Source organism: Sciurus carolinensis, chromosome 18, assembly GCF_902686445.1.
Source record: "Sciurus carolinensis chromosome 18, mSciCar1.2, whole genome shotgun sequence".
NCBI classification, from domain to species: Eukaryota; Metazoa; Chordata; class Mammalia; order Rodentia; family Sciuridae; genus Sciurus; species Sciurus carolinensis.
The window spans coordinates 13,789,937-13,917,747 of record NC_062230.1 but is presented as its reverse complement, the minus strand read 5'-3'; the positions used below and the strand labels follow the sequence as shown (position 1 = coordinate 13,917,747).

The following is a 127,811-nucleotide window of genomic DNA, read 5'->3' as shown; positions in this document are numbered from 1 at the left end:
CCTCCGAGGGGCTCCCAACCCCAAAGTCCGGGGAGGTTACTCGGTGGCAGCAATTTGGGCCGGGAGGTTGGAACGTTGCCTATATATGTAGCTGCGCTTCTTCCCGTGTGTCTACCCGTTGGTTCGACCACTGCACTTTTACTACCCGCTTACTGCAGGGGTCCGGCTAGAGGGACTGGGCCAACCTCCGCGCAGCCCCGTCTGTCCAGATTTCACCACCCCGCAAGGGACCTGTCCGTAAGATGGGCATGATTGGATTCTGAGCCTGGTTTGATTACCTACAGCTGTGCGATCTTGGGCAAATTACTTAACCTCCCTGTGCATTCACGTCCTTGCCTGTGATAGGGTATAGTAGAGGTGCAATGCGTGTAAAATACTCCAAACAAGGCCTGGCACATAAGCCAAGACGGCGCGAGCTTAAGGGGTGGGCGGGTAGATTCAATTCCCACCTGACTCCTGAGACAGATAGTGCCTGATCCTGGGTCCTGGTGGTTACCCAACTGTACTTCCTTAGAACAGAGGACGATGGACACACAATAGGTGCTGACCCCGGGCACATCCTTCCCTCCTCATCCCAGGAGCAGTGGGTACATCCTCTTGGCTCTGCCTGCTCACCGCCCTGGGGCCTTATTTCAGGACCTCCTGAGTTCTGAGAAACAGGTTTCCACACCTGGTCTCTTCCATCTGCTGTGCTCTGTGGGCAGATGGGCCCCTCCTGGCAGGCTGGGCAGTGGCTTGCCAGGAGACCTGTCCTTCACTTATCTGTCTTGACTTGCCTGTTTTCCTGTGATAAGGCCCAGGGGCAGGAGGCCTTTGCAGAACTGTGGTTTTCATTCTTTTTATAGCTTGGAGACACCACTTCGGAAATAGTGACCTGAGCAGGGAGAGGGAAGCTACATCTTTCTTGGTCTCTAAAGGCCAGGGACTAGGGGGAATTCTGGCTCCAGCTCCTCTTTCTCCAGTGCAGCCAAGACTGCTGGGGCCACAGGGCAGAATGAAGGCCTTGCTGTGATCTTAAGACCAAGGCCAACTCCAGGGCCTTGGGTTGGTGCCTGGGTTGGTGCCTGGCCAGGTAAATGCTTTCCCTGGCACCAGGCAGCTGCTGGCTGGGAGCAGTGGAGTGGGCAAGATGCCCACCCCTAACCCTACATTGCCTTGGCAGGTGCCTGTCTCCTTACCTGCATAGGGAGGATACCAGTCCAATGCCACAGATCCCCCGCCGACTCTGACCTGGGGCTCTGCATTTCTGGAAATGAACAGCACAGTGCCTGTACTCATGGATGGGGACAGTTCTGGGTTCTGTTATTAACAGTAGCCCTGATGGCCACAGAGAGAGCCCTGGTATCCCTGCTTGACCCCAATCCAATGTCCCCAACATCAGTCCTGCCAAGGTCCACCCTTGGAGGCATGGGGTCCAGGAGTTTTTTTCCATGTTTCCAAATGCCTCATGAAAATGGATATTTTCTTCTAAGACCACAAAGTCCAACCATAATGTGACATAACTCAGATGTAGTGGGTGACTTTGGGTCTCCAAAAAAGATGTTCAAGTTCAATCCTTGGTACTGTGACCTCATTGGGAAATAGAGTCTTTGAAGATGTTATGAAGTTAAGATGAAGCCACCCTAGATTAGGGTGGCCCTGATTCAAAGACAGTGTCCTTATAAGAAAAAGGAATTGGTACACAGAGATGCTGAGAGAAGAGCCCCATTTGATATGGAGCTAGTGATCGGAGTGATGAGTCTCCAGGCCCCAGGATGCCAAGAAGAACTGGAGTCGCTAGAAGGTGAGAGAGAAGCCTAGGGTGGTCTCTCCCCAAAGCTTTCAGAGGGAGCCAGCCCGCCTTGATTGTAGCCTTCCACAGAACTGAGACAATAAATACATTCCTACTGTTTAAAGCCCCTGGGTTTGTTACTTTGTCACAGAAGCCCTAAGAGAAGAATACATGGGGCTACTCAGAGTTTATGTGGCAACTGTCCCTTTCCCTGATTTGAAATGAAAGGGAGTTAATTATCAACTAACGTTGCAGCGTGTTTGGTCAGTGAAACCTTTTCCCAAGGAGAAGTTCCTGAAGGAAGAAAAAGGGATCTCCAACATACAGTGTAAAATGCTGAGGGATCTGGTGCTAGAGAGGAAAGCTCACTGGAACAGAAAGCTGCAGTTCCTAGGAGGGTGAGGGCTAGAGGAGAGAATGGCCCACCTGGGGGACAGGGCAGGAAAGACACCCTCTATCGCATTGTGGCCAGAGTCGTGGTTGTTTTCTGACACAGTGTTGCTCATCCTGGCACAACTCTGGCTAGAGGCTGGGATTTAGCCCCACTTTACAGATGGAACAGTTGAGGCCCGGGTTCTGCCACTGCTTAGGAGGCCCACAGAATCACATACAATCAGAAACCAGGGTTCAGCCTTGTTCGTGGGCTCCCCTCCCTCCCTGCTGCCCTTCTTTCCTTCATTCCTTCCTTCCTTCCTTCCTTCCTTCCTTCCTTCTTTGACTGACATAGGGTTTCTTCTTTGTAGAAGAGGAGGACTGTAAGGAGAGTGTACTCAGGGCTGAGCCATTGAAAGCGTCTGGCAGAAGAATCTGGAACAGAGGGAGGGGCAAGACAGGCCAGGAGTTTCCCAGGGCTGTCTCCCAGGCCAGGAGCTGTCTGGGCTGAGGTTCCTGGATGGCTATCCTAAGACCTGTAACCACTGGGAGAAAGGCCAGGCTGAAGCTGCACATGTCCAGGCCTGGGCCCGGCCCCCAGATGCTGGAGCAGCAGCCAGAACAATGGAATTCCCTGGGTCTGGACCCCATCCAATGAGGTCTGCATTTTCTGTGAAGACAGCACTCACGAGAACTGGCAAGGAGGGGAGAAGGCTAGAGTTCTGGGTTTTCTTGGCGCCTGCTGAGGTGTGACTTGGGTGATGCTGGGGCCACACAGCCAGCTCAGTGCCCAGCTTCCCCGAGACAACCTGGCTGATGAGCCTTGGTCGCAGGAAGGTTGCTGGAGTATTGTTTTGGTCTGGCCAGGAGGGATCCAGCCCATGCTCTGGAGTCTGGGAGAGATGCCAGCTAGCACAGTCCCTAGAGGGCTGCAGAACCAGAGATGATGTAAGTGCCTCTTGTGTCCCTAGAGTCACCTCCCCAGCTGCCTCATCTATCTAGAAAAACCAGTGAGAACCTGGAAATCAGCGGGGATGGCCTCTAAGCTGCCGAGAACTTGGTCCAAATCCCAGCACTCCAGCCAAGCCTTTCACTCAGAGTGCCTCCCAAGTCCAGCGCAATCCAAGAGAACAGCCTGGGGGAGGTGGCTGCAGCATCAGTAGGAAAAGCAACGGCCTCCTCCATAGGAAGAAATCACAATGATGCCCGCCAGGGCAAGACAATCTCCTGTAGGCTGCCCAGCTGCCACTTGGTTTTGTGAGGATGAGAGTTTTGCTGAGAGGCAGGAGACTTGGGATTCACATCAGTCTTTGTCACCCATTGTGACCCCTTTGCCACCTGCAGGGGACTTGGGTCCTCTGAAGCCAGTTTTCCCATTTTATATGGGAAGCTAATGTTCCAAAGAGGGAAGAGGTTCACCCTAAACATAACTCTGATTCACCCAGAAAGCAGGAAAACACATCCCTGGCTCTTCTTATTAAGGGAGAGTGTGGGGCTGGGTGTAGCTCAGTGGTGGAATGCTCGTCTGGCACATAGAGCCCTGAGCTCCATCCCCAGAGTCACACTGAATGCATGCTGGACTCTGCCAGACCATGGGTCTCTGCAGCTCCAGGAAGAAAATGCTACTGACCTCTTTTATGGCTAGGAAAACTGAAGGTAAAACAACTAACTCTCCAGGATCCAAAGTCAGGGAACTGGGAAGAGTGTCACCCCATGTATCAGGCCCCACGTGTAGTAAAGAGGTTAGCCTGATCCACACTGAGGTCTGGCAGGTGCTCTTGGCTGTCTGATTGGGGGTCTCTCTTTTGAAAAGGGTCTGACCGTGCCAGAAAGACCAACCATGCAATGTGGGATGGGGACTTCGGATCACAAGGCAACTGTCCAGCAGTCACCCCTGTGGGCAATCATCAATCGATCCATCTTCCTACAGAATGAAGGCCCTATAAAGACTCAGGACACTGGTTGGCAGCATTCTGTTGTCACGTATTGATGCTGGCAGGATAAGACTTCCTGAGGACAACAGAGGCTTTGCATTTGGAACCCTGCCATGCTCTACCCATGTGCCTCTTCTCTGACTGACTTTAATCTGCATCCTTCCCTGTGATAAACCATGGCCGTGGGTGTGGCCGCTTGCAGGAGTTCTGTGCATCCCTCTAGTGAATGATCAACCCTGAGGGTGTCACAAATCAGGCAGCTTTGGAGACTGTGACCCTGGACTTTGGCTAAGTCTGGGTAGCCATGAAGGTCAGTCCCTGGTGTACTGTTATGCCCAGTCAGAGCCCCACCTAATCCCCACTCAAGGCAGAGGGTTGACATAACCCCATTTTCCAGAAGAGGAAAAAACAGCTCAGAAAAGTAGGTACAGAGGTGATGTGGAAACCTTTATTTGTGTATTTAGTTTTTAAATTTCTGGCCTAATTCTCTCTACAATGCGAGAGGTGTATTAATTAACTAATTAATTCATTTATTTAATTTTTTTTGCAGTGCTGGGGTTTGAACCCAGGGCCTTGTGCTTGGCAGGCAAGCACTCTACCAACTGAGCTATATCCCCAGCCCAGTGATTTATTTTTAAAAGGTGCACGTACATGTTATTTATTGCTGTATAATGAAAATACAAAATCAGTGGTTTTAAACAAAGACTGTTGTTTGTTTGGGCTCAGCTGTGTGGTTCTTCTGCTATGTCCCTGGAATCTGGTGCACCTAGGTAGCTGGATGTAGTGCAGAAACCTTACTCACCGCTGGTGATTGGTGCTGATTATCTGCTTCGGCAGGCTTGCTCGGGCTGCTTCTCATGACATCTCAGGGCCCAAGAGCACAAATCCTGAAGTATGCTTAATCATGCTTGTTGGCCAAAGCCACCACATAGCCAATCCAGAGACAGCAAAGGGGACCTCAGGAGGCAACAACAGGACTGAGCAATTTTCTGGGGTCCACAGCCATGGCAATCGTGACTCAATGGACTTCCAAAATGGCAAATGGTTTCCTAATGTTCTGGTGCTTTTGAGGGAGCTCTGTCAGCCATAAGTTCCCTCCTCCCTAGTGGGCAAAGGCAGGGGCTGGGCAAAGCCTGGGGAGAACGTTCACCAAGACCCAGTGGTGTTGTCCCTTTCTGCAACCTCCAGAACCCCAACCCCTGCACAATTGGTCGGGACATCCAGTCACCCAGTGTCCCAGAACTGGTTTTGTTGACAAAGGTCGGCCCAATACCTGTTGGAAGCAGGAAGACAGACCGTTTGGCAATAGGATGGAGGCCGGTCAGGACTACTCCTGCTTCCTTAGCCCAAGCCAAGCCCCTCGCAATGAGAGCTCAAACTTCTGTGCTGACATTGTTCCTCTTCCAAGAGTGGGGACTCTGACCAGGTGACACCCCAGGCCAACCTCAGTTTTCCTCAGTAAAAGGAGGTCAGTCATGCTGCTTTTCCTGGGTGAGTACTGGGGTTATTCTGGAAAGGGAAGTCTAAAACTGAGCTGCACCATAAACTAATTCCTTCATGACCTACCTCAAGTCCCCTCAGGGGTCCCTGTCCCTCACTAGGCGATGGCTGTCTTGGTTTTACCTAGGTGGAGATAAGGGGGGTTGATCCTGAATCCTATGGATTCAAAGCAGATCAGACAAACCTTGTTCCCCCATACGAAAAGGGGAAGGCCTGATTCTACTTTCCTGGCCAGGGTGGGGTTCAGGAAGCCAGGATACCCCAGGCCTCCCTCTTCAGGCCAGACTGCCAGTCTAGGAGCCCCTGGAGTCCCTGATCCACAAAGTGGCTACTCAAGCTGGGCTCCATTCTCCAGAATGTTTGGAGACGGGGCTTGACCGGGGAGACGGGACTCTGTACCTGGGGTCTATCTTCTCCCCATCCAGCTCACTGCCTAATAAGGAGGGAGGGTTCTTGAAGCTTCCCTGGGGGTGGCATTCTTACTTAGAAGGATCTCATCTACTCAGTAGGGAGAGTACTAGGGGCAGGAGAGTTCTTTGTCCATAGTGTGAAAACCTTTGGGCCCTATAGGGGAAACCTCTTAGGCACACCTGGTGAGGGAAGGGTTCCAGCTCTACCCTAAGCTGAAACCAGGCTCATTTGGCTTAAGACTGTCCTCTGGGAGTATCTTCCCAGCCCAGGTTCAGAAAAGGAAGTGCCTCACTCAAGGTTCCCGCAGAGCCCTGGGCCAAGGTCCCTGGGGAGCAAGGGCAGTGAGCCTCTCTGAACCCCTCCTTCCTGTCTCTAGGCAAAGGAATCTGGCCAATGCCGTTTCCTTGCTACCCCTTCCTGAATTCCCAGGGCCTCAGGACCAAGTCCGAAGTCCCTAGGACAACTAAAGCCTTCACATCTACCCTGGGATATTCCTGGGCCTCACTCCCTGGGGTGCAGGGCAAGCAGCTCAGATGAAGTAGGCTGTGATGACCATGTTGTTAGGTTGGGTGTTTCTGGAACAAATGTGGTTTCATTCTACAGAGCTCTCCTGGTCAGCACAGGCCCTCCCCAGCCCCTGGCTCACAGATGCCCAGAGACATCCTTGTTTACATATAGGGAAACTGAGGCTTGCTCATCACCCACCGGGATGGGCTGACTGGGACCCCTGCCCGTCTTCTTCTGCCTGCAGGGCCAGGGTCCCTTTTCTGCCCCAACTCCCTAGCTGGCTCCATAGCGGGGGTGCAGAAGTCCTCTCCAGGCCAAGCTTCATTCTTTGTTGGTTCACAGCTCTGTGGGCTCACTCCAGCTCTGCACACCCTGCCACATCCTTTCTGTTCCACCAGGGTCCCTGTAAGAGGCTCGTGGCATGAGAAGCCTGGGAGTCAGCAGCTCCCGCAGGATCACAGAGGAGGGATGGGTGGAAATGTGCTCCCGAGGCAGCTTCGGGGAGGCTAGGCCTCCCCCCCCTTTAGCCTCTCTTGGCCAGAAGCCAGGCTGTCCCCTCCCTGGGGGGCTCTGGGAGGCCTGAGCTCTCCTCTGTGGGGGCTCATCGGCACTGGTGGCAGGCGATCAGCATTCACATGTCCCTCTTCAACCCAGAAACCATTGTCCCCTTCGTGCTCCTGCTTCCACCTTCTAAAATGCAAATCAGAACTGCTGTTCCCCTGCCAGCAGCCCGTTCCCACGGCTTTCAGGACCTGGTCCAAATGCCTCAGCAAAGCCTGCATGTCCTCCCCCGACCACCACCAGCCTCTGTGTCCCTCCTGAGCCCTGTGGTCCCCACCACACCTGGCCCACTGAGTGCATCTGGCTCAGGGTCCTTTTGACACCCCTTCTTCACTCCCACCGCTTAGAGTTCAGGAGCAGTCCCAGAAGCAGCCAGCAGTCCTGGATCAGGGTTCAGAGAAAGCATGGAGTAGAACTCAGCCCATGCCAGAGTAGATCAGAGAAAGAGCAGTGCCTGTGAAGCATAGGCAACATCAAAACATGGCGCACGAGACAGAGGATGTAAGGCACGCTCTTGGGAATGATAGACAAACAACTCAGGGTGTCAGAAAACATCATCAAAAGGACAGAAGAAATCTTGGCACAAGTTTAGCTTTGTGCTAAAGAACTCGGTGAGAACATGAAGGCAACACAGAGCTCAGAGATTTAAAACCAGGGTGAGCTCAACCGTTCAACAATTCCGTCAAGTGTAATATTTAAAAAGTCAAAATAGTGCCTCTCTCTCTCTAGTCCTATTCACACTCCATTGTTTTTGTGTGGTATTTGCCTTCCTTCCCACCCTTCCTTCCCTCTTTTCATCCATCCACTCATCCATCCATCCATCCTTCTATCCATCCATCCCTGTGACCACTGATTCATCCATCCATCCATCCACCCCACTCGTCTGTCCATCTATTCCTCCATGGAAGGCATGCATGCATACATTCACTTATCCATCTGCTCACACAACTGTCCTTCCACCCATCATGTATCCACCCATCCACATGACCATCCATCCATCCATCCATCCATCCACTCATCTATCCATTCATCCTTCTTCCATTCATTCATGTATAAATGAGAGCCTTGATATTTATCAAATACCTATAGTAGTTATTGCCAAGTAGGTGACTAGACAAGTGTGGCTACTCTTTCCTTCTTCTTCTTCTTTTTTTTTTTTTTAATAAAATGTTAGATTTCCTTAAAAAAATAAACACAGTATCATTTCTACAAAATAAATGGCCAGAGGGAAGGAGCCAGCTGAATATGGGAAAGGAACAATCCGAGTGGCCCTGTGCGGGCAGGGAAGGGAAGAAGTCACTGGCCTTGGGAGGAGGAAGGACTTGGCAGGGAGCAGAGTCAGGAGCTGCCATGCTTGGTGCTGGAATTGGAGTGGGGTCCTGCAGGCCAAGGTTGGGGGGCTGTGAGGGGTCATGAGTAGTGGGGTGAGAAAGGCCCTGGTTTCAAATATAAGGGGAGAATTTTCCCTAAAAAACAGATTGTTTGGAGAAGAAGGAGATGAATTCTTAAGTGCTTAGAAAGTATCTCCCAGCGCCAGGCTCTCAATTAGCTGCTTCTTACAGCTACATCATGTCTGGGGAGACAGAGGAGCTGGAGCCGGAAGCAATGCTGACAGGGCTCGCCTGACAGAACTAGTTACAAACATAGGAGAGGAATTTAGCTCAGGCTTAGTCATGATTCCAGGGGTAGATCCTCTAATTTGCAAGTATTGGGCGTCACTGTGAATCAGCCTTAAAAGTCCACTTTAAACACACAGCCAGTGGTTACTCTGCGGTAAGGTGAAGCCACTGCCACCTCCACAGACAACCCTTGGGTTGTACACACTGGCACGCAGGCCTGGGAAGGAGGTCCTGATGCCAGCCTGCCCTGTTTGGAGTTTTAAATCACTGTGGGAGGGTCACACAACTCAGATGGAGGTCGAGATGCGTGGGGACTGCGGGAGGGGTGTCAAGACGTGGCACTGAAGGTGTGACAGAGCAGACACCCAGGGGCTGCTCCAGTGGGTGTTTCTAGGATAATGCCCATTATTTATATTTATTTATTTATGGCACTGGGGAGGGAACCCTGGGCCTAGAGCACACTAGGCGAGTGCTCCGTCACTGAGCTACACCCCCGGTGCCTTAATGTTTTATTTTAGATGCAATTTCAAATCTGTATGTTTGATGTCTGGCCAAATTACTTACCTGTCAGTTATCCTCTACAATTTCATCCACATGGATAAAAAGTCCAAAAGTTGGCTAGACATGTTTTCTTGTTCGTGGTCTCATCTTTGAAAAAATGAAGGAGCATCGGGTAGCTTAACCTGGCCTGAGTTTTAAGTGTGTGTCATTGTATTTGTGTGTGGGTGCGTGTCTGTATGTTTGCATCTGTGTGTAAATGTGTTCATGTGCGTGTAAATGTATTCCTGTGTTTTGTGTATGCATGTGTATTTGTGCATGCATGTTTGCATTGTGTGCATGTCTGTGTGTCTGCAAGCATCTGCAGGTGGAAGTGCATGTTTGTGCATGTGTGTTGCACGTGCTGCATGTGTGTGCATGGCACTACGGTCTGTTCAGGAATGGACTTTGTCCTGGAGCCCCTGGGGCTGGCTGGTTGGGTCTCCTGCCTTGCTGTAGAGAGGGCTGAGGAAGTGGAGGGAAATGGGGGCAACCCCCAGGTGACCCTCATGTGGATTGTGATGTTGATCACTTGACAAGGAGCAGGCTGGGGTGAAGGGACATTGGAGCTGGAAGGAAATGAACTGGAGGCATCCGCTGTGTGTGTACCAATGCCCAGTAGATATTTAGAGGGTGGGCAGGTGGGGGCACTAGGGATGCCTCCATTAACAGATAGGGGAGGGGACTGAGTGCCAGGAGTAGAAGAAAATTCAAAAAGGAGGGAGGCACGTGATCAGACGGAATGTGCAGCAGAATGGCGGCCAGCGAGCGGGGTGCAGCGTGCAGTGCAGGAGGCACGTCTGCGAAGGGGTGGGCAGGGAGGCGGCCATTCGCAGGGAGCCGCCCTTTTCATGTATTTTGTGAGCTGTGCCCCTACCCTACACACGCGGCCTCTCCGCTTTCATTCCTTGGAAGCCGGTCCTGGGAAGGGAGAGGCCAGGAGGAAGAAAGCCCCCAGGCTGGGCCCCATGAATGGCAGCTCAGGAGCCTTGGCACACACTGGGCCTTTCCTTTGAATCCCAGGCTGTTCTGGGCTTAATTAACGAGTAGCGCAGAGGCACCCCCTCTTCTCATTTAGAAAGGGACACAGCACCATGGAAACCTCGTCCAGATTCCTTGGCGGGTTCTGTCTAATGGGGCCACCCCTCAGGGCTGTAACCGGGCCCAGCCCTCAGGAGCCACTGGGAAGGTGCTGGCCCAAGGCCATTAGCTGGTGCTCATGTAGCCAGGCCGACCTGTCCTTCAGCCTCATTATTCATATTCTGAACCCAACATCAGTGCCAAAGGAACTAGGGATTCGGACTCTTCTTTTTTTCAATGTCCCCTGAGGACTTGGGAAAATATCATATTTAAAACTGTCTTGGAGCTGGGCCTGGTGGCACATACCTGTAATCCCAGCTATTTGGGAGACTGAGGCAGGAGCATGGCATGTTTGAGGCCTGCCTTGCAACTTAGCAAGACCCTGTCTCAAAATAAAAATGACTGGGGATATAGCACAGTGGCAAAGGACCCCTAGCTTAAACCCCCAGTACCAAATAAAGTAAAAATAAAACTGCCTTGGCTAGGACACAGGGTTACTCTCTCCAGGTCTTTAAGAAGACCAGCATGATCCTTCCAGGCCAAGCTGGATGAATACCCAAGAGCATGAAAACCGTGGTAGGAATGGGCAGGGGATGGTGTTTGTGCCCGTGTGTGAGGGTGGGTACACTGGTACCTATGTGTTCATTTAGACCCTCAGCCCTGAGGCTCCACGGAGGCCTTACTGTCTTCCTCCTCTCAGCCCCAGCTGGGCTGAGGCTGCCTTGCTCTGCTGCGAGACCAACTCACAGGGAGGCCAGTCAGTGGCTGGGGGTTTGGGCTGGGGCAACTGTCCTTGCACCGTGCATTCTATTCTCGCAGGCTTCTCCAGGCCCTGCCAGCTCCTCTGTAAAGCAGAAGTTCCCACATTTGTCAACCGGACACTCATGTGACCCGGGTACAGACATGAGCTCAGGCGAACGCCAGAGCTAGCACACAAGTCTCTGGGTTTCAGACAAGCCAGACCCGAGACTGGAAGACCTGGGAAGACAGGTGGGAAGGAACTCACAGATGCACCTGGGCTGTGCAGCAAAGTACCCAGGTACCAAGTTGTTGTTGTTTTTTGGCATTGCCATCTGTGTTTGGTTCCTAATTATACTTTTCCTGTTCCTGAAACAATTTGGCAGAATTTAGAGAAACTTCCACACATGCACACATTTTTTATTTCTTAAGGTTCAAGTCCTCATTTGTGTCCAAGGAAAAGAAATTTAGAGGGGGGGTGTCCATGACGACTCAGAATACTCATGTGACAGGGAGCATCTCTCAATCCCCAGCCCCCACTAAGACCCAAGTGAAATGTCCGAGGCCCAGGAAGCTGGGGCTCCTGTGGCAGATCACACATGCACAGAGAAGCAGGGAGAACACACCCAGAGGCCATGGAAAGCGAGGGATGGACAGGGCAATTTAGACAAATGCCTACAAAACAGCAGCCCTTACAAAGGCCAGGAACAAAGAGCACAAGAAATGACAGACTTACTCTTTCCAAAAGATTCATGTGGAAATTATGTGTAAGATTTGAATAATTCTAAATAAAAAACTCCAAAGATCAGCAGATCAACTCCCAACTCCCCTGAGCCATCTTGAAAGTTCCATTTTGGAGTCCATTGTTGCTCTTGGGTGCTTTCCGGGCCCTGGGGTGACCTGCTTGGGGTAGTCAGCAGTGTCAGCGCTTCCAGCAGGCCCCTGGGGATGTGGGGAGGTGGGAGCCTTGAGAAGCTGCCTGTCCCCATGGCAGCGCTTTCCTGTTAAGTCTCCGGTCCTCAGATGTTCTCTGTGCCACATGAGCATGAACACTGCTTCCAACACCCAAGGAGGAATTTCAAATGAGTTTAGACAGGTTATAATGGAATTTTTATTTAGAACTGGAGGGTTACAGTGCTTTCCACAGAAGTTATTTATATCTTTAAAAGTGAAGCAAAACTGCCGGGCTTGGTGGATCCAAGCTAGGATGGTCTTTTTCTAAAGCAACTGGTCTTTTGGTCAGGAAGGTTTCTGGTCCACCCGAGGGACAGAGAGCACAGTCCTCCCTTCCCTCATCAGAAGACAAGAAAAGACATCTGTCAGCCAGAACACAACCAGCACATGCGGTCAGGGTCATCTGTCCTGAGGCCTGTCCCTAAGGCACAGACACATGAACCAACAGTCCCTAATCCATCGCCCTGCTTTGTCCAAACACCAGGCTCTGGGCCTGGGGATTGAGCACTGGTTGGCTCCGCCCACCAATCTTACAGTCAGGTCACCCATGGTAGCGGGGCTGGGGGCTTCTCTGGTCCCTCTTCTACACCTTCTTGGATTACTCAGGCCTGCTCTCAATGCTGCATGTCTCTCTCTGGGGTCATACTCCCCATGGAAGCTCGCTGCAGGTCTCCCCCCAAATCCACCAGCCGCAGGTTTGTGCCTCAGGTGTGCCCACCTCACCTGTCTCCTTTTTGCTCATTTCAGGGCAGCTTAGTTGGTCCCAGCCCCTTCCCTGTCTTCCTTAGCTGCATCTGGTGGTGGAGTCAAGGTACTGCCTCTGAATTCAGCTTCGTAAGTCACCTGGCATCTTCAGAAGGGCACTCCCCACACCGTCCTAAGCCAGGGACAGCATCCTGGAAAGGCCCTGCGAGAACTGCGTCCCACGCCGGCCAGCCTCCTGTCCATCTCTGGGAACGCCTAAGGCCTCCAGACAGCGCGGCCATGGGGGGCAGCAGCAGGGACGGGGTCTGCGTGGAGTGTCCTGGCTCAAGGTCAACAAATGTGGCTGCTGCCCACGCAGTGGAGCCAGATCTAGGTTTTCACAGCTCCTGTTAGTGCTTGTTACAGGGCATGGGAAGGCGTCTTTCTTTTAAAGCTGGACTACCTACACAGCCTGCGGTGGCAGGTAGATTTGTTCAAGGTGATGTGGTGGTGTTGCGGTGAAGATCAGGGTCGGGCCCCTTCCTCTTGCACTCTTGCAATAGAGGATTGCGTCCCTGGCTGTCTTGTTACCCAGGAGGGTGCAATGCAGCACCATCACAGGAAGGTGGAGTTCAAGGCTGACCTGGCTACTGGCCCCTTCCCCTCTTGCCTGCGCCAGCGGCAGCTCCCTGGCCCACCATTCTAGAGCCCAGGCCTTGCACCACAGGTGCCAGGGACTTCCTTTGTGGCGCAGCAGCCAGGCAAGCAGTCCCAGCAGAGGACTGGGTGACTAGCCGATGCTGGCGGCCGAAGGCAGATTTGAGGTATTGTCACTTACTGAGGTAGCTTTAAGACAGAACATTTGCTTTTAATAGATCAACAATGTCAACCAAAATACAGACAGGACAATGTACATATTTACAATTCTCAAGGCATTTTCTTGGAAAATTCAAGTCCAGGGGCTGCTTTTGACCTGCTCGGCCCTGCTCCTTGGCCAGGCCCCTTACGGTTCCTGTAAGTGGGATGCCTCAAATGGGCAGATCCTGGCCACGGGCTGGGGCACCCTTTCTACTCCCAGCAGCCTCTCCTGAAGTATAAGCTTGTTCACGAAATTTGATACAGGGACGTCCCTGTCAGCAAAAAAATCTCCTTCAACCCCATAACCTAGAACTCTGGCCACTGGTCCCCAGGGGTCAATGTGTGAGGTAGGGATGCCCTCCTTTAATGGGCTCCCTGGGCCCAGCAGATGAGCAGGCACCCTGGGACCACCTGTGCTGCCTCCTGCACTCAGTGGGTGGGCCTAAAGCTCTGAAGGAGGCTGCAGGCTGCCAGGGAACAGACCTAAGGGACAAAATGAAGGGGGTCTACAGAGGGCTCATGTCAGACATGAAGTCAGTCACGATTCCAGAGAGTTCAGTGGGAAAACGGATTCAGTGGCCCATAGTCCAAATACAGAAAAAATTAAACCAGCCAGCCCCTGGCTCCATTGTTTTTCTACCCACTGTGTAAACAGCTCAGGTGGAGAAGGCACTGGACATTGACCTGTGTGGTGACACAGGTCCTCCAGCCTCACTCAGCCGCATTCCAGAGCAACAGGGAGGCCCTCATGCTCTGGGCAGGGGGTCAGCACAGAGCTCCAGTCCCTGCCAGACCCTGCTGGAGCCAAATGCAGCCCAATTCCCCAGAGAGCACACTGGAAGGCGCCCTGTTGAAGACGACTGGGTGTTCAGTTGAGGGGCACCCAACCGATTAAACTGTCCCTGAAGGTGAAACCCTTAGGTGCCCCATCAGTGTGGTTCAAGAAGGAGCTTTCTAATATCATATCTCTCTGAGGACAGTGGCCAGCCCTGGATGGGAAGTTCCTGAGTCCTGAGTGGCTGGCACTGAGGCTGCCTGGTTTGTGGGGATTCTATAGAGTGGACCTGGGCTACTCAGGGTCTGGACGTTCTCAGAACCTTTTCCAAACTGAGGCTCTTCATTTTTATCCATCAGCAAGGGTTAATTTCACAGATGAGACCCAAACTGTGGGCTCATGGGAATTCTACAGCACACACCTCAAGCTGCCAGCTTGAGGGGTCAGCAGGTCAGCACGCTGGCCTGCAGCCACCTCCATACCGAGGGTACCCTGAGACCCCAAATGACCCTTTTCCCCACCTGAGACTTGGCCTTCTCCAGGATGACAGGCCTGGTTCCTAGCCCTGCTCACCCGGGGATGACTCTGGAGGCTACTGCACCTGCCATGGAGCCAGGAAGCAGCCCCAGGTTGCTTCTGTAAAACCAGGTGTGGTGCTGCTTCTGTGAGTGTCCTCTTGCACTTTCCAGTGTCTGTTCACTGACAAGACTCCATCCAGACTCCTTTCTAGGAAAGCAGCTCTAGGCAGCACCCAGGGGAAGGGAGAGGAAGAAGGGACCTGTGGGAGGGAGCTCACTGTGGGATCCTGGCATCTGCAACTCCTCACTGGCTTGGAAATGGCTGCATTCTGCCGTGGAGCTGGGGAAGCCTGGCTCACCCCCAAAGGTGCCAGGGTGCTTCTGCTGGACCCTCTAGACCAAGGTCGGTGATGGCATCCAGGATGAGGAGGGGTGGCATGCACTGACTCCTGATGAGGCGGCTCCTCACAGGTCAAGGTCAAAGGCAGGTGTCAGATGCTAGGAGAGCACCATCTTTGCAGAGCTCCCTGGCTGCCCCCAGTTCAGGGTGGATGTGCCTGGGGGCACTGAAAACCACTTTGTGCACTGCAGCAGGAGGTGGCAGAGCAATGTAGCCCCTGGGCTTCCCCAGAGAGTAGGACAGTGGCAGCCAGGATTCCTCAAACAGACCAAAGAGCAAAACACAAGAAAACTGATGGAGATGCTGAGGTGCTTAGGGGGTATCATTCTTTCCCTAGGAAGATAAATCATCTTTCCAATTTAGTTATGAATCCTCTAGAATGTGCTTTGTCTTTTAACTCTACCTAACCTGTCCCTGTCAACTGTCACCATTTGGAGACAATGGCCAGGGACCTAGAACAGGGAGGGGCTTTTCTTTGTGGGCAGAGATGGCACAAAGACGACATCATCAGAGTCATCGGAGTTGATGTCATCCAGGGCTGGGGACTTCACGGGCTGCAGCCCCAAGGGAGAGGACCCTGCTGAAAAAAAACAGAGAGGTCGGCCAGCCACACCAAGTCACAAGTGGGTCTCTTCTTAGGCCTGCCAGCACGGACACTCCACACTACCAGCAACTCCTGGTGGGCAAGACTAAGGTCCTGCCCAGAAGGAGTGAGCCAAAGGCCAGACCTTCAGAGCCAATGGACACACTGCCAGAATGTCCTCTCATTATTTCCTAGCTCTGAATAGTTTGGTCAATAGTTTCACTGAAATCGAAACATTTGCAAAAGGAGTCTGGACCCTGGGTGGGCGGCCAGCCCTTGTGTAGAGAAGGCTAGCAGCCACCTGTGTGAGAAAGCCAGGTTCCTGGCTTACAGTGTGGCTTCGGGATGAGGCAATGGGTACTGGCGACTGCTGTGAGCTGCCCATGGAAATTCTTCTATGCTGCAAAGAGGCGCCACCTGCAGGCTGAGTTGGGGACAGGCAGTGCCGAGGGCTGCCACTGAGGAAGGGGCATTTCCCACCACAGCAGAGTCCCAGGGCTCTCAGAAAGAACCTTAATCTTACTGCTGGTAAAAAGTAACCAGTCACTATCTTGAAATTTAGGAACAGGGAAGGAAACTACCACGCAACCATGCAGCAGATGATGGAACTGCGTTGGACTTATTTTTCCTGCAACTTCCAAGAAATTAATATGATGTGGAAACTTATGAAGTTAAAAACATCCATTGTCATCTCTCTTTCTCTATTTTTCTTTTAAAATAACACCATCAGGTCAAACAAGGGCTTGACTTACACTCACACAGACCTGTGACCTTAGGCCAGCGGCAGCAGAGAACCTGGATGGGGTCTGAGGTCACACTCTTGGGCAGGTGAATCTGCCTCTTCAACTTTACTTACATTTAGCAAGAGGAGGAAAAGGCAACACCAATAAACACTTCAGCCCTGATCAAATAATCTAAAGGTCACCAAATTCTGGGTCTGGACAAGTGTAAACTGGGTTTTGAGGGAATAATTTAAAGCCTTTTGGTGCCTGCATGTCCTGAAAATCCCAGGGCCGCTGATCTTTGCTCACTCAGCTTTGCAGATGCAAGTTTGAGAGAGAATACTAAAGTCCAAAGTTTTCTAGCTCTAACAAAGCCATGGAAAAAATGACTCAAGTGGATGAAACGCAACTGCAGATGTGATTTCCAGGCTAAACGTGGAGTGATTCTCAGCCTGGGTAGGAGCTTCTCTAAGACATGCCTCCTAACTGGGGAGGGATGCATGTCCCCCCAGAAAGGGTGACCGGCTGAGGGTAACAGGCCACTAAGGGCTGGGAAGGCTCAGGGTTATGGCTTATCCTTAAGTGTGACTACTCTGTCATCAGAGAACAAGGGGGACTGTGTGGAAGGTACGAGCTCCACCCGCTGTCAGCCCCCCACTTACCGGAGTGGGGCCGAGCACCTGCTGGCTCCCCTGGCTCGTCCTCTGCATCCTCCCCACCGCTCGCTTTGCTGTTCTCACCTGAAGAGACATGCAGATTGGACCCCCTTCTGCCTAAGGCATGGCAGTCCTGTCACCGACCTGTTGCCACCTGTCTGTTTCTCCCTCACAGCAAGTGCTCTGCTCTGTTCCCACTCATCCTTCCGGGTTCCACCGGAGACCTAGAGCTACATGCCAGGACTGCCCTGTGTGAGGGTGTCCGGTGACCCAGGACCTGGCAGGCTGTGCTCACAGGTTAAGCTTCCGACTCCACCTCCCTGTCTGTGATGGCCCCAAACCTCCCACTGCCTTCTCACTCCTGCCAGCTCTCCAGTGGCGAGGCAGCCACCTCGAGCAGTCGCAGGGGGTCTGCACTCAAGCATGAAGCAGGACGCATCTGAAGCACACTCATAGATGCTTTGGTTTGGGGTCTGAAAGGGACTTCCAAGCTGTCTCTGCACCATTCTCCACTCTGCACATGAGAGTGACCCAAAGGCTGCGGCCTGTGGGCATCACCCTCAGTGTGGGTGGAGCAGGGAAACAAACCAAGGAACAGACAGACACTGGCCCAGGGAGGAAGCCACCTAGCTCAGGCTGTAGCTGAGGAGAACAAAAGACACAAAGCTGGGGACTCAGAGAGGACATGTGGACAGCAGAACTGTCAGAAAGGCGCTCCTGGCTGCAGTGCCTGGCAGAGTGTCTTCCTGGCTTCAGGGGTGGTGGCCACTGTGTGACAAGCATGCCCAAGCTGCCTGCAAGGTGGCTACTCTTTTGGCCAGTGGCCTCTTGTGTCAGAATCAAACACATGACGTTACCAGGAGAAGCTGTCGGGGAGGGTGGGGAGGCCTCTGGGTGCGCGGCTGGAGCAGCTCTCCGAGGGGAGGAGGTGGCTGTTCTGTCACTGCTGCCACTGGAACAGAGAAGGAGCCCACCGAGGCTGCATCAGAGGACACAGACCTTGGGGCCTGGACAGCGCTCACCAACTTGCCTGGGCGGCTGTCCACCAGATGGACACTGTGCTTTGGACATGCCTAGGGCCTCAAGAGCCTCAAATGTGTCCTCCGGGCACACACTGAGGTCAGGTTGCGCAGGTTTACAAGCCAACTGCAGCCGTCTTCCTGCCCCTCCGTCTCTGGTTCCCAGTGAACATGACCACAACTACCCAGCCACCCACCTCCTGGTCTGGCTGGCTGCACCAGGGTGGTGGCCAACCTAAGCCAAGCCCTTGGTGTGTCCTACACCATGTGGTTGGGAACCGTGAGATTCAGACCTGGCCTGGCTCTCCTGCGGAGAGAAGCCGCACACTCAAAAGCCATGGGTGGCTGTCCTTTTCTGCCACGCGGACTGGGAGCAGAGTGTCCAAGGAGGAGAGTGTGACGGTGGATTGGGGAGGCGCGGGCCTGGCTTCCAAGCAGCACGTCCCTGGGGGCCCCGAATCATCCCTTCACTTCTGCAAACCCTACCCTTGCGAGCTGACCAAAAAGGGAACTCTAGCAGGGACCCGGGGACACGGCCAGCATATGCGTGGCTGCGGGAGGATGCTGGCAACACCCGTGTCTTGGCGAACTCTGGGATCACGCCACATTTTTCTTTAAAAAGGGATGGTGTGTTGGCCCAGGCTGACAGCAGTTCACCAAATGACAGGTGCCTCACCAAGGTGGCCTCTGACCCCTTCCTCTTGTTCCCTCCCAGCTTCGAGGCTCCACTCTAGAAGCCCTGCTCTGGAGGGCCAGATCCTGCAGTCCACACCATGTCCACATGAAGCAGGAATTTCCCAAAAGGTCCAACTCTTGCCCCGGCTACAGGCAGCAGGCGCTGCACCAGCTCACCACCATGCCCCTGCGCCTGGCACCACCGGCTGCCCCTGCACCCGGCTTCCCCATGACATAGCCTGGCAGCGTGCCTCGGCCCCCACTCACCTGCCATGCTTGGTCCGTGCCAGGTGTCCCCGGAGGACGGACTGGATGATGGTGATGGCCTCCTCCTGCCCTGGGCTGTCCTCAGCCTGGGCGCTGGGGCTTGGGACATGGGGAGTGGAAGAGCTCTGCAGCATAAGGACAGCAGGGGGAGAACTGTTTGGCCAGCCCTGCTGACGTGGCTCTGTGTGCAGCACACGAAGCATCGAGGGCTGGACAAGCTGCCTTTCCAGGTGCACCCCCACCATTGCTGTCGTGATCGGGTTCCTGACTGTGGGTGTTCATTTTTAAACTCTGGGGATTCTTAGAATAAATACCTCGTCTTTGCTGAGGAGGGGCTGACGTGGGGGCATGCCCTTGGGCACCTGGCTTCGCTGTGAGGCAGTCTCCAGGCCTCAGACAATCTGGCTTTTAAGGCAGAGTCCTGCACCAGAGGTGCCACCGCTGGGCTCACAGGCCACGGGCTGGAGTGTGAGGCACACCCACCTGGCACCGTAAGACAGCAAGACAGAGCCCTGAGCTTTCTTTGGTTGATGACGCGTACGCGTGAGAGAAGAGGCGATGGAAAGAATTGGACCTGTGTCCTGCCACCTGGATGTTACCTGGTCTGGAAAGTCCGGCAGACCTGGAGATTCTGAACCACAGGTTTTGCTTGATAATAGCTTTGCTCGTGCTAGATGTCCCCTGAAAACTGCCTGAAGCAACGTGGCTGCCTGGCAGGGGAAAAAGGAGGGAGAGGAAAACTTCATTTCCCTGGAAGATGGTGGGGAGCGGTTAAGGACGATTCTAGAAGCAAAAGCTTTACTGGCGAGGGAACGCCTTCCTGTACTATTGTGCAACCAAGAGAGTAGCTCAGAGAGCCTTCTCTCTCACTCTCCCTCAACAGCCCGCACCCGGGGAGAAAAGGCTCAGGCGACTCCATGCTGCAGCGGGTGGAACCACGGGAACACACACAAGTCAGACGCTAGGCGGAGGCACGTGTGGCTGCTCTCATCAGACCATGCTTCACACAGATGTGTTTTCACATTGGATAGTTTTTCTGTTTCACCTACATTACAGATATCTTCTAAAAATCACAAAGGGCACAGCAAGATTTCTAGAACAATCATAAGGAACTGCTTATCCTTTGGCCTTAACCCTAGTGGGTTTCTTACAAGTGTGCACAATGCTCCCAAGGCCTGAAGTCCACGCTCTGCAGTTCAAGGGATGCCCTAGGTTTTGAATGATCCTGCCTCTTGCCTGGATCAAACTCAGTGTGCTAGAGGACTGGCTGCTCTCAGAACACTTAGGAGAATGACAAGCAAGTGTGTGGAGCCCTGATAGGATGAGTTTAGAGGTCTAGATGCTTCTATAATGACTGTCAGGAAAAGACAAGACCTTTTGCTTTTTCTAGAAGGCAAGGTGAAGGAAATGTCATAAACACAGACTAAGGATCAAGTATGTCAAAGGAAGGTGAGATGCCATCAGCTATAAAGGATAAATAACTCACTGAAAGTACAGCGATCACCTAGACTACCCCAGGAGCCTTACAGGAAGTACTGTCGGTTAGTTAGTCAGGTGACTGCCCTGGCAGGAAATCAAGCCAACCAATGACTGAGGGAAGGTGCATGAGAACCCTCTGTGCCTGAAGATTGCATGTGGTGACACAGTCCTTGTGGCGAGGCTATAAAATGGGCCTGATCATCATCTTACTTCACAGACACAGACTCAAAGGGCAGAGGTTTTGGGAGAGAAGAGGCAGAACTTGAGACAGCACGTGCTCAGCCTCCCGTGGAGTCCCTGGACCATTCACTGGCTCATTCATTAAAAAAGCTCATACTGAATCCTTCCACACTATTTTCAGGGGACATCTAGCATGAGCAAAGCTGTTATCGAGCAAAACCTGTGGTTCAGAACCTCAGCACTGTTCTAGGAACCAGGGGTAGAGTGGTGAAAAGAAAGGAGGGCCAGGGCTGGGCTGTGGCTCAGTGGCAGAGCACCCACCTGGCACACGTGAGGCCCTGGGTTTGATCCTCAGCACCACGTAAAAATGAAATAAAGGTATTGTGTCACCCACAACTGAAAAAATAAATATATAAAACATAAAAAGTAAAAAGAGAGGTGGGTCGTACCTGCAGGAACTTCCATTCTGAGGGAGAGATGAGCAAGCGTCACTGTTACATGCCGGGAGAAGTTAACCCAGGGCATGGGCAGGAGTGAAGGGCCTGGGGACACTGGGGGGCTCTCCGAGGACCTACCATTCTAGCCCAGTCCTGAATAAAGTGAGGGGCAAGACATGTCAGTGCCCGGGGAGCCCCCATGCCAGTGACATGCTGGACTCAAGGTGCGCTGGAGGAACCAGGCTGGAGGGGTGGTGCGTGGTCAGCAGCAGGTTGGTAGGAACAACTCTGGGTTTTTTCTAAGCGTGGTACTAGCTGACATTGACAGCATCTGCCCAGCTGCTGTGACGGGCTGAGCTGGGGGGCGGGAGGGGAAATGAGCAGACTACTGTGACGGGGACGATGGGGTCTGGGCCACAGAGGGAGCTGCAGACCTGGAGAAGAGGCTGATTTTGTTCAAAGGTGGCTCCAGCTTTGGCTGGATTGCCTTTGTCCTAGGCAAGCGGGTATGTGGTGGCATCACATCTGAAGGTGAGCAATGCCAGGGGAAGAGCAGGTGGGGTGAAAAGTAAGGTTTCCACAATAGCATGAGGTGGGGGGCTCTGGAGAGGGACAGGAGCAGGCCAGCTGGTCCTGGGGTGGTGCGGTCTGCTGGCCAGGAGCAGCACTGGGACTCCGCAGGGGTGCTGCACCAGTGCTGGGGAGACCAGTGAGCCCTGGGCTGCCTGCAGAGCAGTGAGGGGTGTGCCCCACCTGCTGCCCTTGGGTGCAGACCTGAGATGAGAAACACCACTGAGAAGAAACCCAAGCACCAAAGGGTTTCCAGGTGGTCAAGTCTCACGTTGCCCTGCAAGACTTCCAGGGAGGTGAGGAGTTGGGGTGAACTGACAAGGGGGCCCTGGGCAGTGCTCGAGGCTACCCGCCTGGGTCACATGTCACGTGCTTTCCTCCAGTCCTAACTGGGGCAGGGGCAAGGACAAAGAAGGCAGGACGAAGACTCAGCAGGGATGGGGTCTGCAGGGAAGCATGACGACCCTGAACCATGGAACAAGGCAGTCCATGCACACAGCAGGGTGTGGCCAGCCAGGAAGGTGGGCGGCCAGCGTGTCAAAGACCACAGGGTAAAGGTGGAGGCAGGGCCTCAGAACTATGGCTACAGTGGGAGTAATAGGAGACAGGAGGCAAGGCCAGACAGTGACATTTGAAATGGACATTGCAGCTGGTTAAGGACAAGGGAATGGTCACGGGTTGGCTGGTCAGGAAGCGAGGCTGGGACCATATGAATAAGCAGGATGAGGATGCAGAGGCCAGGGATTGAGTACTGAGGTGGCACCTGGTGTCCATGGCTGAGGACAAGCACAGTGGTGAGTAGGGGACCTTCCTGAATGTGGAGTGGCAGACCACTCTGGCAGCCCAGCACCGGCTAGCAGGAGGAGCTCATTGCCATAAGGACCTGGACATGAGCTATCCATGTTTCCTCACTGAAGCCTCGGGCTGCCAAAGCCTGCAGCATGCTGGGTCCCCTTGCCCAGGGTGTCTTTACTGCAGATACAACTCCAGAAAGACTGAGAGGCATCCCATGTCATTAGCCACCCGCCACTGAGGCCTGCACTTTGCAGGGTGTAGTCCCGAGTACAGCATTAGCTCTGGTAGAGGTGCATTTCCAGAATGTGGGTCGTGTGCAGTTTTTCTGCACCCCACCCAGGATACCTGCTGGGCTGTATGACAGATCAGCTGAGCTAACAGCGTTTCAGGACAGCAACTTCCTAGGAAGAACAGCTCCAGCCACCAGGCAGAGCTTTGGCTGCTTGCTGGTAGCTAGGCAGCAACAGGGCTCAAAGTCCTTGCCTGGATCACCTCATCTAATGCTCTGGCCCACAGAACAGCAGGAAGAAGCCAGTGGGAAGTCCTGCAGCCAGCTGCCCATCCTCAGTGCTAGAGACTGCAGCCTTCCCCGCAGCCCAGATGGAAAAACACTGCAGCCCCAGAAGGGCAAGAGAGAAGGGTGGAAGGCTGGAGAGGCTTCCAAGACTTGAACAAGGTCAAGGTTTATTTTCCCTAGCACACTACTAGAAATTTAGGGTGGTGGCTCAGACCCTCGCTGCTCTTGCAGGTTCCTAACCCACCTGTCCTGTTGCTGGCCTCCCTCCAGCTTCCTCTCCTGCTGTTAGCTACATGGACATCCAGCTCCTTGTTCCCGCCAGTTCTCCTGCCCAGAATGCCCCTTCTCTCCCTTCCCCTGGGCCCTCCTCACAGGGACCCTCCTGGCCTACAGGACAGCAGCCCTGATCCCTGTACTGTCCCAAGTCCTACGTGCTCATTTGCACGTCTCAGCCGGTCACACTGCTTGACACAGACAGATGATGAGTGAAAGCATCTGAAAGAATAAATTAATGAATGAATTTTAAAAGTGTAAACTTATTCCAATATTTATCCAATGCTTCTATTTCTTAGACATCCTAAGTCTAATGTTGGTTTGGTTTGCTTTCCTGAAAACCAGGATTTAATGATGTGTTTTAAGTATCCCCTTGGTTACCTTGCTCCAAAGCAAAACAGGTTTTTTAAATTGGTGAAATTAACTTTGCTTACCTCATTCAGGACAGCCTTTTTCTTCTGAAATAAAGAAAATTTAAAAAATGAATTAACATGAGAAGGATTAATTCTTTGTAGTAGTTTCCATCCCTGATTTTGCCTCTGCTATGAGTCAATAAGAGCTGGAAAATAGTTGCTTCTGACCCCAATGGCTGACAAGGTGGGTCCCAGCCCTGCAGAGGAAGGTGCGGGAGCCAGATCAAAGGGGCTCCCAGGGCCAATTTCAGGGCAATTTGAATGATGAAAAGGATAATGTCTGTAATTAATTTTAAAAGACTGAGACACAGAGCCAGGAAGAGAGAGAGAGCCACTTGCTCTGTTGGAGTGACTATCAAAACAATGTCTTACTCGGAAACTAGCATTTTCTTAATACTTGAAGGGAAATAACTAGGCATTGCCCTGTCTGCATAGGAGGACCTGGAACAGGTAGAACTCAGAGCAGTGCAGGGGTCCAGCTGCCATCCTGTAGGCCTGGAGGTCCCTGGAAATGGACCAGGGGAAGGGAGATAAGGGGCATCCGGGCAGGAAAGCTGGCAAGAGCCAGGAGCCAGAGGCACTGGGGGCCTGCTCTCATCAAAAAGAAAATGTCTTTTAAAAGAAAGAGAAGGTGGGGGAGGGGACTGCTGGAAACCACACTGAGACCAAACCACCTAACCATGGCTCTGCCCAGTGAGGACCCCAATCCAATCATGCCTGGATCTCAGCTTGGAACTGACAGCTAGGAATGGCATCCTGGGACATTTGGGGAATCTGAACAAAAGTAGAGAGATAGAGAGGGAGAGAGAGAGAGAGAGAGAGAGAGAGAGAGAGGTAGAGAGAGATAGGGGGGTAGTGGTAGAGATAGATAGGTAGATACAGAGGGGTAGCCAAGAGATGATAGAAAATCACTGTTATATTCTTAGGTGCAATAATGGTACTGTGGTTAAGTAGAAAAATGTCCTTCTTAGAAGATATGTGCTGATATTTCATGTCTGAAGCTTTCTTTCAAGTATATTTGGGGAAAATACGATATATATAGAAAAGAAATACAGCGAAGTGTTAACTATCCTTAAATGCAGGTGCTGGAAAGCTGAGTAGATTATACTGTTGAATATGTAAGTTTTTTCCACTTTTCCGTAAATTTTGAAAACTATTAATAATAAAAGTTGCAAAGAAAAAGATTTGAAAGCCTTCAATGGCCTACTAGAGCCAAGGCCTTCTGAGGTGCAGGCAAGGAGAGAAGGCGATTTTTTTGTTCAATTGGGGGGAAAAAGGTGATAACTTATTTTTAACACGAGGTAGATCTTTTAGAGCACTAAGCACCTGAGGACACCACTGCCTTTTGAGAACTAGAGTCTCAGTGGTACATACCCCTGAAGAGCCAGCCAGGCGCTCAGGAGGGAGCCCCTTTCCTCTCTCACCCCACCTCACCTGAGAGGCAGAGGAGTGTTCCGTCCTGTTACCTATGGGCCGCCTGCAGAGCTGCCCATTGATGCGGAGCCTCCATATCCCCTATGAGATGAACCACTCCTCCAGACGCTTCCTCCAGGGAGTCCTGGAAGAGGGCTGGCTGTGGGGGATTTCGATTCTCCACACCTATTTGTGTCAATGAACTGAAGCACTCCTGAGCTCTCTGATGCATGCTCAGGGCTGGCAGGGGTGCATTTCCAGAATGTGGACTGCGTGCCGTCAGTTTTTCTGCAACCCACGCAGGCCATCTGCTGGGTTGTATGATAGATCAGATGAGTTACAGGGTTTTCAGGACCCACTGTTGCCTTGTTTCTGTGTGGCAAACCACAGAACCCTGTTTGCCCTCCAAGGAATAGCCAAGGTGACCTTCCTGGAGACTCCCCTCCCCTTTCGCCCTTCCTTTGCCTCTGTGGCAGGCAGAAGGGCTACTGTCCCCTCCACCAGGACCGGCCACACTGCATGACCCCCCGCTGTTCACAATGGCCTCCCTGCACCTTCCTACCCATCAGTGGCACCGGCCTGGTGCATGGCAGAGGCCAGTGCCCGTTGACTAAACACATGAACAACTGAATGCCTTCTGCAGTTGGACAAATGGCTGGAAGCATGAGCACAAGGCCCTCAGGAAAGCTCACCTTGTGTTTATGGGCCTTCCAGCTGGCCTGCAGCGTCCTGGCGGCGGCCTCTCTCCTTCCGTCAGAGCAGGGGCAGGGGGAGAGGGGCTGGCAGCAGCCCTCCTGCCCAGAATCCAGTTCAGAGTCTTGCTGAGAGTGCCTGTTGCTGGGAGGGGGTGTGCAGAGCTCTCCGGAGGCCTGCAGGAAATGGAAGGTGGACGGGCTGGTGCAGGGAAGATCGTGTCAGGCACCCGGCAGGACATCACCTGGCAGACGGCAGGCCGCACTTATGGATGAGTCTTATTCGTTCTGAGGAGCACCTGTGCCCGCACTGCCCACCACACCCCCGAGACGCCTGGTGAGACGCCTGGTGAGACGCGTGGGCCCTGGGCTCGTCTGGAGGCATCTCGTGGGAGGAGTCTGTCCTGCCACTGCAGCATCTGCAGGGAGCTCACCCACGGCTGCCATGCACTTTCAAATAGTAATCTGTGACTTGAGAATCATCGCTTTTAGGGCTGGGGATGTGACTCGGTGGCGAAATGCTTGTCTAGCACAGGCAAGGCCCTGGGCTTAATATCCAGTACTGGGGGAAAAAATCACCTGTTTTTCTGCAGTCTTTTTTTTTTTGATCTTTTAAAAGTTTAATACTATATTATGAAAAAGGTATTTCTGGGATTAAAGGCAAGATATTTCTAGCAAGGCTTTTGATACAAAGAAACAGGAATCGCTATTGTGACCATTAAAATACCACTGATTTCTACCATGTATGGGTCCAAATTTATTATCCACAAGGATGATTCTCAATAAAAATAAAAATACTGAACTATTTTCCCGACATCAAAAGCTCAGTGGAGGAGCCCATCAGTGCAGGAGGCCCTCACAGAGAGATGCGGAACTGCTGGCCGTGCGTACACAGCTGAGATGCCTGGTGCCCCACCCAGAGCCAGCAGGTCGCTAGAAGCCAGACTTTTACTTTGTGTTATATGATGCCATGACAGTTGGGCCTGCTGACTCTGGAGAGAGGCCACTTGCGAGGGACTTCCCTGTGAGAAACCTTTCATATGCAACTCACCAAGCCCAGCCCACACCCCATCCAGCTCCCTTGTGTGACCCTCACACACCAAGCTAGTGCCCTCTGCCCTCTAGCACCCACCAGAATCGTTCAACCCAGCTAATCCTCACCTGTCCTTGCCTCACCTGGCCCTGCCCACAGCAAAGGCCCTGGGCCACACTCTCCCAGTGTTACTGCTGCCTCCTGCCTGTCCCCTGCATCCCTATGAGTCCTCATGTGGCATGCCTACTCCTGTTTCTAGGAGTGTATGAGGGTGGACTTCTTGTGACAGTCTTCCATGTCTGTGGGTCTCACTGTGCCTGACCAGACAAAATCCCAGTACCGGGCTCTCTGGGTGTGTCCCAGGTTGCCTTGATCCACATGCTGCCACTTAGCTGTAGTGTTCTGAGTTGTCCCCTGCGAAGGGCCTCACAGCTTCCCTTGACCCTTACTCATTTTCAGACCCTCATTCCACTAAAGTGAGGTGCGAGTCAGTCACGTTTCATGCCCATGTGACCAAAAGGTAAATTCTATTGCCTAGAAGATGGAGGAACAATGACTCCAACGACTCTTGGCAGAAGCTAAATCAAAATGAGTTTGATATGTATATAAATTCGGTGAGGCACTGCTTCATTCTAACCTACAATTAACCATCCTCACAGGATGGTTGAGAGTGGACGGCCTTGCTTAGAACAATACTAGTCCTTCCAGTTAATGCCACTTCCCCTCTTCTTTAAAATGGAGTTTTTTCCCCTGACACTGGGGATTGAACCCAGGACATCACACATGCTAGATAAGAACTCTACCACCGAGCTATACCCTCAGCCCCTGTAAAATTTTATTTTGAGGGTGGCCTCAAACTTGGGATCCTCTGGTGTCAGCCTCTCGAGTAGCTGGGATTACAGGCATGCACTGCCACACTTGGCCAAAATGGAAATGTTTTTAGAAGCAGGAAAGAAGCAAAGCTAATTATACTTATTAAGAAAATTTCAGCTAGGTGTGGTAGTGCATGCCTATAATTCCAGTGACTCAGGAGGCTAAGGTAGGAGGATCATGAGTTCAAAGTCAGCCTCAGCAACTTAGTGAGGCCCTGTGTCAAAATAAATTTAAAAAGGGCTGGGATGTGGTCAGTGGTTAAGTGCCCCCCTGGGTTCAATCCCAGGTACAAAAAAAAAAAAAAAAAAAAAAAAAGGAAAGAAAGAAAGAAAGAAAGGAAAATTCAGACAAAAGAAAGGGAAAAGTGCTTATAACCCCACCACAGGGTAAAAGTTAATTTTGGCTTTTTTTTTTTTTTAAAGTAGAAAGGAATCTATATACCTATATATGTATGTATACTTTTTGGGGTGGGGGTTGTTTCCATCAAACAGGCCATAGGCATCTCTCATGTCATAACTGAAGACCCACTTTATTCTTTGTACTGACTGCTCAATCCTGCACCGATGGGGACAAGGACAGCTCATGAGTGAGCCGGACACCGTGCTCTTGAGTTTGCTGCGGCTCCTCACTACTGCAGAATGGACTGCAGCCAGCACCCGTCACCTCCTCTCTGCAGACTACAGTGATGCCTTCTGTGGCCCCAGTCTTGGCGAGGACAATGGGAAGCCTGGGATCCTCAATGTGCTCCTGTCATGTGCAGGGACACAAATCTCAAGGTCATATAAGAAGATGCCAGAGCAAAAACATTGAACGAAATTTTGACACCAAGCAAAATCTCCTAAAGCCTGAGTTGGGAGGAGTACAGTCATAGATTAAGGATGTAATTCCTGGAGAAAAAGAACTTCTCAGCCATCTTACTGATGTGGCCCCTCTGTGCTGAACAGAGTTAAGGGAAAATTTAAATCCTACTTACTGGGAAGCAACAAACAGAGCTCAAAGAAAGGCGGTAGCCCTGGAGCATGAAGCTGGACCCTTCTGTAGTGTCAACACATCAATCAGGAGGGACAAGCCATCTACGCCAGGGTCACCTTTCCTGATTTACCTGTGTCTAGTTACTGTACAGAGAGGAAAATGGTGCCATGATGATCTTCTGTGTTCACTCAAGACACTGATAACACAAGAGCACACACCTGGTTTTCTTCATTTCGAGGATCTACAGAAACCCTGAGCGGGGTGGACAGAGAGGTGTCTTTACACACAAAGCTTTCTTTCCAATCCTGCTGTCTGTGGGAAAGGGGTTCCTCCCTAAGGGCTGTATGATTTTGAATGGAAAGTTAACAGTGGGCAGAAACCGTGGTGTTTCTTTATTGTTGACCACCTCTCTGGGGTCAGGGCTACAGAAGTAGCTAAGTGACAAATCAGTCCTGTAGCCTCCCTGGTCCCTGAGGGCACTTCACTCACAGAAGAGGTGGGTGACACAGATCAGAAGAGGCACTCAAGCCTAGCTTCAAACACTTAATGCCAGAGGTGTGTCGGCCAGTAAGAACAAGGGTCCAGGAAGACACTCGCCAGAGAGAGGCCTGTGTCCCTCGGGGCGGGCAGGGTGGCAGTCAGGTGAGTGGATGAGCCATGAGGGTGCACAGAGTGGCACATTCCCTGGAAATGGGACAGTGACTCTGTGTTACTTAGAACATTATCCAGAGCACTGGGAAACTGCCACAAAAGCACGCCCTTGGGGACAGCACAAAGCCACACGCTCTGTCTGAGCAGCAGCCATGTTTTCACAAAGGACTGAGATGGCCTCTCACTATTCAAGTAGCGCGCACACTGTCAGCAGGGTGTGCCACGGTCACAGTTGCTGCACAGCCTGCCTGGGCCCGGCTGGCACACACACACAAAACCACGGGCTTCCCCGCAGCTGGCAGTAATGTGGTGTGTCTGGATTGTAACTAAAATGTACTGAGCAGCTTCTCCAAACTCCCTTTCAGTTTGCCTTCTGCTCTGGAGCTGGCATTGAATGAAAAGACCCTAAAATTAGAATCCAGCTAAGTAAACCAGCCTTGGAAGAGGAAAGTTGGTCCAGATCAAAACAAAACAAAAGCCCCTTTATGTTCCACAACCAGCAGGCGACAGTCCTACCGGCCCATCCTCCCCGGAGGCCAAGGGAACCACCACCTGTCAGCCTGTTGCAGCCGACACTGGTCCTTCTGCAGTGGGCTCTGCTGCATTTCAGGCCCTGCTCAGGTCTATGGCAGGCAGAAGGGTCACAGGAAGGGACTGCAGAAGAGGCTGCCAGGGGCTTGCCTCGATCTCCAACCTGGGCTTGTTCTGGACCTTTCTAAACCACAACAGTTTTATCCACCACACATTCATGTGATGGGCCCTACAGGGCAAACGGTGGCCTCAGGAAGGCCACAGGATTTTAACACCTAAATTGTTCTCTTTGTACTGAGTCAGACCACACCTGCCATTTCAAGAATCTATTCACTGGGAAAAGATTCACAAGGAAGTGTTCTCTAGCTGCCAGAGGTAGAAGTGCAGGCAGCATGAGGCCAACAGGGAGAGTCGCCTTGCTGACCCCCGGGGCAGGGAAGGGTAAGTGACCCTCACATGCCTGCTTCAGCCACAGCTGCCTCCTGCACATCCATCTAAATAAACAAGGAGAGGCAGTGGCCAGGTCCTCACCACCCTGTCACTCAGTACCACATGGGCCAGAGTTCAGGGACAGGCAGGGAAGAGGCCTGGCCTCCCCCAGAGAGTGTGGCATGATTTGGACTTGCCTCTTTGGGTATCCAGCCCTTTTAGGGCCTCTGCAGCCTCCTCGATACAGTAGGAGAGCCCGTGTTGCAGAGCTGAACTTGCCTCATGCTTGAGGTCTGGGAAGACCTCTCACCAGCCTAAATGTCCAAGACCCAACCCCAGTCTGAGAGGTCAACCCACTGACCAGGGTCAATCCATAGCCCCTAATTTCCATACACACCACCCACACCACAGACACTGACTGTGCTAACAGGAATGGGACTGTCAACACTACATTCAGAAAAAGCTCTGGGTGTGAGGGTAAGCATGCGTGTCGCATGTCAGCAGAGTCCCATGTGCCTAACAGGAGATGAAACCATACCTCATGAATCACCTCCATGGGAGCGCTGGGCTTCTCTTTCCTAGTTTCTTCCAGCTCTTGACACTTGTTGGTGAGTGTTTGAATTTCTTCTCTAAAGTGGAAAGGGAGAAGAGGACATCTCATCAGTCACTATGTGAGGAAGGGCCACTGCACAATGCAGCAGGAAGTTCTATGCAGAGATGGATGCTAGGGAGGCTGCAGAGAGCCGGCAGCCACCTCCCTGATGGCACCAGAAGCCCCACTGCAGGACACGGCTTTCCAATGTGTCTCCCCAAGCCGGGAGCCTTGTAAGGCTGGGGCTGGGATCTCCAGGGTCAGCGCGAATCATCGTCAGAACTCAAAGTAGTCTGTGCACACAGCATGTGCAAGGCTCCTGGGTTCGATCCCCGGCACCACAGGGAAAATAAAGCAAATAGAAGTCACAGCGAGGATGATGAACAGGAAGGTATAGTGTGGAATTTTGAATAAACCATGTGAATACGTCCTTACTACAGATGCTAAAGTAAGAACAACTTGCTTCTGTGCACCTGCCTTTTCCAATTTAACTTTGGCTTCTGCCAAACTGAGGTACATTTTTTTGTGAAAAGAAAATGTTTTATTTATTTATTGCTTCAGTAATTTGTACCTTACTAGTTATCTTCAGTGTTGAACCTTTCTGTTCAGACTTCTAATCTAATTTTCTTATATTTTAAAAATTGAGCTCTTTGCTTCTTGGTTGCCATTTCCTGAGCTGCTTTCCTCCATGATTGATGTTCTGCCTCACCTCGGGCAAATGGAGTTGCTCATCTGTGGACTGGGCCCTCTGAAACCTGTCTGCCAAGGAAGGTTCTGATAATCAGCACTGGAGAATACTGACACCCCTCACCATCATGAGGACATCAGATCAGTCCAGACGGAGACGCGCAGAGTACAGTCTGTATCTGGGAAGTTGGTTTCAGAATCCCAGGAGACCAAAATCCACAGATGCTCAAGTCCCTTAAATAAAATGGCAATGTTTGCACATAATCTATGCACATCCTCCTGTATGCTTTCAATCATCTCTAGATCAGTTGCAATAATAAGTAAATATTCTGTAAAAAATTGAGATAAAATTTGCAATATAAAATTCATCATTTTAAAGTGTACAATTAGGTGGTTTTTAGGATGCTCACAATGACAGAAAACCATCACACTAATTCTAGAATACTCCCAGCACCTGCAGAAGGACCCCATGCTCTCAGTGGTCACTCCCTATTCCCTTCTGCCCAGCTCATGCAATCCCCTCTGTTCTGTCTCTGGGAGCTGCTGGTCTGACATTTCATGTAGATGGATGGCACTGCTGTGGCCTGTGTCTGGCCTGTGTCAAGGTCCCTCTGTGCTGCAGTGTGCAGTGCTTCCTTCCTGGCTACTCCTATGTGTGGTTTGCTCTTGGGCTGCCCATCTAGCAAGAGCTGGTGCTGGTGTGCGTGGCTGCTTCCTGGTTCTGGTGACAGTGCTATTATGAAGCAGACTGGGAGGCAACTCCCTGCATCAGCAGCCACATGTGGGTCAGAGTGTGAAGTGGTGGCCCGTTCAGAAGGGACAGAAGTGGCAGAGCCATGATGCTACAGAGGTAGCACTGATGGAGAGCCTCCTCCCAGAGTTTGGGTTTCTATTCCAAAAGCAAAAGAACACCTAGAAATATCTCAGGGAGAAGTGTGGCCTTTGTAAAACCTTCCTGAGGCTGTGCTGAGCACCCATTGGGAAAGGCTGGCATGCAGAAGTATGTGGGTCCTCTTTGAAATGTGACACCTACCGCAAAGCCTGCTCATGCTCTTGCCTCTCCTGCTTGCCTTCCCTCGCACTCTCCAGCTCCTTCTCCAAGTCGGCCTTTACCTGCAGCAGCTGCTTCACTTCAACACTGAACAACAGAACCAGAGACATTTCCACCCTCATTAAAACTATCAAGGCCATCAGGGCAGGGGGATGGCCTCCTTCCTCAGGACAGTGGACCAGGGTGGTAGGGTCAGGAAAGGCCCTTGGTTCTAATGACATGGTGCCAAGAGCAGCTCTGAGGGGCCTGATTGGGCACACAGATACCACCATGCATGAGGGACTGTCAGGGGCTGGGGAGACATGGGAGTAAAAGCAGATAAAGTCCTGAGAGAGACACCACAGGACAGTCATGGAACACAGTCACACATGCAGTATCCCCTCGCTCACACCACAGGGACAGGTCTGAGCTGGGGAGGGACCTGCCTTGGCCTAGACCAGGTCCTGCCCACACTGAGCCTGAGGACAGAAATGCCCAGGTAACTCCACTGAGTTTCCTTGTGACCTGTGTGGCATGGCAGCCACAAACTAGATTCTAGAATAAGACTTCTGCCTGAACCTCAGATCCACTGCTTACTGTCTGTGTGACTTAACCTCTCAGGGTTTCCAGGTTGAGATGCTCAAAAATTGCAAGAGAGTGCCAGTCACCTGCTAAGTGTGCAGTAGAGTGTCTGTCACATGATCAGGGCTCAGTAAGTGGTAGCTATGATGTTACTCAATAGCATAATAGATAACACCAGAGATTATTTACCTTCTAAAATGACCAGTTTAATGTAAAGAACTTTTCATGAAATACTAATTTTTTTTTTTTTTGTACTAGGGATTGAACCCAGGGGTGCTCTACTGCTGAGTTACATTCCCGGTTCTTTTTATTTTTTAATTTAACTCTTGCTAAGTTTCTTAGGGTCTCACTAAATTTCTGAGGCTGGCTTTGAACTTGCAATTCTCCTGCCTCAGCCTCCCCAGTCTCTGAGGTTATAGGCACACGCCACTGTGCTTGGCTATGAAATAGTAATTCTTACAATGAACCTATCAATCACATGAATGCACCATGAGGCCACTGCTCAGGTGGAAGGAGTGGACTACAAGGGATTCCTTCCACCATAACAGAAGGTGACTGAGCACTCAGTGATCCCGGAGGCCACTGGGAGATTCTTCCCTGACTCCACTGTGCACCTGGATCTCTAGATGCATGCAATCAGAGGGTCTGGCAGCACCTGAGGCCTCGATCTCCAGTGAGCTCCCAGGGGATGCAGATGCTCCTGGCTCCACAGACCCCTGTAAGTTGCAAGGTCACTGCAGTCTCGCAAACCTGAGATAAACATCTCAGAAGATGGGTGGGTGAACTCACTCATGACAACTGAGACCAGAGAAGCCACAAGTGAGCAACAGGGAGACGGACGCCTAATGCACACTGGGTGGACACAGACCACGAAACTATGGTGAGACTTTGTCTCCCAACTGCTTTCCTAGGGTTGCACTGACATTTTGTAGGACTTACGTCTCGTCTGATAGACAGATCATGTGCCATAAACATGTTACTGAATTTTAAAACCATTCTGCCTAAGATGTAATTGATTCCTGTCCAGGGAACAATTTGGGAATTCCTCTGGAATTCAGCTTAAAGAGACTCCTGCAACACTCTTCCCCAGCCTCCCTCTTTTAATGTAGCATCAAAATGTCTTCTTTTCACTACCCAATAGGTTTTTATTTTCTAATCCAAATATAAGAAGTCTAGAGTCCTACACAGTATTTACACAACAACTCTGAGCTGAGCATTTCTCCAAATTCATGACAGCATCTCGGCTGAGGAACAATGGCCCCGTGGGAACCTACTCTTTTTCCAGCAGCTGTGCCTGCAGTGCACTCCGCTCTGCCTTCAAGCTCTTCACTGTCCCTCGGAGGCGCTCCTGCTCCTCCGGCCGGTCCCGAGGGTGCTTGTGTGCTGCACTGTTGGAGGCAGAGTGGGCCAGGGGAGTCGGCCTGTGGGATTCTGAGCTGTGCGGTTTTGTGCTCTCCATTGAGCTTATTTTCTGGAGGCAAAACAGGCATTTATTAGATGTTATTGCTTTTGCTTTCCAGTTAAGAAGCCCAGGAGACAGACGGCAAGCCACGGGGCCTAGTCTCCAGCATGTGGGAGAAGCTTTGCTGCGTGACCCGAGTCAGCCAGTCTACTGGACCCCACAATTCCTGGCAGTATGAAATCGGAAGTGGGTGAAACTGACCAACGGGGGCCCTGGACTAAGAGCCACTAGTACGACAGGAAGAGGGCACGAGGCACATGGTAGGTCCCTGTGCTCGCTTCCCTAGACTTCCTGAATTTCCAACCCTTATGCTTCCAACCTTGAACTGCTGCGGTTCTGCCAGGAAAATGACCCTAAGCATGGTGTGTACACTTCCGCGCTGCCTGACACCCAGCTGGTAGGGCCCTCCATGCCTTCCGCACCTGCTCGCGCTGCCTGCATTTCCCAACAGCTTTACTGGTAAATACCCACAACATATAGAAGCTTCTTACATTTCCTATTTTGTGAATATGTGAACTTGTTTGTAAACACTCCCCTCAGGGTTTGCTCTGCTTTGCCAAACAACAGCGAGAGCTCGAGCTCAGTGTTCTGGAAGGACCAGTTCCACAGGATCCGAGGTGCCCACGTGAGGTGTGAGGAAATGTTAACTGCCTAAATTTTCTGGTCAGCAGAGAGTGGATGAACAGTTTTCTGCAAATTCAAAAACTACACACATGGAAAGAAGTCTGATGAGTGGCTAGTAGTGGAAACCCTTGAAATGCACGTGCTAGGCTGGGCGGTGGGGGCCTCCAGGGTCAAGTGCTCAGTTCTGCAGCCACGCAGAGTCTGATGACATCGCTTGGCCATCTAAATGTGAATGACACAACTCGGGCCTTGCCCTGAGTCCACACTGTGCTGACTGCTGGACGGTCACCACTCCCTTGCTCAGTGTTAGCCTGTGTCCCCCAGAGTTGCCCCGCTGCTCCTCAGGCACAGACAAGTCCTGAGAAAGGGGGTGCCAGGACGCCCACTCACCTTTTCCAGCTCCGCAATGCGTCTCAGCAGCCGAGGCTTGCTCCAGTCCACGTACCCTACAGGAAGCAATGGGTTTGTGCCAAGACCTTCCCGGTACCCTTTGGCCCAACCACCCACCAGCAAAGCCTGGGTGGTCCTTGCCACCCAAGGGGTTCCTTCAGCTCTGGATGACTTCTGTTGCCTTTGGCTGCTAAGAGTCAGTGACACCACATCTCCAGTATCTCAGTGAGATGTCCTTTCCTGATCTACCGGAGTCAGTTCTGACCTCACTGGTCCACTGAGATGGTCTAATGGACCCCAGGTTATTCTTAGTCCTCCTCCCACTTGTTTCACGCCGCCTCTGGGCCTGGCTTCGCTACCTGGCCAGTTGTTGCCTACTCGGCTTTGCTGGCTTGCCCTCCCCTCCCAACCTGCTGAACATCACTAGGTTTAGGGACCAACCCTGCTCCTCCCCTTTGTTCATACCCACTTGGTTCCATCTGTTGGCTGACAGTTAGCATGTCCAGTTCTCCAGCCTTGGTCTCTGCCCGGCTTACTTCGGCCCACACCTTAGACCTCACCTGTCTCTTCTCCCCAGACCTGTTCCTGTCCTCCTGTTTAGCTACTCAGACAGAAAACGCTGGACCCTGCTGCCTTCCCTCTCATAGGCTACACTCAGCCTCCCCATGTCCTGTGCGCTTCACCTTAAAGACGAATACGGAGCATGGCTGCTTCTTGCCACTTCTGCTGCCACAATGGCTCAGGCTACCTGTACTCTCGCCAGGACAAGTGCAGAAGTCTCTGCTGCCAGTACCCTCCTTTTCTGCACAGGCCAACCTGCATAGGAGCCAGGGTCCGTGCTGAACCCCCATGGTACTCAACACTGATCTTTGTGGCAACAATTACCATGGTTTACTGGTGGGGCCACACTGGCCTCACTCGATCTCTGCACTCACTGCTGGCCCACCTGGCACCCCCAGATGTCTGCACAGTTGACCTCTCCTCTTCCAGGCCCTGCCCAGCCACTGGTGTGTCGGCGAGGCCTCCCCGAAGGCCCTGCTCTGGCTGCACATGCTGCTGCCTGCTCCTCATCTTTACTGCAGCGTTTCACTGTCTGATATGCACTGGACTTGAACTTCTCCTTCTGTTCCACACAGTCACCTCCAGGAAGCACACCTGCATTTTTGTTCCCTGCTCTGTCTCCAGGGCCTAGATGGCTGCTCGGCTACATTTCACAATCACTGCTAGGGTAACACTGCCTAACGGGAGGCACGTGGACTAGGGTCTTCCCAGTTGGAGGAAGCAAGGGCTACTGACGGCATGTGCTGCCCCCGGGTGCCTTTGCTCATAGAATGAGACATGACCTCTCTCCCCGTGTCTTCCTCAGGAATGGCTTTGGGGAAGGTACCCTTGATTTTGGAGACAGTGGGGGAGTTGCTCAGCACACGATCCAGGTCTTCCTTCAGGCTCTGGTTCTCTTCGGTCAACTCCTGGACACTCCGGGACAAGTTCAGAAGAGTGCTGCTCATCTTCTTCTGTCTCTTTATGCCCACCTTCTTTTCCAATGGAGTCCTGGCAATGACCACATCAAGGGGCTCAGATCTGGATTTCTCAACGGGATTAATAATACTTTAAGTAGGGGACATGCAAATCACAGCCCATCTCTATCTAGTTGGAAGCCCAGAGTTTTTGCAGAGGAATATTTGCAACTGAATAGGGAACACGAACTTCCAACCCCAAGGAAAAATGTTAACCTTCATAATAGAATTTCATTCTTAACTGCTAACAGACCTGTAGAGCAAAATACGGTATTCAATTATTGGTATCATATCTTCTATGCCATTACTAAAAATCTTGTAGGAACTTATTCTTCCTTTTTACAAAGTCCCTGTATAGCTTTCAATTTGCCTTTATCCCATGAAAGACTAAAACACTGTTGGTCCTCATTGCTAGCAAAATTCCTTATTTGCAAGTTTGCATACTTGTTACGGTTTATCTGCAAACTCATAATCAATCCTTGTGGGCCTATTTTTTTTTTTTTTTTTTTGTACCAGGGATTGAACCCAAGGGCACTTAACCACCGAGTGACATCCCCAGCCCTTTTTCTTTTTCTTTTTAAATTTAGAGACAGGGTCTTGCTAAGTTGCTTAGGGCCTTGTTAAGTTGCTGAGGCCATTTTTGAGCTCACAATCCTCCTGCCTCAGCCTCCTGAGTGCTGGGATTACAGGCGTATGCCCCCGCACCTGGTCCTTGTGGGGCTTTCCAGGGAACCCATGTTCACAGAGTGCTGAAGACTCTGATGCTGATACACGTGTTCCCAGCTGAGGTCCAACAGGCCCTGTGTGTTCTTGCTCCAGTTCACGATGTATGTGTCCTGTTTGCAGTCTATTTAGTGCAGAGATGATATTGCACACTTTTGTGCTTTGTACTGCTGATTTCACTGTTCAAAATGAGTCACTCATTGTCCAGTGTCCCTTAGCACAATGATGAGCTTTATGGAGAAATTATGAGTTAGACAAGATTGGCTCAGCCATGAGTCACAGCGCCATGCGTCTTAATGTTGACAAATTGTGACCAGAGGTTTGCAGGAACCCAAGCCACATTTCTCTAGGCTCAGTGGCAGTATCTGCTAATCCAGTGTCTATGGAGACTGTACAGAGTAACTAATCATTTACTGTGAATATCAAGATACTAAAAATCCTAGTAAAGTTGATTTGCTTTAAAAACAGCATTTTCCTGCTGGGTATAGGGGCACATGCCTGTAATCCCACCCTCTGAGAAGGCTGAGACAGGATAATCACAAATTTGAGGCCAAGTTGGGTAACTTAGTGAAACTGTCTCAAAATAAAAAAATAAAATGGGTTGGAGGGTATAGTTCAGTGCTACAGCACCTCTGGGTTCGATCCCTAATGCCTTAAAAAGAAATCCAAAAGAGAAAGAGCATTTTTAATTCTAAGCCGGAAGCTGCTGTGTAGTCCACATAACTTATGTGTGCAGTGCTGAATGGGTGCAGCTGTCAACACGAAGGAATTATGGGGCACATCTGCAAACTCCTGAGTGGACCATCAGCAGCGTGGGCCACAAGGGCACTGCTGCTAAATTAGGGTAGGAACTGCTGTTTCCAGGCACGACTACCCTGCTGTCAGACAACACACGAAACATGACTCCACACGTGATCGTACTTCTTTCCTGCAACTTCAGAACTCGCCAAGAGAGTCTGGAGTCGATGGATCTGAAAGTGCCAAATCAGAATGTGTTAAAGACACACAGGAGCACCAAGACAGCTTTCCCCTGAAACTGTCACCAGATTCCTGATCCTGCTTCAGGGCAGGAAGCAAGAACCAAGCTGCTGTGACTCATTTTCATGTCAAGATAAGCAGGAGACCAACACCCTTCTCAGTTTATACTTGGTCAGCAGACTCCCCCTCACACCCACAGCCACCCTCCCCTCCCACGTGCCAAGGAGAGAGCACGCACCTCCTCATAGTAAGTGTCCATGGCGATCCTCATCTCCTCCAAGTTGGTGGTCTTCATGTCAGTCTGAAGTTTGCTGGAAACCCAAGTTCAGAGTTAACATGAAAACACCAAACCTCCCAGAACACTTAGGGAGGGCATGGCTTTAGAAGGAAACCTGGAGGGAGCCAGGCATGGTGGTGCATGGCTGTAATCCCAGCAGCTCAGGAGGCTGAGGCAGGAGGATTGCCAGTTCAAAGCCAGCCTCAGCAACTTAGCAAGGCCCTAAGCAATTCAGCGAGACCCTGTCTCTAAATAAAAAAAATATAAAAAAAAAGTCTGGGGATGTGACTCAGTGGTTAACCACCCATGGGTTCAATTCTTGGTATCAAAAATAAAATTTAAAAAATTAAATAAATAATATAGAGAACCTGTGCTAGAGAAGAAGCCTGAGTGGACCCTCGGTCAGCTTTGGCCTTGAACAAATGGGGTGTGCTGTGACTGACAGGAAGATTCCTCACACCAGAAAGTGTCCTTTGGCTTAGACTACCACTTCCCAAGAGTTCAGAACTCCCAAAAGACATTCTTCTCCAAAGGAGAAAGAGGTGCTGCCTTGAAAGCCTTGGACTAGGTGGCAAAAGTCCTCAGAGGTTGGAGGGCACAGACCATCTCTGGGGGCAGGTGGGGAGAATGACAAGTTTTATTAAGAAGAGAACAGTTTTCTCCCCTCGTCCTGTGAGTGAGTCATTCTGTTCTCACAGACCGCAGGCTTTAGGCAAAAGGCACTGCGGAGGCGAAAGCCGAGCCAGCACTCTGAAACACGGCAGAATCAGCAGGTAACCAATTCACCTGAAGGTGCCAAACTTTAGCAAGAAATAAACAAAGGAAACGACTGTGCAGACATGAGACTTGAGATACAACACACGCCTTAGCTTCCTCAACGAACCCAAGCAGAGCCAGGACCATCCCTTCGCACCAGCAAGCCTGGTAGAGAAGACAAGGAGAGAAGCATGGGGAGCCAACCGAGACCCACACAAAGGCAGTGCCTGGCACAGGGGCGTCGGGAGGGGTTTGTGTGCCCCGGCGACATCAAGGTCTAGGAGATTCATTCCAAGGAACCCTAGGGGGAAAAGCACTTCTTAAATATAACCAGAAAACGTTGAAGAGAAATACCGTTCCCTGAAGAAATTTGGAGAGAATGAAAATTAAAGAGAGAGAGAGAGAGAGAGAGAGAGAGAGAGAGCGCGCGCTAGTACCTCTCTTCATATTGCATGGGAACTGGGACATGGGTGGAGGTGGCGGGCCAGTGGCAATGAGAAGGCAGGACCAACCAACATGGAAGTAAAAGGCAGAGGAGTGGCCAGTTCGAGTGGCCCAGGCCCTGGGGACCCTCCCGCTGAGGCCCAGGGCTGGCCGCGTACTTGATGGTGCTGTCCTTCTCCTTGCACTGCTGCTCCAGCTTGAAGATCCTCTGCTTGAGCCCATTGATGACCTGCTGACAGAAGGCCACCACCTCAGCCACCATCTCCCAACCACTTGCCTCCCACTCTCCAGTTAGAGGCTCAGCTGTCCATTCCCCAGGCCGGTCGGGTGTCCCCTCCAGGTGACCACGCAGCACTCTGCACTTCTTCCCTATCAGGGCACTTCCACGCCCACCTGTCCTTCCTTCCTTGGCTGCTGTCTTCTTGGCTACACATGGCAATGACCATGGCCCCGCTGTCTTCTCACTCACTGCCTAGGGCTGAGCGAGTTGACAGGGAGGGTGTGATGCCCGCCCTGCCCAACTGCGCACTTAGGAGGATGGGCAGGACGTGCTATTCGTCGTTTTAAGTGAAGGAAGCCATCACATGCCCCTATGTTAAAGCCACAGGCTCACCAATGCAGTGACAACTCAGTCTTCGCAGTGTGGTGAGAGGGCCAAGGAGCAGGTGCCTGGAAGGTCCCCAGGGGCTCTCATCTCCACCTGGGCAGGAAGCCTGCGCTGCTGGGTCATTTCCTCCTGCTCTGTTAAGGTCTTCTTGGGAGATTGCACCCTCTTATTCCCTAAAGAACATCTTTTTCTTTTGAATAGACAACTTTTAAATCAGATTTTAACTTAATAATATGTGAATACATTTTCTTAAATGGCTTTCCTCAAATTTCCCACTAAACTGGGCAGCTATAAATGTCATTGTGCAAATGGCTTTTGACACTGAATCACTTTCTCAAGATAGTCCTAAGGAGCAGGGTTAGATAAATGGCAGGCACGATTTGACCGAGCACTGCTTTAACATGGCAAGCACATCGAGGACACCTATTTCTTGTCAGCCCTGTCACAATTGGTTTTGATCATTTGTTGCTTTATGGTGTGGTTTTACTCAGAGCAATTTAAAATAATTTCTTCACTCAAGTACATACTGCTGGTGGGATGATGGGATGGGGAGAGATACAGCCTGCCCACCCGCCCTCCCAGCGCAGAGTGTGGGCAAACCTTTTAAACTCAGATTCCTAATTTTAAAAATTGGTTTGATGTCCCTGTTACAAAAGGTCAAATGAGATCACGTACATGTGCAGACTGAACAATTACACAACTATGGAGTATGCTGTTATTTAAAAAGTATTTTCTTGTAGAAACACACTGATTCATTTACAACCACCATTAAGTACTGATTTAGTGCCATCCTAGGCACAGAGCTAGGCTTTATTCATTTATGTTAAATGGATATTTCTATGAGACATATATTTCAGAACAGACTACCTTTTCCTTTAGAGATTTATTCAGATTTTGCGCATATTATGGACAGAAAACAATGTTTTTTTTTTTTTTTCTTTTTTGGTACTGGGAGATTGAACTTGGGGTGCTTTACCACTGAGCCACATCCCCAGCCCTTTTGATTTATTTTTTAAATTTAGTGATAAGGTCTCACTAAATTGCTGAAGGTCTCACTAAATTGCTGATGCTCGCTTTGAACTCCTGATCTTCCTGCCTCAGTCTCCTGAGCCACTGGGATTATAGGCGTGTATCACCATACCTGGCCAGCAAACATTGTTGTATTGATCAAGAATATCCTTTCTATGGGCATGTTGGTGCATGGTTATAATCCAGACTGAGGCAAGTTCAAAGCCAGTCTCAACAATTTAGCAAGACCCTGAACAATCTAGCAAGATTCTGTCTCAAAATAAGTAGTCACAAAAAAATAAAAATGGGCTAGGGATGTGACTCAGTGGTTTGGTCCCTGGTATCAAAAAAAAAGGAAAAAAAGAAAAAAAAGAAAGGAAAAGATATCCTTCCCACCAGGCACAGTAGTATGCATCTGTAATCCCAGTGGCTCAGGAGGCTGAGGCAAGATTGCAAGTTCAAGGTCAGCCTCTGCAATTTAGTGAGGTTATAAGGAGCTTAGTGAGTCTTGTCTCAAAACAAAAAATAAAAAGGCTGGGGATGTGGCTCAGAGATAACCCCTGGGTTAAAACATGCAGTACCAAAAAAAAAAAAAAAAAAAAAAAAAAAAAAAAAAAAAAAATCCTCCCACTCTCATATTGTTTCAGCCTTTTGGGTTTTTATATAAATTTTAATTTTATGTTATTTATGTCCACTATTATTGTATTCAACTATCTCAAAAGCTTATCTCTTCCAGTTTTAGCTTTCACATTTGAAAAAAGTTTACTTCCTGACTGATACATTTTTCTCCAAATGCTATCTTGTTTGTTGCCACAGCATTAATCAATGGTTCCACTATCCCTTGCTTTGGTTCATTCCACTTGCTGTGCAGCATTATACAATAGAAGAGGTGTTTGCATCTGCTTTAAGGACTTCATTTTATTGCTGCTGTGTTTCTCTATTTTAAATCAGAACACTTGTTAAGCACAAGTTATGTTTGGGCATGATAGGGGAAGTTGTCCCTTGTGACTGTTTTTCTCTGTAATGTTTTTTGGGCCTGTTTATTCCCCTTGATAAATCCTGAAGGATCTTGTAATCCCTTTGGTTCCATAGAGAATGGTTCCAGAGAGCTCTGTGCCCAACCCTGCTATCCGTGTGCAAGGCTTCAGGGAAGCAGCATCTCTCCGTGTGCATCTGTCTCTAACTACAGTCTCAGTGGAAGGCTCTCTGTGGAACCAGACTACTCACCCAACCAGCATCGGGCCTTTTCTCTGCCAGAGTCCGAACGAAATCTGGGCCCTGTGGTAAACAGATTGAGACTTGAGGACCCCATGCAGCTCAGCCTCCAGTTCCCTGTGATGGCCAGTGACTGCAGGCAGGAGTCCACCATGAGGTCAGGAACTTACTCGACCTGGATCCAAAAGCTGTTCTATCTGTCGATCCTTTCTGTTATTTTCCTCCTCCAAGCGCCGAAGCTTTGTTCTCATCAGATCTACATCACTTTTCTTTGTGTGTAATGACTAAAGAAAAAAAAAAAAAAGCCACATAGCATACATACACTGTGGATCTCTACCTGGGATAGGACGCAAAACCACAACACACACCACAGACCTCTCCCTGGGACAGGGAGCAGTGCCACATGCACAGGTTGGGAATCTAAACCTGGGATATGACGGATAGACACACGCACTCTGAATCTACGCCTGGGATGGGACATTCACGTTGCACCAATGACAATTTTCTGGTTTGGATATTGTGTTGCAGTTGTGAAACCTAACTACGGGAGGCAAGTAAAGGGGACAGCGACCTCTAGACTATCCATACAACTTCCTGGGATCTAGAATTATTTCAAAGAAGTTTTTAAAAAGTGGCCACGACTTACTGATCTCTTACTGTCTTTCATTGCACCCTCACAACAAACCTATGAAATCAGTATGATTATACCCTCTCCATGTTTTACTGGTGGTGCTGGAGATGGAACCCAGGGCCTGGCACAGGCTAGGCAGCACTCTACCACTAAGCTGCAGCCTAGTACCATCCCCATTTTTTAACAGAAAACTGAGACATTGCTTATGTAGAAAAACTACAGTGATGCTCAAAATCCGGAGTGTGGAGAATTAAAAACAATTCTCTTCTTTCTGAATCTGGAATCCAGGTGGACTCTACCCAGAGACCACAATGGTGAGTCTGAATAAGGGCAGTGGCATTTCCCCAGAAACACATTTCTAGCCAAAAAGACCCCTCCCAGAGCACTAAAGAGCACCACAGCACCAGTGTTCAGTGCCAGGGCTTTCACGTCCATTTAGAACAGTCTTCCAACAAGATGGGCATTCTCCTGATGGCACCCTTAAGAGCAACCTGCACTCTGCTTGAGACATCTGTGTACGGGTGCGTGTGCTCTACAGGCAGCCTCCGTGGTCACAGGACTAAAACCTAAGTGCTCTCTCTGGACCAAAGGCTGCCTAGGCTCTCTTGCCATGCTATGCTGCTCGGGTGAGATGCTCCTGACTCCTCGTCATGCTGGCTGCCAACGTCCTGCTTTACCCTCTCATGCCAACCTGAACGCAGTCCTTAAGGCACATTCTGACTGGGTGATTTTGAACCCACTGTTATGGAAGGCTGTCCCTGCAGTGACACTGATTTTGAACTCATTGTTATTGAAGGCTGGCCTTGCTAAATCAGTAAGCCACGGACAGACTATTACCTTCTTCAACTCTATAATCTCATCATACATATCTTCTTTCTCTCTGTAGACGGTAGTCCCAGGGACGTGACCTAGATGAAGATACACAAGCCTCTTAGGAAATCATCATAAAGGAGAAAGAATTCTTGGCTATGCCTTAAGGAAAACCTAAAAGTTAATAAAATTATCCTTTTATGAGGAAAACAAAAAAGAAGAGCAAAAAACTTTCACTTTTTGGTACTTTCAAATATAGCAAGCAAACACACACACAAAAATAGTAATGATATAGAAAAGAAAAATAAACACAGAGCTTAATCATGGCAAAAGAAGTAAGGAAAGGAGTCACAAAAGGAGAACTAATAGGCTTAGATTTTAAATAACAAACAGATTATAAACAGCACCCTTTCTGAGGCAAAACTAGTACAATTTTACTTTCTCCCCACCCAGGCCTGAGGATTGAGTCCAGGGTTGCTCTACCATTGAGCTACAAGTCTAGCCCTTATTTATTTATTTATTTTTATTTTGAGACAGGGTCTTGCTAACTTGCCCAGGCTGGCCTCAGACTTGTGACCCTCCTGCCTCAGCCTCCCAAGTAGCTGGGATTGCAGGTGTGCACCACCGACTTGGTTTACTTTGGTTTTAATATGACCCCTAATGTGTTAGGAATCTGGAACTATTTAAGCCTCAACTCTAACTCCTAACTAGCAAAGCAACAGGGGCACAGTAAGATGGCTGTCACCAGGGCTTGTGAGCTGCTCTCCTTTGCAGAAAGGAGCAGGATTCATGGAGGACTAGGGAGGAATACAGAGGCGTAAAACAAGCCAATTATTTTTGGTGAGATTCAAACTTTTTATTATTTGCTATTTGTATTTGTTTCTAATACTGTTTATACAATAAATTTAAATAAGACTCTAAGTTAAGGGAGGTTGGCACAATGGAAGCCTGGCTGAGAAAGGCTTCCCTTTCTGCTTTTCCTCAGTTGTGCCCTAGATCACTGACAAGCTCACCATTGCTGGCAGAATGCCGGAGGTCTGACTCTGGGCTCTCACAGCTTCGGTCAGGCAGTTGGAGTGCTGCTGGGGGGTGGGTTCACGTGTGCTCCAAGGTGAGGATGGAGTTCAGGGGTTGGGCTAGATTTCCTGGTTTGAGTGTGCATGGGTCTAATATGACAGGTACACACAACAGGGGGTTTGCCTCTCATCCACCTTCCTGAGCTGAAGAAGGCTTACATCACCCTGTGCTACCAGCTGTCAGTGGTGTGCTGATAAATGTGTAACGATTAGTTCTCAAAAGTAAATCCCTGGCTGGGTGTGGTGGCGCAGGCCTGTAATCTCAGCAGCTGAGGCAAGCGGACTATGAATTCAAAGCCAGCCTTGGCAAAAGCGAGGCACTAAGCAACTCATGAGACTCTGTCTCTAAATAAAATACAAACAAGGCTGGGATGTGGCTCAGCAGTCCAGTGCCTCTGAGTTCAATCCCTGGTACAAAAAAAAAAAAAAAAAAAAAAAAAAAAAAAAAAAAAAAAAAAAAAAATCCCTGAAGCCCCGTTTTTCAGCATGTGCCCATTTCCATGGTATAAATATTTTCACCGTGCCCAATTTCGAACTGCTAGTGTGACACTCACTGGCCTACAAAACTTTAAAAAATGTAACAGCTGAACTTGGGAACTGGCAGGACCTGGTTCCCACACACCACTGCCACTGAGTGGCACAGAGACAACCAGAGACCAAGAGGCTACGGCATCACTTGAACAGAACCGAGGTCTACGTATGACATGCAACTCTGACCACATGCTAAGTGTCTGCAAGACTAAGACCACAGGACTCAAACAAGGATGTCAAAAGCTCCTTCTCAAACTCACCTGCAGTTTCTAAAACCCTACACTTGAGCAGCCAGGCCACAGTGGGAGCAACCACATACCTTGCTTTGGGGCTCCCAGCCAGAGCTTCTGTGGGGTTAGGGACATTCTGCCACTCAGAGGCATGCTCCCCACTGTCCGGAGAGACCGCCAGGATGCTGCTTTTCTTGGCTTAGAGTAATAGGGTGACTCTAAAAAGACAATATTATGGTTTCAGAGTTGGAAAATATCAGTGCCCCCAACACATGCGCTTTAGAAAGACAAAACAGTTTAAAATGATTTTTTATCTGGGATTTCACCTCCTTAATTATGTAAAATATGACAAATGTGTGGAAATATAAATGTAATCATGGAACACATATTTTATTTCATTTATTTGTTTCTTTTTTGGTACCAGGGATTGAACCAGGGGCACTTAACCATTAAGCCACATCCCCAGGCCTTTTTTGTTTTATTTTGAGACAGGATCTCACTAAGTTGCTTAGGGCTCGCTTTGAATTTGTGATCTTCCTGCCTCAGCCTCCTGAGTCACTAGGATTACATGTCATTGTGCCCAGCCACATATGTTTTAAATAGCAATGAAATTTATGTCTGTAGAGGTCCTGAAATTTTAAGTCTACTCTGATTACATGAGGTTTTTCCCAAGACTTCACAACTCAATGCTCTGGATGCGTTTTTGTGTACCCAGGGCCACAAGACCCCTCTTAGGGATATTCTGATGGCCTTTCTTACTTTAAATGTTCATTTAAACTGTCGTTTACAAAAGTAAATTAGTGATCAGAAAAAGGCCCCACAGGGCTGGGGAGATAGCTCAGTTGGTAGAGTGCTTTGCCTTGTAAGTGCAAGGCCCTGGGTTCAATTCTCAGCACCGCAAAAAAAAAAAAAGAAAAAAAAAAGGACCCACAAATTACATTACCCTTCTAAAGGTGTGAGGATTTATCAATGAACAGTGTAGGGATTCCCCACTAAGAATTTTTAAAAGCTGGGATAGAAGGAAAAAGGAAGACAGAGCAGAGGGAACGTGCTGGTGTTGGATATGCCTGGAAATCAAACCCGAGGAAGGGGAGCCTCAGGGCGGCCCCACCCTCCTCACAGAGCAGTGCCTGGAACTCTCTGGAAACAGCACGCCTACACACACTGATGAGACACTCGTGAAGAGCAGCTGTGACGTGAACAGGACAGACAGGGTCCCTGCTGTCATGGCATTTCACATCCAGACAGAGCAACAGGTTGTGAGAAAGGTTAGGAGGACACGACTCTGTCCCTGAGTGGGGCAGTGATGAACCACAGGCGGAAGAGGCCACGTGAGCTTTGCTCCAGGGGCACCAGAGGACTGTGGGAGCGGAAAGTCCCCGATGAGCTGAGGGCAGGACCGGAGGGGCAGCTGGAAGCACACGGGTCCTGAGGGAGCAGAGCGGAGGCAGCAGGTAGAGACGGGGTGAGGACCTGCTGCCAGGTCCAGCACAGCCCTGGCTCCGGCCAGCTTAAGAGCTCTGGCCTCTGGGAATCCGGTGGAAAAAATCCTGACCTTTACCGAACTTAGATGAATACAATTTGATTATGATGACTTCCAACACCTGAAATGCTTGACATTCCCTAAGAATAGTGAATGATGTTTACTTTAGTTACCTGCAAGCTGAAGGACTGAAACAAAATGGTTCTAAATTTAAAAAGTTTAAAACCCAAACATCTGTATCTTTATGTCAATTCTCAAGGTTTTCCAAGGAAGGGCATAGTTACCATTGGGAGGTGAGGTGTCCCCCAAAGCTCCTATTAATGCAGAAACACTCAGAGGTAAAATGATTGAAGAGTTGTGACCTAATCAGTCCACCCTGGTCATGGCACATGGCTGGAGGAGGTGGGTCACGGAGAACGTGCCCTGGAAGAGTGCACCTTCCCTTCCCCCACCCCCTCTGCCTCCTGGCTGCCTTGAGTGGAGCAGCGCTCACCCGCCGCACCCTTCTGCCAGGTGTTCTGTCTCACATTGGGCCCAGAGCAACGCCGGAGTTGACTGAATCTGGAACGGTGCGCCAAAATAAACTTCCTCCTCTAAGCTGTTCTTGCTGGGTATTTTGGTCATAGTGACAGAAAGCTGACAAACACAGACCTCGAAAATCCAAACTGCCAAATGATTTCTTTCTAATATGTATATTTATTCATGACATATAACATGTTGTTTACAAGAATGTACCTTTGTAATGTTTTCTCTGTCCACTATAGAAGTTCACTTGTATTCTCTGAATATATCACGTGTACCACTGAATGTGTTTGAAACACATTATAAATGTATATAAAAAAACATACACATGGGCTGGGGAGATAGCTCACTTGGTAGTGCTTGCCTCGCAAACACAAGACCCTGGGTTCAATCCCCAGCACCACAAAAACAAAAATGAACAAAAAACAACAACAACAACAACAAAAACACACACATATTCAGGTGATAAGGAAGGCCATGGGTTGCTGGTGCGTAAGATAGCACACAGGTCACTGTGCCTGAGAGCAGTGTTAGAAACAACAGAGACAAATCTGGAGGCCTTGCAGCATCTGGACCAGCCCCATCATGGCCAAGGAGTCCCAACAGGAGCTGCCGTGGAGGGGGAACAAAGCTACCCTCATCCTGCTAAGGACAAAGGAACCCTGGCAGCAAAATGAGCCCGGGAAGCCCCAAGAGGAACCAAGAGGTGAACTTCCCTTCCGCCTCGGAATGTTCACACCTTCTCAGTACTGGGCCCAGGTGAACAGCTTTGATGCTCAAGAAATGAATCCTAACCTAAAAACATCCTTTAACTTGGGCAGCATTCTGTTTTTGAGAAACCAAGAAAAAGAAAGAAGAAAAGAAAAGGCCACAATGTGCTGTGTCTCATGGGAGGCCCAGAGGGATGGTGGCTGGGCCCCACTCAGGAGCTGCAGCCTGAGGCCAGCTTGGTGCCTGGGACAGGTGGGGACCCCAGAAGCACATGCACCTGAGGTCCCAAAGCAAATGGAGCTGGTCCCAATGCCACCATGTCTCACCTACCCCACAGCACAGGGAAAGAAATGTCCTCTGCTTCTCTGGGACACCAGGGAAAGTCAGCTTTTGGAAACACTCCAGAGTCAGGGGGGACACAGAGGGGCAGGAGGCCTGCTCATACTCACTTGGTGATGTGGGAGGCTTGTGGAAACCTTTCCTTCTTGCTTTCTGTAAGAAAGAAGAGGTGATGTAAAGCCTGCTGAGCTTCCTGCGCTTCCCAAGTGGTTCCTGTTACGGAACCCTGCTGTGTGCTGACAGGGCCCAGGTGGTGTGAGGGGACCACAGCAAGTGAGCTCAGCGGAGCCCTGTGGCAGGACTGAGGCTGAGGGGCGCCACGTGCTCTCAGACAAGTCCCCAACAGGAAACTCAGGGCGGGGGCTCCTAGAGCTCAGAAGGGAGCCCAGGTAAGGCACCTTCTCCCTGCAACCTGTCCCCGAGGTCAGTGCTGGAGCACTGGTGCACACCTGTGTCCACACAGCGGGGTTGGCAGGATGAAACCTCAAGTACTGCAAATCCCATCAAGGAAGACAAGTCCAGAAGGAATGGCCCACGTGTGGGACTGTCTGCCGTGACAACCAGGATGTCAAATGCAGAAGTGGGTGCAGATTGGTTCTAATCCTCGCCAGCTCTATCTCAGGGGATAACGGCATCGCCCTTCAACCTCATCTTCCTCATCCACTTCACACTGGACGGGGAACTTCCCTCGCTCCCCTCTGGCCGACACAGCGAACCCTAAGTCTGAGGTCGGCTGAATTCTATCTAGGGGCTCTCCTGGGTCGCTGCTCCTCCAGGGGATAACATGGGTCCACATCCCCAGAGCTGTGGGACACTTCTCAGCTTTTCCAACAGAGCTCCTCCATGGGGACAATGCCCTAGAGTGGAGTCAAGCTTGCTGGTTCACTCAGTGCTGACACACCACTGCTTTGCTAGAACCATCTACAGTGACAAGCTTCTTTTGCTTGTCTCTAAGCAAGCAGTTGGTAGGCTTCCTCTGTCACCTGGCACAATGGCAAACAAGCTAAGAAAGGCCAACTAGGGTGCCATTGCTGGCCTCTGGGCCTGACCACCTATTCCATGTCCCCTCCCAGCTGGTTCCCAGCACCCCAGGGGCCTGGCTGCTGGCCAGGCTATGCTGGCTCTGGAAGTGGGCTCTGCCTGCCTCACTGAGCTCTACCTTCCCTCATGTTAGGACTGGGGCAGTGAAGCAGGCCAAAACCAGATGTAGGATAGAACCTGGTCACTGGCCTCAGGTGAATCTTGCTCACTTCCAGAAGTGATCTGGAAAAGTGTTTTAAAATTATAATCTACATTATTTAAATCCAACTATGGGACTGAAACTTTTCAAACACCAAGGAGCAGTCAGGACTGTATTCTGGCTTAGGTACACCTGTCTACCATCTGAGGAGTGTGTAGGGCAGAGTAAGCAGCAGCTACAGGTCAAGACGAATACTCACCGTCTCAAAGTCTGAGTCAAAGGTAATTGCAGATAGACTGTCATCTCCCTGGAAGAGGACAAGCAAACATGGTAACTGTGAGGCTCCTGCTCGGTTCCTGATAGTCCAGTTCACAAAGGTGAACGCAGCCCATCTGTGGCTGCTGAAGTGGAATCCAGTAAATCCAGAGAACAGGGACCCTGCGACTCCTCAAGCCAGGCAGCCAGCCTGCTCAGGCTCATCAGAAGAGAGGGAGGGGAAGGCAGAAAAAGAAAAAAAAGTCTGCCAGCAGAACTGCTATGTCCCCAAAGCTAGTAGCACTATGTCCTAAGAACTGCTGTGTGCTCTCCACAGAGAGAGTTCTTGACCCAAGTATTTAATTCCTCACACTGTATAAATATTCTGACTTTTGCTCAGCTTTGCATCAAAGCACAATGCATCTGTGATGTCTGCTGCTGATGTCAGTCATGGTTTAGAAAACAAACTTCCAGGGCTGAGGGTGCTGCTCAGTGGATGAGCACATGCTCAGCCTGTGGTAGGCCCTGGTTCCATCCCCAGCGCCAAACCAAACCAAAACCCAAACACTCCTTGAGATGTGTGTATGTGAGAGAAGACATTTGGGTCTACGAAGGCTCCTGCCTCGCTTGAGTGCCTCTGCCCTGCTGGGGGAGGGTGATGAGGTGCAGCCAGCGTCGGCAGGAGCTGCCAAGAAGGAAGGGAGCTGGCCAAAGAGAGGAGGCTTCCCGCATTGATGCGGGACCAAGTCCTGAACAGAGAGAAAGCAGAGTGTACGCGTGTCCATTCAGAAAAGCGTGTGGTTAATCTGTAGCACTGGAACTGGACACTAGGACGGGGCCCTATTCTGAACCAATAAGGCTGTGGCTGGGTGGTACCAGTGGCTCTGTCTCAGGATCTGCCCAGCATGGAAGAATCACCAGCATCACAATGGGTCTCACTGCACCCCAGAAAGCAGACGTGCTGTCCACAGATGGGCAACGACTCAAACAGCACGGGGAGTTTCACTAGACACACATGGTCATGTTATCACACATACAAGGGACAGCTGAGCTGATGTGGTAGCTTACCCTGCATTCCTCTTAAACATGCAGAGCCCAGATCAAGAACACAATATGACCTGAGCTGGGGCACAGGGAACAGGGCCTTCTAAATAACCAGAATCTTAAGGAATCATTCACTAATTTCAATTTCTGCTGTCATTTAGAGGTATAAGAAGCATATGACAACTATGAAGTTTTCATTTGAACAAAGTGGACTAAAATGATGCACACAATTTAGGAAGGCAGGCAGGAAATTGGACATATCAAGTAAGTCAGAGAAACCAGTTAGATAGCCAATGCGTGAGTCCCCAGCATCCCCAAGGAGGGGTCTGCTGAGAACACATTCAGACCTGCTGAACTCTGCAGAGAAAAGTAGCCACAAGGATACAGGAGAAAAACTTTGCCTAACCAGTGACTTTTTTTTTTGGGGGGGGGGGTGACCAGGGATTGAACTCAGGGGCACTCCATCACTGAGCCACATCCCCAGTCCTTTTTGTATTTTATTTAGAGACAGGGTCTCAGTGAGTGCTTAGTGCCTCAATGTCACTGAGACTGGCTTTGAACTCTTGATCCTCCTGCCTCAGCCTCCTGAGCCACTGGGATTACAGGCATGCACCACTGTGCCAGGATCAACCAGTGACTTTTGCTGACCTAAGGGCAACCACTAGGTAGCTAAGCTAGGAATTAAAATTGGGGGGGAAACCTGAGCAGGAAACAAAAGGCTGCACAAGGCAAGGCCAGACTCCAGAAAGTAAGCTCAGCTACCTCACTGACAGTCAAATGAGCAACAGCATCCACCCCCTGGAGGGGGGCCCACATTCAGAGTCACTGCAGTACCTGATCGAAATGTCCAGGTTTCAACAGAAGTTCGAGGCATACAAAGGAACAGGAAACTGTGACCAACATACAGGGAAAAAGCAGACAACGGGAAGTACTTTCGAGGGGGCACAGCGATTGAACTTGGCAGGTCAGATGTCAGAGCAGCCATTAAAAGATGTCCTAAGAACCGAAGGTGGCCATGCCTAACTAAGGATGCATGACAACACGGTGTTTTAAATAGAGAGCATGGGAGGTGGGAATTATAAGAGAACCAGGTAGAAATTCTGGAGTTAAAAAGTATAATAAGTAAAAATGAAAAGTCACTAGAGGTCAGCTGTAGAGCAGACTTGAGATGATAAAAATAAAAACAAAACAAAAACCAGTTAGTATGCAGACAGCAATGGAGATGGTGCAACTGGAAGAGCAGAAAGAAAAGTCATTAAACACACAAACATACACCTGCCAGAGAGGCACCAAGAAAGGGGCAAGTGCTAGTTCCCCAGGCTGCTGACCACCACGGACTAAAGACTGGGGGCATCAGACGGAAAGTGTCCGGAGTTCTACAGGCTGCAAGTCTGTAAGACACAGAGCTGGCAGGGCCAGGCTCCTAAAGGGATAACCAGGCAGAAGATCCACAAGGAACTTAAAGACTTGACCAGCACCATAAGCTAAGGGACGTTCATAGAACATTCTATCCCATCCCAGAGCACACCTTCTCAAACACAGTGAACACCAAGACAGAGAAGTTCAGAGACAGAAATCTTGCAGCGTGTGTTCTCTGACCACAATGGAAATGAGAAGGTCAAGAAGCGAAAACAATTCAAGTTGACAAATGTGTGGAAATAAAACACATTCCTAAACAAGCAATGGGTCGAAGAGGAAATCACAGAGGAAATTAGAAAACACCGTAGGTGAATGATTTTTTAAAATTAAAATTTATGGGGGCTGGGCTGCAGCTCAGTGGCAGAGCGCTTGCCCAGCACTGGTGAGGCACTGGGTTCGATCCTCAGCAGCACCACATAAAAATAAATAAATAAAGTAAAAGTATTCTGTCCATCCACAAAAAATTAAAAAATTATTTATATTAAAATTTTGAGCAGGGCTCAACCGGAAACACAGCTGTTTAGTGTCTATATTTAAAAGGTCATGTGAATATTCTATTCTTCCACTGTAAGGAATAAAAGCAGAGTCTCGGGGACAATTTACACCTGCAACATCCATATGGAAATGAAGACCTCAGGTGAATACTAACCTTGTACTTTTAGAAACAGAAGACAAAGTTAACCCCAAAACAGGTAGAAAGAGAAAGTAATAAGGAGTAGAGATGAAATAAATGAAATTGAGAATAGAAAATAAAAAGAATAAAAAAAAAAAATGAGGGCTAACATTGATTCTTTGAAAAGATTAACAAAATTCACAAACCTTTAGCCAGACTGATTAAAAAAATTGGTGAAGATGCTAAATTACCAAAATATGGATGAAAGGGGACGTTGCTACTGACCTTAAAGAAACAAAGAAAAGTTCAGGGCGACATGATCTCACTAACAAACATCAAAAGACAAATAGGATAAATTGATTTCAATCCTTCATAAACTCTTCCCAAAACTAGGAAAGTAGGGAGCACTTTTCAATTAATTATATTATGCCAGTATTACCCTGATACCACACCAGATAAAGAGATGTCAAAAAAAAGCAAACTATAGATCAATACTCCTTATGAATACAGATGTAAAACACCTAAACAAATTACTAGCAAACAGTATCTGGTAACATATCAAAGATTATCTGTAAAAAAGAGGGTTATATATACCATGAACAAGCATGATGTATCACAAGAATAAAAGATTGGTTTGACATAGAAAAATTAGCATGGTACCATATTAGTGAAATAAAGGATAAAAAACAGGATTGTCCCAGAAGCTGTAGAAAATGTATTTGAGGGGTGGGAGAGGGTGGGGGAAGGAAAGATAGTAGAATGAGACAGATAGTATTACCCTATGTATATGTATGATTACATGAATGGTGTGAATCTACATTTTTTTTTCTTTTTTTTTTCTTTTTTATTGTAAACAAGTGGGATACATGTTGTTTCTCTGTCTGTACATGGCGTAAAGGTATACCATTTGTGTAATCATCAATTTACAGTGAATCTACATTTTGTACAACCGTAGAAATGAAAGGTTGTACCCCATTTGTGTTTAATGAATCAAAATGCAGTCTGTAAAAATAAAAATTTAAATTAAAAAAAAGAAAATGTATTTGACAAAATCCAACACCCATTCGCAATAATATTGAACAAACTATGAAGAGAATTTCCTCAGTCTAATAAGTGGCATTGACAAAAAGCCAGAGCAACATTATATTTAAGGGAGAAAGACTGAATATTTCTCTATTAGAAATAGGGCAAGGATGTCCTTTCTCATCACTTCAACTCAAACTGTACTGGGGTTCCAGTTACAACAGTAACAGCAAGAAAATTAATTCTAAAAAATCCATACTGGAAAAGAAGAAGTAAAGCTACCTCTGTTCATAGGCAACATGATCTTATATTCAGAAAATTCTAAGGAGTCTACTAAAAACTATTAAACAAGTTTAACAAGTTTGCAGGAAACAAGATTCATTTAAATTTCAATCATAGTTGTATACGCTGGCAGTGAAAAATCTAACATGCAATTAAGAAAATTTCATTTATGGGATAAAGAAAATGTGATATAAACACACAATGGAATATTACCCAGTCATGAAAAGAATGAAACCCTGTCTGTCATGTGTGACAACATGGATAGAACTAGAAATCATCATGTTAATTGAGACGTCAGGCACAGAAATACAAGTACTGAATGACCTTATGTGTAGGCTATAAACAAGATGATCTCAGAAGTTGGGAGTAGGATGGTAGTTACTAGAGGAGGGGAGGAGAATACAGAGAAGGGTATAAAAAGTTAGAAGGATTTAGTGCTATTGTATCACAGTAGAGTAATTACAGTTAGCAATTACTTATTGTATATTTCAAAATAGCAATAAGAGGAAGTTAAATATTCCCAACACAAAGAAATGAGCATACATATGCTATTCACCTTGTTCTGATCATTATACATGGTACAAATGCATCAGTGTCATTGCATCCCATAAATATGCACAATTATTATATAAGTTAAAAATTAGCCAGATGCAGTGGTGCATGTCCATAATCCCAGATACTTGGGAGACAGAGGCAGGAAGATTCCAAGTTTGAGGCCAGCTTCAGCAACTTAGTGAGACCCCCATCTCAAAATAAACAATAACAAGGGCTGGGGCTACAGCTCAGTGGTAGAGTACCTCCAAGTTCAGTCCCTGAAATAAATAAATAAGGCCAGCAAGAAAGTAAAAATCAGCTGCAAATAATGTATCTCATAATAGACTGGCAAGCAGAATATATAAAGAACTCTTAAAATTTGCAGCTCAAGAGTTAAAAGACACTTGCCCCCTTTTCTTTTTTTCACAGCTGGGACAGAAACCAGGGCCTGTGGATGCTAGGCAAGTGCTCTACCACGGAGTCACAACCCCAGCCCCAAACTCAATTTTTTTTTAAAGACCAAAGATCTGCATATATATATATATATATATATATTTTCCCAAGAAGATATCCAAATGATTAGTTAGCACATGAAACGATGTTCTATGACTATTCTAAAGCTACTGAAATTGTACTCTTTCTTTAAATGAGTGAATTTTATGGCATGCAAATTATATTTCAGTAAAGATGTTTTAGGAAAAAGGAATGAATTAATCTACATGAAGTTAGGAAAACTGGCTATCTATTTGGGGGGGAAAAAAACATTGAATTTACTTTTCACCTGATGCCAAAATAATTTCAAGTGGATTAAATATCAATATGTTAAAAAAAGCTCATGAAAAGTTAAACGAAGTACAGGGGCCTACCTACCTAGACTGGGCCCAAACCGACAACCTAGCACGGTCTTCTGCTCACAGTCCTCGTGGCCAGTCCTAACCAAAGATGTGGATGAAATAGGAGACTGATAAAATGTGAGTGAATTTGAAAACCTCTATTTCATTCAGATGGAAGAGGGCAGATGTCTCAGGTGGTCTCTAATCTGCAGAGGAAGGAATTCCTGAGAGCAGTTTAGAACTCTGCAGGCCGTTGGCACACTTGCTGTTTCAACCCTCGAGTTCTGAGAATTCTATCTGCTGGAGCCTATGGAAGAAAACATACAGCCATTTGATAAGGTGCATGGCTATCTGATGCTGTTCATGGCCAGGCAGGCTCACCACATGGTGTCGCATCTCCGCAGTCTCCCTGATGAGCCTGGCATTCTAGAGCAGGCTGGAGAGAGCGCTCTGGAGCAGGAGCCTGAGTCCAGAGCACACAACACAGACCCTGCCAGTCGGGATGCCCACCACTTCTCTGCTCCTTGTGGGAAACTGTGAACCCTTCCCAAATGCTGGCTCGGAAGCCACTGGCCATCAGGTTCAGCTGCCTCTTCACCCTGACAGTATGACTGTGGTCAGCAAGCCTGCTGACAGCCAGGTGGGTGAGCAACCAGGCACTGAGTAGGTGTCGTAAAGGCTCATAAGCATGCCCAGAGGGGCTCTATTCCCAGGGCTGGGGAAATAGGGGACCTGACCGCCTCTGCTCTCAAGAGGGTCTTTTTTTTTTTTTTTTTTTGGTGGGGGGGTGCTAGGGATTTGAACCCAGGGCCTCATGCATGCCAGGCAAGCACTTTACCACTGAGCCACATCCCCAGCCCTCAAGAGGGTCTTGACTGGTTTACTACTTAGACTCAAGCTCAGTGGAAAAACCATAAGCCTAGAAAGTCTAGGCTGGAAACTGAATATTTTCCAGACTTAATTCCTCAAGACTAAGGCACCTGGTCTTAACCTCTTTGTGTGTACTCTGAGCCTAGGGCAGGGCCAGACAAGTGAAAGGTGCTTAATAAATGTTTATTATATATAAGATTTGTAGCAGCATTGCTTCTAATAGCAAACACTAAAACCAGGGGGCTGGGGTTGTGGCTCAGAGGTAGGGTCCTTGCCTGGCACACGTGAGGTGCTGGGTTCAATCCTCAGCACCACATAAAACAAATAAATAATAAAAAGGTATTGTGTTCATCTTCAACTACAATAAAACAAAACAAAACAAAACAAAAAACCCTGAAGCCCAAATGAGTACAAGTAAGGAAATGGATGACAGCAACAGGGTTAGAATTTTTAAAATCATGTTCTTAAAAACATATGGATCTGGGAAATGTTAACAAACAGCAAAGGTCACAAAATCACATATCTATCCCTATCTACTTATCTATCTATAAAACATATAAGTTTTTAAAATGTTTGGAAAAAAGATGCATCAGGAAAACATTAGAATACACCACACGTTAACTGGCTTTCTGCAGGTGGCCAGATTATGCATAACCTTCCAAATTTCCTATAGAGAGCATGAAAAATTTCTATAATCCAATTTAAGCGGTTCCTAAAGTTGAAGGAGGGAGGGCTGGTGATAAAGTTCAGTGGTAGAGCCTTTGCCCAGTGTGCATACGGCTGTCTGTGTTCCATCCCCAGCACCAAATTAAGAAAAAAAAAAAAAAAAAAAAAAAAGATTGCAGAAGCAGTGACTTGAGGGCCCTGCAGACAGGCAGGCCACCCAGATGGGGCTTGACCTGGGGTGCCTGCGGGACGGGCAGAAAGCCCAGCAACGCCAGTCCCCATCTCTGGTGAGCACTGTGCAGCCCTCGGCGTCCTGCAGGAGGTGGAACCTTCCATGGGCTTGCCAGTGCCTGGCTGGAACCCCAGTTTCTGCACACAGCTCAAGCCCCCTTCCGAAACCTCCTCTCCCCGACCCCGTCGAGGACTCTGCACCGGCTGAAGTCGCGTCTTCTGTCTTTGCGAGCCCAGAGAGCAGGGTCAGGATCCACACCCGGGAGGCCCTCAGTATTGCAGGAAACTGAGGCGCTTTGCACCTTTCGGTAGGGTTTTGGTAGTAAGCTATCGCCTCATCACCGGACCCCTCCGCCCACGCGGTAATGCAACTCAGCCCCTCTTAGTTTCCAGCACGTGGGGTGCGTCCGCTCCGCCGGGGCAAAGGGTGGCCCACCTCCTCCTCCTCCGGAAAGCCCTCCGACCGTGGGGCCAGTGGTTGCCCGGAGCTTCCTCCCTCGCCCGCGGTCGTCCAAGGCACTGGCGCGGGGCACTCCTCACCGGGGACCGCGGCCGCAGACTTGCAGCGCGCGGGAGGCGCACTCCCGGAGGGCTCCCTGGAAGCGGCGGATCGGCGGACAGGCGGGCGGGCGGGGCCGGGCAGAGGACCCGCGACGTCCCGGCTCCTGTGCGGTAACAATAGCCCTCCGCCCACTGCCTCCGGAGGCCGCGCGCGCTTACCGTCTCAGAGGCCGCCTCCGCCGGGCCCAAGCTCATGGCTGCAGCGCTGCGGGATCGCCGCAGCACTCCGCACAGCGATCCAGGTCCAGGGCCCGCAAGGCCGCCCGCTGCCATGGCAACCGCGCAACGCTGCGGGTCCCGGATGTGGCCGCGCCCCGCGAGCCGGGCGACCGTAAGCAAGCTCGCGCAAGCGGTGGGCCGACCGGGAACGCTCCCGGAGTTGCCGGCTCAGCTGGGAGGAGCGCAGGCCGGTGATGTGCAGAGTCGCGCTCAGCGCTCAGCTTCAACATGCATCAGCGCTGCAGTTCCACAGAGGCTTCGCGCCGCCCCTGCATTCCTCCATAGGAAGAGAAGAGGACGATTAATCAGGAATGCGTATTTATCAAGTTAATGTGAAAGACAGGGATGGCTGGTCCCGGCAGTCCGTGTATATCCTGCTTAGGATGTTTGGGCCCCAGCGTTCGAGTTATTACTGTGTGGTTTGTTACACAGGCCTCCAAGGCCATCTGCCCCGGTCCACATCGCCTCCCTTTCCTCTCCCTGCTTTATTTTTCTAGCTATCTGACACTTATCTACAAGAACATGCGGTGTCTGGACTGGAAGCTGCTGGCAGTGGCTCTGTGTTCACTCTCTGGATCAGGGTCTGGCAGGACGCAGTTATTCATTAAATAGACTTAAGGAAAAAACAGACACTTGATGCCAGCGAATCCGATGACCTTGGCTTCTGCCTCAAATGAAGTATGAGAAAAGGGCTGTGAGGCTCAAATGGGTCAGCATCTGTTCAGTGTTGAGAACAGTAACGTGCTCCATAGTGAGGGCAGTGTGGCTCTGTTGTGATTTTGTGATGGATGGACGGACAGACCAGACTGGGGATGCTTCACTGGTTGCTTGTTCTCTTCTGGCCACCACCCCAAACTGAGTCTGTGATCCTTTTCTCCCTCAGTTTCTCCATCTATAGGTGGGCTGCTTTGTGTTTTCATTGCTGCCTCCCCTCAAGCAGAGGAGTTCGAGTTGATTAGTGGTAGAAAGGTCAGGGTTGGGAGTCTCACTGTTGTCTTCTTGTCTGCAAAACGGCAATGACTTAATGGATTTTTTTTTTTTTTTTTAATTAAAAGAGGACACAAAATTCAGCACAGTGACTGGCACAAGGTAAGTTCTCCTAAAATAGAAGCTACAAGGTAGCAGTCTGTGTAAAAACTTACATTTGTACCAGGCATGGTGGCACACACCCATAATCCCAGCCTGCCAGGGTAATTTAGCAAGACCTTATCTCAGAATTTTAAAAAAGGGCTGAGGATGTAGCTCAGTGCCCTGGGTTCAACCCCCAGTATGGGTGGGAGCTTTCATTGCTTCCAGGTTAAGTGTTCACATGATACACCAGGGTTTTGTTGCCCTCACCCCTGGGGTTTCCCAAACTTCCTGCCCTTCTTATTTAATGATAAAGACAGTGCATGTCTATGACCTTTTTCTCTGTGGTTCTGAGCGCCCAAAACGTTTGAAAACCTTCATAATTGATTTGATGGCAACACCTGTCCTAATCTCACGTTGGAGGGAAAATTGAGCCAAGTCTATTTACAGTGTTAAAGGGATGTGAATAGTACCCATCCTCCCAGGGCTACTGTAGGATTACAATATGTCTCCAGCACGAGAGGCAGGCACTATGGCTTTCACAGGATTACAATGTATTAAGTGCAGCACTTAGCACAATGCTAGTCCACGTTTTACTTTCTTCAGAGCTACCCAATCAGATGAATATCCGTACTTTAGTAGCATCTCATTTTACCATGAACCTAATTCAGGGAAGATAATTGCATTTCAATCCGTTTTACCCTAGGAGTCTGTGTGGGAGGAGGGTCCCGCAAGGGTCAAGGTCCAAAGTGCTTCCCCCATCTAGTCAAGGTTTTTTAAAGTCTCACTTTTATTTTAACATCTATAGGAATTCTGCTTTATATTCACTAATATAAAACTAGTATTCGCTTTAAAATCTTGCTGCAAAGCTGACACTAGGGGAACATGAATCTTGTTTATCCAGAGAGCCTCTGGTACACAGATGAGGACCCAGTAGCGAGACCTGAAGGCCAAATGACCAATGACTGGCTCCTAAACCAAACGCCTCTTCCTGGCACGTGCTTGGCTCCCCCTGCCGGGCGCAAACGAGCCACCAGACTAGCCAGGACCCGCCCCCAGAGCGGGAGCCTGCCCCCTTCTCCGGGAGCCCCCTTCGGGGACACTGCGTCCACGGGATGCTTAGGCATAAACCACTGAGCGTCCTGGTGGGGGTGACAGATCCGAGCAACAGGTTTGGTGCCCGCCTTCCCCCAGTTCCCTCAGCTTGAACTTGCTTCTCCAAGTCTGAGCCCGCTGGGCGACCGGAGTGGCCTCTTGGGAAGAGGTCCCGGTTCCCCACACCTACGGTCTCACCCTCTTTTTCCTCCGGGCCCAGCAAGTGGCACAGTCTGAAGGCGGGGCCCCGGCGGCGCGGGGCGGAGCCTGCGCGGACGTGGGGCGGGGCCCCGGCGGCGTGAGGGAGGGGCTTGCGTCGGCGCACCGAGCTTGAGCGGGTGAGGTGCTAGCGGGGAAGGGGGTCGCGGCTGCCGGCGGGAGGGGTTGGAGCTGGCAAGGAGCGGCTCCGGCGCGGCGTGCGCGGGCCTGTACTTGGTCCCCGCGCGACCGTGGCCTCCAGATTTACCCCTTTGCGACTGGCGCCCGCAGCGGAACCACTTCAGGCACGCAGAGGCGGGCCTCCAGCTCAAAACCGACTCGGTCGCGGGAGGGCGCCTCTTCCCGGACACAGCCTGCCCGGGGGACTGACAGACGAATGAATGCCCCAGCTCAGACAGGGCCCACAGACACCCGGGTCACCTCCCGGCGGGGACGCGCCAATTCACACCTGTGTCTTAGGGGACAGACACACCTTCCCCTGTGCACACCGCTGCTGGATTGTCACATGTAACCGCTGACCCAGAGGGGACAGAACCTGGGACCCAGCGCCAGGATAGATATCCCCCTGTGCACATGGTTGATCTAGAACTCCCAACCTCTCTTGACTCTGGTCCACTTGCAGTTAGATCAGCATGCATTTGTGTCCGCTCTCCCACCACAGTCAAAGTTAAGTCCTTGAGTATCAAAGACCTTGGGGTTTAGGCCAGTCATTTCGCGGCACCTTTCCAGGACTCAGTGTTCTGCTGGCTTCTGAAGGCCTGGGCCTTCCCAAACTGAGCTTGATATCTATCTGGACAGCTTAGAGCTCCAATCGGAGGTGAACTTCTGGGGCCTCTTCCCACTCCTAGCAGACTTCATGTGCTACCTATGACTGGGAATCTAGAGCCAGGCATGAGATTCCTCATGTTTCCTTTGCAGGAACCCCTGAGGATCATGGACCCTGAATGCTCCCGCCTCCTCCCAGCTCTCTGTGCTGTTCTGGCAGATCCCAGGCAACCGGTGGCAGATGACACCTGTTTGGAGAAGCTCCTGGATTGGTTTAAAACGGTGACAGAGGCAGGTAAGATAATGGGCTGCTGTTGGCTGTTGGCCAAAGGCCAGAGGATGGTGTAGAGCATGGGAAAGGATGCCTGGGGTTCTCCTGGCCATCTGAAATCTTTCTTTCACTTCCTAGAAACTCTGGGAAGCTGACTGGAGATAAGGCTGAGGTCCAAGGCAACAACCTGAGAATCTGAGCTCGAAATTCTTAGCATAGTCACAGGCCAACTGTGATTTAGACATCCCCTGTTCAGATAACACTAGTTGTTTGCAGAGAGCACAGGCAAACTATTTTGTTGTTTTCATGGCATTTTGTTTTTTAAAAATTTTTAAATATTTATTTTTGTTAACCAGGGATTGAACCGAGGGCGTCTTTCAACTGGGTTACTCCCCCCTCTTTGTTTTTTTGGGACAGAGTCTCATTAAGTTGCTGAGGGTCTTGAATTGCAGATGCTGACTTTGAATTTGCAATCCTCCTGCCTCAGTCTCCTGAGTTGCTGGAATTGCAGGCATGTCCAGCTTTTGTTTGTTTTAAGAAGTCAGATTTGTTTTCTTTTTGATTATGAAAGTAGTGCATAATTTTTAAGACTTGAAAAACACAAAGGAATGATTAAAAATTCAACCACTGTTGAAAATTATATTTCTTTCATTCTTTGCTAGTTTTAAGGTGTTTAATTTAGCTGGGTGTGGTGGTGCATGCTGGTAATCCCAGCTACTCAGAAGGCTGAGGCAGGAGGACTGCAAGTTCAACGCCAGCCTCAGCAACGTAGTGAGACCCTAAACAACTTAGTGAGACCACATCTCAAAATAAAAAATAAAAAGGCTGGAAATGTAGGTGAGTGGTAAAGCATCCCTGGTTTAAATCCCCAGTGCCAGTAAATAATAGAGGCCTAGGAATGTAGCTCAGTGGTAGAGTGCTTGCCTAGAATGCTCAAGGCCGTAGGCTTAATACATAGCACTGCAAAAAGAAAAAAGTATAATCTGAGCAGCTCTTTAACATGTAAATTTAACCTGTTTGCTGCAGTTGCTGTTAGATTTGAACTTACTTTCATTACATTCTTTTCTGTTTTGTTCATTTCCAGGGCCTTGTCTGCTCCTTTTTTTTGCCTCCATCAGATTGATAAGACCTTCAAAAGGTTTTATGTTCTTTAGTGGTTATCTTTACATTGTTATTTAACATGCAACCTGATGTTTTGGATTTTTCAAAATAAACCTGAATGTAGTGGTGCATACCTGTAATCCCAGTGACTTTGGAGGCAAGAGGATTACAAGTTTGAAGCCAGCCTGCAACTTAGTGACAAACTGACTCAAAAATAAAAAAAATTTGGAGGATATAGCTCAGTGATAGAGCACCCCTGGGTTCAATCCCCAGTACTATTTGCCAAATAAACAAACAAACAAAAAACCCCAAACCAAAAAACCCACCAAATTGTTTGATTGGAATCTGTACAGTTTAAGGATCTCACTTTGGCTTTGGATCCCCTTTCCTCTGTTATCATCTAGCACTTTTTAGCTCCTTATTTCAGAACCCTTCAATAATGATTTATTTTTAGCTTTTTAAAAATAGATCATGCAGCTTAATTTTTAATAAACTTTACTTTTGGAGTATTTTTAGTTTGTGCTCAGCGCTTCTTTTGGCTAACCTATGTGCTTATTGGTTGTTTCTGGCTCCCCTTCACCCCGCTGTCTTTCCTCTGATCAAACTGAGGGGAGTTCTTTGGTAGTCTTTCCCAAAGTCCTTCCCTCACCCTCCACCCTGGGATACTCCTAGCCCTTGCTATAAAATGTCTTTTCCCCACTATCAGTACTTTTGGATCATGTAGTATGACTGAGTTTGGGGACAGGTTCCATTGACTTGCTTGCACGGAGCACTGTCCATTTTGGAGGCAAGTAGTATTTTAGGAGGTAAAATTGGTCTTGCTTCAATTTACCTTTTTCTCTTTTTCCTCCCTGTGGTACTGTGGATTGAACCCAAGGGTGCTCTACCCCCAAATAAAGTTCTCTTTTTATTTTTTATTTTGAGACAGGGTTTCACTAAGTTGCCCAGGTTGACCTCAAACGTGTGATCCTCCTGCCTCAGCCTCCTGAGCAGCTGGGATTACAGGTGTGAAACACCATGCTCTGCTCATGTTTCTTCCTCATATTTGTGGGGATAGAACATGTTTTCAGGGTTCTTGCCACTGTGCTTATTGTTTCTCTGCCTCACCTGTTGAGGTGTAGGCTCTCTCTTTCCCCTTTAATGAATTAAAGTTAGGACTCAGTGTTAGAAGTATTCCTTTCCAATTGGACTGCTCAATCCAGCACCCTGAGGAAAGAGGTTTAGAGTCATCTCTAGGGTGGTACCATGAGTTCCTGATGACCACAGGATTATGCTTGTCTCCACAGAGTCCAGTCTTCTACTGCTGCAAGAGAACCCCTGCCTGGTAGAGCTACTGTCCCACATACTGAGACCGCAGGATGTGAGCCCCAGAGTCCTCTCCTTTTCCCTGCGCCTTGCTGGACCTTTGCGGCCCAGGAAGACTGCTTCCAGTACCTTCAGGTGAGCCTGAGCCTGCCTGCCTGTGTGTCTCATGGAGATCCTAGAGGCTGTGTCAATCCCGGCTTCTCAGAGGCTGGCCCTGCTCCAGGTGTCTTTACCCCAGGTGTCGTCCCCCTTGGAAAAATTCACCAGGAATATTGGGGCTCAGGAGGGAATGTTTTGGAATCGGGCAGAACTGGGATTGACTCTCAGCCCTGAACTGTGGCATGTCTTGCCAAGTTCCTGAGCCCCAGTTCCCTCCCACATCAGATAAGACTTAGGCCTGTTGCAGAGGGTGCTGTGGGGGTTTCATGAGGTGACAGATGCTGCACCTGCAGACCGTGGCTAGTGAATGAGTAGTGAGAGTGTCTGCATGCAAGAGATGTGAGAGCAGAACACCCCAGAGCTGCGTGCCCTTTGGCAGACACCTAACGTCAGACTCCCATGAGGGCAAGTAAAGGCAAAGCCACGTTTTCCTGTCCCCTGTGCCGAGAGTCCTAGGTTCCTTGTGCCTTTTGGGAGTCACTTGGAGAGAGAGAGGCATATAACCTGGTACCTTTAGATTGCCATTCATGGATGCCCCAATTCAGCTGCAGACTCTAGGAGCCCAGCCAAGCACCATCTTGCTATGGGCCAGACTTTCCAGAATGTTCTAGTGCACCTCTGCTGCCACGAAATATGTGTTAGGTCAGGACTGTTTTGTCATTTGTAGAGTCTCTTCCTCAGGAGTCCTGACTCATCTGTGGGTCCAGAGTCTTCTGCTTTATTTTCTGGATAAGGGAATGCCTTGGGTCACTCTCAGGCCCCAACAGAGTTGGGGAGCTCACACTGGGCCCTAAAGAGTCTAGATATCCCAGGGATGTGTTCCACTGCTGGGCCAAAAGTTAATTTTCAGGCACGAGTATCCCCCACCCCCGCAGTGATGAGACTGAACACAGGGCCTTGCACAGCCCCAGTCCTTCACTCAAGCAGTAACTCATCCTCCCTGTCATTTCCTGAGTGTTTCCCCACCTCTTTCTCTTTCTTGTTCCAATACCAGAGGTGACCTTGAGAATTGGAAAACTGCTGACTGCCCTCCCATCTCTGGTAGTTGGTTCCCTATGTGCAGGGTCAAGGCACAGGCCTCATTTGGAGGTGCACCTTGGGCTCCTCCCCTGCCTGTTCCTAACATGGCCATGGTTGCACCAGGTGAGGGCCACTGTGCTGGAGTTGAATTTAGTGAAGGACCAAGAGAGAATGTTGGCAGGGCTCCCACCTGCTACACATCAGAAACAGTGTCGTGAGGCCCCTGCGCACCTCCCTGGGCACCCGTGATGAGTGAAGGATTTCTTGCCCCAGCAGGGCAGGCGGCAGCTGGTTGGGAAGCCCCAGGCTTGGGTGAGCATGGCTGACAGCCATTCCATGGTTGGGCTCAGGGCTCAGGGAATGGCCTGGCTGGTTAGGGTATCCCTTCAGTGAGTCAGCATCAGGTCTTCCCTGCAGTCTGCTGAGATCCAGTGCTGGTGGGACTCTTATCATGTGGGCAGGAGATGCAGGACAGTGCGCTAGGGTGCAGAGGAAGGCCACAGCAGATGGTGGTCCAGCAGGGATCTAGTCAACTTATGGGGAACAAAACGGATCCTGGGCTGGCAGGGTTTGAACAGGTGCAGAGCAGCCTGATTTACCAGGTGTGCTGGGGCATTTAGGAGATCTAAAAATGTCAGGGTGCGGGACCCCAGAGGAGGAGGTAGGTGGAGGTTCAGGAGCTTGACGGGCTACAGGAAGCGTCAGGGGTTCTGGAGCCCATGTCATAATGAGGGACAGACCTTTGAAGATGATCTCCCGGTGCTGTTTTGGGGTGTGAGGTCTCAGAAGGACAGTAACAGGAGTGATAGGTCCCAGTTGAAATCCTTTTCTTCCTTTCTCTGTAGCTCTCACCCCAGAGGTGGAGCTGGCTGTGCTGGGGCCCCACTTGCTGGTACAGGAGCAGTCCACCTGTCCTGGAAGCACAGCTGTGCTGGAGCTGGTGTAAAAGTGCCCCTGATACTGCCTCATCCAGACCTGAAAAACAGAAAACCCATCTCCCACCTGCCCTGAATCCCTGGAAACCTGCCAGGCACCCACCTCCTCCTTTACTTCCCAGCAGGGGGATTTGCTGTTGGGGCTCTTCGGGGAGGCAGGAACCCTGGGCTGGGCAGCCTGGAATGTCCCTACAGTGCGCAGCGGCTGGATCCAGGGCCTGAGCTCCCTGGCACAGCACCCCAGTGCCCTGCACTTCCTGGCTGACAGTGGTAAGTGTGGCCCACCCTGCCTGTCCCACCTGCAGGGCCTTGGCATACCCCAGCGGTGGGACCCCAGGGAGCCCCTGCACCTTGCTGAGCCTGGCCTTTTCACCGGTGGGGAATGGCGGTGGCCCAGGTTGCTGCAGTGAGCACTCGCAATAACCACAGGGGTATTCATGCCCTTGGCTCCTAGGCCAGCCCCCAGATCCAGGCTTCGAAACTAACTAGAAATAATCAGGAGCCTCTGTGGTTCAAACGTGGGTAGGTGACATGCTCATCCCTTAGGCCTGCAGTCCCAGTCCTTCTTGCTTTTGAGTGGGGCAGTGGTTGGAAGTGGCCTCCTAGGGTTTGTGTGACTTGGCTGTCTTCCCTGGGACTCTGAAGTATGTGATGAAAGTTGTTCCCTGCCCTCCACGTTTGGATTGACCTGTCTTCTCCCCTCCACTCCCCAGGTGCAGTTGACACTGTCTTCTCCCTGCAGGGAGACCCAAGCCTGTTTGTGGCTTCGGCTGCCAGTCAGCTCCTGGTGCACATACTGGCTTTGTCCATGCATGGCGAAGCTGTGGAGCACCATAGCCCACAGGGCAGTGCCTGGCCTACATGTGCCCAGAAGATCGTGGGTCATGTGGAAGAGTCCTTGCGCTCCACAGCTGCCCCACAGGTCACTCAGGCCCTGAACGTCCTGACTACCACCTTTGGACGCTGCCACAGTCCCTGGACAGAGGTTCTCTGGGAGCAGCTGAGTCCCCTTGTGGCCTGCCTGCTTGAGAGAGACCCCATTCCAGCTGGACACTCACTCGTTGACCTCCTCCTCAGTGTGGCCCGGTCAGGTCCCTGGGGCGTGGCTGGTGGGGGATCTGGGGATGTGAGGTGCCCTAGGAAGTCTTGGAATAGCTGCTACACCTGAGAGTATGTTGTCATTGGCAGTCAGATGGGGAGTTGCCCCCCCCCACAGAATGCTGTCTTGAAGGGAGCACCCTTTGGGGGCGGGACTGACACCTTCACCCCTGAGAGCGGTAGGGCCTGGGTGCCTCCAACTGGGGGCTGTGGCAGTCCTGAATGGGTGTCATGGGGCGCTCGGGAGGATGGAGAAGTGATTTTCTCTCTCTGGGGTCCTCCGCAGTTCTCCTGTGTTCAGTTCTGCAGACTGTGGCCTGTGGGAGACAGTGGCTCAGACTCTGAGCCGTCTGAGCCCCACTCAAGCGGGACCTCTGGCCTTAGGGACACTGAAACTCCAGCACTGGTACGATTAGCATTGCTTTGTGCTACGCAGGGGCTCTGGGAGCTGGGCAGAAAGGACGAGAGTGTGGTGCTCGCGATCAGGGAATCTTGGGAGCCAGGAAGAGCAGCAGGCCTGGCAGGGGATCATGGGGGCAGGTGCAGGCATTGGCACAGCCCGTGGCAGCTGTGCTTTCTTTGGCACCAGAAGAATTACTTCAAGCAAAAGCTTTCGAAGGTCCTTAGACAAAACTGATTCTGAGAGCTCCTGTATTCAGAGCAGTGAGCTCAAAGAGCCCTCCCTGTCGGGGTGCACCACAGAGTGGGCCAGGGGTTAGAGAGGAAAGGAATATGGAAGGCCTTCCAGTGTCCCCAGCAGGCTTACACTGGGGGTGCTGGTGGGTATAGCACCCTCCCAGAAGGGCTCGGAGTGTGAAGACTTGGGTATGATATCTGGATGGTCAGGAGAGAAAACAGACAAATGGAGGAGCCAGCACTTGCACTCAGCAAAGCTGTATGCAGAGTTTCTCCTCGAAGTAGGGCAGACCCTACGAAAGGACATCACTGTCACTGCATGTAAGATGGAGCACACCCAGGCACTGCCTCCCAGAGGCAGGGATTCCCTGTTACCCTGATCAGACAGCCCTCCTGGGCCAGGGCCCCTGAAACCTAGTGGCTGCTCCTAAGGATGCCAGGGCCATGCCTTGTGGGTCTTGGTCAGGATTGACCCTGACCCTGAGCTTCTTCCATGGAGTTCACTGGCTAGTGACCTGAAGAAAGGCTGTTTCTTAGGCCTCCACCTGGTGCTGATGTACCATGGGGCCAGGGCAGCAGCCTTCACTGGGTCCTCTGTCTCCAGTCCACAGGCACTGAGGACCCAGGCCTTTGGAGTCCTCCTCCAGCCCCTGGCCTGTATCCTGAAAGCCACCATTCAGGCCCCCGGGTCTCCAGGTATACTTTGTAGTGTGGGGAAGGTGGAACTGTGTCCCTGGGTGGGTCCAGGGTTCAGGGAAGGATGATGAGCAGTGGGTACCCAGCTCCCATGAGCCCAGCTTTGCTCCCATGCTGGCCTCCCACCACGTGAAGGTGCCCAGGGAGTGGGCCAGCATCCCTGGATGAGCTGCTGCCCTGAACCTAGGCCCTGGCCTCTGCTTTGGGCAGTGACCACTTCAAGGGAACCATTGCTGGTTTGGCCTGCAGGCTTGCTGGATGGGACTGTGGGCAGCTCCATGACAGTGGATGCACTCCTGTCCTCCAAGTCGGCCTGTGCAGGGCTCCTGTGCCAGACTCTGGCTCAGCTGGAGGAGCTGCACCCACTGGTATGTGTGACCCTGGCCTGTGTCCCTATAGGCAGCAGGACCCATGGCCTCCGCTGACCTTCTCTTTGTCCCTGCAGCCCCACCGCCCCTCACCCTGGCCCCAGGCATCCCTTTTGGAAGCTGTAGTGACCATACTGCAACTTTGCGATGGCTCAGCTGCCCCTGGCTCCAGTGTGGGGGGCCGCCTCTGTGGGACCCTGGCAGGCTGTGTCCGGGTGCAGCGAGCAGCCCTTGATTTCCTGGGGACACTGTCTCAGGGGACAAGTGAGTGACATTGTTTCCTCTGCATGTCTTTCTCTCTGCTCAGTCTTGTGGAAGCTGCCGTTTCTGATGTTTCTCTCCCAGGGCTGCCACGGCCCTGTCCAGCCTTGTGCTCAGCTGTCCTTCCCTGCTTCCCTGAGGCTAGATTCCCACATTCCCTGCTGGAGTGGGCAGGAGATGGTGGCTCCCAGGGTGGGAATTGGGGTGATTCACCCATTTATGTCTTAGGCCCCCCGGAGTTGGTGCCACAGGTGTTTGCCGTCCTCTTGGAGTACCTCGAGAGCCCTGACTCCAGCCCCACGGTACGGGGACCGGGTTCTGGGAGGCGGGCAGGGCTAGTGCCCCGTCCCCATGCAGGCCTCTGGGAATGGGGCCTTGGCATGGGCCTGCAGAGCTGCTCTCAAAGTGAACTTTGCGGGCAGGTGGCTGCATGGGGTTTGGTGAGACTTACATGTGAGCGGGCTCTTTGGGCCATGGTGAGCCAGTCTTCCTATAGAGAATTCTTTCTGAGAAAGGGGAATTGAGCCAGGGCGGCCTCTATGCTTGGGGTCCAGTTCTTGTGAGTGAACCCATTTCTTTAGGTACGCTGGGCACAGTGGGCAGATTTGGGGGAAGTGCTGGGGTTCTTGGGGCTTTAAGGGAAAGGGACCCTGGGTAGTTTGTCTTGGCTTGCTAGAGCAATCCCATTCCTCCAGGCAGAGCTCCCGTGAGGGCTGCCCGCCTCCTGCCCCTCACTGTCCAGGAAGCTTGTCCTGGCTTACTGGCTGTGCTTCCGCCTCCAGGCAGGGGCAGCATGGTGCAGGCTGCTAGGCGGTGGCTCGCTCGCCCCTGCTGCCCTGCAGCCTGCCCTGCCCTACCTGCTCTAGGTTCTGAAGAAGGCCTTCCAGGCCACGCTCGGGTGGCTCCTGAGCTCACCCAAGACCCCCGGCTGCTCTGATTTTGGCCCCCACATCCCGCTGTTCCTCGGAGGTAACCCCAGCCCCTTGCAGGGGTACAATGAGCCAAGAGGTGCAGGGTGGAGGCATCTGGGGGCTGGGCAGGAAGGTCCCTCTGGGCCCAGGGGCAGGGCGAGTGGGACTGGAGGCCACTCTGACCACCCTTCCTGCCCCAGAGCTGTTCCCCGTGCTGCAGAAGCGCCTGTGCAGCCCCTGCTGGGAGGTGAGGGACTCGGCCCTGGAGTTCTTCACGAATCTGAGCAGACACTGGGGAGGTGAGCACCTGGTGGAACGGAGGCACCGTGTCCTCTGGCTCTGGGGCCCTGACTGCCGAGGCTGCCTTTGGGAAGTGAGGGGTGGGAACTTGGGGCTCAGCCCATGATCACAGCTGCTGTGGACCTTTATCCCTCAGGGCAGGCAGATTTCAGACAGGCGCTCTTCTCTTCAGAGGCACCTACGCTCACCCAGCAGCTTCTCCGAGACCCTGAGAGTTACGTCCGAGCGAGCGCAGTGACTGCCATGGCGCAGCTGTCTAGCCAGGGCCTGCATGCCACCCTCGCCAGCCCTGAGCACCCAGAGGCCGAGCAGGTAGGAGGCAGTGGGCTCCTCCATTGGGCGCCCATGCTGGGCAGCCATGCTGTTGGCTGCATGTCCAGTGGTGTGTGGCCAGCTGGTCAGGCCTGGGGCAGCTGCTTCTGGGGGCAGTGCTGGCAGGAGTAGCCATGAGGAGCCGGGAACAGCTGGGCATGGCACCCACTTCTTCCCAGCACCTCTGCCTCTTAGACCCCTTCTGACAGATGAGCTGGTAGCAGATGAGCTGAAGGGCACGTCACACAAGGGAACCACAGCAGCACGTGCCCCAAGCCCGGGTGGCCAGACTGGAGCCTGGCTTCCTGCTGTGTCCCCTGGGCACTGCCCTCCCCGAGCCCCATCTTCCCTCCCCCTCTGTCCTGCAGGGCCTGCTCAGGGAGTTCCTGCACATTCTGTCTGCAGACTCGGAGGGCTTCCCACGGAGGGCGGTCGTGCAGGTCTTCACCCAGTGGCTGAGGGACGGCCATGCTGAGGTAGCCCGGGACACAGAGCAGTTTGTGGCTACTGTGCTCCAGGTGGTGAGCCAGGACCTGGACTGGGAGGTTCGGGTACAGGGCCTGGAGCTGGCGCAGGTGTTCCTGACCCAGAAACTGGGGCAGCCTGGCCATTGTCCCTACACAGTGTCCCTCCCTGAGGCCCCCCTGCCCAGATTGCGCCCTGAGGTGCTGCGGACTCTCTGCCAGCCTCGGCTCCTAGAGTTTGCCTTTCGTGCCTTGTTTGACTGTGACCGACCTGTGGCCCAAAAGGCCTGCAACCTCCTCCTCTTCCTGAGAGACAAGACTGCTCCCTATGCAGGCATGCAGGAAACTGGGGACAGTCCCCGCTTGGACTCCATGGAGGCTGCACTGCAGAGGTGGCAAGCAGGCGAGCAGGGCCAGCCCCTGGGGGACCCAGAGCCTGAGGCCATGCTGGCTGTCCTGAGGTCCCTAGATCTGGAGGGCCTTCAGGGCAGGCTGGCTGAGAGCAGCGACCATGTGGAGAAGAGCCCACAGTCCCTCCTGCAGGACATGCTGGCCACAGTGGACATACTGGAGGAGAATGAGGCTGACTGCTACTGAAGCCATCAGCTCCCTCCACGGGCCCTGCCATCCCAGGGGCTCCAGCTCAGGCTGGCTGTGCAAGGGACTCTCCAGGAAACTGACCAAAAATCCCCACATTCTGATGTGTTATTAAAAAAGTGGCTTATTTTCTACTCAAGTCCAGTAGCACTGAAGTCTATAATCCACTTCAGGGTGGTTTTGTACTTGGTATAAGACAGGGTTGGGTTCCCTCCTTACCCCAACTGACAGTTTCCCACCCAGTCTGTGAAGAGAGCTCCCTCCCAGCGGGCCTCCCTGCCCAGCAGGCCTCCCTCCCAACGGGCCTCCCTCCCAGCGGGCCTCCCTGCCCAGCAGGCCTCCCTCTCAACGGGCCTCCCTCCCAACGGGCCTCCCTCCCAGCGGGCCTCCCTCCCAGCGGGCCCGATTACTCTAGCTCCACAGTTGCCCGTGAAGTTGGGCAACATGAGCCTGACAGCTTTTGTTTTTCTTTCTCAAAGTTGCTTTGCTGTTGGAAGTCTTTTGTGGCTTCACATGAGTGTTAGAATTGTCCTTTCTGTTTTGTGAAGAGGGCCCCTGGGCTTTTGGTAGCAACTACCTTGAGTCCTTAGGTCACTTTGAGGAGTGTGGCTATTTTAACACCACTAAAGATTTCACCCCTGAAAAAGGGGACCTTCCACCCATATTTGTGTCTTCTTTGTCTCCCTCCTCTGTCTTCCTGTTTTAAGCATTCAGTTTTCAGTCTTTAGTTAAATTTATTCCTAAATAATGTTGGGTTTTTTGGTGCTATACAAATGAGATCATCGTCTTAATTTCTTTTTCAGGGAGTTCACCTTTAGCGTGTAGGAACAACTGATGTTTGTATGTTGTCTTTTGTATCTTGGAACTTTCCTGAATTTGTTTACCTAGCCATGTTTTGGTAGGTCTTTAGAGTTTTTTGCATACAAGATCATGTCATCGGCAAACAGATGGTTTTCTTTCTCCCTTCTATTTGATAACCTTTGTTTCTTTTTCTTGCCTAATCTCTCTGACTAGGATTTCCAGCACTGTTGTGGAAATGGTGAGTGGGTGCTCCTGTCTTGTTCCTGATCTTAGAGGAAAAGCCTTTGGCTTTTCACTGTTGAGTCTGATGTTGACTGTGGGCTTGTCACTCATGGTCTTTGTGATGTTGAGGTGCATACCTTCTATGCCTAGTTTGTTGAGTGTTTTCGTCATGAGAGGGGGTTGAGTGCTTTTTCTGCATCTGTCAAAATGGTCATGTGATTTTTATTCCTCTGTTAATGTGAACCATCCATCCTTGTATCCCAGGAATAAATTCCATCTGATCATGGTGAATGAGCCTTTCAATGTGTTACTGAATTCTGTCTGCTGATACTTGCTTGAGAATTTTGTTTTAATTTTTGAGAATTATGTTCAGCAGGAATATTGGCCTGTAATTTTCTTTCTTCTGGCATCCTTAGCTGACTCTGTTACAAGAGTAGAGCAATCCTTGTAAAATGAGTTGGGAACCCTAAAACTTTCAGGAGAAAACATAGGGATGTAGTTCCTTGACTCTGGTCTAATTTTTTTAGATATGACACACACACAAAAGTAAACAAAACCCAAGCCAGGTGCTGTGGCACATGCCTGTAATCATTGTGACTTGGGAGGCTGAGGCAGGAGGATCACAAGTTGGAGGCCAGTCTCAGTTACTCAGTGAGGCCTTAAGGAACTTAGCGAGACTTTGTCTGAAAATAAAATGGGGCTGGGGATGTAGCTTAATGGTAAAGTGCCCTGAGTTTAATCCTTAGTACCAAAAAATTAAAAGAATAACCAAAATCTACCAGTGGGACTGCATCAGACTGAATAGCATCTGCACAACTAAGGAAAACAAAACAAAAATGTAGCCTGTGGAACCCGAGAATGCATTTACAAACCATAGATCTGATAAGAGATTAATATCTAAATATAAGGAACTCACACAACCCTAGCAAAAAAATTAAATGACCTGATTAAAAGTGGGCAAAGACTTTTTCCCTAAATAGACACCCCCGCCCCCCACAAAGAAGAAATAGAAATGAAAAGTCCTCAACATCACTAATCATATAAACACACCGAGGCTGGGGAAGTGGCTCAGTGGTAGTGTTGCTTTACGTGCCCCAAGGCCTGGTTTGATCCCCAACACCACAAAAACAACCAAAAAACACCAAAACCAAAATGAGATTCCACCCCACATCTGTTAGGACAGTTGTTATTAAATAAATACCAAGTGCTGGTAAGTGTGTGGAAAAAGAAGGAACCTTGCACACTCTGTGGGTGTCCCTTGTCGCATTCACTATGTAAAAGTGGGGCACTGCCACATGACCCAGCAGTCCACTTAGGTGTGTATCCAAGGAAATGAAATGAGCATTTGAAGAAGAGAGGTCTGCAGCCCCCCGTTATTGCAACATTAGTCACAGTCGCCGAGATACAGGAATCACCTGAGTCCATCAATTGATAAATGAATAAAGAAACTACGTAGATACAACTGAAAATTGTAAAAAAAAAAAAAAAAATGGAGGAAATCTTAGCACTGGCGCCCACACGGATGAACCTGGAAGGCGGTACACTATAAATGAGGTAAGCTAGAAACGGAAAGACAAAGGCCACGTGATCTCACAGGTGAAATTGAGAAACGTGGAATTCACAGAAGCAGAGTGAATGGTGTTGCCAGGGACTGGGCTGCAGGGACCGGGGAGGGATGCTGCTCAAGGGTTTAACTTTAAAAGATGGACAACGTCTGGGGCCTGTGGCACAGTGTGGGTGATGATGGATGTGACCGTTAATTCGGTTACTGCTTTGGTCAGCTTTTTTTGCTGCTGTAACCAAAGGACCTGGTGAGGACAATTTTAGAGGAGGAAAGGTTTATCTGGGGCTCACAGTGTCAAAGATCTCAGTCCATAGGTGGCCGGCTCCATTGCTTTGGGCCTAAGGTGAGGCTGAACATCATGGTGGAAGAGTGGAGAAAAATGACTCAGGACATGATGATCAGGAAGCAGACCCTGCTCTTCAGGGACAAAATATAAACCCCAAAGGCACACCCCCAGAGACTTACCTCCTTTCACCACACCCTACCTACCTACAGCTACCACCCAGATAATCCTTTCAAGTGGATTAATGCACTGAGTAGGTAAGGCTCTCCTAACCCAGTCATTTCACCTTTAAACTTTTTTTGCACTGTCTCACACATGAACTTTTGGGGGACACCTCATCTAAACCATAACAGTTATGTTAATCATAGCATACAAATATGTACAAAAATCATATACTGTACATCTTGAATATGTCCAATTGTTATTTGTCAATTAAATATTTTTATTTTTTAAAATGGCATCTGACAGTGCCTCTGAGTTCACACTTGGTTCTGGGCCTGGCAGGGCAGACCCCAAGCCTTGGGAGAGTGTTGGAGAAGCATCTGGGGAGAGGTCCCTCTGTAGCATGGTTCATGTGCTTCATGGGCGTTTAGGGGAGATCCATGGGGAATCCCAGGTGCCCTGTGACTCCCAGGGTCAGAGGGCAGATGGCACGGGCTGGAGACTGTCACTGACCTGGTCCTCAGAGCAGCAACCCAGGTGGCAGCCAAACCAAGTTCAGGCTTCCAATCTTTGACCTCCAGGATCACCTTGAACTTGCAGTGGTTCAAAGTCTACTGTTGGTTACCAGGCTGGTGGCACTGATCAGAGTTAAGATCAGGAGGGGTTAAGACCCAGGCAGGCCCCATGCAGGTTCAAGGCCTGCCCTGTCGTTTCCAGGCTGTGTGACCTTGATGAGCCACCAGATCTCAGAACCTGCCTCCTCATCTGTGAATGGGGTTTGCCATTGTCTATAGGCAGGTGTGGAGCGTCCTGATGCTCCAGGCCCGGTGCCATCTGCCAGGGAACTGGTGATGGGTGAGCCCTCCCTTCTGGCTTTGTCCATGCACATGTGGGCATCCACAGACGTACCCACCTGCAGACTTAGCAGCTTAAGCTGGGCTCATGGCCATGGTGAAAAACCAGAGGGCGGCCCAGCCCAACCTGACCCTGGGAGGCCCGAGGGCCTGTGCATCTGCTGCCGAGTGGCCACCAGCTTCCTCAGCCTTGCTTGAGACCCCAAATGTGTCATCATGGTGCAGTCCAGCCTGTGCAGGCTTAGGCTTGGCCCTGTGGGGAAGCAGCAGGACCTCCAAGCAGCCACCGTGTGTCATCGTGGGTGTGACCGAGGGCAGACATCAGAAGGGAGGAGCCCTGCAGGAAGAGGCCCTGGACTGGGAGAAGTTCTACAGGTGCAGGGGGTCTCTTGGCCTGGTGGTGCAAGTGCAAACAGACCCTCCCTTGGTACCTACAGTCCCTGAACAAGTCACCCACTTTTTTCAGTCACTCAACAAATGGTGCTTGAGAGGTCCTATGTGGCAGGGTTTGGGAATGTAGCTACTATGATCCCCACTGCCGTTCTGGGGTTGAACCCAGAGCACTCTCCCACTGAGCTACACTCTCAGCCCTTTTTACTTTTTTTTTTTTTTTAATTATAGAAGGTCTTGCTAAGTTGCCAAGGCTGGCCTTGAACTTGCAATCCTCCTGCCTCAGTCTCCTGAGCAGTGAGTTGCTGAGATTATAGGCAGGTTCCACCATGCCCAGCAACCAGTTGAACATGGTTTGTCCCTTCCAAAACTCGTGAAATTTGCCATTGATGGTGGTGTCAGGAGGTGGGGCAGTTAGGTTAAGGGTCTGGATTAGTTACTACAAGAGTGGGTTGTTGTAAATCGAGGCCTCCTTTCCACTGTGAGATGAAGTAGCACGGGGCTCTCACTCCTGGACTTCTCAGCTTCCAGAACCATTTGCCAGAATAAACCTCTGTTCTTTATAAATGGCCCAGGCTCAGGTATTCTCTTGTAGCAACAGGAAGCAAACTAGGACAACACTGTGACCCCAGGGCCCATGCTTATCATCCTGGAACTCCTGGGGCAGGGCAGGGACAGGTGTTGAACAGCAAGCCCAATATGCTAGGACATGTTCTTGAAAGTGGTGGCAGAAATGAAAATACAAAGAGAAAACAACAGGGAACCTCTTTTCAACCCCAGGCCTGCAAACGCCCCATGGATACTGTTTACCAGTCCCACAGAAAGAACTTGTAGGACTCAGTGGAGAGGGTCTGGACACTTTATCACTCATTCCGCAGTGGTGGCAGGCTGGGGTGCCATGAAGGGACACACCGTGCCTGCAAGCAGGGAGACTCGTGGGGTAGGTCACGTGACCGGGTGGAGATGGAGTTCTCCAGCTGTTCTGTGAGTATACACTTTCACTTTATAACCAAGGTCACTCTGATCCTCACCTAACCATGGGGACCAGGGAAATGGCCAGCTTCCCTCTCCGTTTTCCTCATTATCACACTCTTTGGAGGCCTTCTTATCTCACTGCCTGGAACAACAAGCTTTCCTAGGCACTGACTGGGGGCGGGCTGCTGGTGGTGGAAGACTGGGGACTCCTAAGCCAAGTCCCAAGGATCAGAAGTCACCAGCTGCAAGGAGCACTGTCCAGGTGCAGAGGCCTTGCCAAGGGAGGGCCTTGTGTGAGGCCCATGCTGGGAGCTGGGCGTGGCCCCTTCCCCAGGGGAGGGGGAGGAGGGTGAGGGCTTCAGGCCCTGGGGTGGAGACCATTCATCCCACCCATGTTTTCCAATTTCCTCTCAGGTATGAGGGACACATCAGGTAGGAAACTGGAGCAACCAATGGTGAGGGAGCCTGTGTTTAAGGACACAGAAAACACACAGGAAGGAGATGCTATGAGAAGCACAAGAGATGATAAGTTACCCTGGGAGTCTTGGTGGCGAGTGCATTACTGGCGGCGGGGAGCAGAACTGGACCCAAACCTATCATTATCGCCATTTTCAGGGGAGGCTCGGGAGGCAAAGCCCCACAGACTCTGGACATCGGTGCCTCCCTTGCATCAGAGGAGCCTCCTGGAGTGGGGGAAATGGGTGTGGTCAGCAGGAAGGGACAGGTGGGCTGTGAGCCCAGGAAACTGAGGGGCCAACCTGGGGTATCATGACCTCGTCACTAAGTCTCAAGGTGGTCTGTGGCCAGAGAGCAGTCGGGACTTCTGCAGAGCATGGGTTGGCAGAGCAGCTGAGTCACTGACTGGCTAGGGGCTGCCTCCTCCTTCCTGGGGAGATGCGAGGCTGGAAGGATCAGAAACTTGTTCTCAGGCCAGTGGAAGAGCAGGGATGCTGAAGCCAACATACAACCTGTGCCAAGGCTGGTCTCCCAATGACCTCCATCCTCCCATTCCTCTGCCAAAGCAAATCAACACATCAGATGAACCCACCCCACTGCTGACAGGCAATCCTAAGCTTGCGCAGTTTGCTCTGCCCTGGCCATCCTTGTCTGTGCTGAGGACCGATTGAAATGGGGCAGATAGACTTCCAGGCTTTTTGTCCTAAAAGAGGTTCTAGCTTCTCTTACCCCTTCTGCTCCTGGACTGTTTGTGGTCCCGGATGTTGTGTTGCTCAACCTGGTTCTTCTTTCACTCTGCCACTTCCCCTGGCTTCAAACACCACCCTCACACCGACACACTCAGGACTCTGGGTCTCTGTCTTGCCCAGCACCCTGAGCCCTGCACATTTGCTGCCAAAGCCCTGAAACAGTCCAAGGACACTACCCAAGTTCTTGTGTGTTGCTATCACAGAATACCAGACACTGGGTAATTTGTAAAGAGGTTTACTTGATTCATGATTTTGGAGGCTAGAGTTTGAATGGCATGGAGCTGGCATCTGGTGAGGTCCCCAGCTGCTCAGAACATAGAGGATAGTGGGAAGGGTGTGTTGGCATGCGGAAGGGGCATGTGTGCAAGCTAGGAACTGGGACAGGGTGAGGGGCCAGGTCCATTGTCTTACAACCACCTTCTAAGGCCACCATGAATCCACTCATGAAGTGGCCCCCCACTGCCTGACTGCCTTCTACTAGCCTCCACATCCTAAATGTTCCCATCTCAACGCCCCTGAACAGGGGATCAACCTTCCAGCACATGAGCCTCTGGGGACACTCACACCATATCCAAACTGTAGCATCATGTGACATCATTGCCAGTCCCAATGACCCCAGACTCAGAGCATTTGCTTCCTCCCTCCCCTGGGTTCCTGCAGCCATCTCTCAGTAGGCTTTCTTCTGTCAGTCTTCCCCTCTGCAGTACATTCCCCTCCTTGGCTGCTGAAGTGATCTGTCTGAATCTGGTCACTCACTTCCTTGCCTGGAACAAACCATGGGCCCCCATTGCTCCCAGGCTGGTGCCCAAGGCCTCCAGTTCAGGCCTACCGATCCTTCCAGCAAGAGCTCTTGCAGAGCCATGTGAGGGGTGGTGGTGCAGGCCGACAATCCTAGCTGCAGACTGAGGCAGGAGGAAAGCAAGTTCAAGTTCAGCCTAGACAACTTAGACCCTGTCTCAAAAAATAAAAAGGACTGGGAGTGTAGTTCAGTAGTACAGTCACCTGTGTTCAATTTCTAGTAACACACACACACACACACACACACTCACACTTCTTGCACAGCTTTCCTTAATCCTTGCTAGACACATTACCAGCACAAGATTGTTGGAGCCACCCAGCTGTGCTTGCATTTCTGGGCCCCATATGTGGCTTCAATGGCAGGAGGTCTGCAGGGTGTGTGGAACTATTTTGACAAGCTTTGCAGGAGAGTCTGGCAACATCCATACTTGTTTTGTTTGTTTGAATTTTTTAAAATATCACTGTCATTCTTGGGATGGGTTTTTGCTGAGTATGCACTTTGCACCTCTTATTTTCTTTCAGCTCATTGATGTGCTGAAAGTGCATCAGCACCTCCACAGTCTTTTGACTCCCATTGCCACATTTGGGAGGTCAGCTGTCAGTCTAACTTCCATTCCATGAAAGTAGCTCTTTCTCTGACTGTTTTTAAGAATTTTTCTCATTGTCTTTGGTTTTCTGCCATCTTACCATCATGTGTACATTAACAGTTTCTTTTGATTTATTCTCAGAATTCACTGGGATTCTTGAATCTGTGAATTCCTCGTTTTTATCAGTTCTATTTTTCAGCCAGAATCCTCTCAATCTCAGTCTCTCCCTTTTCTCTTCCTTTCCTTCTCCTATCCTTTCTACCCTCCCACATTCATTTTCTCTCTTCCTCCTTCTAGAACTCCAGTGGGTATGTGAGAACTCTTGTTTTCCTCCACATTTTCCTTCTCTTTCCTTTGTTTTCTCTTTTGATCTCTATGCTACATCCTGTTTGTGCTTTTAAAAAACATGTCCTCTTACTTTATCTAACTTCTTGCCTTGTGCTGATATTTCCAAGCTTGTCTGTTACTTCTTTAGTTGTGGCAATCTTAGTTGTCCTAGTCTTTATTAATTTTGGTCACAAGAGCTGCTTATAAAACAAACCTTAAATTCATATTTTATTGCCCACAGAGTAGCACACTGTGGGTGTTTCTTTGTTGGGCTGCTTCCCTCCAAGTGGATAATGGAGACCCAGCTGCTTCGCCCTTGTGCCTTCTCATCATCAACCCTTGACTTCTCAGATTTCCCTAGGACTTGGGTCACATCAACTAACAATGAGAGAAGAAAATAGGGGCTCAGGTATAAGTTGCTGTTGTGGCTAGGGCCAGGGACTGCATGTGTCATCAGCTCCCACATTCTGCTGTGTAGATGCCAGTTGTACAGCCCTGCCCAGCTACAGGATTCTGGGGATGTAGGCTGACCTGTGGGTCTCACTGCCTGGCATCTGCACAGTATGCGTCGGCTCTGGAGAACTGAGGAGTTCTTTGAGGCCTAGGACACAGGCAGACCTGACTAGGGTGAAGTCAGGTTGGGAATCACTGATTGGAGACCCCTCAAACCAAACTTGCTGCATGGAATTCTCTATAGCCCTGGGTCTCAAGCCTGTGAGAGCAGATCTGTGGCTCTGACCTCTTAGAACTTTTATTTTTTAAATACCAGGGATTAAACCCAGGGGTGCTTAACCACTGAGCTGCATCCCCAGCCCTTTTTATTTAGACACAGGGTCTCACTGAGTTGCTTAGGGCCTCACTAAGTTGCTGAGGCTGGCTTCAAACTTGTGATCCTCCTGCCTCAGTCTCCTAAGCTTCTGGGATTATAGGTGTGCACTATTGTGTCCAATTCCATAATTCATTTTTATCCTAAAAGAATGTATTGCTTAAGGTCAGAGAGTCTTCTATAGTGTGTACCACAGGACTGGACTTGGTTTCTGTCTCCCTTACCCTCAAGGCCACTAGACCAAAGCCCAAATTTGCTGCTATTGCAAACACTCGTTGAACCAAAGGCACTAACCAATCAGAATGGACGTTGGCCGGTACACCCCGTCAAGGTACTGTAGCTGATGTTAGCACGGTCGCTAGGCAGATTTCACTTCCCAGTGAAAGTAGGCTGACTTTTCTGGGCCAACCACCTCCCTACAAATAATAACAAGTGTTGGGGGCTGGGGTGCAGCTCAGTGGGGTGCCTGCCTGGCATGCATAGTCCCTGGCTCAATCTCCAGCACCACAAGAAAAAAAAAATAAAAAGAAGAAGAAAGAAAGAAAGAAAAAAAAATCCTGGATAAAATATTTAAAAACCATCTCTTTAGGAACACTGAATTGCTGAGAAGACAGGAGGTGGCCATCAGACCAAGTTCTGGTGGAAGTTGGGTCGCTCAGATGCAACCCTCTTCTTGCAAGGCTCCAGAGAGCCCACCTCAGCTCTGGGCCCCAGGAGCTCAGAGAGGGTAGACTCTGTTGACAAGATGCTCTGAATCATGTCCTCAGAGCAGACACTGAAGACTCACGCCAATTACTGCCGAAGGAACACAGTTATCTCAGGAAGTAAAGCACTTCCAAACAGGGTCCACGGGGAAAAACATTGACAGTGTGAAAAGCTGGGACCCAGCCGGGTACTGGTGGTCACCACCTACTCCTGTGGATCCCGGGCTCCCATGCCCGTTGCCTGCCTGTAAGCTGGGGTAGTCACCTGCCTTTTCAGTGTCAGGGCTCCTGAAGGCAGCAATGGTCCTTATGCACGTGTCTCTCAGTTTCGAATCCAGCACCAGCTGGCACAGAGCAGACACTGTCTTCCCACTTGGCCACAGGAGGCAGGACAGGAATATGAACCCATTTCATAGGTGAAGAAGCTGAGGCAAAGGAAGAAGTGGAGACTTATACTTTTGCTCTGGTAGTCTTATCATGGACTTGAAATGGGAAGTCCACTCCCACAAATTCTGTGCCTAACCCAGGGCCATGGTGCTGGAGGCCAGCAGGACCCAGGCTGACTCCCACCTTTACTTTAGCCTGGTTCTCAGCATCCCTGAAGAGCTTTTAGGGCATCAGTTTGTGCTGACTGTATAGGGTTGGGTAGCTGCTTGCCAGGGTCTTAGAAAGAGTGCGTATCAGTTAGTCAGTGCTGTGTAACAGCTAACCCCAAACAGGTGACTTTTTGTGTTATTATTTTCAAAGGGTCAGTGGGTCATTCAGGCAGTGTTGCCGCGCTGGACTGGGTGTGGTTAATCTTGGCAGGGCTTAAATGTGCATCTGGGGGAAACTGGTGGGTTGGCTGGGGATTAGCTGGATAGCCTTGGCTAGGATAACTGAGTCCTCATGTGTTCCTACACCTTCTAACAGAGGGCTTGCTATAGCAGGAGTCCTATTCAGCAAGCAGAGGCATGTGTGTCCCTTGAGGTCTAAGGGACATGGGACACTTCCCATGTGAGCCAGGATAGAGGACCCAGAGACCTCCCATCTAGCCCCTCTGGTGGGCATGACTTCTATCACTTTCTGCTGGTCAAAGCTAGTCCTGAGACAGGCATCTCTGATAGAAACTGGGGTAAAGTCCCATGGCAGAGGGCACGGTGACGGGGAGGGGTGGAGAATGGGGCTCACTCAGCCATTGGTCGACCATAAGGGGAGCCTAGCATCCTCACTCTGTTGGATCTGGCCTCTGAGGAGGTGGGCACTGGGGCCTTGGTGCTTAGGGACTGCTGACTGATATCCCTAAAATGGGGCCTCCAGTAGAGATGGGGATAGTGGTTCAGCCTCAGAACTTGAGCCCATGTCCTAGGCAGCACTGCAGCCCCAGATGCCAGCCCAGGGGAGCCGTCCCACGAGGTTTGTTGAATGACTGAATGACCTACATCAGGCAGCCCAGAGAGACAGTACCCAAGCCTCCTTCTTGGGTGCAGGCCTAGCTCGGGGTGGAGGTTGTCTCCACTGGTGGGATACTTCCCATGTGAGCCAGGCGTGGAAGACGCTGAGACCTCCCATTTCACCCTCTCCATGGAGACCCTCTTCCCCACACTCATCAGTTCCTGTCAGCCCAGGATGTGTCGCCATGGAAACTGCTTGGCAAACGCTGGCAGGCAGAGGCGGCCAACAGCAGCTTGAGCTACTGAGCTCCAGGCGCCCGTTGGAGTGACGTCTCGGGGCAGGATGAGCAAGCACGCCTGGCCGCGTGTGGCACGTGTGTGGTGAGCGAGGACCGGGTGGGCAAGGGTGGGCATTTGGGCACTGGTGGCGGTGTGTGCTGGAGCCAGTCCGAGCGTGTCTGCCGTGTGCGTTGGCATGTGTGCGTCTGTGTGTGTGAACGGGAAGAGCTGCGTCTGTGCACGTGCTCTGACGGCTGCCTGGGTGCTGGGCGTGTGCAGAGATGGGGCTAACTAGGAGCCATGTCGCAGTGTGTGGCCGCGCGGCTCCCTTGGGCAAGCGCTCAGTGTGCGCTGGGCACTGATCCAGGTACTGACAGAACCAGACGGAGGTGGCCGCTGCCCCTGCCCCTCTGGCAGTTCCAGGCTGAAGACAGCTGCTGACCAGGTGATTACAGGTGTTGATGGACACAAATGACAGGAGGGCTTCTGGGAGGAGGTGGCTGTTGGACCTGAAGTCTGACTGTGGAGTGGGAAATGTCCAGGCGCAGGAGGACGGTGCTCTGGGCGTGAGGCAGAGCCCAGTCAGGGGCCCAGAGGCTGGAGAGGACTAAGGAGAGGCTGGGGCTGAGGATGGTAGTGAGGGGCAGTGGTCAGAGCATGAGTGGCCCTGACCAGGTGGGCCTCTTCCTGTCTTAGAGGCCCCGCTGAGATGGGGCGCGGGGAGAGGCGCTCCTCCCAGGCAGGGACACCAGAGGTGGGACCCAGCGGGAGGGGACATGTGGCTGGGAAGCAGAGCTGGGGCAGGTGGGATGTGGCAGAGGAGGTGGCCAGGGCCTCAGGGCCTCCAGGGAGAAGTTTGGGCCTTCTCCGGAGAGCAGGGGAGCCCTTGACAGGGTTACCCTTGGGTTACGGGGCTTGGTGGGGAGTGGGGAGGCCACAGTAGGTTGGGATTGGGGTGGTTGTGAGAGATTCTGGAGGTTGACTGGGTGCTCCTTGGTGACAGTGGACACATGGGCGGGGGTGGGGGCCAGGACAGTGCAGTTTCCTGGCATGAGAAGCACTGAGGGGGACGGTGTGGGTGTCCTGGCCTAGGGCTACCTCTCCAGTCCTGGTGAAAGCCGCTCTGCTTCCTGGGCACTGCCGGAGCCCCACCCCTTTCAGCCAGGCAGGGTGATGGCCCCGGAGCAGCAGGGTGCCAGGCCCCGGGGCCTCCAGAGCAAACCTGCAGTGTTGGTGGCACCTAGCTGGCTCTTGCCCCCGTGGTCTTGGCCTGGGCAGGAGTGTGCCCTGTAGAGAGGGCTTCCTTGTGTCCACCCTCCCTGCGCTGGGCTGTGGACTGCCAAGGCACTGACTTGGGGTGTTCTGGTCTCTTTGCCTGAGCACCCCTCATCCAGCAGCCACCCCAGAGCAGGGCCACCTGGTGCTGCCATTGGGTGCTGCTGTGCAGACAAAGCTGCTGGGCCAAGGATTCAGAGACCTTGTGCTGCTACAAAGCTGGGACCCCCTCAGGCAGGGCTGGGCATGCAAGGCTAGGGCCCTGTGCCCACGGCACTGGGGGCCCACACCCCACTGCTCACGCCCCCGGACTCTGTGCATCCCTGGGTCTCTTCTGCCCACCAATAGGGTGAAGAAAGGCCTGTGGGTCTCCCCAGAGGGAGGGACATCCAGGTCTCCAGAGTGTGACCTCAGATGGGCACCCTGGCCGAATCACCACACATGGGGCCTTTAAGCCCCCATGACCACCAGAGATGAGCAGACAGGCATGCCCGGCAGGACTCTCCAGCTGTCCTGGCTGCACGGGATGCAGCTCAGTGCCGGGGAACCCCCAAGACGGCCAGCACTGCCCTCCTGACAATGTTATTGTTTTAGGGTCCCCATGTAGCAACTGCAGGACCATCTCCACGCAGCCCAGAGACAAGGTGAACCCCCACAAGGACAGATGTCACAGGGCCTGGAGAGGGATCGTGCACCCTGCTCAGGGAAGGGTCTGTTCCAGCAAATCTCGCCTGGGCCAGTCTTCTGTTTCTGCTCGAGAAGCAACAGGTGGGCACTTCCCTGCCCTGACCATACAAAACCAAGAGTGAGCTCCAGGGAGAGGGAGGGGCGTGGTGATGGTGTGGGGGACGGGCAAGATGCACCCAGGAGAGACAGACACAGGCCAACGGGGAAAGTGAGGCTCCTGGATGCCTGGACCCCTCCCCATCCCCTGACCTTGGCCAAGCCCTGGGGATCTGGGTGATAGGGAAGGGACCACAGGTACTGCCAGGAGGGGCCTGGCAGCTCCCCGTCCATGTGCTGGGCAGCTAAGGGCTTCAGTGTGCATGTTGAGGGGCATCTCGGCACTGAGGTCCCTGCGGCCCCAGCCATCCCAGCCACCCTGGCTGTTCTCTGGGGAAACAAGGACTTTCAGAGCTGGGGGACCGGGAGCGAATGCTAATCCATTAGCTCAAAGGGTAGCTTCAGGCCGGGAGCAGGCGGCTGGGCCCCAGGCCAGGGCCAGCTGGGCCTGTCCCCGTCACTGCAGCACGATGCTCCTGCGCCCAGGGGCTTGTTTCCCCTCAGACCTGAGAAGGGTCTTCCTCTACCCTGGGATGGGGTGGGGGCCAGAGCTCCAACAGGTCGGGGTCCCTGGCACCCAGCTGGAGCCGACACTGGATGGTCCCTCAGTACGGAGTCCCTGGCTGCTTTGGAAGCATGGAGCAGATGGAATGGTCCTTAGCTTCCCTTTGTGTTCTAGGGGCAGCTGCTTGAGCTGGCGAGACAGGGAGGCCTGGGGAAACTGGGGCATAGTCAGGGAGCCCCTTGTTTGGAGGAGGCCTGGACTCTGCGCCCTGGTCCCATCCGAGCAGACCCTAAGTCCTGCAGAATAGCACAGTGTACCTGCCCCGCCCCCACTGATTCCCATCTAAGCATCACCTGCCATCCCCTGCATGTCCCCTCCGTCCCTTGCTGCTCCCAGATGATCTGAGTATAAGGCTGTGCCTGCCCAGCCCCGGGGTTCCAATCCCTGCTCCCTGCTGTCAGTGGCTCCCACCGGTGACGGTGCCTCATTCTGTACCCACATCACCCAGCTGCTCCCACCTGCCCACGGGCCAGCGCACTCTGGGAACCCTCTCCCTCACCTGAGCCCCTCTCTGCCCCTTGACCCTGGCTCATCTGGCCCATCTACATGGCATATGGGCAGAAGCTGTCCTCAATCTCCATCATCCCCTTCTGCCCCCACACTTACCGGCTGGCACCACAGCTGGGGCTGTAGGGAAGCCGGGGCCCAAGGTGCACAGAGATGTCAAACATCCTGTCCCGAAGCCCAGTGCAAAGTATTTGCCGAATGAATGGTTGTCCTGCTTTAAAGACCCACCATGTGCCAAGAACATGAAGCGTTTCTTTTTCTCATCCTTCCAACCATCTGTACCAAGCATTTTCCTATTTTTCAAATCGGGTGTTTCCTGTGGCTACTCTAACACGTTACCACGAACTGGTTGACTTACAACACAAATTTGTTGTCACTTCTGGAGGCCAGAAGTCTGAGATCAAGATGTGGGTAAGGCCACGCTCTTTCTGAAGGCTCCAGGGGAAGGTCCTTCCTGCCTCTTCTAGTGTCTGGAGGCTCCAGGCACTCCTTGTCCTGTGACCCCATCACTCCATCTCTGCTTCCACGTCACGTGACCTCCTTCATGTCACTGTGGTTTCTATCCCTCTCCTCTTCTTTTTCTTTGGTACTGGGGATTGAACCCAGGGGTATTTTACCACTGAGCTACATCCCTAGTCCTTTTATTTTTTATTTTGTGATAGGATCTGTCTAAGTTGCCCAAGCTGACCTCAAACTTTGGAATCCTCCTACCTCAGCCTCCTAAGTACCTGGTATTGCGGGCATGCGCCACCATGCCCAGCTTATTTTCTATCTCTTATGAGGACACTCTCAGTGAATTGAGGGCCTGATCCAGGGTTATCGCATCTTGAGGTGCTTACTTTATATGTGCAGAGACACTTGTTCCAAAGAGGATCCCATTCTGAGGATACAGGTGGGCACATCTTTTGGGGCCACCGTTCAACCCACTCTGGGGAAACTGGTATAGGGAGGTGAAGCAGCTTCTCTAGGCCACTCAGCTCTGGTAGCCAGGTCTGCTCAGGCCACAGGATGTTGGGGAGGGTGAAGGTGGGGCGGTAGCCTTGGCCCCTCTGGCTGAAAGGTCAGGGGTCTCCATATCCAGGAAATACTCTGGTTCCCACCAGAGAGGCCTGGCGTCCACCCGAGGGAGGCCAGTATGTGCTGTGTGGACAGTGGGTGGCCTGAGAGGGAGTTGACCTGGGTACCAGCCACTGTGGGGACTTTACCAGGGTGCTCCGTGAGGGCCTTGCTGACCTAGATGTTCAAGTTGATGTTCTAGCCGGGCCGCCGAAGGCCTGACACCCAGAGGGCCCTCCGGTGGCTCTGGCCCTTCCCAAGTGTGGCAGGTTGGGCAGGGATTCCACAGCTTCTTCCTAATAACCAGTGTTTGGGTCCAACGTGGCCCTTTTCTCAGGTTCTGAGTTTTTTGTCCCCATGAGAAACACATGAGAAATCGCACGTCAGAGGGTAGCCTTTCGAGTCTCAATCTACTTGTCGGAATTTATGCCAAGGGGAAGACAGGACAGTCCTGTGTAAAGACCTGTAGAAACGGGATTGCTTACCAGTTATCATAACAAACTGGGATTGTGATACACTGGGATAAACCAAAAGGTCCCAAAGCAGATGACTTACCCCTGAAGCAAAGCGTGGCAGATCTCAGGATGTGGCTGCTGCTGACTGGTGGCTATTGACAGGGAGGCTAGGTGACAGGACCTTGTCAGAGTGGATGATGTGGTGGGAATCCCTTTAAAAATGTATTCCAATGTGGAGGAAAAAAACTCGTCAGGAGGTGACCTGATAAGTTAGGAGAGGTGGCTGGACCGTGGGATGGTCTTTTTGCTTTTATTTTTATTCTTCAGGAATTCCCAAACTGTCCGCAGTGGATATTTACTGTTGGATCACCATTTCTCGAGGCTTAAGGAAAATTCCTCTGCAGCGTGGGGGATGGTGGTGACACATCCTTCAGTCATGCATGGGGGTGTTTTTGCAGAATGAGGCAGAGGGTGGGCAGGCTGCTTGCAAAGGCCCCAGGAGGCTGGTGATCCAGAGAGGAAAGGGGCGGCTTGGGGAAAAGGCTTCTGGACTCTAGCTGTAGTCATAATGCCACTGGGTCCAGCCTTTACCCTGTAAATAGAGTCCCTTCCACCTCTGGGGAGCTTGGCCATGCTCACAGCTGGCTCTGCGGGGTGTAGGAAGGCCTCTTCTTCTTCTTCTTCTTCTTCTTTTTTTTTTTTTTTTTTTGGTACCAGGAACTGAACTCAGAGGCACTTGACCACTGAGACACATCCCTGGCCCTATTTTGTATTTTATTTAGAGATAGGGTCTCACTGAGTTGCTCAGCACCTCACTTTTGCTGATGCTGGCTTTGAACTTGTGATCCTCCTGCCTCAACCTCACAAGTTGCAGTGATTATAGGTGTACACCACCATGCCCAGCAGGAATGCCAATTCTGATGATTGCTGGCTGTGGGCACTAACAAGAGGCCACTGACCAGCTGTGATATATGGACACCGAAATCTGAGGCCCAGGGAAGGTGGCCTTCACTTGTGGACCTTGAGAACCAAGCCCACTGCTCTGGCCAGTAACCCCAACCTCCCTGACTCTAGATGATATTGGGGACAAAGACCTTCTGTGAGTTGGCAATGGCCAGCATATTTGGCCATAAGAGAAAGGACCTCCACCACCCCAAATCATAAGGTACACATTGGGGAATCTCCCAGAGGGGACCAAGTGGGTGGGCTGGATGGCCTGAAGTTCTTTCTGATCATCCAGGTGACCTTGGGAGAGTGTGGAGTGCCCACCGGCAATCCTTACCTACTCTTAACTTGGGACTTGGCACAGAGATTGGGCGAGTTGCTTCCTGAAGCAACAGATGTTCTACCAGATGTGAGGGAATCAAGAGCAGAACAGCGCTGGGGTTGTGGCTCAGCGGTAGAGCGCTCGCCTAGCATAAGTGAGGCACTGGGTTCGATTCTCAGCACCACATATCAATCAATCAATCAATAAAATAAAGGTCCATCAACAACTAAAAAAACTAAAAAAAAAAAAAAAAAGAGCAGAACAGCATAGGCTTATTGCCATAGTGGTGTTCCCTAGGGGCTCTGTCCCCTCCCAATGCTGGCATATTAACTTCCCTTCCTAGGGAGTGCTTCTTGGGGCCTGGCCCACCTGCTTGTCGTCCAGGGTGTCTGCGACGGGCACCGAGATGGCTCAGATCCTCTGCCCTATGAATGATCAATCTTGCACCTGGCAAGGATAAGGACCATGGCCCTGGGGAGCAGAGGGCAGAGCCACTGTTCCTGCCTCTAGGACTCTCTTCTGCCTACCGAGTTGGGCTCAGCTCTGGCATCTGCAACCAAACACAGAGGAAATGTCTGAGACACTGGGCCTGGGTGAGGGCGGGGAGGCCAGACCCTCTGAAAGCTCACAGGTCCGTGTGAGCTTGACTCAGCAGGACACCCCCTCCCCAAAAGCACAAGACACACATTGGGAAGCTCTGGTGCCTCTGGCCTCATTCTGGGAGAATGTGTGGCAGGGGTGAAGAGTCTGCAGGGCCAACACTGAGTCCCACCCGCCCACCTCCAGCAGTTCTCTGAGTGCCAAGGGCAGAGCTACTGTCTTCCAGTGGCCCTGGTCCTGCTGGGTGGGGATGCTCTGTACACTCCGCTATGTGATCTAGGCCAGGAGATGGATGGGCCTGTGCCCCTGCCCAGCCCCACAGCACGGTCAGCATCTGTCCTCCCTACACACTCCCTCTCTTTGCCTGAGTTTGTCACTGTTCCTGGGCCTCCACTTCCCCAGCCCTCACCCTTCCCCATGTGACTTGGTCATGTCTGTGGAATGGCTTAGTTCTAGGGGACCCAGAGCCTTCGATTGGCCAAGTCCAAAGGCTCTTCCACACCATCCTGGGGGTTGCCTGGAGTCACCCTAGAAGGGTGGCCTTTTAGAGGAAGGCCAGGGAGGGACACAGGGACCGCCTGAGGAGGTAGGTGTAGTACATGTCCAAACACAGCAGCCTCATGCCTTCCCTTCTGGTGGGAATGGAACTGCAGTGGGTCTCAGGCTCTGCACTGGTGGCCTCTGATGTGTTTTCGCCCTTCAGCTGTCTGCCTCTGAGAGCAACCTCTGCCCAGGGAAGCAGCACATTAGTTAAATACCAACAACCTCCCCTCCCCATTTATCAATCTGAGCTCATAGCACAGCCCTGGAATCCAGCAAGGCGGCTCCCAGGACTCCAGACTCCACAACCACACTGAGGTTTGGTGTGCCGTTTCTGCTGGCGGGCCCTGGGAGGGGACTGGTGAATTGCTGCCAGAATACTGCCCAGGGCCCTGTCGGGGGGCTCCCTGGGCCATCCTGGGCAGGACTTGGGACCAAAGTGGCCCCAAAACACAGCTGTCCCACACCCCTCCTCCCCAGGGTGGCAGGCTAAATGAACGCTGCTGGCTCCCCAGTCTTGGGGTCCCTGAGGCATCCAGAGGCCCCACTGAGCCTCATGCCTCTTCTAGGCCTGGCAGTACTTGGAAATCTTAAGGGAATAAATGCCCGATTGGAGGTCAATGAAAGCACTATAGCAGGTTCACATCTTCTCCACTCACTGCGTCAGTGAGCACCACCTTCTCCCAGGCACTGGGTGCCATGCACTGATCAAGTCCCTGTGTGTGCTTCAGATGCAGTGGGAGGGGTGGCGGTGATGAGTGCACACCCCAGGAGCTGCATTCAGCCCAGTGGTGACAGGAACTACGGGAGGCCGGGGTGGCCTCCTGGAGCCACAGAGTTCTGCTTTGGGGAAGAAGTTTTCAGAACATGAAGAAGAGCCTAGGAGGCTGATGAGTGGCTCCAGCTCTGCACCTTTCCTGTCTACCTTTTTCGTCCATCAAAAGGGCACATAAAAGGGTGGCTATCTCACAGGCTGGTCAGGAGACGCCCCACATGAGATAAGGCGCCTCAGCACTGAAGAGTGCCGGGTGTGTCATGGAGAACGTGCTCCAGCAAGGCATGACTACATGTGATGCCCGGGTCAGATAACTGAGGGGAAGTCCGGGGGGAGTGAGGATGGGCTAGGCTGGAGGTCCTGTGTCAGGTGACACCTCCACCTCACGACCTTACCTGTCCCACCTGGGTGGTGCAGGCGTGGCGCTCTTGCCTGCGGGTGAATCCACGAAGCTACCTTACCTCGCTCAGCTGCTTGGCTTTTTAAGAGCTCAGGTCCCGCTCCAGGTATTTCTGGGAGAACTCCGTCGGCCTCTGCGCGGTCCCAGCGAACCGAACGGCGAGGGAACGCAGGGAGGGGTGTGGCTCCGCCTCTAACTGGCCCTGCTCTCCTGCTCTCGGGTTTGGCGGCCCCAGCACACTTTGGACCCGGTCCCGCCTCGGTCCCTGCCCCTCGTGCTGACGTCACGCCGGGACTTCTTCGGTCTTGTTGGCCCATTCCAAGTACCCACGCTGCCCTCCAGCAGCTCCAGAGAGCGCGGGGCTGCGAGGTAGGGGGCGCGCGGATAGGACCCCGGGCCGGGGCCGAGAGGGCACCATGAGGGGGTGGGCAGCGTGGCGCCGGGCGCCCCAAGGCTGCACCGCAGCGTCGGTCTCCACCCGCGGTGTGTCCGGGTGGTGTGGGCGCGAGGGGCGCACTTGGGAAGGGCTGGGGAGCCCGGAGACCTGGCGCACCCAGGGAGGGTTTGGTGCAGTGTCATACTTGGCGCCTGGTCGGGACAGCTCGGGGCTGGGTCTCAAAGAGAAAGCCCAGCGAGGGAAGGGGCACAGCGCTCACTCCCAGCTAACGTCCCAGGGTGGAGTGACAGCGCTGTTGACTTTCCGATGGGAGCACTCAGGCGGTGGGAGAGTCCAGAGCAAGGCTCCCAAAGAAGGCGTTTCCCGGCCGCATGGAGCTGGGTGGTGTGGGATGGCCCCCGGAGGCGCGCAGAGAATCTCGCATGCGTGGGGTTGGGTGCCCGCTTCCTCTCCTGTGTATCGCAGAGTGGGCATCAGAGACCCCCAGGTAGTTGATGGAGAAGGGATTGGATGTTACACCTGTGGAAAGAGAGGGCAGCATCTCCATCAGAAAAGCAGGGGGGAGGGCTCACAGAGTCAACTTGATAGACATGCCAGGAGGGAGGGGAGGGGTGGGGTGTGAAACCTAGCCAAGTGGGTCCTTGCTTGCCCCAGAAAGAAACTGCCTGTGTGGAATTTGAATTTGGAGCTCACAGGTGAGGTGAGAACCACAGGAAGTGGGATTCTGCACAGAGACCTTTGCTCTTGTCGTCTAAACCCTGGATTTCCCTGGCAGCACATGGAGACCTGGGCCGTGCAAAGCCCCCACCCTGTGCATCTCATTCTGCATGGGGCTGTGCAAAGCGTCTTGAAGGTTTTGGCTAATGAATAGCACCATGCAGCTGCTGGGTGTTCTGCAAAGTGTATTCAGAATAACAAGAATCAGAGTATGATTTCTTGCCCCAAGGCTGGGCATCTGTCTAGTCAGATGGGGCAGAACAAGAGCCCAGGGCTGCACAGTTTGAGCCACCTGACCTTGATTACCTGGCCAATCAGGCTACCCTGGCTCAGAATGGCAGACTCTCCCTGGGGAGGAAAAGCCTGGACAAAGGACATGCCCTTCCCCAGTTTTTGGGCAAAACAGGCAGGGGAGAGAGGGAGGTGCCTCAGAGGAAGAGGAAGCTGGCTATTTGGTTGTGGTACCAATAGCAGTTGTGCAGAAAAGTCATCACTTTGCAGAGGGGTCATGTCCCACCCTCTTCTTGCCCTTAGAGAGGCTCTGTCTAGAACCCCCTAACCATGCTACAAGTTGCATGTGAGGCATGACTTTGAAACCGGGGGTGTGATGGCAGCTAAGTCACTTCATGTCTCTGAGCATCAGTTTCCCCATCTGAAACACAGTGGCACCTGCAGCTCTGGGAGGACCCGAGGCTTGAGGGATGCAGGCAGAGCATCAGGTAGTGGCAGACCATGGTCCACAGTGGCTGCCGTGCTGGTGAAAATCAGCAGGGGAGGCCCAGACCACAGCCAGGGCCCAGTTTTGGAGGTTTTTCTTTTGGAGCTGTCACTGTTGGCAGGTGGTGGAGAGAGCTGGAGAGCTCCCTCCCGACGGGCACCCTGACTGCCAGGGACACATCTTCACCTCCAGCTTTAGGCACTGTGTGAGGACTTGTCTTGTGCAGAAATGACTTGGCAGGGCAGAGGGACTTTGGTGGCAGCTGAGGGTGGGGAAGGGGCTTCCCCCAGTGACCCAGGAAGATGAATGAGGCCACACAGGCTTCCTGATATCTGTTTGAGCAGACATTTGTGTGCTGGATAGCAGAGAGTGATATATGGAGGGACAGGGGTTCACACTTTCATGCCCAACCTGGAGCCACTAAGGGAATAATTCAGAGGTAGCTGAGTGGCCATGCTTCTGGCTCCAGTGTGGGTGTGAGAGGAAGGAATGTCTAGGGCAAGCGAGGCGCTTGTAGGTAGGTCCTGTGACCTGCGTCCAGAAACCGAAATAGGCTGGTGAGATGTCTAAGGAGTCAGGTGCTTGGCACATCTTGCTGCTCACAGAGCTGGGAACTTCTTCCCTTCTGTGGGACCCAACCAGGTGCTGGGCAGGGAAGGCAGGAGATACCATGTCTGGGAGGAAACTGAGGCACAGTGGGGTTACAGGTCAGAGGACCAAGTTCATGCCAGAACCCCAGCTGGGGTTGAGGGCATTTGGATTTCAGGGATTTCTGCTCAGTCCCCTGGGGTCCCTGACTCGTACCCTACTGATCACCTACTGAGGCTTGCTGGGGTGCTCTCTCCACACCTCTGACACCTGGCTCAGCCTGGGACGAGGCAGACTTCCTAGAGCCCCTTCTCAAAGCCCACAGCCTTTGTCTGGAGTGGACAAAGTTCCTGCACAATGTGACCATCCCCTCCCTGACTTCGTCCCCTGCTCTTTCTTACCTTTGTGCACTGCAGCCAGATAGCCAGCCTGCTCCTGTCCCCAGAACACACCTGCCTTTTGGTAGGGGTGGACTTCCCAGCTGTGCTCTCTGCGGGGAAGAGAGCATGTGTGCATGTGTGCTCTCATGCACCTCCTGGGAGGTAGCCGACTCACTCCCCACTTCTCCCCTTCTGATGAAGCCACTCTCAAGCCCTCTTGGAAATGGTCATGGAGTCCAGCGCTCCTGACCTCCCCCAATTCTGCCTTTTCTCCTTCATGTATCATTTGCCACCTTCTAACTGACTTGCCTGACACTTACCTTCAATGCCTTTGCTATCTGTCTTGCCTCTCCAAGTCCCTTGAGGCCAGGAACCTCTTTTGTTCTTGCATAGGGACTGGTGCACTTGGAAACTGGGGCAGTTAATTTCTTTCTTTCTTTTTTTTAAAATTTTAAAAAATATTGTTTTTAGATGTTGATAGAACTATATTTGGTTCATTTATTTTTATGTGCTGCTGAGAATCGAACCCAGTGCCTCACACATGCTAGGCAAGCGCTCCCCCACTGAGCCGCAACCCCAGCCCTGGGGCAGTTAATTTCATATGTCCACTTGACTGGGCTGTAGGTGCCCAGATGAGACACCGTGGATGTGTCTGTGGAGTGTTTCCAGTAACATCAGCAGTAGGGTTGTGGGCCCTGTAAAGCAGACTGCCTTCTCCAATGTAGTGGGCACCTTCCAGGCCCTTGAGGGTAGGAATAGAGCAGAGAGCAGGGGAAGGAGTGATTTGCCCTCTTTTCTGCCTCACTCTCTGAGCTGGGACTTCTCAACTTCCCCTGCCCCTGGACTGAATTTTACCACTTCTTTCCCAACTTGCTAGAGATGGCTCATGGGCCTTCTTGGCCTCCTTAATCACAGAGTCAACTCCTCATAATATATTTGTAGCTGGGCCTGGTGGGAACTGTGATCATGATGACTTTGAAGGCTGAGGCTGGAGGTTCGGAAGTTTGAGGCTAGCTTCAGCAACTTGTTGAGGCCCTAAGCAACTTAACAAGACCCCTGTGTCAAATAAAAAAGGGTGGTGGGTGTAGAGAAGTGGTAGAGCAGCCCTGGGTTCAATCTCCAGTGCCACAACAATAAATAAATAAATCACATACATTATCAATACACCGATAAAATGTTTCCCTCCTATTGCTTCTGTTTCCCTGGAGACCCCTTACTAATACGACGACTGCATGACTGAATGAATGAACAGGCACATCCATGTGTACTCCTGCCCTGGGACTAGCCTGGCCTCCTTTGGAAACTCATGAGTCTCTCGGCTGCTTCTGGCTGACTTGGGTCTCCCAAAGGGAGGGCTGGCAGTGGAAATTCAATTCCCTGCTGTTGGTCCTTGCACACCCCTGATCCCTGGGAAACTTGCCCACCGGGCCTTTCCCATTGCCATGGGTTTGATCCTCTCCCTCCCCCATGCAGCTGGTGGATTTTTTATTTTCCCACACCCAGGAGTGAATTGTTCATTCTCTTGCGAAACACCAGTATTGCCTCCATGTCCCAGATGGGCAGAGGAGCTCGAACTGCCCTGGAGTCTGGCAGTGGGCATGGGATGCGGGTGTTCAGCCACAGGATCAGTCCAATTCTCATAAGGGCTGCAGCTCTTCTCTGCTCCACCTTTTTACCCTCCTGAACACTTACCCACATCCTGGGCACTAATGCAACAAAGCCCTGCCAGGAACCCAGAGGGGTTTGTGCCCTGGGCAGTTATTTTTATTTGTTGCTCTCTACTCAGAACTTTGAAGGCTGGCAGGAATGTAAACTGGCATGTCCTTTCTGGGAAGCGACTTGGAAATACAAAGCAAGATGCTTTAAACCCTGGCACATGGAAACCCCTCTAGGAATCCGTCTGGAGGAGATGGAAACAGGCTCGTGAGCAAAGATGAGCACCCTGCTGTATGGGGGACAGCCAAGGAAAATGGCATTTTTATAGAATATTTAAAGCTTTGGGAAAATGCCATAACATACTGAGCAAAAGATAGAAGATTATACATACAGTTGGATCTTAAATTTGTTAAATATATATGGAGAGAAAATATATAAAACTCTGTGTGGGAAGGATCTTGATGGAAATTTAATCCTGGCCCTTTCTTCTTTTAAGACAGCACTTTCCAATGGAAAAAAATTGTATTTATGGACTTATGTGTGCATATATTATATACGTATGTGTGTATTTCCTTCCAAGGAAGCCTTGTAAGTTACGTACCTCGGACTTCCTGCTCAAACGTGTTTGAGTAGATATAAATGTATTTTTTAGATTAAGGTTTTAAGTTGGGGTTAACTAAAGAGAGTCTGGGCTCCTCATTCTCACACAAAAGGGAGCCCACTTCTGGTTTCCAAGTAGGGCTGGAGGCCCCACAGCTTGGTGCTCTGCAGAGAAGTGGCTTTTGGGTCTGGTTGAACTTCCTGAGTTGAGGATGGCCCAGGGCAGTCCACCCTTGGTCCTTGTTCCCCTGGCTCTCTCTGCTGTGACCGGTGCATCTTCTCATCTCTGGTTTCTGGTCCCCCACCCCCATCCCTGTCCTTCCCTTTATTGTTCCATGAAGGTGTCCCACCCAGCCTGTCCCTCACCTGACTTTGCCTATGTCACACCTGCACTGAGACATCAAGGAAGGCCCAAAGCAGCCGGTCCAGTGCTTCCTGACAGCTTTTCAGGTGTGTTTCTGACACATGCGTGGCCGCACCAGTCCTTGTTCCTGGCTCAGGACAACGCTGGTTTGCAGAGCAGGTGTAACAGTCTGCCTGCTTGTCCCTTCTCCCTGCTGGGCTGTCCCAGTGGTTCAAACCCTTGCTTCTCTGCAACTCCCCATTTATAGCTTGCAGGGGTTGGCATGCTACCCATGACCACTTTATTTGTGTTTCAGAGCCCTTGTGAGGGCCCTGGACATTTCTGGGTCTGGGAGCCATTGGAGCTACCTTCCTCCTCCATGTTCTTCCTGGGGACATGCACAGCTCTGGCCAGGAAGCTTGTGGCTGGTTAAGAAGAGATGCAGTTATGGCCCCAAGTGATGGGGTACCCTTTGTGATCACAGAGAGTAACTTCCAGTTTCTTGTCTGGAGGGGCCCCTCTGGCTTTGCAGGGGCCCAACAGATGTCCCGTCAGATGCCCCCTTCCTTTTTTTTTTGTACTGGGAATTGTACCCAGGGACGCTTAACCACTGAACCACATCCCCAGCCCTTTTTATTTTTTATTTAGGGACAGGGTCTCCCTAAGTTGTTTAGGGCCTTGCTAAGTGACTGAGGCTGGCTTTGAACCCGCCATCCTCCTGCATCAGCCTCCTGAGCTGCTGGGACTACAGGTGTGCACCCCTTTCCCTCTAAGGGCTCAGGGCAGAGTTTGGGTGTATGACAAGGAGTGGGCCCCCGCCCTTCCTGGGGATTCCAGCAGAGCATGGTCCTGGAAAGGCATCCCTGCCTAGGGGAGAGGAGTCTCCCAGCTCACTTCTGGATTGGGGGCCCAGGCTGCCAGAAGGACAAAGAGAATAGTGGCCTCTGTCCCTGTCTGGGGGGAAGTGCTGTATCCTGGGGATGTGCAGGGCTCCACTGTGCCGACACAGCCGGCCTGTGTGTGCCAGTGGTGACAGTGGCATGCTCTATGTCCCCTACAGGGTGTCGGCAGGCCTGGAGGCGCCCATGCCTCCCCTCGTTTTGCTAAGGAGGTCCAGCACCAGGCAGGGCTGGGCCACACAGGCTCTTGGCCCAAGATCCTTCTGCTGGGAGTCTCTGGCAGCCCCTCCTGTCAGTTCAAGGGAAGGTGCTAGAAGAGACCGTGATTGTCCCCTGGGCAGTTCATGGCCAGCAACTGGAGTTCCTGGGCATGGCTAACATGCTGCAGTGTAGACAGGCCCAGGAGTTCAGCTTCGGCCCCCGGGCCCTGAAGGACGCGCTGGTCTCCAGCGACGTGGCCCTGCAGCAGCTCTACGCCTCAGCCTTCACCCCAGCGGAGAGGCTGTTCCTGTCTGAGGCCTACAACCCCCAGAGAACCCTCTTCTGCACACTGCTCATCCACTCGGCCTTTGACTGGCTGCTGAGCCACCCGGAGGCCCCCGAGGACTTCCAGACATTCCACAGCTCCCTGCAGCACCGGAAGCAGAGCCTGGCTCGGAAGCACATTTACCTGCAGCCAATAGGTACGGGGAGGGGGCTGGAGCCAGGGGAACCAGCGTGGGCACAGCCCCAGGCAGGACTGGAATTAGGGCTGATGGCAGTGGATGTGTTTGGAATTGGGGTGAGGCAGGGAGGCCCCAGCTTTGCCCACCCATCGTTGATACTGCTCAGAAAGCCTGGGCCGTGGGACTATTGGAAGATACTGGACTGAGCATGGGGAGCAGGACTCAGGGACCCCTAGCATGGCTTGGAGGGCTGGGGGACACAGGGAGATCCAAGGGCCGAGAGAATAACCCAGCCAGGTAATGGGGAGGGTCAGGGGTGGGCTGGCCAGTGTGCTCCCAGCATTCCAAGGGCAGGTGGCCCCAGCCTGGCATAAGTGGCACTAGCTTTGGAGAGGAATGCCAAGTGTCCGCCTGAGACATTGATGTCCACACCCTTCCCAAGGCTGGCACCTGTTCTGCCAGACAGAGGAAGGCTGGGCTTCAGGTGACCTTGCCCTAGCAGCCCCCGGGTCCACGCCACCCCGTCGGCTGCTCAGGATCAGAGTGCTGAGGGCATCGTGGGTCTTGCTCTACATAAACCCACATCTGAGGTTCTGCTCCTGACCTTGTGGACCAGCCCCCTTTTCATGTGTCCTGTTTGCAGCTCCAGGAGACGCCTCCCCTACCTGTGGACACATGGCGCCTTGCTGAGAGGTGCCATGGTGGGAGGTTTGGGGTGGTTCTGGGTCCTGCATGTCTAGCAGTTCTGGGCTGAGGCCAGGCTATGGGTCTGTAGACCTTGCAGCCATTCCCACGGCCTCCACTCTTGGTCGTGTCCATCTGTCCTCCTAGGATGCCGTCTGGTTGTGTCCCTCCCTCCAATGGCCCCTCCCTGCCCTACCAAGGCCTTGCTTTCCAGCGTAAGCCTTTATCCCCGTTTCAAGCAGGCTCTTTGCAGCTGAGAACCATGGCTGCTCCTGCCACCCCCGCATGGGTCTCCCCGATCAACTGACAGGCTTTTGGTTTCACTGCAGAAATCCCTGCCTCCCTGAGTCTCACATGTGACAGTGATTCCTGTCCTTTGCTTTCTATTTTGGTAGTGGGGATTGAATACAGGGGTGATTTACCACTGGGCTACATCCCCAGCCCTTTTTATTCTTTATTTGGAGACAGTCCGATCTTGAACCTGGGATCCTCTCTCTCAGTCTCCCAGCACCTGGGATTACATTTGTGTCACCATGCCGGGTTTCCTGCCTTCTTGTCTGGGCACTGGCCTTGTTTGCCGGGATGGTCAGTGTTGGTGGCAGCTCCTTGACACAGTGGTCGCAGACCTTTGGGGGCACCGTGCTGACCAGCTGCTCTGCCCCCAGATCTGAGCGAGGAGCTGGCAGGATGCCCCCTGCTGGACCACCTGCGGAGCTGTGTGGAGGCCTTCTTCCTGGGCTTGCGGGTCAAGTGCCTGCCCTCCGTGGCAGCTGTGTCCATCCGCTGCTCCTCGCGCCCCAGTCAGGACTCTGGTGAGCTGCAGCTCCACACAGGTGAGTCAGGCTGGGGGTGGAGAGCAGCCCGGGGCCAGGGGGGCCAGATCCCACCGTGCAGCAAAAGGCCCATTCTGGAAGGAAAAGAGGAGGAAGGAGCTCCAGAGAGGGAAGAACTGTTTGCTCTCTGTGGGCATCAGTTCCCCAGCCTTTTGGACAGAATGGGGATAAGGAGCTCCTTTCCCTATCCAGCAGTGTCTGTGGACATGGCCACAGCTCCGGGCCCACGGGAACTCTCTGGAGGTGCAGAGCAGGTAAAGGGCACCCTTTGAAGGCTGCTGAGCTTTGCTGCAGACATTCACCCTTGCAAAGGCCTTCGTGTGTGCCCAGAGGACCTGGCCCTTGAAGCTTCAACCGTGTCTGCAGGTTGCTGCCTTTGGAGAGTGAGGCCAGCTGAGGAATGGGACCCGAGTGGATAGGAGACCCAGATGCAAGCCCTGGGGTTCCCAAGCAGGCGCTCTCTAGCAAGAGTGGATCGGTGTTGTTCATGTTCTGGGAACTGCTCACACGGCCTTTCTTCACTGGCCTCTGGTCCACACTGCCACATGCTCTGGGGTGTGTGAGCCGGTCCCCTCTTGCTCTGAGATTTCTGTTTGGCCTTCATACTTCTGTTGCCTCACCCTCTAGCACTCTCTGCGACTGTGTCTGACGTGCTCCTCACCACACCAGTAAGTCCTCATTCCCGTGTCCTGATTTGCAGCTGTGTCGTTTCCTGTGCATTTTTTTCTTCTGTGACTGGCCTTAGGGCTCCAATCCCCTGACAGCAGCTCACAGCATCTGCCTGGGGCCTACCTGGCTGTTTGTTGGTTCTGTCAATTCTGTCTGTTATCTTACTCATGGTGCACTTTGCTATTTTCACTATTAGTTGGACATCTTGTTTGAAACATTAGTTTACTCTTCTTTTTTATTTATTTTTTTGTGGTAAGGAAGATTGAACCCAGAGGTGCTTAGCCACTGCATTACATCCCCAGTCCTTTTCTTTAAATTTTTTATTTTGAGACATGGTCTCATCAAGTTGTGCAGACTGTTTGCACTTGTGATCCTCTTGCCTCAGCTTCCAGAGTAGCTGGGATTACTGGAGGCTGAGGCATTCAGGGAGCTTGATGGGAAGTTCAAGGCCAGCCTCTGCAACTTAGTGAGACCCTAAGCAATTTAGGGTCTCAACATAAAAAATAAAAAGGGCTGGGGATGTGGCTTAGTGGTAGAGAGTCCCTTGGTTCAATCCTCAGCAGCACCAAAACAAACAGATAAACAAACAAAAACATAATTTAAAATTTTTGAGTATGTGTGTAGCTGGGTTTGGTGGTGCATACCTGTAATCCCAGTGGCTTGGGAGCCTGAGGCTGGAGTATTACAGGTTCAAAGTCAGCCTCAGCAACTTAGCAAGGCCCTAAACAACTTAATGAGACCCTGTCTCTAAATAAATTATAGAAAGGCTGGGGATATGTCTTAGTGGTTGAGTGCCCCAGGTTCAATCCCCAGTTTAAAAAAAAATTTTTTTTTGAGCATGTGTTAGGAAAATATTTTGGATATACTAAGTAAATCAAATATATTATTAAAATCAATCAATTTGTCCTGTTTCTTTTCTACTTGAGGGAAATTTAAAGTTATATTTTTTAAAATTATAGTTACAGCTCAGGCTGTATTTCCCTGACAGTGATGTGCAGCATCATCTCCATCAGCCAGAGCGTGTCCCCCATCGCCTCCTCAAGCATCTCCTGTCTCTCTAGTCCCCTCCTCGCCACCTGACCTCCCTTTGTATCTTTTCTTAAATGTTTTTTAGTTGCTGATGGACCTTTATTGATTGACGGGCTGATTGATTTGTTTTGTGGTGCTGAGGATCGGACCCCGTACTCACACATGCTCGGCAAGCCTCCACCGCTGAGCCACGACCCCAGCCCTGCCTCTGTCTCTTGATGCCCTTCCTAGGCTCAGACTTGACCATTCCCTCTCCTCTCCCTGCCGGTCCACACCTGCTTAAACCTCCACCCACGGCGGATGCTGGCGTGGGCTCCCTGAGATGCAGGGAAAGGCCCTCGGCGGTGCCCTGGCAGTGCCCGCTGCTCTTCCCTCTCCCTTCTTGAGACATGATCAGAGGCGACTCTGCCCCTCCTTCCACTCGGCTCCCCACCTGCAGCAATGCTCCCCGCTGGCCTCCCCTGTTGGCCAAGGCCACGCCAGGACTGCACTCTGTAGCCCTCACTAGCGGAAGTCATCTCCCTCCTGAGTCCTGCCACTTCAGCCTCTGTGGAGATGCCCCTCCCACCACCCAGCCTCTCTGTGCCTTGGAAAGCGCTTTCCTCTATGGTGGCCTCTCTTCCTCTCTTCAGTCACTGGAGACTCCCTTCTAGTTTCCTGGGACCTGGCTGGCCACTCCCTCTCCCTCCTTTGGGCTCCTCATTAGCTGTGTCCTGGCTCACTCAGCCCGTCCATGCCCACACTCCTGGGGAGTGTTAGTCCCTATCACTGCTGTAACTGGTGACCACACAGCTGGTCCTGCAGCTCTGTGGTCAGGAGTCTCCCTGGGCTGAGGTCAAGGTGTGGGCAGGCTGCGTTCCTCCTCAGGCTCTGGGAGACCCTGTCTGCCTTTTCCGGTTTCCAGGGGTGTCTGCATTCATTGGCTGGTAACCCTTCCTCGGTCCTTCCTCGGTCCTCAGAAACAGCAGTGCAGCTGCTCAGGTCTCTCTCTGACCTTGACCCTCTGGTGAAAACAGAATAATGTCCCCACTTCCACATCTATTAGCCTGCCTCGGGCAGGGCTGGAGATGGGTCCCTAGCCACCTCCTGACCCCCAGTGCTCTCCCACAGATGGCATCCTGTCCTTCTTGAAGAACAACAAGCCAGATGACGCCCTGTGCGTGCTGGGCCTCACGCTGTCTGACCTGTACCCGCGCGAGACCTGGAGCTTCACCTTCAGCAAGTTCCTGCCGGGGCACGGTGAGTGGGGCCCGCGCTTTCCACCTGAGGGAGCCTGGCAGCTCGGAGCGTCGTGCTCTCGCTCTCGCTCCTGGGCAGGCTGAGGCACGGTGGGAGAGCTGCGTGACCGCGAGCCCCCACGTTTCCGCTCCTCCTGGGCAGGAGGTGGCTTGGCTGCTGCCCCAGGGCCGGCCTTCACAGGGGCAAGCCGGCAGGGCAGGGTCCCCCGGGACTGGCTCATCCTCAGGCCGTGCCTGGGCCGCAAGAGAGGATGGGTGCTTTCACTCTGGGCTCCCTGAATCCGAGGCCACCCACTGAGTCCCCTTGTCCTTCCCTCTCCCCAGATGTGGGCGTCTGCAGCTTCGCCCGGTTCTCAGGGGAATTCTCGCAGGTGGGGCCCAGTGCCCTTGATCCAGCTCTGCTTGAGGTGGCAGCAAATGGCCCTGAGACCCCGCTCCGGGACGGAGGCAGGAGCCAGTGCTTCAGCGCCCTGGGGGTGGTACAGTGCTGCAAGGTGGGCATGGGGGACAGGGAGAGGTGGGCGACTGGGCAGCTGTGGATGTGGATCTGGCCGAGCCTTCTGCCTGGCCAGTTATATTGTCTAGTTCTCCCCAGGAAGAGACGATCCCTCACTTTGCAGAGTGAGGAAGTTGAGGCTCAGACGCCAAGTGTTTTGCCAAAGGCCAGGCAGCAGTGAAGTGGCAGGGTTGGGATCTGACCCAGTGTTGGCCTGGTTCCCAAGTCCCCGTGCTGTGCGGCTCCCCCACAGCCCTCAAAGGGGAAGGTGCCCTTGGACCATCTGCCAGCCGTCTGTCCTCACCCAGGGGTCGGGAGTCTGTGGGTAGAGGGCAAGGTTGTGAGGCAAGGCTGGTGGCCTTCCCCCTCAGGTCACATGCCATGAGCTCTGTCACCTCCTGGGCCTGGGGAACTGCCGCTGGCTCCGCTGCCTCATGCAAGGTGCGCTCAGCCTGGATGAGGCCCTGAGGCGGCCCCCGGACCTCTGCCCCATCTGCCTGCGGAAGCTGCAGCACATCCTGGGTTTCCGGCTCGCTGACAGGTACAAGGTGAGCTCTGCCCTGGCTCCCGACTTGGCCCCATGGAAGCCGCACACAGGCAAAGGACCTTGCTGTGTCCTGATCCTCCAGGACCTCACAGCTCTCCTTGGTAGCAGATCGAGTCCTTAGCTGGTACCTAACAAGTGGCAGCACCCTGTGATTGGCCATGGGCCAGGTCATTGATCCTGGAAGGAAGAGGGAACCAGACCAACCCAGTCCAGGACAGGAGCGCCCGCCTCTGGCAGCGCTGGGAAGGGGATGCTGCCCTCTGCTGGCAGCACATGGCATGGCCACGGAGCAGGGTCCCTTTTCTTACTCCCATGGGAAGATTTGTTTGCTTACTCTCTTAATTTCTTTTTAAATCCATCTTTGACTTGAAACAAACTTTCAATGGAGGCACAGATCTATCAATTTGAAACCCAAAACTTGTCAGACTCGTGGGTTCTGGGGAGCCCCTTCCTCACGTAGGTTTCTGGCAGGGAAGTGGCTCTCAGCCTGCCCTGGTGTCACAATTCCCTGGCGGGGTGGGGGTCTCACCTGGACGCATTGAACGGGCTCCTGTGATGCTGGGGGCCTGAGGTAGAGACCAGGCCCTGGGAGCAGAGGGACAGCCCTCTGGGTGTCTGTCCTTCCCTAGTGGGGAGGGCAGGAGCCTGTGTCGCTGCAGAACAGGGCAGCTGGCATGACTGTCAGCTTGTGGAGGCACCCTGCGTGGGCCAGCTGCCCTGTCACGGGGGCACAGGCAAAGGCTTGGTTGGCAGCGGCTCTCGTCCTGGGGAGGCTGTGAACGGGAATTCAGGGCAGCTCAGACTGGAGGACTGTGATTTCTCGGTTTCCGTCCTTCATTTGGGGTCTCACTCAACTTTACCCAATTGAGGGGGGTGTTCAGCAGACCCTGGGTCAGCTCCGGGGGCTGAGGTGGTGGGTGCAGCCTCTCTTCCTATGGTGCTCCCTGAAATGGTTGGGCCCTTTGGGGCAGCCAATCCCCCCTGAGGACAGGGCTCAGGACCTGGTGGGCCAATGACGGTAGTAGGCGGGAGCTACGCGGAAGGTTTGCCACATGTCCTGGGGTGGCCCAAGGACTTGGTAAGAGCCGTGGAGCTGACCCAGGGCCAGTGTCTCTGCTCAGAGAAAAAGCCACGCTTTGTGGTGATGGCCAGTGTCCACTGATTGCTGATCAGTGCTGGAAAGTGCTGCCTGTTGTCCCATCCTGTGGACACGGTGCACAGAGGGGACCTCAGGAGCACAGGTAACGGTGAGCCACGGTGAAACATGTAGGGAGTGGAGCGTTTTGAGAATTCCTTTTGCCTTAAAATTTTCTAGCTTTAATTACGAGCTTTGGAGTTGACCTCTGAGGAAAGGCTGGCTTAGCAAGAGGTGCCCAGTTCCTGAAAAGTGAACAGCAGGTTCCTGTGACCTGGAACGTCTGGCTCTGGCACAGCCTGGACTCCAGCCCTCAGGAGTGCTGGGCAGTAGGGCCCTGGTGGCACCAGATTGCCACCGGCCTCAGGGTGACTGAAGACAGCTGGGTCCTCAGGCAGCTCGCTGGCCAGACAAGCACCCGAACAGAGAGCACTCAGCCTGTTTCTCCCTCCCAGAGACTCCACGCCTGGACGCAGGCAGCAGCGGGCTCGTGGCCCTGCCCGGAAGCTGGAGAGCCGTCTGTCTCGGAGGACACCCCGCCCTTCAGTGCAGACTCTGGCATGTGCTGTGAGAGCGACTCCGAGCCCGTCACCAGCCCGTCAGAGCCCCTCACGCCTGATGCATGGAGTCATGCCTTCCCTGAGGGGCCTGAGGATGGGCAGAGCTCCCTGGTGGCCTCAGAGGCTCTGCCGAAGCTGGGGGGCCCTGTGGAGGCCATCGAGGAGCACAGACGGTGGCTGGCCACGTGCATCCAGGCCCTGGAACGGGACGTGGCCGAGGAGGAGCTGGCACAGGTGGACAGGGCGGTGGATGCCCTGGACCGGTGGGAGATGTTCACAGGGCAGCTCCCGGCGACCAGGCAAGACCTGCCCTGTGGCAGGGACAATGCAGGGCTGCGCAAGGCCCTGGGGGACAAGCTCTCCTCCCTGAGGCGGCGGCTGAGCACACGCAGAGTCTCCAGGGCCGAGTCTTCCCCCTGCCGCTGGGACGGGGAGAGTTAGTGCGGCAAGATGGCCCGTCCAGTGCAGGAAGGTCAGCGCCTGGCATCTTTCCCGGATGCCAACTGACCACGGCCGCCAGTCAGGGGCACGGCGGGTCCTCGGAAGTTGAGGAGGCTGCTTCTGGCTGGCTCCTTGGGTCCCTGTGCCCGCCTGCTCACCCCAAAGGACAGCCTGGTCGCAGGGCACTGGTGGCGGAGCAGCCCGCAGTCTGGGGAGCGCCTCTGCCCCCTCTCGGGGCTCCACCCCGACGGAGGGCCAGGGGGGCTGAGCTTGCCTTCTGCCTGCAGGCCGGGCTTTGGGCCTGCTGCTTATTTCCAGCCGGAGCTTGAAGAGTTATCCAGGCAGGTGGTGACCCTGGGACTTGGGCTGTGCTGCTAACTGGGTCCCGGGGTCCCCTCGAAGCGGAGGCCCTGGGGTTTTGTTTCGTGTTGGTCCTGAGCTTCAGAACGTGCCCACTGGGTGCCTTTTGGGCCCCACGCTGCGGGAAGGCAGGTGTCTAAGCTGCAGGTTTCGGGGTGGAGGGTGGAGCCGCCTCATTCCTGAGGTCGCCTGCTGTCACTCGTGGTGAAAACAAACTCCAGCGCCATTCTCGGCACCGTTTTCTGACCAAGGTGGCTGTGCTGTCGGTGGCACCAGGCCACTGTGGTGCCCGCGCTGCTGCCAGCAGGGTGCAGCTCACGTCTTCAGGGGCGTCTTCGTGCCGGGTTCTATCCATTCCTGAGGGATAGGACGCCGTCCACCCGTGGCGCCTTCTGTCTCCCTCTCCTCTTTTTTCCATCCCAGGGATTGAACCCAAGGATGCTCAACCACTGAGCCACTTCCCCAGCTCCATTTAATTTGCGTCATGGCCTCACCAAGTTGCTTAGGGCCTCACTAAGCTGCTGAGGCTGGCCTGGAATCTGTGATCCTACTGCCTCAGCCTCCCGAGCTCTGGGATTACAGGGGTGCACCACCGCACCCGGCTTCCCTTTACTTTGCATCTCGTATTTCAAAGCTCTTTATGTGCACGCTCATTTGATTATTTCCTCCCCAAAGTGGCCTTTTTACCACTATCAAATGTCCCAGCCTGAGAGACAACAGGATCCTGCAGAGTGAAGCAGGGTCCCAGCTTTTCTCTGGAAAGAGGCAAGAACAGGGCAGCTTAGACAGTTTTGGGGCTCTGAGAAAACAATCCAAAATACGAATATAGACCTAGAGGGAGTCCATGTGGGTGAGGAGCTCTGAAGCTGCCTTGTGGCTGTGACCCACAGGCACCAGAGGGCAGGTCCCAGGGTCCCCAGAATGGACAGGGTTGAGTTGAGGCCATCTGAACCGGGAAGCAAAGACACACCTCTGAAGCAGTACTGGCACCCTCCCCAGCCCCCAGGCCGTCTGGCTGCCCCACGCAGGTGTCCCACGGTCCAGGACGTCCTCGCGATGAGATGAAGGGACTCGTGCTACTGGCTCCCGCTGCTGCGCATGTCTGTGGCAGGGCGTGTCCCCCCGGCGCTGGGAGCCCTCATGAGGCCCAGGCTCCCTCGGCAGGTGCCTCCCCAGGTGGGCAGTCACTGAGGCCATGCAGGTTCCTGGGAGGGACACAGACGCCACCTCTGGATGGAGCGTGGCAAGGTTCAGGAAGAGCGTGTCAGATGGCAGATGGCACTGTGGCTGTTGCGAGACGCTGGCCCCAGTCCGTGTTGGTGGCCCGGGTTTCACCATCATGCCTGCCACGCAGGCTTACCTGTCTGAGGTGACTCTGCAAGAGGCGGAAGATTCAGTGGAGGTGACCACACAGCAGGTGTGGACTGCGGGTGGGAGGCCATCAGGGTGTGCACACCAGGGTGGGGTTCGCCCCACATCCTCAGCCCCGGCCACCTGTCCCTGGCCTTTGGCTCTCAACTCATGAGTCCCAAGAGGGCACGTGGAGGCGCGAGGGAGCAAACCACTAAAAACAGAACCTTACCAGAGGCTTTTTAAAGATGGATGTCAGGAGAACGTTTCAAAAAGGCGGCTGCTTTTGCCGTGTTTCCTTCCCCACATGCTGGCCCAGGTGCTGCCCTTGACAGGTGAAGGTAATCGGGAGAGTCACCATGGGAGGAGGGTCAAGGAGAGGAGGAGCCGAGCGGCGGCTCACAGGCCTTCCTCACCTGGAGCTGGAGATGGACTCGGCTGTGCACTGCCATGTTTAGATGAGGGTCTGCAGCTCCAGGGGCTGCGGTGCCCAGAACGTAAAACAAATGTGCAAAGTTGACCTCGCTGCTTCCGCACCTGGTCCGTCCGGAGCCCCTGGGATGCGTGAGGACAGGTTGACAGAGCCCTTCCAAGAGCCTGGCACGTCTCGGTCAAGCTGGAGGAGCTTGAGGGGAACCAAAGGAGTTCAGGGTCATGACACGTCGCCTGTGTCACTAGGACACGGAGCCCTGGCTCCACATGTACCTCTCCAGGCTCAGGGTCACGACCTGTCACTTCCATGGCTAGAACATCTAGGCCCAGGCTCCACACGCAGGTCCCCAGGCTTTGACCAGGGGCAAGCTGGCGGGGACCTAGACGGAGGCGGCAGATCCCTCTTTCTACCCAAAGCCCAGACTCGCCATCCAAGGAGGGAGAAGCATTTCGCTCCTGCCCACCGTAGGAACCCTCAGGGGGCAGGAGAGCTAGTGCAGCTTTGCACCCCATTTCCAGGCAGGGTCTGAAGGGGGATGCTGCCCTGTGAGTCAGCCCATGGACATCTGGTACAGACCTGTGATGACAGAAATCTCCAAAGGGCTTGAAACACAAACCGTGTGGCTTAGTCAAGAAACTAGTGGCAAGGCTGTGTTCAAATTGAGATTCCTCCAAGGTCAAAGGGGATGCTAGAACATTCCAGGGATGTGCCCACACACAGAAGGTCCACACACAATGCTCTCCAGACCCAAGGGACAGGGACAGCCAGGCCTCAGAGGGATCGGTCGCTGGACCCAAGTCCACTCAGGAAACCCCCCATCTCTGATGTCCCCTCTGAGGACTAGGGGGTGTTGCAGGCCCATCACCCCCAATTCTCTAAACAACGGTGGGAGGTGTCATTGTTGACATCTGCTCTGGGACTGTGGAGGTGAGACGCAGCTTGGCGACGCGCCCAAGCCTCAGGGGTGGTGGAGCCGAGTTCAGGCTCCTTTGCCCCAGTGGGGCCTCTGCCATCTCCCATGTTCCACAGGCTCCTGAGGGAAGGGAGTGAACTGGATGTGTCTGAGCAGGAAGCAGAGCAGGCTTGGCACAGGCATCGGGAGGCTCGCCCCAGCCCTGAGCTGGTTCCTGAGATCACCAGGCTGCTCCCAGGGAACACGGGTGGGTGGCCGCTGCTCTTAGGGGCCCATGCCGTCCACAATGGGGCTGGGGCTGTGCTCTGTGCACTTGCTCCTAGAAAGAGGGCGAGTCCCCAGCAGGGATGCTGCCACCCAGTGGACGGAGCGGCGAGGTTTCCTGAGGAGGTGCCCAGATCTGCAGGACGGAGGCTGCCTTCCTGGCGCAGCTCCAGCCAGGCTGGGGGACACAGGTGCTGTCCTGGGGAGAGGCCAGAACAGAGTGGCTCCCAGAACTGGGGTCTCCTGTGAGCCCATGAGCCTGATCCTGAAGGGGCAGGAAACACAGAGGGACCTTAGAACACAGGCTGTCGAAAACACACTGCCGAGGAACAGAGAGGAGAGCCCCCTGCCTCACTGCAAAGGAGCCCAGCTTTTGAAGCCTTCTAGAATGAATGCAAATGGCCGGTGGGAATGGCTGACTGTCCTTTCCTCTCCCAGTCTCACCTCGATCCACAAGAACCCAAAACAACAGGTTTATTTTTGAGCTTAGCTTCTTGGTGAGAGGAAAACAAAAACAAGCTTCAGTCGGGGGTTGACTTAAAAAAGCAAATTCTCAGAAATATCTAGGCGTTCCTGGGCTTCCAGTCAATCCCCACCGGGCACTCCAGTGACGGTCAGAGGCAACCTGAACACGCACCGACGCGCTGGCGAGCTGCCTACAAGCACTCGCTCCACCAGGGCCCGAAGGCAAGCCGTCCACCCTCAGACTCTCCCAGATGACCCCAGCTCCACATGAACCAGGGGTGAGAGCGGCCAGGGCCCATGAGCAAGGCCACCCCAGATGCCACCACCTGGGCCTGTGTGTGAGCACTGCACACGTCTGACAGGGGCCAGCCTCTGCACCTGGGCTCTGCTCGCTCCTCCGCCGGCCGCGATGTCCCAGCCCTCACGCCTGCGCTGTCTCGCGTGTGTCCCTCCCAGGCCGCTTCCTGGTGGAGGGTCTTTCCTCCACATGCGCCTGGTTTTCTGGTTGGAGCAGATGCCACTTGTGGCAGAGGTGACGTGTCTGCCCCCTTGGCCCCCAGGCCCTAAGTGCACCTTCTGTTTCTTTACGGACTTTACCTCCATCTGTGAGTCTGTTTCTGGGCCCGTCAGCAGCTTGTGGTCAGCAGCTCACAAGGACCAGGACTCCTGGGCATGTGCACACGCACCCACTGCCACGCACAGCAGCTCGGCTCCACTTGGAAGCTGGCTCCTCAGGTGGCCTTTAGGGAGCAGGAAAGTGGCTTCCTGTCTCTTCCAGCACCCGCCTAGAGGAAGGCCATGATGCTGACCACTCCCGGCTGCACTGGCCGCTTCCACCTGAGGAACGGTTTCTTGTGGTCAGTGGGCCGCTGGGCCCTCAGTGCCGAGGCCAGTCAGGTGGGGTTGTGGAGCTTCCTGCTGTCAGCCCATCAGTGCTGACGCTCATGGAGGAGCGTGGCCTCCTGGGTCAGGCCTCTGGCCCGGCTTTGTTAAACAGGGAGTCCCAGGGTCCAGGGAAACACAGACCTTGTCAAAGGGGCCCCTGGGAAGAGGGGACAGTGTGTGAGGGACCCCGTGTAGAGAAAACACACTTTCCCTGGGGACATGATGGGCAGGGGTGTGGAAGGGTCCTCCAAGTGGACAGGAGGAGAGGAGTCAGCGGGAACAAACATGGAAAGATTTGCTTTTCCGAATGAGAGCAGGCCTGGGGGTGACCTGAGGCATTTCCCTTCGTGTCCACTGGGGGCTCCACGGGTCCCTCTAGCGGATGGCCAGCGCAGGGTGGTGGCATCCAGTCAGGCACCGTCCAGCTCTGAAGGGACAGAATGAAGCCCGCTGGGCTGGTGTGGCCAGTGGTCTAACTGCCCAGAGTTCCCTCCTCATTCCTGCTGCTGTGTCTGCCTTCCCGTCACATCTCCCTGAAGCAGTCACTTCCCACGGGGCTCTCGAGAGTCATGGGTCCCCAGCAGGAGTGGTGCTTGCACAAGGCAGAGGAGGGTCCCAGGAGGAGCCCCCAGCCCTGGCTGCAGTACCCGCCTGTGACAGGCTCCGTGTGGTGACGGCTCTGCCTGCCCACAGGGCGCTGTTCTCACCTCCAGTCCAAGTGGAAGCCCACCCACATTCAGGAGCCTCTGCACTGAGATCACAGGCGACTGACACACAGAATGTGTTCTGCATTATTCAGATTTTCTAGAATGCTTCCATATTACATCTTGTCCTCAATAAATGCTGTAAGGTCAAATTAGAAGTGTAACTGAAAATGGAAGAAGCCATCATTTCAACTCAGTCAGTACCTCCTTCCTGTTTGGAACACGAGGCTCCCATTGGAGTCTCTGCGAGGTGGCCATTCTTCCTTGTGGGGCACTTTTTCGTGCAAGGCACTGCTTGTGGAAGCAAGCTGGCCCCTGTTCAAGGCCTCCTCTGAGACGCTGCTGCTGTGCTGGTGTGGACCGGCTGGAGCCCTGGCCACGTGTCCCCATACTCACCCACACATCGAGCACCTTCAGTCACTCCGCTGCAGGTTTTAGAAAGATCTGTTGACCTGGTCACTTCATCAATGCTCACGTTTCCGTATTTTTGAGAGCCAGGGTTGAGGCTTTTGATGTGATTTAACAAAAAGGGGAGGCTAGTGTGGCCGGGGACCTCATGAGCTTATGCTCTTGTCACCTGTAGCATTTTCCGCCTTGGCCCTGCTGGTCCAACACTGTCCTGCTGACTTCTCTTATTTCACCCACACCTACAGGTCTGTGCTTGTGACGGTCATTAAGCTGAAAAACGACTGACTCTTGCTGAATAAACACCGGGTAGGACGGGAGGCTCTGGTCCAGGGCGTGATGAAGAAGAGCCAGGGTGGTCCACACCCAGGGGAGAAGTGGGCAGAGCAAAGGAGACGCAGGACAGGGGCTGGGCCGGAGCTGTGCCCCGGGGCATCCACTTACCTCACTTTCCTGTTGTGCACCTGACACGCGCACTCTGTCCACCTCGAGGCCCACGGGAGACCTCTGCTTCCGGAGGGGCGCCAGCCCAGAGGTGGAGATTTAGCCTGCGAACACAGCGCTGCACCTGCGCTCTAGGATCCGCCCCCAGGGGCACTGTTCTGCTCTGACGCAGTGGGTGGGTGGTCACATTCAGGGGTGTGCTGTCTGGCAGTGGCCTGTGTGGTGGGACCTGGCGCTCTGATGGGAGGTGACACACCAGGAAGACAAATGTCATTTAAGGAAACTTTTAATAGATTCATCAAAGTGACATCTACAAATCACGTTAACTAAGCACCACGGCTGTGAAATACACACAGCCTGTGGCAGCGCAGCGGCCCCGTCTGGCAGATCTGGTGCACAGCAGGGCTTCCCAGGGAGGAGCCCGAGGCAGAGCAGCTCGCTCTCAGTACGTGACTCCTGACAGGCTCCCTGCTGTTTTGTCATGAATGCCTAGGTGCCGAAGATAATGCCACCCCCGTCCCGTGTGTGGGGCCACAGGCACCTTCCAGCTGGCTGCTCCCTGTGGGCAACAAGCTGGGCACCAAGAAGGTGGGCTTGGGACTAAGTGGTGCTGAACGGGGTCTGGGGGCTTAACACTGAACCTCCTGGCTACACTGGGGCCCAGAGAGTAACAGCCAACTGACTTTACTTAGTTCTGATGGGGTTCAGAAGGACATTTAGGATGGACACACAGGTCCAGAGGTGATTCCCCAAGGACCTCATGAAAACCTACCTGAAGTCTCTCCTGACAAGGCCCGCTGAGCCCCGCCATGGAGTGCAGGTGAATGGGGTGCCTGCTGCACGCACGGCTCACCACCCTTCACCTACCACAGGAGCGGCGGCTTCTGGCTGCCAACGTGCAGGTGAATCTGGAAAAACTATCAGCCCAACAGCTGGAGTGAGCGGGAGCCACAAGGACTGCCTGCTAGCCTGACACTCAGGTGCAAGTCGCTTCCATTTTTGACATCTGAGCTGCTAAGCACACCTGAGGTTCCTTAGCGAGAGTGGCACCAAACACACGCGGAGAACTGCTCATTTGCAAGACCTTCCTGTGGTCACACCTGTGACAGAAAACCCACCCTCCTCCCAAGGCAGGCTGCTGGCCACAGCCAGGGGAAGGTGGGTGGACAGCAGTTCTCACCGTGCTAATCATGGTTCCTTAAGCCCAGAAGGAACCTCAAGTCTGTGTACTTGTGTGGCCCTCAAGCCCGGCTCTGCATCTGCATCTCCTGGACAGTAGGAATCCATATATACAGTGTGTGAATCTGGGCAACCCTGGGCTTTGTCCGGTGAGCCAAGTACATTCCACAGCCGCCTGCACCAAGATCCCAATCGGAGAGCACTCGCTGCTGTGTGCGGCAACAGAAGCAGGTTGCCTGGCAAGAATGAGGCAGAAAGGAGCGCTGAGGACAGGGGCCACTGACCAAAGGTGCTGGCGGGCAGAGGCCTGGAATTCTCCAGGGAAGGCAGACTTCCAGAGGGCCAGCTGACAGAACTCTGTAGTAGCTGTGGCAGGAGCTAAGGCTGCACTAGTGCCCTGGCCAGCTTCCAGAAGCCCAGATCTTTGTCTCTTTTCCAAAGAAGGAAACTCTACATGCTGGGTCAGAAGATGACTTGCAAGTAAAATGGGTGGGCCACATGGTTTAAGTGTCCTTGCCATAAGGAGGGAAGGGCAAGGAGTAAAAAGCACCTCTCTGTGCACGTGGACAGAGCACCACCAGGGCCCAGGGCTACCCCGCTCCACGCTGCTGCTGGGGTGTTCAGGCAGGTCCACAGCTCCAAACCTGGTCCTCCACGGAGCGGGGCAGCGACCCTGGCACAGTTTCTCTGCTCAACCTAATGTGCCTGGAGCAGGGGCTCTTAGGACACTGGCACAAGTCTTAAAGGCACCTTGGGAGGTGGCACTCAGACCCTGAGCCAGAGCTGCAGGGCCAGCTCAGGCACTCTGTGCCCAGCAGCCCTGGCACGCATCGCTACAAGCTACCGCGAGGCAAAGCTTTTGGGTTAGTCTGTCTCGGTGAAGACTCAGAGGTTAGAGAGAAAAGCCATCTGCAAGGCCAGCTGGATTTTGAGTTTTAGTCATTAAAGAGAGAATGTGTGTGCACACACCATCCTCAATTAAATTGTGTCAGGAAAGAATGCAGTTCCTGTAAAAAGAGGGCTGTGTTATTAGGTATTGCAGATTAACACCAAAGTGAGCACTTGGATTTTCAGTAGTTTCACTAGTCCCCAAATCAGTAGCTAACATGGAGTTCCCACGTCCTCTTGCCTAGAGCTCGTGGCTGGGCTGGAGCCCAGCATTCTTGAGCCAGGTATATGACAGCATGGGTCTGAGAAGCCCTGCAGGACCACACAGGCCACAAGTGCCAAGGGCCACACAGGCTGCCTCAGAAAGGCACAGGGGGCTTCCTCTCACTGCAGCATGATGTCCTTCAGGTTCTCCTGCAGGATCGTGTCCTTCACAGCGTGGAACACGAAGCGGATGTTCTCAGTGACTATGGCGGTGGCAGAACAGTGGCTTGGTGTGGTTTCATCTCTTTTTGTCAAAACAATGGACCAGGTAGCGCTGGACGTTCTCCAGTTGGTGAGGGTTGCCCTGAAATCCAGAAGTGCTTTCTGATGCTGACCGTCTTCACCTTCTCCACCAGGAGGTCCGTCTTCTTGAGGAAAAGAGTTATGGAGATGTGGAAGAAGAGCTGTTGACGATGGTCTCAGGGATGTTCATCAACTCCACCAGCTGGTTGGTGTGCCCATTCTGTGTGAGAACCTTGTGTTCTCTTGAGGACACCATGAACAGGACTGACATGTTCCTGTCACAGCACTGGAACCACTTCTGGTGCTGAGACCACTGGTCACCCACATCTACCATCTTAAAAGGGATTTTTTAAAAATAATGAAGTCATGTTCTATAATCCCCTTGATGGCCTTCCTGGTCAGCAAGATGTCTTGCTTACTAGGGAACTTGTTCTGCAAAATACAGGATGAGGGAGACATTCAGGAGAAAATAAGAACCTAAATATGGCAAAATAAAAGGGTGCAGGGAAAAGTTACCCTAACTTTGCAAGAGGTTTAACCAAAAGAAGCAAATTTCATTTACAGAGTTATACATTTACTGTGAAACAAAGTGAAAGGATTGAGGTCCTCATTTCAAAATGAATGGAGGCTCATCAATCTGAGGAAGAATGATCAGAAACTCTGCTGCCGGTCCCAGTAGAAAATCTCATCCAGTTCTTTCTCCAGATGTCATTGACCACCTTTTTCTTTTTGTCTCTATACAATAGATATCTTCTTTGTTTCTCACTTCCAGAGCATAAACCTTCCAAAACCTTACTATGACTTCATTTAGGTTTTGCAATGCTATTTAAATTTAGTCTGTAGTATATTTAATTTGCTTGTCTTATAAAACTTTGCTTTTGCCTTTGCTTTGGTATTCTTCCTTTCTTTTTTGGCCTTCCTTCCTTCTTTCCTTCCTCCCTCCCTCCCTCCCTTTCTTCCTCCCTTCTCTTTCTTTCTGTAGCAGAGATTGAACTTACGGGTGTTTAACCACTGAGCACACATCCCGGCCCTTTTATTATTGTTTTTTAAATTTTGAGACAGGGTCTCACTAAGTTGCTGAGAGCCATGCTGGTTGCTGAGGCTTGCCCTGAACTTGTGATCCTCCTGACTCAGTTTTTTGAGCTGCTGGCAGTATAGGCCTGTGCCCATCTGTATTCTTCCTTCTTAGAAGATAAGGAATGTAGGAGAGTGAGAACCAGTAAGAAATAGAACAACAAATGCCGAGGTGAATACGAATTATTTCTCATGTACAAACCAGTGTCCCTAAGTCATGAGTCACTCAGTCTGATTTTAACACTGTTAAGAAGCCCTCCTGATACTGGGCTATGTGTCGGGTTCCTCAGAAAGGCTTGTTCACCTGTATCTCAAATGCATTTATGTTGAGAAGAAGCTAAAAGAGAAGATGGAACACCTTGCCTGACAATGATGTTTGCAATTATACCATTCACGAATGTCACATGGGATGCCATCCACTAACCAGGTGGCCCCCAGAGAAGCCCAGACCACCTCTGGCACAAAGAGCGCTAAGTGGATGTACAGCAGCTTAGACATCGACTTCCGGGGTCCAGGGTTACAAATGGTCCCTGAAACACAGAAAATAACCAAAGGCTCGCTCGCCTCCTTACAGAAGAACTTCCCTTCCACAGCAGCACAGCTCCCGACCCACACCCACCTCAGATTCCTCCCACGGTGCTTGGTAACCAATGCCCACGTTGGAGAGCAGCTGACAAGGTGAAGCCTGACTCATGACAAAAAAGCCTGATTCCTTTGCAGCTTCAGTGGGGGTTAAAGCTACTCTGGGCTCTGACTGGGGTGAGCACATAATCGCTGCCCAAATGGGGAGACTTCTGAGAGCAAAAGGGGACACTCTTCAGAATCAGGCTGGGACAACAGGCACGCCACAGGGCTGTCCCAGAAAAACAGGATGCAGTCCCCAGGTTCTGACATCCAGGAAAACAAGCTCCACGCTTACAGGAGCCCTGTACTGTCCTGAGCACCATCCCAAACCTGTACGTCTGCTGTTCTCTAAGCCTTGCCAACTGTGAGTCAGTCATCACCCATTGTACCAACGAGGAAACGGGGCCTCAGACAGCACAAGAGGTACTTTCCAAAACAAAATCTGGGTCTGCGTGACCCAGGCTCTTTGACTTGTGGTCCTCACTCTGTGCTGTGAGTGCTGAGGATGGAAGCCAAGGCCTTGCTCATGCTAAGCATGTGCTCTACCACTGAACTACATACATCCCCAGTCCCAGAAGTGAACAATTGTGATATGTGACACCACTTGAAGAAGCCAACATTGAGACATAACATTTTTACTGTATTTGTAAAACAAATCCCAGTATCAGTAGAGGCCTGTGTGCTTAAATATGATCAAATACATCAACCCTCTTCTTTTGGGAAAAAGTAAAGATAAATACTAATTCAAGTCAAATAAAAATGCTGTAGGATTAAAACAACCTTGAAAAAAATTTGATCTAAAGAATGATATGGTAAAGAATTAGCCTTTTATTTCCAAGAATTATCCTCTGTTTGAATTACTTACCTCAAGTTTCATTTTAAAATATTAGGAAACAGGGCTGGGGAGATAGCTCAGTTGGTGGAGTGGTAGAGTGCTTGACTTGCAAGCACAAGGCCCTGGGTTCGATCCCCAGCACCGCAAAAAAAAAAAAAAAATTAGGAAATAAAAAAAATTTTAGGCAGTCTGGCCTCATTTTTGGCACAAAGACAGATTTTACAAAGCAATTATAAAAGTTTCTCTCTCTCTCTCTGAGGGACAGATAAAGAGTGCAGATCTATAAAAACAGCCCCACACTGCAGTGCTCCCCCACTGCCTCTTCGAGAGCAGGGACCCTCAACAAGGACATGTTAGGACACCATCCACCCTAACACTATCTGAAGCACTTGGACTTGAAACAGCAATAGTGACGATGGCTACAGATGCTGCATTAATGAAATACACACAGAGACAAGGAAGCAAAATGTGGTGCTTCAGATCAAGGTTCCAGAAAAGACACGAGACACTGAAGAAGGTCCCTTTCCATAGTTACGCTGCCTGGGAGGCATCTGTATTTCACATTCATTTTCCTCTTGAGATAAAGAAGCAGGAGTGGACCTGGCCCTGTAGTCGGTGTCCTGACTTGATGACCCACTCCCAAGGAGCACAGCTGCGGTGCAACATCCTCACTGTCTTCCTCCAGTGACCTGTGGTCCTGCATCAGGCACAGTCACCGATGGCAGAGCAACAAAGAGGTCTGTGTCACAGAATCGTGAACTTTGATGCCTCTGGCCACCGCAGACATCTTCTGTGACTGGAGATAAGCAAGAGCTCCTGAGGCTCAAAGGCAGAGGAGAAGAAGGAGACATCTTGTCACCAAAGCCAAACATGACGAACAGCAGCCCTCAGCACTGGCCTTGCATTTCCTCACCTAGTCCTCCCCACCATGGAGCAGGTAGGTGCTGTGGCTGTCCCCATTTTACAGACATAAAATGGAGGCCAGGAGAGGGGAGGTGGTGTCCAGGGTCATATCTGAGGCCCAGACATCAGCACTGCGGGGCAGGAGCACCACCCATCTCTGTTCAGTTCCTTCGCTCTTGGATCAGATTCAGTGAGTGTTGATCTGTTAATCCACATTGTACAGATTCTCTTATTAGTAACTCAGCAGACATGTAGTTTGTTGTTTTACTGGTTGCATTTTTCTGAGTCATGATGGTTCCCATTATATTTGCTTATGGCTTGAAATGCATTTAAATGGAATATATCATGCATACAATAAGAACAATGGTAGAAGCATAAAAAGTGAAAAAAAAGAAAGCTATACTCTTTCACTGACTTAGTTAATCTTTAATGATTTAAATTATATGCCAGAGTCAGCCTCACTTGTTTGGGAAAATATTAACTCCCTTTACTTCTTTGTATCATGTTTTACAAAGCAGCTCCTTGGATTCCATTTCTGACCCTCCCTGTTCCTGGACAGGTGGATTGGCATTTGATTTTGAATGTCATGCACAGAGGGAAGTTAGGCTGTGCAGGTGGAGTCTAGTTCACAGTTACTTGAGTGTCCTCAGGGTCCCCCTGGCAGTTGTTTATTGGTCCTGTGTCAGTCATGGTGTGTGTCAGCATGAAAGGTAAAGAGTAGATTTTTCTTCTTGATTCCTCTTCCTTTTTAGTTTAATAGCCTTATTAAGATGTAATTTGCATGCCATGCAATCCACCCATTTCAAATGCACAATTCAGGGGTTTGTTGTCATATGTCATAGTTTTGCAACTAACTACAATTGACATCAGAACAGTTCATCACCTCCAAAAGAAATCCTGTCTGTACCCCTTAGCAGTCACTCTTCACTCCTCCCAGTCACCCAACCCTAGCCATCCCCTTATCTGCACTCTGCCTCCATAGATTTGCCTAATCTGGGCATCACAGAAGTGTTCTTATGCACTATATGGCCTTTTGTTCTGGCTTCTTAGCATAATGTTTCAAGGTTCATCCATGTTACTCAGTACTTCATCCCTTCTTATGACTGAATAAGGTTACATTGAAGGAACAGACCCCATTATACTTACTCACCAATTGGTGAACTTTTGAGTTTTCCTTTTGAACCATTACCAATAATGCTGCTATGAACATTTTCACACAAGTGTTTGTATAGATGTGTGTTTTCATTTTTCTCAGGTATGCATCTGGGAGTGGAGTTGCTGGGTCATGTGGTAACTCTACATTTAACCTATAATGGAACCACCAGACTTCTGAGCAGCTGCACCTTTTACTTTCCCTCCAGCAGTGTAGAAGTGTTCTAATTTCTCATTGTCACCAACACATTATTCTCAGACTTTGTGATTATAGGCATCCTAGTGAGCAGGTATCTCATGGTTTTGATTTGTATTTCTTTGATGGCTAATGGTGTTGACCATCCTTTCACATGCTTTTGGCCATTTTGATATCAGTTTTGAAGAACTGTCTACACTGTGAAAGTATAAACAATTTTTTTTGTTGTTAATAAGTAAGTTATACTTATTCTGTCCCCCCACCTTTCATTTTCTTTTTAGTGCTGGAGATTGAACCCAGGGCCTCATACATGCTAAACACAGTCTACCAAAGAGCTATATCCCAGCCCCTCCACCTATTCTCAATGATATTTTTCCTATATCTTAAAGAGTTTTCTGCAATCTTTTCTTGCAAAATATCTCTGGAAATGTTGGAATTCTCCCTCTTTGATTGCTGTGGCTCAACAGTGAACTGAGCATCTGTGCCTAATAAAAAAAGTGCATAGGAAGTTTAAAAAATTGACCAGCAGACCGTCTGTATGACACATCACCCTCTGAAGTGTTTGGGGGTTTATCACTGAGTCAGGATATAGGAGGATGCTTGTCAATTGTGGATGGCAAACTGGAAAGGTAGTGATACAGTGGGTGTCAGGGTGCAGGTCTTGACAGTTTGGGGTGATGGACTGAAACATGATGTCTGCACCATCTCACCCCTGGTCACAGTCCGGGAGTCCTCTGTAGGTCAAGCTGGTGTCGTGTGTTGCCTGTCCCACGTCTCATCCAAAGAGAGCCTGGCTTTATTTAGTTCATCTCCACCCCTCACACACCCAGGGCATGAGCCCAGTTCAGGATGGTCCTCACATGTGGGTGATTGGTTTGGGGTGTGAATGTGGGACCCACTCTGAGCCACTGAAAGTCAGAAGGATTTGCTCTAAGTTTCTAGGGAAGTGTTCTTTATCATCCTGGGAGTAATCAGGATGGCTGTGTTTCTAGGGTGCTGCCCTCCATTCACATACAGAGGAGGAATTGCCGTGAAAAGTCTGCTGCTCATCTGCCTCTCATGACCAGTCCCTGTTCTTGACCACTGAGCCACATCCCCAGCCCTATTTTTTTATTTTATTTTATTTTATTTAGAGATAGGGCCTCACTGAGTTGCTTAGCACCTCACGTTTGCTGAGGCTGACTTTGAACTCACCATCCTCCTCCCTCACCTCACAAGCATTACAGGCATTACAGGCATGCAATCTGCACCCTGCAACCGTGCCTGATTTCTGTGGCTTCTCCATTCATGGAACTTTTCCCTCTTCAGTTGTTCCACTCACTCAACCACTGTCCCTCTCTTACGTATCCATCTAGTAGTAGGCTCATTCCAGATGATGACTCTAGTCACAGAGTATAGTCACAGAAGCTAAGATGGCTCCTACAACAATAGGCAATACTATCGTGTAGGATAACGATATGTGGACCATCATTGACCAAAACATTATCATGTGGCATGGCAGTGTACTAAAAAGCTGTCCACTACAAGGGACAGGGTGAACTTCTGCATTGCTATGGGAGGACCCAAGTAGCTCTGATGCTTAAAGGCATCATGAATGTTCACAGGAGAAGCAGAGAATCCAGGCAATTGGTCTTCCACAGAATCAGTACCTGATTCCTGATAGGAAGGGACTTCCCCTTTGGGGAGATACTCAGGGGTACTCCAGGATGTGAGAGAAATGTCAAGGTTTCTGGATCCTCATTCCAATCTGAACATCCATGACTGCCAAACAAGGTGGACTCTCAGCAGATAACATGCATCCACCTGTGTTACTTCTCATTGGCATGGGATCATCACATTCATGTAAGATACTAAAATGCAAAATACAACCTCAAGCACAGCATGAATAACAAGTGTGCATCTTGTCTATTAGGTCCAATAGTGTAAAATAAAAAGACCTGGAGCTTAAATGTGGAATCGACCCAATGCCCACCAAGGGATAAACAGATGGACAGAAGACATAGCCTTCCCTTCTGTGATTCAGCCTTAAAAGAGAGAAATTCTGATCCAAGCTCCAGCACTGCAGGATCTTGAGGACAGTGAACAAAGTGGAACAAGGCAGACACTGGGACAAATACTGTATGACCTCATAGTCTTCAACACAGATGAAGTACTGAGGTTGTCAATTTCATAGAAACAGAAAATAGAATGGTGGTCATTAGGAGCTGTAGAAGGAGAAGTGGGAGTTAGTGTTTCATCGGAGAAGAGTGTCTGTTTATGGTGAAGAAAAAGTGCTGGAGATGGATGATGGAGGTGGCTGCACAAAAGAAATTTATATTCATTCACCACATGGTGGCATTATGGCCAGTGATGGAACAAAGCCCCACAGACATGAATTTGTTGCACAATATGAACTAGCATAGTGAGACTGGAGCCATCTCAGTCAGTGTGAGAGCACTCTAGGATGGTTCTCCTATGATGAATCACCTCTAACACATTTACAGGAGATTTCTCCATTATTAAGTAATGGAGACACCACTCACCTCTACACATTACAGTGGCTCAATGGTAAGCTTTCTATATATTAACCACATTTTGTGGACAGAGAGAGGAAACATGGATGGAAAGTCCAGCTGGAAAGCAGAAGGCTGAGTTGGGAGGTTTGGAAGCAGCTCCCCAGTTCCACTGGGTGCTGTGTCACTTCCCATGTACTCCCATCTTCTCAGCAAACACTATATTCTGGCCCGAATAAGAAATATTTTCATTTGCTTCTTTTCCTACATGAGAGGTTTTCCATACGAACAAACGTGACAATAAAATATCCAGGTCAAGAGCAATATTTGTGCTCCCAAATATGCTATGTAAAATGGAGTGACTGGAATTGAGAGGCTATCTCAAGTGATCCACAGACTCCCAGAAAGTGTAGACAGACACTCTGTGAAGAGTGTGAGCATGCACAGAATTTTCTATGATTTTATGTCAAGGATGCCAACTGCAGACTGTGTCTCCTCTGGAGAGATTTCTGAAAACAGTGGCATGTAGCAGAATAGATTTGCTACATTGAGTGTTTCCATATAAGTTTTTCAACTGATAACTCAGTCCATGTGGGTTCTTTTGTACATATGTAACTCCCCCTTGGGAGGACATGCAATTTCTGTCCTCCCTGACTTTCCTTGCTATTCTCCTTCTTCTCCTACCATACTGAACTCTGAAATGGGACTGCCCTGAGACAGGGTATCTAACATGCTTTGAGTAGAGAATGGAAATTCATGTTTTGGAGAGAAGTGAAAGAGGGAGTCAGAGACCTGTTGGATAGTTTGGCATGGTGGACAGAGTTTGGGTCAGTAGCAGGAGAGGGCAACTCCTCTAGAACCCTAGGACACATGCACAGACCAGTGTGGCAGTTACATGTGTTTTCCTTCAAACTGGTTGCCAGGTTGGAATGGGTGATGACATCAGATGCTTCCACCCTTCCTGATTGGAAGGGCCAGACTCTGGGTCACTGGCAATCCAGTGGGCAACAGTTTGTCCTCAGGGCTATTCTTCACCTGATTTCTCCCCTATTTGGAGAACAGAGAACAGACGCCTATTCAAACAAAATCTGGTAGAAGGATTTGCCATAATAAGAAACTAGGCTTTGTAGAGGGAAGAAAGAGCACTGGAGAAGTGATGTCGGATCAGGAAATCTCCCAGTCTGAGCAATCGCCTTCCCAGCCCAGCACCTCAGGTCACCTGCAGGTTGTGGTAGATGATGAGGTCGCAGGCCCATCAGGTGAGGGAGCTAGAGACAGAACTGAGTTGACATGATGACTGGTAAGGAGGAAGGGGTAGAGAAGCCAGGAAAGGTGGACCAAGAGCCCTGTTTGGAAGGAGACAGCAGGTCATGGGACAAGGAAGTTCACATGGATGGAAAATCTGCAGAGAAAGGAACCGTGCGAGAAGATGAGATCCAAGTGTAGGAAAGGGGTAGAAGGGATGAAAAGGGGTCACATTCCCCATGGGAGAAAGTGTCCATAATGGGGAAGAGCTTTGAGGAAATGGGACATAGGACCTTGGTAAGGAGAATCAGGGGTAGATGATTATCAGCAAAGGGGGAAACGTGGAGAAAGGGCTCAGAAGGCAGCAAGAGCTGAAGGTCTCGGGTGTGGGTGGGGGACTGGGATCAGATGATAAAAGGCAAATACAGTGGCTTTACTCAGCTTTCTTTATTCAGCCCTGTGGGTAGAACCCTGCCTCCCATGCTGGGTCTCGAGGAAGAGAGAGTGGACCTCCGAATCAGAGGAGGATGCGGATGATGGTCTTCCAGGGGCTTTTGATTCAGTGCCCAGGACATCATCTGGCCTTATGTCTGACACTGCTGACCAAAAGAGAAAGAGGGAATCCTCCACTGAGTCTGACGAGGAGCTGGAGGAGCTGGATAGTGAGCTAAATCACCCCTGGGATGTTGATTCACTGTGTGGCCTCAAAATGAAACTCAAAAAACGGCGAATGGACTTGGTGCTACCAGAATACCATGAAGTTTTTAAGAGGCTACTAGGTAGGGAGACACCCCAGGTAGCGCCCTCTAATTCTCTCTCCACACAGAGATGAACCTTATAGCCACTGACCTTTTCCAAAGTGCCAGGCTACCTCTGAGCTCCCCATGTCTGGAGGACTCAGGACCCATCTCCCCTCATGACTCTAAGATTTTGGATGCTTCAGTACACTTCAATAGGATCCCTGCTTGGGGTCACAGAGCTTGATTCCAACAGTCCTCTCTGACTGCAGACACTCTGGCTCTAATAGATGTCCTACATTCTGAGGGGTGGGTAATGGGGCCATGTTCATGCTGATGTGACTGTTAAATGAGAAAAGGACCTAGAAACTCTCTGATTCTGAGGTGGGGCATTCCTGGGTGATGATGGGCCCTCATAGTTTACACAAAGTTCTTGATCATAGACATATCTAGCTCTTACCCAAACCCTCACTCGGTTGCTTTTCTGGGGAGTCTCAGGACAAAGCACCTTGCCCAAGGTATGTTACTGTCCTCTTCCTATCCATCTCTGCTGGGCTCCAAACCGCACCTTCTCCAAGGGAGTTCTTATTCACCTTTTTGCTCTCTCTCTCTCTCCCACTGAAGCCCCTCTGGTTCCCAAACTAACACCAGTCTAACACCAGTGTTCTGTTCACAGATGATCCTGTTGTCAAAGGATTCCTGACCTGGGACAAGAAACTGAGGGTGTCTGACAAGGTGAGGTTACTCTCCACTGGGCAGGGGTCCTGCTCCAGCACAGCCTGGATGGGGAGGGCTTTCTAATGCCATGGTCCTTCTCTCTGACTCCACACAGAGTCAGCAAGATGTGGCAGGTCCTGGGCCTGTTGTGACTTGTCAACATCTGTCTCAGGTCTAGCAGCATCTTGCAGGGAGGACAGGTGGACCTTGCTTCTGTTTGTGGGATAAAAGCAGAAGAACACAGTCTGGCATGGCTATCTCCTCTCTTCTTGTTGTCACTTGATGTTTTGGGATATTCTCCTCTCTGCTCTCCCTGGGACGCGCTGTTCTCCAGCTTATGAAAGACCCTCCTCACCCAGCTGACCTAAATGCCCTCCTTCAAAAGGTCCCCTCAGAGCTGGCCCTCCAGTGCACATCTAGGTCTCCTCTCTCCTTGACTGCTCCCATTGAACTTGATCCCTCCTGTCCTTCCCCAAAGAGGCACATTCCCTTACTTGGCTACCTTCTCTTAGTGACACTCTCTACCCCAGACTCCCAGTCCTCTTTCCCCTCTTTTCTCCTCTTCTGGGATGTGACCTCTCTCTATTTTTCCTCTCTCTCCATCAGTACCTCTTGTCTATGGTGATAGCTTATTTTAGCCGGGCTGGCCTCTTCTCCTGGCAGTACCAACGAATCCACTTCTTCCTGGCCCTGTAAGTATTTGGCCTCCTTCATCAATCAGAAATCACTACCTGGGAGGTCAGGAGGGGAGCACAGTCCTCTACCTTTAAACCTCTTTGTCCTGTTGTTCGGGTAAGAGATATGATAGCATTAATATATATGTTTTTATTCACACTTCCCTCATCGAAGCAAAGACAAAAATCTCCATTAAGGCCAGTTGTAAATAATTAAAGAACACCAATGGAAACATAAAGCCCACCTGACAGGAGTGCAGGAAAGCATGGGCACTTGCTGTCCCTGGCAGAGGGACTGCATATGCATCCACATCTAACTGCTCTATTTCTTCCTGTATTTACCCAACACTGTTTTCACTTCTGCCTCTGGATTTCCAGGACAGATGTCCATTCCCATCCACATAGGGCCAGTGTAAGGTGCTCCCTTCTGCTCCTTCATACAGATGTCTTCTCTCATCTGTGGCTTTCTACACAGCCCCTGAAAATCCTTCCAACATGGGTACAATCACCCCTTATGCCTCCATCTCAAGTGTTTTCTCTTTGCTTTATTGACAAATGCTGGGGTACTTCTGAAGACGGTCTGGGAAGGCCTCTGGACCAATGGATTGTCCCCCACAATGCTGAATAGGGCTAGTGCAGTCCTGTCTGATGATTGTCCACCTGGCTTGTTTTCTGGGAAGCTGACCCCAAGGGGAGGTCCTTCCAGGTTCTGTCCCTGAGGAGCAACCTGATTTCTTTCCCCAGGTACCTGGCCAATGACATGGAGGAGGACAACCAGGCTCCTAAACAAGACATCTTTTATTTCCTCTATGGGCAGAGCTATGCCCTGCGTCCCTTGTTCCACAAACTGCGCTATCAATTCATCTGCTCCATGGGCTGGAACACTTGGGTTTCCTTGGAGGAGTGTGAGGAGGTGGGTGGTGCTGTGTGTCTTGTGGAGGGCGAGGGAGGGGCTGACTGGAGACTCAGGAAGGTGGGTGGTTGCAGGTGGGATGTTGGGAGGAGAAAAGCCCTGGAGGCTGCATGGAGGGAAGGACTTCCTGGGCAGTCTTCAGGTTTGTTTTTTTTATGCTTTTCTGTTAGTGAACCAAATGTGTATCTCAATGTACTCTACGCAATCTAACAAAAATTTGTTGGAAATATACCAGGTACACATAAGTGATTCAAGTAATAAAAGAAAGTTCCATTTCAAGAAAATGAAATTTAAGTTCCTATCTTTAGGAAAAGTGTATTACAAACATAAAGCCAAGTTCAGTTTCTAT

At 51.7% G+C, this 127,811-nt stretch overlaps 4 protein-coding genes, 1 non-coding gene and 1 pseudogene across 10 annotated transcripts in view; 3 read left to right on the top strand and 3 right to left on the bottom strand.

The window, feature by feature from the left end:
* Window positions 1-12,139: 12,139 nt before the first annotated feature.
* On the bottom strand, window positions 12,140-59,447 carry Iqce (IQ motif containing E). Of its 3 annotated transcripts, none has more exons than XM_047533181.1 (22): window positions 59,295-59,447; window positions 51,064-51,111; window positions 49,735-49,777; window positions 46,659-46,787; window positions 44,760-44,830; window positions 43,462-43,575; window positions 43,304-43,354; window positions 40,620-40,693; window positions 39,223-39,295; window positions 38,928-38,977; window positions 37,154-37,317; window positions 35,767-35,822; window positions 34,565-34,761; window positions 32,712-32,816; window positions 30,938-31,028; window positions 25,911-26,087; window positions 23,827-23,850; window positions 19,741-19,851; window positions 19,142-19,266; window positions 18,038-18,132; window positions 17,187-17,264; window positions 12,140-15,799 (listed from the first exon to the last, which is right to left on the bottom strand). In XM_047533181.1, the coding sequence occupies exons 1-22, from the start codon at window positions 59,406-59,408 to the stop codon at window positions 15,672-15,674; spliced, it is 2,118 nt and encodes a 705-aa protein (XP_047389137.1). In that variant the 5' UTR covers window positions 59,409-59,447; the 3' UTR covers window positions 12,140-15,671. The 3 variants fall into 3 exon arrangements, with proteins under 3 accessions (XP_047389137.1, XP_047389139.1, XP_047389138.1); XM_047533183.1 differs by having other exon boundaries at window positions 12,140-15,796; XM_047533182.1 differs by having other exon boundaries at window positions 40,620-40,690.
* On the bottom strand, window positions 57,590-57,662 carry Trnaa-ggc (transfer RNA alanine (anticodon GGC)). The gene has a single exon. It is a non-coding gene; the product is annotated as a tRNA-Ala (tRNA).
* A 973-nt stretch (window positions 59,448-60,420) lies between the features above and the next one.
* Window positions 60,421-74,243, top strand: Brat1 (BRCA1 associated ATM activator 1). The gene is given in 15 exon segments (XM_047533180.1): window positions 60,421-60,443; window positions 62,655-62,796; window positions 65,160-65,273; window positions 65,276-65,313; window positions 67,415-67,562; window positions 68,006-68,378; window positions 68,677-68,796; window positions 69,631-69,722; window positions 69,972-70,090; window positions 70,168-70,354; window positions 70,580-70,653; window positions 71,218-71,320; window positions 71,463-71,561; window positions 71,699-71,874; window positions 72,243-74,243. Coding segments are annotated over 14 exon segments (2,463 nt in total). The 5' UTR covers window positions 60,421-60,443; window positions 62,655-62,669; the 3' UTR covers window positions 72,936-74,243.
* Window positions 74,244-84,308: 10,065 nt separating this feature from the next.
* Amz1 (archaelysin family metallopeptidase 1) lies at window positions 84,309-113,370 on the top strand. 4 transcript variants are annotated; one of them, XM_047532709.1, is made up of 8 exons: window positions 84,309-84,387; window positions 86,155-86,328; window positions 98,968-99,489; window positions 100,821-100,988; window positions 103,797-103,925; window positions 104,249-104,418; window positions 104,792-104,968; window positions 106,558-107,975. In XM_047532709.1, the coding sequence occupies exons 3-8, from the start codon at window positions 99,177-99,179 to the stop codon at window positions 107,101-107,103; spliced, it is 1,503 nt and encodes a 500-aa protein (XP_047388665.1). In that variant the 5' UTR covers window positions 84,309-84,387; window positions 86,155-86,328; window positions 98,968-99,176; the 3' UTR covers window positions 107,104-107,975. The 4 variants fall into 4 exon arrangements, with proteins under 4 accessions (XP_047388665.1, XP_047388667.1, XP_047388664.1 ...); XM_047532711.1 differs by lacking the exons at window positions 84,309-84,387; window positions 106,558-107,975 and adding exons at window positions 84,537-84,730; window positions 113,131-113,370; XM_047532708.1 differs by lacking the exon at window positions 84,309-84,387 and adding an exon at window positions 84,537-84,730.
* Window positions 113,371-115,483: 2,113 nt separating this feature from the next.
* LOC124970318 (guanine nucleotide-binding protein subunit alpha-12-like) lies at window positions 115,484-116,260 on the bottom strand (annotated as a pseudogene).
* Window positions 116,261-125,007: 8,747 nt separating this feature from the next.
* Window positions 125,008-127,811, top strand: part of LOC124970670 (speedy protein E4A-like) — a 3,841-nt gene continuing 1,037 nt past the window's right edge. The window contains exons 1-4 of the mRNA XM_047534168.1: window positions 125,008-125,200; window positions 125,835-125,893; window positions 126,482-126,567; window positions 127,294-127,462. Coding sequence (XP_047390124.1) covers window positions 125,008-125,200; window positions 125,835-125,893; window positions 126,482-126,567; window positions 127,294-127,462 — 507 coding nt within the window. The remainder of the gene's footprint in view (window positions 125,201-125,834; window positions 125,894-126,481; window positions 126,568-127,293; window positions 127,463-127,811) is intronic.

What these genes read in the sequence shown, in the direction of transcription:
- Iqce (XM_047533181.1), bottom strand. Translation starts at nt 59,408, where the DNA reads ATGGCAGCGGGCGGCCTTGCGGGCCCTGGACCTGGATCGCTGTGCGGA. An exon ending in GCTGGGAGCCCCAAAGCAAG is followed by an intron (nt 44,831 to 46,658) that starts GTATGTGGTTGC and finishes ATCTTCATCTAG; the next exon opens with GTCACGTCCCTGGGACTACC. An exon ending in TGGACACTTACTATGAGGAG is followed by an intron (nt 38,978 to 39,222) that starts GTGCGTGCTCTC and finishes TGGCACTTTCAG; the next exon opens with ATCCATCGACTCCAGACTCT.
- Amz1 (XM_047532709.1), top strand. Translation starts at nt 99,177, where the DNA reads ATGGCTAACATGCTGCAGTGTAGACAGGCCCAGGAGTTCAGCTTCGGC. An exon ending in CAAGTTCCTGCCGGGGCACG is followed by an intron (nt 103,926 to 104,248) that starts GTGAGTGGGGCC and finishes CCCTCTCCCCAG; the next exon opens with ATGTGGGCGTCTGCAGCTTC. An exon ending in GGGTGGTACAGTGCTGCAAG is followed by an intron (nt 104,419 to 104,791) that starts GTGGGCATGGGG and finishes CTTCCCCCTCAG; the next exon opens with GTCACATGCCATGAGCTCTG.